This window comes from Podarcis muralis, chromosome 10 (genome assembly GCF_964188315.1).
Source record: "Podarcis muralis chromosome 10, rPodMur119.hap1.1, whole genome shotgun sequence".
In the NCBI taxonomy this organism is placed as follows: domain Eukaryota; kingdom Metazoa; phylum Chordata; class Lepidosauria; order Squamata; family Lacertidae; genus Podarcis; species Podarcis muralis.
Window position 1 is genome coordinate 1,425,729 of NC_135664.1, and position 144,179 is coordinate 1,569,907.

General features: G+C 43.7%; 1 protein-coding gene and 1 pseudogene across 1 annotated transcript; both read left to right on the plus strand.

Annotated features, from left to right (window-relative positions):
* Positions 1–18,967: 18,967 nt before the first annotated feature.
* On the plus strand, positions 18,968–114,434 carry LMNTD1 (lamin tail domain containing 1). The gene is made up of 10 exons (XM_077935590.1): positions 18,968–18,974; positions 19,144–19,271; positions 68,086–68,201; positions 72,824–73,071; positions 76,068–76,269; positions 99,475–99,661; positions 99,795–99,914; positions 103,963–104,168; positions 106,185–106,357; positions 114,151–114,434. The coding sequence occupies exons 1-10, from the start codon at positions 18,968–18,970 to the stop codon at positions 114,432–114,434; spliced, it is 1,671 nt and encodes a 556-aa protein (XP_077791716.1).
* Positions 94,911–96,021, plus strand: LOC144329073 (uncharacterized; annotated as a pseudogene).
* Positions 114,435–144,179: the final 29,745 nt, after the last annotated feature.

Below are 144,179 nucleotides of genomic sequence, written 5' to 3' on the forward strand. Positions count from 1 at the left end.
CAAATAACTAATAAGATCAAACAAATTGGCCTAAACCCTGAAAATCTTTTTATTGGAACTCTGAACAAGGCAAAAGCAATTATCACTCAGAGACTTTACGATGTCGAATTACAACAAGAAGACGCCCTACTCCCGGAGGCGTATAGATGTTTAAAAGCTTGGCCTAACTTTGCAGCTGCCCCTTACCTAACTAACATCACTAACGAAGCTTATAGATGGGCTTTCTCTAGAGCCCGTTTTGAGACAATGCCCTCAGCAGTGCTGTACGGCAAATTCACGCGGGTACCAATGCATGCGCGTCTCTGCCCCTGTATGTCTAATAAGGTAGAATCGGTCACACACATCCTTCTATTTTGCGAATTTTATAGTGAAGAACGAGTTCAACTTATCTTGCCACTTTTATCAAAATTTATACCCCTACAACACTATTTGGAATCCTCTCCCGAATTCCTACGAAAATACCTTCTGGAAGATTCCTCAAGCTCAATATCATATGAGGTGGCCAAATTTTGCACTTTAGTAATCAGGAAGCGTAAATCTCTTCTGTTGAATGGCACACTGCGAAGTTCCCTTGTGTAATCCTTTTTTCTTTCTTTCTGATGTTGTTGTTGATTTCTTTTTGTTTGATCTTGTGGTGTTTAGTGTCACTGGCTTTTGCCGCAATAAAACTTGACTTGAGAGTCCGTAAGTAATTTGCCATTCTTTAAAACATTTTACATTGTCTATGATTGGGAGGCCTTGGAACAAAAAAAAACCATCTTTGGCAGCAAATTCATCTTAACCACTGAAATCCGGCTCATTAGTGACAATTTTAAATTTGATCATATCTCCTAATCTCTCTTGATTTCGTTCCATAATTTCTCATAATTATTTTTGTATAAATTCAAGTTTTCCCCAGACAGATTCACCCCTAAGTATTTAACTTTTTTCACAAAATCTAGGCCCGTCTTTTCTTGTAATAATTTTCTTTCATCATTGTCCAGCTTTTTCTCTAATACTTTGGTTTTGCTCTTGTTTAGTCTAAATCCTGCAACCTGTCCAAACTCTTGTATCAGCTCCAGTGCTTTAACTGCACTGGAATCTGGGTCTTGTATACCTAAAGGAGCGTCTCCACCCCCATCGTTCAGCCCGGACACTGAGATCCAGCGCCTAGGGCCTTCTGGCAGTTCCCTCATTGCGAGAAGTGAGGCTACAGGGAACCAGGCAGAGGGCCTTCTCGGTAGTGGCGCCCGCCCTGTGGAACGCCCTCCCATCAGATGTCAAAGAGATAAACAATTACCTGACATTCAGAAGACATCTTAAGGCAGCCCTGTTCAGGGAAGTTTTTAATATGTAACACTTGATTGGGAGCCGCCCAGAGTGGCTGGGGAAACTCAGCCAGATGGGCGGGGTATAAATAAATAAATAAATAAATAAATAAATAAATAAATAAATATTAAATTATTATTATGATGATGATGATGATGATGATGATGATGATGTCAATACTAAATCATCCGCAAAGGCTTTTAATTTATATTGTTTGGATCCTACTGTAATACCTTTAATTTGTTCATCCTTTCTAATCATACTTAGCAAGTCCTCTAGGACTGAGATAAACAGCAGAGCGGAAAGTGGGCACCCTTGCCTGGTTCCCTTCTCTATTCTAATTTCCTCCGAAATCACATTATTTACAATAATTTTAGCTTTTTGTTCCTGATAGATCGCTTTAATACCGCTTAGAAAATCTTGACCAACCCCCATACTCTCAAAATTATATAGCATAAATCTCCAAGATACATTGTCAAAGGCCTTCTCTGCATCAATAAACATTAACATTGCTTTACAACTCTTTCTTGCTTCCAGTTTTTCCAAAATATCCACAACATTTCTAATTTTGTCTTTCATATGTCTTCCAGGCAGAAATCCTGCCTGGTCCTTGTGGATATATTTAGATAGAACCTTCTTTAGCCTGTTAGCCAATATATTTTCAAAAAAATTGTAATCCACATTGAGTAGGGAGATTGGTCTATAGTTTTTAACATTGGATCTATCTTGACCCTGTTTAGGAATCAGGGTTCCTTCCAGGTTTCAGGTGCTTTGCCCCCTTGCAAAATCGAATTGGTTACTTCTACCAGAGGTTGAATAAGCCAATATTCCAGTTTCTTATAATATTTCGCTGATAGACCATCAGGTCCTGGTGTCTTTTTTTTTTTAAAAGATATTTATTAAAGTTTTCAAAATGTTACAAAAAGGAAAAAGAAAAAGAGAAAATACAAAATAAAAACGGTTAAAAACAATTCAATCTTTCCGTATCTTATCTTTCATTTGCTTGTTCCCCAGACCTCCTCACACCTCCCTTTTTTTGTATTCCAGTTCAGTTAGTTGGTTCAGCAAATCCTTTCCCTCTTTGTTTTTATCCTAATCTTTAATCTTAATATATTATAACTTTAAATTATCACCTGTTAACAATCCATTTTTACACATTCCTTTATGACATTACTGCTAAAAACCACTTAACTTCAATCCAACATCATTCTAACATTCATTAATTTTGCAGTATTTCTGTAGATAGTCTTTAAATTTCTTCCAATCTTCTTCCACCGACTCTTCGCCCTGGTCTCGGATTCTGCCGGTCATTTCTGCCAGTTCCATATAGTCCATCACCTTCATCTGCCATTCTTCCAGGGTGGGCATCAGGTCCTGGTGTCTTGCCAAGTTGCATTGAGTTTATTGCCTGTTCAACTTCCTGTCTTGTAATTAAACCTTTTAGTAGGATCTTTTTATCATCCGGAATCTGTTGCAAACCATTAATCTTGATAAATTGCTCAATTTTTGCCAAATCCTCTTTGTCCTTTTTATACAGTTGTTTATAATATTTGAAAAAAAACATTTTCTTATGTCTGCAGGGTTCTCTACAGATTTTTCTTCTGTTACAATATTTGTGATAGCACTTTGCTTTTGTCTCTTATTTAACTGCCAGGCTAATAATTTCCCACATTTATTTGCAGATTCAAAATTTCTTTGTCTCATCCTTATCTTCCATTCTATTTCTTGGTTTACTATCTGTGAGTATTGAATCTGTAAAGCCTTAATTTCTTTTTATAACTGCAAAATTTTTGGGTTTCCTCTGAGCTTCTTCTCTTTATCTTTTAATTGGTCCATAATTTTATCTTTTTTCTATTCTGTGACTTTCTCCTAATAGAATTTTTTTGTACCAGAAACCCTCTCATTACTGCTTTGCTGGCATCCCAAATAACCCTTGTTTCCGTTCCCTGATTCATATTAAGTTCAAAATAGTCCTAGGGTTATTTGGGCTTTATTCACAATTGAAGTACTTCTCAACAAATCATCATTCATTCTCCATCTGAAGGAACCCTGTACAAACATTTTCAAGTCCATAGAAACTGCATTATGATCAGAGCATGTTTTAGGGCAAATTTCCTTTTTTATTACAGTGGTACCTCGCAAGACGAATGCCTCGCAAGACAAAAAACTTGCTAGATGAAAGGGTTTTTTGTTTTTTGAGCTGCTTCGCAAGACGATTTTCCCTATGGGCTTGCTTCGCAAGACGGAAACGTCTTGCAAGTTTGTTTCCTTTTTCTTAACACCGTTAATACAGTTGCGACTTGACTTCGAGGAGCAACTCATAGAACGCGGTGTGGTAGCCTTTTTTGAGGTTTTAAAAGCTTTTTGAGGTTTTTGAAGCTTTTCCAAAACTTTCCCGACACCGTGTTTCGCAAGACGAAAAAAATCGCAAGACGACAAAACTCGCGGAATGAATTAATTTCGTCTTGCGAGGCACCACTGTACTTTAGGAACCAAGTCTCTGGATATCCATAAGTAGTCTATTCTCGAGAATACTTGGTTTGCATCTGAGAAAAAAATCTTTTTCCATTGGATTTCTAATTCTCCATATGTCTGACAAATCAAATTTGTCTTAGATAGCCTGCCAGAGTTTGATACCTTTGATCTCTGAGTCCTATCCATCAGGGTAGATGCAGCTCCATTCAAGTCCCCCATCAATATTAATTTGTAATCCATATATTCCATAAGACTTGTTTCCAAGTTCTTAAAGAATTCCACTTTGCCATCATTAGGTGCGTAGGTTCCTAGTAGCAAATATTTTTCGCCTTGCGCTGTAATTTCAACTGCTATGTGTCTTCCTTCCTCATCTTTAAAAGCCAATTTTGGATTCCATTTTTCCTTAGTATAGAAAACCACTCCTCTTTTTTAAACTTTGTCAGAAGAAATAAATTCTTGACCCAGGCTTTTATTTATTAATATTTTTCTATGTAGTCTTGTAATGTGTGTTTCCTGTAAGCAAATCATATCCAAATTCTGTTTTTCCAAAATAGGATAATTTTTCCCCCTTTTTCGGGGTAAGTTCAAACCATTTACATTCCATGAATAAATTCTCAATGCCATAATGTCTACTTAGGGGGAAGCTGCCTCCACCCCCAGCGGCTGTGAGCTTTGTAATCCAAGTTCTACCGAGTGCTTTTGGAGAAAGCTGTCCTTCTCTTCAACAGTCTTTATCTTTTGCTTTCTTCCTTCAAATTTGAAGGATAAGCCCTCTGGAAATTCCCACCTAAAAAAGATACTCTTTTTCTTCAGAATGTCTGTCAAATCCTTGTATTTGGATCTCAAGTTCAAAAATTGGTGTGGGATCTCTTTAAAGAGCACCACCGATTTATCCTGAATTTTGAGGCCTTTTTTGTAGTGATGTCCCAAAATAACGTCCCAAAATTGTGGTGCTGTGGGTTAAACCACAGAGCCTAGGATTTGCCGATCAGAAGGTCGGCGGTTCGAATCCCCGTGATGGGGTAAGCTCTCGTTGCTCAGTCCCTGCTCCTGCCAACCTAGCAGTTCGAAAGCACGTCAAAGTGCAAGTAGATAAATAGGTACCACTCCGGCGGGAAGGTAAACGGCGTTTCCGTGCACTGCTCTGGTTCTCCAGAAGCAGCTTAGTCATGCTGGCCACATGACCCGGAAGCTGTACGCCGGCTCCCTCGGCCAATAAAGCGAGATGCGTGCCGCAACCCCAGAGTCGGTAACGACTGGACCTAATGGTCAGGGGTCCCTTTACCTTTTACCCAAAATAATGTTTCTTTGCTGCTTAATCTTAAAGACCACAATACAGTCATAAGTTATTTTAGTTTCCTTTTTAGGCCCAAATCTGTATGCTTTTTCTACCCAAGCTTCCACTTCCTCTTTTTTCAGATCCCAACATTCCACAAAAAATCCTATCAAAGATTCTCTGAGTTTTTCTTCTTCCAGAAAGGGGACCCCCCTCAATCTCAAATACGATTCTTTTCCCTTCAACTGAAGGAAGGCAATTGAGTTAGCATTTTCATACTGCAACCGTTCCAAGTCTGGCACTCTAACAGTCTCCAGCTATGCCAACCTTGTATCATGTGTGGTTACCTCATCCTTCACGTCTTTCAAGTTGGTGCTTAAAAGTTCAATCTTTTTTTTCAATTTATCTATACTTGCAGTATTACGAGTTAGACCTTCTTTAATGTCAGTTAACATTGACATCACTGACTCCTCAAATTGTTGACTTTTAGAGCCACTTCTCATTTTTTCTGAGCTCATAATAGCTTAAGAATGTCAAGGTCAGTCTTACAGTATGGCGCAGTGAAGGAGAAAAACAAGTTCTCTCCACCAATCCCACTGCGGCCGGCCCAGAAGCTGCGTCCCTAATCTTTCAAACTAGCTAGATAACAAAGACAAAAATGGCAGAGAGAAAATTGTCATAAACTCCCCTTATTCTGAGGGAAGGGGACACTTATTAGCCAGTTTAAACTGTATCCAGGCAGCATAGGAAAGTTTGTAGCCAAGTCAGTGGAAACGGAGATTGAATGTTTCCTCTTCCATTCTGACATCACAATGGAGACTAGTCTTCCCTCCCGGGTGGTCTGCTGCCGAATGGGGAGGTCTCAATCGTATCCATAAACTTCCCAAAGTTATATCCAAAGCTCAAATACCCCCTCTTCCCCTGAAGTAGGGGGTCAAAATTGCTTGCAGGGTTTTAAAAGTTTTTCGTTCCTTTAAGGCTTCGGTCTTTGCGCACCAATTTTCGCCTTCTCCAACAAAGGGGACCGACTTCCGTTTTTAAGTCTCCCTTTTCTTCCCGATCTTTTCCGAATTATTTTTGTAAGTACTTGCAGTTCCAAATTATTCAATCTTTTTTATGAAGGAATTGGCCACTCACGATCACCAGTCTCAGAGCTTCGCTGCTTTGAAGGAAGCAATTGTTTCCGCTGTGCCACGTCTCCAACCCCGCTCGCTCTCAGGGCTCTTGCGAGCTTACCGGGGAGCAGGGGAGTCGCTTCCAGTCGGGATTCAGGCCTCATCATGGGACTGAAACTGCCTTGGTCGCACTGGTTGAGGATCTCCGGCAGGCTAGGGACAAAGGTGAGAGCTGTTTCCTAGTTCTGCTGGATCTCTCAGCGGCTTTTGACACCATCAACCATTAACATCCTTCTGGACCGTCTAGAGGGACTGGGAGCTGGGGGCACTGTTATACAGTGGTTCCACTCCTTCCTCCTGGGCCGTGTCCAGAAAGTGGTGTGGGGGATGAGTTTTCAGACGCCTGGGCTCTCACTTGTGGGGTGCTTCAGGGTTCTGTCCTCTCCCCCATGCTTTTCAACATTTACATGCAGCCACTGGGAGAGATCATCAGGGGGGTTGGGCTGGGTGTTCATCAGTATGCGGATGATACCCAGCTCTACCTCTCTTTCAAATCGGAACCAGTGAAGGTGGTGATGGTCCTGTGTGAGTGTCTGGAGGCGGTTGGAGGATGGATGGCGGCTAACAGATTGAGGTTGAATCCTGACAAGACAGAAGTACTGTTTTGGGGGGACAGGAGACTGGCGGGTGTGGAGAACTCCCTGACCCTGAATGGGGTAACTGTGCCCCTGAAGGACCAGGTGCGCAGCCTGGGAGTCATTCTGGACTCACAGCTGTCCATGGAGGCACAGGTCAGTTCTGTGTCCAGGGCAGCTGTTTATCAGCTCCATCTGGTACGCAGGCTGAGACCCTCCCTGCCCGCAGACTGTCTCGCCAGAGTGGTACATGCTCTGGTTATCTCCCGCTTGGATTACTGCAGTGCGCTCTACGTGGGGCTACCTTTGAAGATGACCTGGAAACAACAACTAATCCAGAATGCAGCAGCTAGACTGGTGACTGGGAGCAGCTGCCGAGACCGTATAACACCGGTCTTGAAAGACCTACATTGGCTACCAATTCGTTTCTGAGCACAATTCAAAGTGTTGGTGCTGACCTTTAAACGGCCTCAGTCCAGTAGACCTGAAGGAGCGTCTCCACCTCCATCATTCTGCCTGGACACTAAGGTCCAGCACTGAGGGCTTTCTGGCGGTTCCCTCACTGCGAGAAGCCAAGTTACAGGGAACCAGGCAGAGGGCCTTCTCGGTAGTGGCGCCCTCCCTGTGGAATGCCCTCCCATTAGATGTCAAAGCGATAAACAACTACCTGACATTCAGAAGACATCTGAAGGCAGCCCTGTTTAGGGAAGCTTTTAATGTTTAATAGGTTATTGTATTTTAGTGTTTTGTTGGAAGCCGCCCAGAGTGGCTGGGGAAACCCAGCCAGATGGGTGGGGTATAAATAATAAATTATTACTACTACTACTACTACTACTACTACTACTACTACTACTACTATCTCCTCTGGTTGCTGCTCTTCGAGCAGCAGCTTCCTCAACTTCCAGGTCTAGCTCAAACAGTGTTTTTTGACTAACATAGGCTGCTAAAGCTGCAGTATACTGAACTTTTCAGCAACTCCTGGGATGATACTGTGCAAAGGCTTTTGGGTTTCTACACTGAAGTAAGTCATTTGAATTTCCATATTGACAAGTGGCTGTGTGCACATGAAGAAGGGAATAAATGTGTTCTATTCTTCTCAGTAATAATAGGTCATCCAAAATAAAGAAAACATTTCAGAGGGACTACCTCCAATCAAAAAGTAAAGAGCTGTTTTAATGAGTATTTTGAAAGCATTGTCAAACTCAGTGTGCCTCTGTATATTTATAAAACCAAGATAAAGGCAGACTTGGCTTGAAAGAGAAACATACATACATTGAAGCAAGAAAATCATTCTAACTGTGACACGTCCATTATTTCTTGGTCTTGCTACAGAAGCAACAAAGAAGGAGAGGTGAGGCCTAAGCAATATATTTTAAATAATGAATGGTTTTCTTTTGTTGAGATTATTTTTCTCAGGGAAGCTCTGGCTATGTCAGAATGCTAACCTTGGCCTTTAATCTCTTTATTTTTTCACTGAAGAAAAAACAAACCTTGGGGCTGTGGAGATTTCCAAGAAGCAGATTAACATTTCAAGTCAAAGTCCTTACAAAAGGGGGAAAAGGGAGAAATTGACAACTGTTTAAAAACTGGAACGCATTCGCCTGGTGTAGCTCAGCCAAAAAAAGGGGGGGGGGGAAGAGTTCCAAAGATGGAAGAGTTGATCCATGTGCATTGCATTGTTTTGGCATAGAGTCACGTTGCATACCCATGTGGACAAACACAGTGATTGTGCCAGTGGTCCATTGACAGTCCTTGCCTAGTGCACAAGCACTGGAGTCGTGACAATCCTAAAGTGGGTGAAGGACTTCATGGTCCTCTCAACCAGCCAGGCAGAGGTGTCCCTGGGGTCCCTTGTGCCCTTGGCAAGGAGCTGGCAAGGAGCCACCCCCCCCCCTCGGGGGAAAAACACTTTACCATAATAGTCACATTAGAAATTACTACATTTTACACAACCCAAGTACAGTGGTACCTCGGGTTAAGAACTTAATTCGTTCTGGAGGTCTGTTCTTAACCTGAAACTGTTCTTAACCTGAAGCACCACTTTAGCTAATGGGGCCTCCTGCTGCTGCCACCACCTGATTTCTGTTCCCATTCTGGGGCAAAATTCTTAACCCGAGGTAATATTTCTGGGTTAGCGGAGTCTGTAACCTGAAGCGTCTGTAACCTAAAGCGTCTGTAACCCGAGGTACCACTGTACTTGAAGCATCCAGAGGGAGGGCAAGGTGAGAGGAAGGACCATGGTGCAAGGACAGGAAGCTTTCCCCATGTTTGATCTTGCTGTGACAGCGGCAGAGTGTCACACACACATACAGTCCATAGTCTGATTGGTGTTTTTTGCACCCCCATCTGGGCCTTTGCCCCTGCTGGGACTAGTTTTGCCAACCCTTGGGTTCCCCCTGCAGCTGGTCAGCCATATCCATTTAAGTCAGTTAGACAGATTGGGGTTGGGACACTTGCAGCAAGCAACGTAAACAACACCCCCCCCCAGGTGGTGAAAAGATGTTCTTCACCTGTTCTATGATTCTATGAAGGGTGCAACCATAGGGACCATGGGATAGATCACATCTATTTCTCTCATGTCTTGCTTCCAGTCGTTGCAGCTGTTCCTCAACATTATTTGAAGTTTGGTACCCCTTCCAGTGCAAAGGAAACAAGTTCAAATATAACAGATATACCGTATTTTTCCATGTATAACATGCCCCCGTGTATAAGATGACCCCTATTTTGGGGGGACTCCAGATTAAGAAAACGGGGGGAGATTGCCCAGAGTTGTTTTTTTTTTTTAAATAATTTTTATTCATTGTCAATTAAAAACCTTCCAATTAATGACAAATCAATTCCAATCATACCAAATCATAATACAAACAATACAGCCAATTAAACACTCAAAATTAAAAAAAAAAAAAAATTCAGAAGGGGACTTCCCATGTTCTGGATATCGAGAGATAATGTCCTTTGTTTGTTTTCTGCTTTTCTTCCTTGTTGTTTTCCACTTTCATAGTTCCGATCTTAACCGTACTTTTCTTCTCCATCAGCCACCGGTGTATGACTCACTATCTTATTTAACAAAGTCCATATATCTGTGAACCTGCAAGAGGCAAAAAAATTATTCCATGTTGTTTTCCACTAATTGTTTTTAAGACACAGTCCTCTGGGTAGCCCCTCCTTTCACTCCACCGCTTTTTTGCTCCAAATACGCTGGGCTTTCTTCCAAAATTCCTTCAGTTGATAAAATTTATGACATAGCATTCTTTCAGATCTCTCTTAACGAGCCAATGTTTCAAATATATATCTCCAATGACAAACAATGTGGTGGGATATACTTCATAGTCAGTAATTACGTGAAGATTGTTTTCAATTCCTTTAAGATCTGTGCCAACTCTCCTGGGCCCTAGGAGACCCAGTAGCAAGAATCCAAAATTCACCGTCACTTTCTCCTTGATCCAAATATGAAAATAATCCATACAAAGGTTCACCAAATCATGAAATAGCAAATAACGAGTAGAAAAGAACGGTAGCCACTCACCTCATAAATCCAAGTGTAAAGATGAGAGCCTCTTTCAAGCCCAAACTTTAGCATCCAGTAACTGGTAAGTTTACAAGATCTTTTTATCTCCTTCCATCCAGAACAGGCCTATTTTTTAGTCCGAATTTTGATAAATCTTAAGGAACAGGGATCTCCTGGCTCACTGGAATGGCTCTCAAGAGTGCCCAATTCGTACAGTGCTCAGCACTCAGCATCCCTGCCCCCGCATTATGCAGCAAGCGGCAGATTACAGACAATCTGCGGGTGACGGCCAGTCCCCCCTACTTGGGGGGGGGGGTAAGCAGGGATAATTACCCCTTATCATCTCTGATAACCTGCATTACTGGGGTTGGATGTAATGGGAAAAACTGGAAGTCGAGATTGCCCAGAGTTGTTGAGCTCCTTTGGTGGTGGTGGTGGTGGGGGATTGCCGCAGACTCCAATCACCCGCCCAATCACTGCTGAAAATCTCCTGCTCCCGGCTGCCAACAATCACCTGTCCCTTCCCCTGCATTATCCGTGTATAAGATGACCCCCCATTTGGAAAAATATGGTACTTCCAGAGTGGAATTTCAGTATTAGAAAGATACCCTTTGTGTACAAATGCTGTACACACCAGATGTCAGGGACTGGCAGGGCTCTGACAAGTGTGTGGCGGAGGCAGGATGCCAGGGGATTGATCCAGAATAGGGGGCCAGCAATTTATGGGGTTTGGTGCCACCCACAAGGTAGGAGCAAGGGCAAGGCGAAAAGGAATGAACAGAGCTATCAGAGCACACAGGACATGATGAGGGAAGAGGCTGTTCAGGCAATGAATGGGGCAGTTGAAACCCCACCACTGTTTCAAATGTGTTATAAGCATGCAACACCAGGTGGCACTGGAGAGCAGAGAAATTTCTTTGCCATTTTCCATAACATTCCCCCCCTTTTTTGTTATAAGAATTTAATTTCTGACTTATTTATAGTGGTCCCACCCACCCCCATCTCCCCGTATGTAGATCCACCCTATGAGGCTCATTCCTGCAAGCTTACAACTATTTCATTTTGAGACTTTTCCATGTATCTGGTGCAAGTTGCTGCCTTTCACCTGAATGGGATTTAGTTTTGCTTTTCCCCTTTCAGCTTTCTAACATAAAACAAATGCTGACTACACAATTTGCAATTTCAACTTTTTCCATCATACTTGGTCATAAGCCTGTGGCAGTTGGTGGGATAGGTCTGGTTACCCGACCTCCTGTCATCATCACAGATGTGGCATGTGTGGAGGGATGAGGGGTCAGTGTGGTACAAGTGCACCAGCAGAGCCACTCCGGTGTTCCTGCTGGTGCATTTGTACCACACCATCCTCATTAACAGACACCTTGTCCCTTGCCTTCCTGATACGCAATGCCATGGCAGCAATGGGAGGCCAGGGAAGCAGCGCTGCCCCAACAGCCATTGCTGTATAGTGTATTTGTGTTTAAATGATAATAGTTATTTCTAAATTTGCATCTAGGCATGCTAATTTGTATCATATCGTGTCCCCTTTTTTGGCAATGGATAAGGGGCTACCTTATGTGGCCTGCATGTAAGGAAAAGATATACAAGACAATCATGGTGAAACTTTATTGCGTTGTCCAGGGGTGGACTTTGGTCTTTCAGTTTTTAGTGGCACTCTGTGCAAGGCCATCATTCGATGTGCCCCCCCCCTCACCAGGGCGGGGGAACCAGTCGAGCTGCCCTAAATCCACCTCTGAATTGTCTGATGTTTTCTGATTCTACACCTTCCATAATGATAAGGTCAAACTACATGTTAATCTGAAGTTGTATAAATGCATCTGTCTCTTTATATTTATTTTAAACACTGGCTTTGGAGAAGGGCCAGTCCAGATAAGACCCCCACATGAGGGAGAGGGAGTTGACTCTTTCTCCCTGCACCATTTTCCTTATTAAAATTACTCCGACCCAACCCATTCCTCCCCAAACTGCAACGGTTGTGAGGTAAGGACAAATTGGCAGTCACAGATTTGGGTTCAGGGCACTGTGTTGGGTAGTTGCATTGCCCCAGAGCATGCCAACATATTTGTGGGTGATTTAGAACAGTCCCTAAGTCCCTCTCTTCATTCATTGATGACTTCTTTACCATCTTTGTTCATTTGACATGATTCTATATATTTATTTCTGCCCATATCTATTGCTGACTCTTACATTGCTTGATCTCGTGGCCTCATTTCTGTGGTCAAAATGTATATTTCATACCTTTTTAGGTGATCCCACATCTCATGTTTTGTTTGTTATTATGTTATATATTTTTGAGTTTTTATACTGTAAACTACTCTGTGATCCTCAGCTGAAGGGAGGTATATAAATTTAATAAATAAATAAATGACTCACACAGGCTCATGCTAAATATTTGAGGTGCCAAAATACCCTTTGTTGTTTCTCATAACCCAACATAACTACCCTTTTGGAACTGCTGTTCACATCATAATATGAAAAGGCGGGGCAGGGGGGAGTAATGACTGCTTGATTTCCATGAGTTTGGAAAGTTTGCTAACAAATATAACAAAAGATTTACTTCGAAGTATAGCATCCACTGAAAAATGTCTTGCTAGAAAATTCATTCCACAATTTAATAATATATTAGAGGAAGTGCTGGGTGTAGACAATGCTCCTTAGTTTGAATTCCAAAAGAGGGATGGGGCAGTAACTCGGACACAAACCGGTGCAATTGTGCAAAAGCTTGAGTCCGTTATATAGCTTATGGAAGAGGTACCCACAAATATGTGTACAGTGGGGTGCAGCAGAACCTGCCATCTCCAATTGTGCATCAGGACACTAACTCTGCTTGCATCTACTGGGCTTTTTGGAGGATAGGTAGAAGACCATTGTGATGAATTAATGGATGGCTAAACCAGAAAGAGAATAGGTTCAAACTTGATGGGACTAGTGCAACAAAGTAAGCATGACAAAGTGTGAGAACCTTGTATGACTGCCGGTTCTACTTTTTCTTTATAAATTGGTCTAGCTTTTCTTGAATATGGGTATGCCAATAGGCATCAGCACTTCACTTTAGAGGAAATCTGTAGATCACTAGTATGGGTTGGGACTTTTCTTTTTTAAGTACTTAAGCCTGGATGAACTAGGCCAGGGGTAGGCAACCTAAGGCCCAGGGGCCGGATGTGGCCCAATCGCCTTCTCAATCCAGCCCGTGGACGGTCCGGGAATCAGCGTGTTTTTACATGAGTAGAATGTGTCCTTTTATTTAAAATGCATCTCTGGGGTATTTGTGGGGCATAGGAATTCGTTCATTTTTTATTTTATTTTTTCAAAATATAGTCTGGCCCACCACATGGTCTGAGGGACGGTGGAACGACCCACGGCTGAAAAAGGTTGCTGACCCCTGAGCTAGGCAAACCAAGATGTCCCGCCCTGCTGACTTAGAAAAACTTTTGAAAATAAGGGCTTTTCTTTAAGCAGCTCTGAAAATGAAAATGAAAGTGCTGAGTGAATGTAAATGAAGCTATTGTGTGGTTTCTAGGTAACATGGATGTTGTGTCATCTGCCAGTGTATGGTACAAGAAAACAGGCATCCTGTTTGTTTGGGTGTTCAGTGTTGTTTGTTACTATGCTGGTCTCATGGAACAAGGGAGACAAAGTAAGTATTGCAGTACCTTCTTTAACTGTGCCAGCTTTGTTAGAAAAAGCATTTCTCCAAGTAGAAACCGTTTGAACATTGGTAGCAACCTTAACTGCAGGAAATGTGATCTATCATAGAGGGTTTGTGTTGTTAAAGCTTCTGTGTTCTTGGAAACAGTAGACTTATGACTTTCTGCACCCAAGATAATTTAGGAGGTTCTGTACAGGCTTGTTGTGGGGTGGACAGGAGCAAGGTAAGAGAATACTGACAGAAGTGTTATTTCACAAATAATATGCCTTTTCTTGTTCAAGTCTATTTTCCATGTGAATTTAGTAAAAATGTAATAGATGGGTTTGCTATTCCTGCATGGTTATATATGACTGAATAGGTGAAAGCAAAGTATTAAGCGTACCAGTGTGCAGTTGCCATGTGTGCCTTTTAATGCATTTTTTTGTTCAAGAATGTTGGTAATTGTTACAGTACATGAATCTTCAGCAGAATTGATGAAGCCAAGTCTGGTGCTTAGCCTACAGGGAAGAGCTTAGTTTTCTTAGTCCCATCCTTAAGATTATTCCGTGTTTTGAATAAGGAATCTTTTAAAGAATGTTGGCAAAACTGAAGGGTATGATCTTCATTAGGATGTAGATGCCTTGCAGTGGTCAGTGTTAAATTCAAACAAATGGTATTTTCAGGGCACCTCTCAGGTGGGCGCCATTGGCATTCTAAGAGAACGAGAGAGGTGTTCATGGTGAATTCCAGCACCTCTTTTTCTAGAAAAATAGCACTGGGTATTTCCAACATTTATTTTGAATGTTTACAACATGAAAACATCTCATTTTTTTTATTCAATACATAAGATTTCTTATTTGCCTTTCATCAGAAGTTACAAGGGCAGGTTACAACAATTTAATCATGTAATATTGGTTGCCATTCCCTCAGAAAAATTGTTATCCTTGTCACCCTTTCTGTTTGTATTGCTTTCAGAGAATGAACCAGTTTGCATGCAATGACAAACCATAGTGAGGGTTTGGCTGATTTGGATATAGCAGTGAGATGGTGCCCACAGCACAAATACTCTGGTTTCATTTCCTCCTTGGAAATCAAGAGCAACAAGCCATGAAGCCTTGGCTTGTAATTATGTCTGAGCCAGGGATTACATACCTCCCAAAGTCCCATTAGACATGCATCTGGATTTGTAGTAGTGCCCTACAGGGGTGATAAACTGTGTATCTGATTGTCAATCTCTTGAAGCCATCAACCAAGTTGCTGCATTCATTTTCAGAAATTAATTTTTAAAAGAAGCAATTGTTTCTGCAGGCAGCAAGTGAATTCCATCCCACCCATATTTTACAACACCACTGCAAATTATTCCATTTAAATCCATAGTCAAGTCTGCATCATTATTCCTACATTATTGTGTGTGAGAGATATTAACCTTGTGAAAATTAAACTCCAAAAAAACTTCCCAGAATGTTTCCTTTTTACTTTAACTCAAACCGCTCTTGACAGGAATGTCTTCCTTTATCCCATTGTGACATGGATTTTTGACGCAGAAAGCCAGTCCTTGGGATCTTTCTTCTGAAGTCAGGTGTGCTTGGTCCTGATACTCATTGCTGCTTTAGTAAACCATTGTTTGGTTATGAACTTCAAGTTACCAGCCAGCAGAGCAGAGGAGAGTATGAGTCATTAAGTATATTTCTTTATTTATATGGTGCATCTTAATGGTTGCAAGAGAAATGTGATTTTCTCTAGTTAACTTATGCATGTTTATCACTCTACACTTGATGACTCATAGATATATATGGGAACAAGAAAGCTTTGCATCTGAGCTGATATGAGACCTCTATTTCTGGCATTAGATCTGTGTTGGCCTATTCATACCGACCTCACCACTTGATTCTGGATTCATGAGTTGGTGAGCCCGCCTGAATAAACAAATTCTTAAGGTCACAGTAGAAGCAACCTCCCTGCCCGCTTTCGCTTTTCTTTCTTTCTTCCTGCCTTGCTTTGTGCCTCTTTAAAATGTTTCTCACACTAGCTGGGTGTGTTGACTTTTGACTTTTGCCTGACATCTGTGAAGTGGGGAAAGGGTCTCAATGGCGGTGGGCAGCCTGTGGTTGGACTACAGTTCTCAACAACCTTTATCATTGGCTTTGTTGGCTGGCGTTGTTGGAGTCGAGCATCATCTGGAGGGCCACAAGCTCCCTATCCCTGATCTAAACCGAGAGCTGTGCATGGGGTGGTAAAGGCAAGCCCTCTGTGTGTCGCAATAAATGCTTTGAGGTTTATAAGCAGCGTTTTCCTTCTAGGAAAAAAAGGTGCTGGTACTCATCATGAAGTTGTTACAGCAAGTGCCACAGTTTTAGCCAGTGCTTTTCTTCCAGAAAAAAAGATGCCGGTACTGTGTACCCTTGAGTACCCTCAAGAAAAAGCACTGTTATAAGTATTTCTATATAAATACAGCTCACCAAATGAATCCTCTTGGATTGTATGGTTACATTCAGGATCCTACACTCTTCCCAATATCCCCAGCTAGGTGTGATCTCCCTATTACCAAGTAACCTTTTCTCCCTAGTGAGCATCATGCTATATTTTGCACTCAGGTACAAATACTGTACCTAAGTACAAAATAGATATACCACACCATAAGCACTCTGCCACTGACATTTTCACTTCAAGTGTGAAAATGTCTAAGTTTGGCACAAATATTTAGTCTACATGGACGGGTGGGTATGTAAAAATAAAAATCACTACTTAGACCTTTAACATGGTAGATAATGTTGCTTTCTCATCTTGTGCACCTACTTTTTAATGAAATAGCACTGATGTTTGCTGGAAGAATAAGTTCAGATATTTTTTGTACAGTAAAAATGTAAACCAATATTTTATGGTTTTAAAAAAATATCCACCCAGCAATAATGTGTCAGTGATGAAATATTCAACAGCATTAAATTCCTGTGCTAATTATCTTCCCACAGTTTAGGCAGGACATTTCACTATTCATTTTCTTTTACAGTTTTGTAATAAAACCTTAATTTTGCTTCACCAAGGCCTTACCTCAAAAGCTTGCTAAACAAAAGGTTGTAAACTAAGCCAAACATAACCAGTCAAGTGTCTGTAATAAAAGGCTCTATTTGGATTTATTAGGCAAACATAAGAGGAAAGCTTTTGCAGGAACAGATTTAATATATGGTGAATTTTATAATAAAACCAATATATCCAACCAGCTAGTATGTATTTCCCCCTACATTTTAGAGTTTTCTGTGAGGTTAACCCCACTCATGGATTTGTTTGCATCACATTGTTGCTTGTAAACGGCCACATTTTTAACGATGCCCTTTCTTCTATAATTTTGCACCTATAAAGATTTGACTTCTCAAATGTCAGATTTTACCTGGATCATTCCAATGTCTATGTATATTTTAGCATGTACAATCAAAGCCATCAAACCTTTTCTTCTTCTTATGAATGGACACATCTGGTGCTCTATACTGGTCTACAACTGTAATAAAGTGTTGATTGATTGACATCTGGTGCTCAGCTTTTCTAATTTGGGGGCTGGAGGAACAGGAAATGGAGTAATGCTCCCCGTATGAGCGAAGAGCAGACAACAAAGCCAAAGGTGTTGTGCCCGGTTATGTATTTGTTTCTTAAAACTGTATCTCACCCTTCCATTGAAAAACTCAGAAAGTACAGCTTTATGACTGGTAGAAACAATTTGATAATGCCCCCCAAACAAAAAGTGGTTTTGCTGTCCTGGAGCAAAGGCAGAGTTGGTGCCAATTTTGTTATTTTCACTGTGAACTTGGTCAACAACAGCTGATGATGGGAGGGGTGCATGTGCTACTGGGTTTACAAAAGTCCACTTCCATAATCCAATTGATCCAAATTTCTTTAAACTGTTGGAAGCTCACCATATTCAGCAAAAATGTCAAGATTGTAATGTAACCTTCATACTTTGAAATAATTAAACACTCATTTGAATGTCTCTGGCATAACAAGTCCCATAAAAATGGTGCTACTACAGGATCAGTCATAGCATCAACTGATTCATGTTTCCTCTCCATTGACATTATTTGTAATTTGTTGTCTTTCTCTGAAGCAGAGACCAGCAATCTCTACTTTCCACAATGAGGATGCTTCAGCTTCATGACGTTCAGCTTTTGTTCCTTACACCACTTGCCTGAAAACAAAGAGAAATTTTAGTATTAGAAATATTAGAAATCTTACATATTATAAGTATAAAATTAGTCTGTGGCCTAGTAGAGTCTCATATGATTGATTAAGGGTGTGTGTGAAGGTTTTATGGTCATATTTGCAGGGACTGGACTAGATGACCCTTGGATCCCTTCCAATTCTATGATTCTGTGATCTTGGGGGGTGGGGTCATATTGACGTATATTTTGCTCTAGGATGCTTAGTTTGGTCAGAATATACACTTCCAGAGTTAACGCTAAATACCGTATTTTTCACTCTGTATGACGCACCAGACCATAAGACACACCTAGTTTTTGGAGGAGGAAAACAAGAAAAAAAATATTCTGAATCTCAGAAGCCAGAACGAGAGGAAAATACCACTGCACAGCGAAAGCAGTGATCCCTCTTGCTGTTCTGACTTCTGGGATAGCTGCGCAGCCTGCACTCGCTCCATAAGACGCACACACATTTCCCCTTACTTTTTAGGAGGGAAAAAGTGAGTCTTATAGAGCAAAAAATACGGTACATTACTTCTGGTAAATGAGCCACCAGATCTTCTGGAGGGCCATGAAAATTTGTGTCCGGGCTTTTAGACTTGCCTACCCATGTACTGTCTGAAACCAAAGGGGCATATTAGTTGCCAGATGTAAAATTTCTTTCACCTCTCCCACCCCACTAATAACAGTATTCCAATTTTGAAGTACTTCATTCTAAACATCAAAACCCGTCTTAAAAATAATTTCTTAGTTTTTTGTTCTTTACTAATTCTGCCTCCTTAAAATTATATTGAGGGGTTCCCATCAATAATTAGGAAAAATGGCAGGTAATGGGTAACGCTTTGCTGCACAATTGGTTGAAAGAGGCTTTTGTTTTGCTGTAGCATTATACATGGTGGCTAGACATGATTTGGCAGCACACTAGAGATTATGTATAAAATAGCTAATAATGGCTTTGCATCCTCCCTTTGTTGGACTCCTTTCCTTCTCTCTTAGGAATGATTTTCCTCTTTCTCCAACAGCTCATCTCCAAAGAGCCTAACAGCAGTCGAGCCATTGAAAAGCTGCAGTCAGAGCACACAAGCAGACAACAGCACATGGAAGACCTAGAGGCAAGGCTAGAGGTCAGTATTTTTCAGTTTGCTGGTAATTGCATTCCGGAGTTACTATAAAGCAGAATTTGCAGAGGCAGATGGACATTTCCATTTAATTTCCGTATGATTTTTTTCTACGCCTAATGTTAAATTGTCTGTTTCATAAACATGGTCATGTTTGCCATTCGCAATGCTTGAAGTTAGGGTCCTTAGAGAAATTCTCTTTTTCTCTTTGTTTGTTTTTGTGGGTTTTTGTTTGGTCATTTCCGAAAGAACAATCACACTTTGAGGCTGGTACATTAGCACTGTGTGTCAAGACTAGCATATTGCAAAGAGAGAGTGTTTTGATTGAGAGGGATGAAATAAATGTATGCATCTGAATAGGTGACTTTCAAATGCTGCATGAATAGGAAACTGTTACAGGAAATCATGACAACCCATGTACAAGAGAGTTGGACAAGAAAAGCACTGCTTTTCAATCAGCCTGGCATAGTTTCATTACATACATAACTTTGATAGAACATGGTTATAGGTTGCCAAGAGCACATGGTGATTTGTGGAGGATACCTTTGTTTAGAAACTGAAATGACTTAAAAGTTAAATGTAATTAAATAGACATTTGGTCTTTGGGGGGTGGTTAAAAAACTGCTGTATATGAATCACTGTTTGTGACTGATATATATTGCAAATAAAGAAAAACACAATGTGGGAGAAGAAATCCTGCTGTCCCAAATTTAGGCTGCATAGAGTCCCTCCATCCCAGGAAGTTGACAGTGGTGTGTGAATATTCATTTATTTATACCAACCTATTACAAAAATCTCAGGGTGGCTCACAAGGTAAGAATAAAATATAAATACAGCATAACACTCACATTGTGGAGGGGAAGAGCAACATACAAACAAAAAGCTAAAACAGATTAAAAGGAAAATTAAAAAAGCTTTTTACCTGAGACTGAAATTGTACCAAAGAAGATTCCAGGTGAGCCTCAGTGCAAAGGGCGTTCCACAGCTGGAGAAGCACCACTGCAAAGGCTTCTCACCTATAAGCCACCTGCCACACAGAGCAGAGGCAGTCCTTCAAGTATCCTGCTTCCAAGATCTTAAAGGTCAAAACCAGCACCTTGAATCATGACCAGAAATGGACTGAGAGCCAGTGAAAATGGTGTGCTATGCTTGTATGTAGCACCCAGTCCCAGTTTGCAGTCTTGCATCCATATTTTAAACTAACTGAAGATTTCAGGCTATTTTCAAAGGCAGCCTCACATAGTGCATTGCAGTAGTCCAATTGGGAGAATACCAACTCATGGCTAACTGGGGCAAAACTATCCCTGTCCAGGTAAGACCATTGTTTTCATACTAGCCAAGATTGGCAAAAGGCTCTTGGGCTGCTTCAAGACATGTTTGCAATCACTCAGCATTGGTGTTCACACGCTTGAGGTGAGACAATTTTGTCTACCTGGGTTCTGTCATAACCAGCAACTTCTCCATCGATGCTGAGCTGGACAAGCACAGTGCTTTTTTCTGAGGGTACTCAAAGGTTTGTGTTGCTACTTTTCATGCATTTACATGCTGGACTTTTTTGTTCTTTGTAGTCTGTAGTTTTGATAGCTTGTGTGTTTAGTTTAAATGCTTTGCTGTATTCATTTCATCTTTGTTGTACTGGTGACTTTAAAACACTGTATGAATAAGAAAATAAAAATTTCCATTGTGCAGGCTTTTTACACACACTTAGTGTCTAAACTTATTTTTGGACTAAGCTGTCTCCTACATGAAAAGTATTATAGGAAAACAATACCTAACTATAATTTCCTCTGGAAATGTCAGTGCTGTTGGTGTTTAAGCCAAATGCCAAAAATAAAATTTCAGAGCCTGATACTGGCTAGCCTTGGCCTTGCCAGTTCCTGTGCCATCCCTGGATTAAATCAGTGCCCAGTGAAGAACAGAGTTAATACAGAAAAGAGAGGCAGACAAATAACTGACAAGAGACGATTCTGGTATATGTTAGATCAGAAGGAAGATTTTGGCTGCAATTCACAGTAAGGCAACTTACAAAACAGTCCTATTAAGTAAGTCCTACTGAGCAGTAGGAGGTATTCCCAGGTAGGTTTGTATAGGTCTGTAATCCTAATTACAATTTACTCAAATATGGTTTAGGCAACATACTGTTTTCAGGATTTCAGCTTTTATCTGCACATAAGCAGTGTTACATAGAAAAGACCAAGGAAAGGCCAGTTATGAGAGAAGTATGTTGACCTAAAAGACCCCCAATCCTGTTATGATAGAGGCCATGTTCAGATACTTACTGGGCTAGCAGAACCCTTCACATTGCGGAGGAAGAGGCCTACCTCCTCCCTTCCACCAAGCAGATCATCTCATGTGTGATACAGACACTTCCCTTAGATGCTATTGACACATTATTTCATAATTCTTCTCCCAGGCACCAGATTGGGTGCCAGTGTGAATATGCCATTGATGCAAGTCACTGACGTTTTCATGGTGAAGGGGAAAACCTTGCTTTATAATGTAACAACTTCCATTCACCCAGCGAATATCTGGACTGAGCCAAAAGTTATCTTGGCATGGTACCTCTCCATTATTTATTTGTAGCATTTCTACCTCACTTTCCTCAGCTATCCAAGGACCCAGAAGCAGCTAGCAATGATGCTTCATACAGAGATATTCACTGTACGTGAAATAATCCTAAACCCACAACATGAGTTAGTCATATGCATCAGATGAAAGGGAAGCTCGAACTTTGCCAACATTCCAGCTCATGTATTTATCTAAAAGCTTGTTGGGGTGGGGTTTGGGAAGGAAGATTTGCATTCTTTTCTGAAAATATGAAAAGGCAGACAACAGCAGTCCCCTTTCAGAGCTTGTGGACAACGAAGAATAGAGTGTTGCTTGTCTTTCTAGATATAGCTCAGCTAGATGGAATGCAAAGTGAAGTCTGGGCTGCCAGTCTTGAAGGGTGAGAAAGTTCATGATGCAACAGATGTCCCATAAAATACAGTGGCTCTATGCCACATTTATATTACTATGACACCCACATAGATTTTATACTGACGATCAGCACCTTGACTTTACCTCAGAAGGAACTGTCGGTGTTCTTGTATAATAGTGCGTTCTCTCTGACCAAATGTGGGAATGGTTGCTCACCCCCTTTCCTGGGTGGGCGATGGTTGCAGATAAATATTGTTTGGAGAAAGAGAAAAATCACAGTTCAGCTGTGGATTAATAAGTCTCAAAATAGAATTAGTCTTTTAAAATGACATATAAATGTAAAAATCAGTGCCCACAATCTACAAATGTATTTGGGATGTTTGAGGAGTGTTTGAAATCCTGTGGAAAGCTTTATAGTTGGCTGTAATGTTTCATTTATTAAATATATATCTCACCCTTCATCTGAGGATTACAGAGCAGTTTGCAGTATAAAAACACAAAAAATACATAACATAATAACAAATAGAACAAAACAATAGCACCCCTCCATCAGATGTGTGCTCACCTAAATAGGTATGGAATATACATTTTGATGACAGAAAGGAGGAATTATAGCAAAACCACAAGGTCAAGCAATGTGAATGTTTAGGATATATTAGATTTGAGTAAGGGTAATATGTGAAGTTTTTTATATGTTGAGTAACTTTAATGTCTTGTGCTATTTCATACAGTTTTGGGTGTTGTTTATTTGTGTCATTATTCTCAACATTCCATTTTGTGCTCTGTGTGTGGACAAATCTAGTCTAGTCCTTATTGGAGATGGATGGATGGACCGACGGACGGACTCAGTTCCAGTGTGGAAGTAATCCAGGCCAGATGGATGTCTTTAGCCCTGCAGTGAGCTGAATTTTGTTCTTGCTTGGTGATCACACAGCAAAAGAGAGGGCATTTCCACCCTTTAGTCTGACAACATAACAAAAGTATCTGAAACAATATGTCAGGCTTTGGGGAAACAGCTTCCTCTCTTCCTTGGCCGTGGATAAGCAGATCAAAACAAAAATAGTCGCTTACCAGTTAAAGAAATTTTTAATGTTCACAGTGAAAGAACAAAGACTCCATCTCGGAGGACACTTTCCAGTGAAAGGGAATCTGTTCATTTTCTCTCTCCCTGTTCTTCTTCTCCTAGCTGTTCCCCACTCAGTTCCGCCCAGCTGTTGTCTTCCAGACTATATCCCTCTGCAAACTACTGCTCCAAATCTATACTGCTCCACTGCTCCTGGGCAGCTTCAGGATCCTGGTCAGGAGCAGGGGGAGGGGGAGGCCCCCACCATTCCTCATCAGAGTAGCTCTCCTCAGCCTGGTCTCTGACACAATAAATGAAATATTGAAAAACACACAACTTAACTGAACTATTTCTATGTGAATCACCAGATACAAAAACCAACAGCAACACCTCCAACCAGCCACCCCCCAAAACAACACCCTCCCCCAACACACTTCTGCAGTCATGAACCAGAATACTGGCAGTTGGGAGAAAATTTTCCATCCATAGAATGGTAGTAGCTGGAAGGGGACCTCAGGGATTAGTACTAGTAATAGTATTACTACTATTTATCACCTGCAGGTCATAGGGTGGTTCACAACATAAAAATACAAAATGAAAGCACAAAATACATAATAAAGCAAAAGCAAAATCTGTGCAAAAAGACCTCTTAATGAAGGAGAGACCACTATCTGCCAAGGCAGTTGGCTCCACCCTCAAACAGCTCATGCCTTCAATAAGTTCTTCCTACTGTTTAGGAAAAGCTTTCTCCTCTCACCCTCTGGAACAGGCTTCACCAACCGGGCATCTTCTAGATGTTTTGGATTCCAACTCCCAGCAGCCCCAGCCAGCTTGGCTGTATCAGCTGATGAGAGTAGCAGTCTAAACTACACGGACAGCTTGATGTTGGCAAAGAGTGCCCTTGAACAGGGCATCCAAGACTGTGGTTCATGGACCACCATTGGTCTGTGAGTTTCATTCAGATGGTTTGCAGCATGTCAACATTAAATATTCATATTGAATTTTGCTTTTTTTATTGCTTCTTTTAGTTCTTATGTTGTATCCTCTTGGACTGCGGTTTGCATTCTATGGAATGCAAATTGTAATACAGTAAAATGCAATATAAGAAACAAGAGCAGCAATAAAAACACAATTAAAAATCATATAGCATTTAGCACAGAGCATTGCAATTGCTGCAACAGGTAAAAAAAGTCAATAGGAGGTCTGCCAAGACCTTCATAATTTTTCAAGTGGGAAAATGGTGTGTGAGCCACTGCTCTTGAGCAATGCCAGTGGTTGGGAATTGCAAGAGGGGGCAGTTCTGCTGCCTCAGGTTCTGCTTGTTGGCTTCCCATGGGCATCTAGTTGGCCACTGTGAGAACAGAGTGCTGGACTAGATGGGTCCTTGCCTGATTCTAACCATTTTGTTTATTTAGCACAGATCATATGTAGTCCATCATAAGTGTAGGGAAATAGTAAGAGAATAATTGTGGAAGCAGGGTTGCATTTATGGTGTGAGCAGGCAAAATTCATCTTTACAAAGATTATGAAATCTCAAAGCATTGTAGGGAGTTGGACTAGATGTCCCTTAGGATCCCACCCAATATATTGTTCTATGATAGAGCAGGGCTTTGACATCCAAATACAATTTACACTTTGGCTGCAGACCAGGTTCATGACTATCCACAGCAGACCTGTACATGGAATCTGTAAAACAGGAAAACCTGGATGTACAGTACAATAACTGTAACCATACCACTTTGTAAATATGCAGAGCAGCAGTTCAGTTTAGCAGCTCAGTGTCACATATAACAGAAGGAAAACAATTGGCAATCAGGCTGGGAGAGAGAAAGTTTTAAGGCAAGGTCAATTTAAAAGTATCAGCTCTTACTTTGAAAGCTTTGAAAATGGCCCAGTTTGCCTAATAAAATGCAGACCACCTTACAGTTACAGCACAGTACCTCCTGGCTGAAATTAATGGGGTAGCACAAACAGAGAATTGATATGTGAATGTCTCCTTCTGCGCTGCAGTGTTCAATTGCTTTCTCTGAGTCATTTTCACCTGTGCTGAGCTGAGCTTGTTCAAGAGTGTCCATGAACATCAGGGGGCAGAACAACCTACTTACCGTGTCTTCCATAGATAATGATCCAACCCTGGCAACAGTTTATCACACAGTTTATGCTCCCTGTTTTATGCAAACACAGATACACTGCTCCCAGGCCAGTATATTAATATGAATTGAACATGTGGACTCTCTAAGAGTTCTTGTCCATGAATTTGTTTGTTTCAAATCCCTGTTTAAAGGCATCAGAGACCATGGCCTCCACTACACCTTGGGACAGTTGCCTCCATGAGTCAAAACTTTTCTTTTAATATGTATTTTATTGGTTTTCTGCTGGAGCACCATAAATTGGTATTTTATTGGTTTTCCGCTGGAGCACCATAAAATAACTTAGAAACAAAAACAACACATGAGTGTTATTGGATTGTCAGTTTCAAAAAAAGTATCAGTAAGGTACATACATAATAGGTTCACTGATTAATTAGTCCCTTCCATAGAGATGCATGTGTTATAGGGAGCTGCAATAACTGTGCTGACTTATTGCTGTGATCACTAAACAAAGACCACATGCCTAAAAAAAAAATTCTCTCTTTTTGCCTATCCATTAATAACTCCTGCGTTGGGTCAAGCGTTCAGAAAGTGATATTTCCTGTACACGTGCATACCAGGAACTCAAAAGTCATACCCTCCAACATTTCTCCAATGAAAATAGGGGTGCCCTATTTAATAATAATAATAATAATACCCCACCATCTGACAAAAAATCTGGGTGATCTAAAATTGTGAAGGGAGTTGGAGCTAAAACCAAAGTAAATCCTTTAAAAACTTTGCTTCATTTGCCATTTTTCAGCTGAAGCCTTCAAATCGTTGTGCAATTTCATTTTGTCTTTCCTGAATCTACTGCCAACACATTTCTCTTTTTTTGCCATATTGTTTATGTTTTTCTCTTTTTCCTAAACGTAAATGCCTCCAGTCCATTAGCCATATGTCATAGCAAAGGTGATACAGGAGCTGCAGAGGTGAGAAAGATTAAAGTTCACATACACCTTGGCTGCAGGGCTGAGCTATAAATGTGATATTCCAACACTGTCATTTACTGCCTGAAAAACAGTTACCGTATTTTCCGTGTATAACACACCCCCATGTATTTGGGAGGACTCCAAATTGAGGAAATGGGGGGAGATTGTATAAGACGACCCACAATTTTGAACATAATTTTAAATTAAAAAACCTAGTCTTATACACGGAAAAGTACGGTACATGAGAGAGAATGTGTATTTATAAAATTAAAGTCAGCATCTAAATTGGCAAAACAGAAACAAAACCTATTTTGCAGGCCAGGGTTTGGGAGGAACGTGCATAAATATAATGGAATTAATTCAGAGAGGGTGTAATGCCAGGGAACATCACAGAGCCTAGCTGACACCTGCCTTTTTCTGAGTGCTTCCATATTGCATGGAATATGCATTAGAAAGCACAAAATACATAATTAGAAAGGAAGGTTCAAAGAAAAGGCTTAATTTAAACACTCACGTTTTCATCTATGCTTTTTGACTCTTGTGGCAAGTTATGTAAGAATGTTAAGGAAACTTCAGGAAAACACTGGGAAGAGAACAAAAAACTCTGGTTGCTATAGCCTGAGGGAGGAAATTGCATGGATCTGGGAGGTATATAAGGCTGTGCTGCAGAACCTCAAGGGGAGTCTTGCCATCCTACATATAACCATAAAACACTGTTGGTTGTAATGGGACCCTATGCCTGTATGAGACCCCAGTTGATAAAATGGCTTTGGAGCAGGTGGATTGTTTCAATTATGCAGTAAATGCAGGCAGGGGGAGGCACAGGTGCTCTGTAGAAGGTGGGTTTGGCCAACTTCAGCTGCAGTTAGAAATCGCTTAAGCCCAGAGCTGTGAACCTTTCCTTATTTGGCGGGAAATTCCCTTATTCCAGCTCCATTTCCCGCTGCTATCCCGGATTGTTAGATATCCTGTAGACTGTCCCCAGGACAGGTGAGGCTGCTGATCCCTTATTTTTTGAGGCTCCCAGGGACTGATCCCTTATTTTCAAATCTGAAAGTTGACAGCTATGCTTAAACCTAAATCATTTTTAATGCAGACTTTCATCAAGTTTTTCTTTTAAATCTCAATATGTAGAAGGCTTAGCATTATTCTTCTTTAGATTGGAGGCAAGTAGAAGGCTTGTTGTTTTAGAAAGAGAGAGTGTTGAAAAGGTAGGTAGGTGAAGGTAAAGGACCCCTGAACTGTTAAGTCTAGACAAACTGGGGTGCAGTGCTTGTCTTGCTTTTCAGGCTGAGGGAGCCAGCATTTGTCCACAGACAGCTTTCTGGGTCATGTGGCCAGCATGACCATGCTGCTTATGGTGCAACGGGACACCGGGACAAGTGCCAGAGCGCACGGAAGCACCGTTTACATTCCCACCACAACAGTACCTATTTATCTACTTGCACTGGTGTGCTTTTGAACTGCTAGGCTGGCAGGAGCTGGGACAAAACAATGGGAGCGCACTTTGTCGAACAGTTTTGAACTGCCAGTCTACCGATTCGCAAGCCCAAGAGGCTTGCTGGTTTAGACCACAGCACCACCCACTCTCCTATTTAAAAAGTAGTACAAGCAAACTATTGTGTACACACTTCTTTTTAGAGCTGGCACCTCAGTCTAGGTTTACTACAATTCCTCTTGTATGTAAGGGGGCACCATAGCAGCTCCAACCTCCCCCACCTTGTGTTGGGCTAGAACTGTTTTTCTTGGCATGTGGAAATACATTTCCCATGATGCCATTGCCAACCAGCTGTGAATGCTCAGAGGCCTTTAGGCTTTGCCATGCTCACGTTGGTATCACTGCCCTTGGTACTTTTCTTGATTCAGACTTCATTTGGGTGTATGAAGTAGAACTGTGATTTATTTTACAAATGAGTTGTTGACTGGAACCAGGCAGTTGCTTGCTTCTCTTTCACTCTTTCTCTAGCATTCGCTTCAGGATGCGAATGGGGCTCTGGAACGGATCCCATTCGCATCCAGAGGTACCACTGTAGCCCATTCTAAATGTAATGGGAAACCAGAGTTTCCTGTTATCTGTTTTAGCCACAGTGAGAGTAGGTTTCATATGTTTTCCCTTCCCAATTCCCCCTCTTTCACTTTGGCTTTCCTTGCCAAGCACTGTAAAGGTAAAGGGACCCCTGACCATTAGGTCCAGTCGTGACCAACTCTGGGGTTGCGGCACTCATCTCGCTTTATTGGCCCAGGGAGCCGGCATACCGGTTCCGGGTCATGTGGCCAGCATGACTAAACCGCTTCTGGCGAACCAGAGCAGCGCACGGAAACACCGTTTACTTTCCTGCCGGAGTGGTACCTATTTATCTACTTGCACTTTGACGTGCTTTCGAACTGCTAGGTTGGCAGAAGCTGGGACTGAGCAACAGGAGCTCACCCTGTCGCAGGGATTCGAACCGCCGACCTTCTGATCAGCAAGTCCTAGGCTCTGTGGTTTAACCCACAGCGCCATCTGCGTATCCACTTATCCAGCATTCTCACCCTGTCAGTAGAATCACATGACTTGACTTCAAAAGGGAGAAAATAGACATCTGATTCAACATTCATCTGTCTGGAACTGCAATAGCCTGTGTTGCAAATATTTACATTATATAACTCATTTTCTGCAGTGTGGAGATTAAGCTTGAGTTTCCACCAGATTAATTACTTCTTGTCATTGTAGGTGTGAGTCTTTCAGCAAAGGAGTTAGGGATACTTAGAATAAACTGTCCAACTACTGAGCAGAGCAAATAAAATATGCATTGAGCAAAGTAGCCCTTAGTGGCACTGGAATTACATTGCCAATAACTTCTTGTTTCAGCTTCCAAATGGTTCTCAAGGGGCAGCAACACAAATGAGGTTAACTGTTGGTCAGCAGTATATTAAACTTATACTGTGGATCATGTTCCTGGCAAACCGAATGCCCATCTTCTATTGTTGGATAGCTTTTGAATATAAATAAAAAAAGAAACCCTCTCCAAATTAATGCTCATCTGCAGTCTAGAGCAGAGTTAGTATCTATACCTAGCATCCCTGGGCCCGGTGCTCTTGTAGAGACCTCCACAGACATTTTAGACTTCCTGTTCCTCACCTCCAGCTCAGTGTTTGAGCAGCACTGGGTGACTGAATATAGCTGCCATTTTAATCTCCCATAATGCTTGTGTTATAGTGTCACTCTGGATTCTTGTAGGAAGTAAAAATGTGAAATGATCCCAGGCAGACAAGCAAGCTCCGATAAGAATTAATGAGTCTCTGGCAGTTTTATAGTACGTTTATTTGCAATTAACATCCAGAGAGCAGCTCCGAGCTTGCCGCTCTTAACTACAAGTTGGTCACTCTGAGTCTCCACCCCTTTCGCAGGATGAAGAGTACCAAAGTCCAGTCTTTCCTCTCTTGTACTTCCATTGCATTTTAACCCTTTCAGCTCTTCTGGTTCAGGGCGAAGGTGGGTGAACTCCCCCCCCCCACTCTCAAACAAAGAGCCCTCTAAACGCTGCCTCCCTCCTGGTTGAATAGCAACCCCCTCTATGCCATCTAACTCCTCCCCTCCCTCTGCCTGCGAGCTTCCCAAGTCTGCTGCTCTATCTGAGTCTGGGAACACTTGATGAAGGGAAGCCAAACTAACCCATGCCTGCTCTGTCTGTGATGGCATTCCCACGCCTCCAGAGTAAGACTCTGGCTCCCTCTGTACTGGCATTCCTTCATCTCCAGTCAGACTCTTCGCAGGCGTTCGATTCAGCCATGTCCCTGACAAAATGGCAGCCTTCAGCTACCTAACACTGGTATGGAAAAGGGCCATAGTTTAGTGGTAGACCATCTACTTTGCAGGTTCAATCTGGTCCCAGGTTCCATCCCCAGCATCTCCAGGTAGGGCTGGGAGAGATTCCTGTCTAGAATCCTGAAGAGTCAGTGCCTGTCCCAGCAGACCAGTGTTTCTCGAACTTGGGGCCCCAGCTGTTGTTGGACTACAACTTGCATCATTCCTAGCTAGCAGGGCAAGTGGTCAGGGATAATGGGAGTTGTAGTCCAACAACAGCTGGGGACAATGTTTGAGAAACACTGGTGACACTACTGAGTGAGATGGACCAGTGGTCTGACTCAGCAGGCAGTTCCTATCTTCCTGTGTTTGCCCATCACCACTGCCAGGTGAGTCCACAAAAGACCAACAACGGAGAAAGAGTCCCACAAGAGGGCACTTTGCCCAGGGCCCCCTCAAAGCTGGAGATAGCCCTGGACTCCATTACTCCATTTCTCTGTATGTGTAGACCAAGCTTAACATTATATATTCTCAGATACAGAAAAGAGTATAAAGACACACTGCGAAGACCTCAACAAAGAACTGCTGGTTACAGTACAGATTGAGCCTACTGCAGAGTGCTTTAACCCTTGACCCAGACTTCTGCATTCTCTCCAAGCTCCTTTGTCCATGGAACATTAAGAGGACATAGCAATAAGGGCGCCATGCAGATCTGAGAAATTGCCTCATAAAAGATGAGGGAGGTAATGAGAGATGAAGTTTATTGCCATTCCCATTTAGGTCATTCATTCAACTTACCCAAAGGATCAGACTGGTTACCTGAAGAACGTCCTTGACTTCTGGGAAGAGTTGCCTTCCAAACTGTTAGTTTGTGACTCAAGCACCCAGGAGACCCCATCCTTTCTGGGCCCTTTCCTGGTAGCTGCAGCCTTGAAGAAGCACCTGTCACATTAGGACAGAGAGTTTTGAATGATATGGATCTTGCTGTACTTTCTGCACTATTTCCTACAATGAACACTTATCCTTATAGGCTGCCAGTTTTCTTAAGGTGCTTTGTCCGAAAGCACCTCTGATATAACATGACAGGGCTTGTCTAGTTAGTAAGACGAGATTAAAACTGGAGAAGAAGTAAATACTGTCTATGATTAAAAAGGTGTGACCATAATGTTAAAGGTCTTGCACAGGGAAAAACTGGAGTGTAAAAAATGTTTGTGAGTAGCAGTTCTCCCTATGGGGCTATGTAACATTCGTCAGTTTCTTACAATGTGTACAGGACCAATTGTATGAAGGACCTCCATGCCAGCCCCTCATGCGTCCTGCTGGCTGCTGGCGTTAAGTGGAGATTCCTCATGCATTCTGGTTGGCTTACCTGCCAAGAGGCTTGCAAACACTGTGGCCCACTTGTGGAGCTCTTTGGTGACTTCCACGTAGGAACTGTGAGTTATGAAAGGCTACAGTGTTACAGGACAGGGGTAGAGAATGCACACCCCTAGTGTGGGTCATTATTTCAGTCAAACCAACAATTCTTGCTTTGCCATATGGGCACATGAAGGGGCTGAGCCTCACAGAGCTTTTATGTGAAATTTGCTAGAGAGAACTCTGGAGATCACTTCCTTTGTCTGCCTTGGCAGGAAGCTATACTACATACTTCCTCCATTCCTAGGCAGTCTCTCTTCATCATGTGTCAGGGACTATCTGGTTAGTATACGATTTCTGTAATGTAATTTAAAAAGGGAAGGAAATTAAACATATTTTTTAAAGTAGTCTTTTTCCTTTGCTTCAACCACCATGCCTTCCATTGCTGGGACCAGTGGCGTAGCGTGGGTTGTCAGCACCCGGGGCAAGGCAAGTAATTTGCGCCCCCTAACCTGTGGATTTGCCCTAAACCCAGATGTTGCGCCCGGTGCGGCTGGCCCCCCCTGCACCCCCCACGCTACGCCACTGGCTGGGACAATCATATTCTTGTTCCTCCAGGGCGGCTCATGTAACTGGTCTCACTTTAGCCTCCAAGCTTGGAGCTTTGGTCTTATTTTAATGGGAAGGCCACGAGGAGAGGATGTGTAAGCAAAACGTAAGTGCCAGAAGAACACAGCAGGCTGCTGAGAGGAGACATCCACAAGACATTGAAATTCTGCAGGGTGGAAGAGTAGGAATCTCTTTCAAAAGATCTCTTTTGAAAAGATCCTTGCCCCCCCAGTCCACAGAATTTCAATTCCCTGTACTCCCTGGGAAGAGAGAATAATTCTTATACCTCTGCATTGTGGATATGCCCCCTCAACAATTCTCAGGACTCTTTGGGGACTCTATGACTGTTAATGTGGTATAAAGCAATACAACATTGTATTATGGAGTGAATCACTCAAACCTGAATCCAGAGAGATGTGTGTGTTTCTGCCCACCCATCAGCTACTTTGGTTCACAGAACCAAATCGTAGATATGCAACTAACATACTCAGAGTAGAGCCATTGGAAGTGCTCACTACACTTTTGTGACTTTTCTCAAAGAATCTTGGGAATTGTACTTAGTTGAGGTGCTGAGAATGCTCTGTATCACAATTGCAGCTCTCAGGGAACGACAATTTATTGGGCCCTTTGGGGAAAAGATAATGACTAGTTAATTGTGTGAGTATTAATCTGGGAAGCACAAAGGACGGGGAGAAATGTCTGTGGATCAAACTGTGGAGCCCTGAGTGGGAAATCATATCAATGCAGAAACACAAATTTTTCCTTCTCACCGTATTTAATTAACAGTATACCATCATCACCCGGTGCTTGACAGAGAGCTCTTTAAAAGGCACTGCTTTAGTAGCACATTCACCCCTAAAAGAATTATCCTTTTCTATGTCCTTCCCCTATAAAACATCCTCATTGCTTTTGTTTTAATACTAATGTCCATCCTGAAAAAGAACGTGCAGTCCTAGCTTATACTCCCTGATGTGCATGACATCAAGCCAGAGAGAGAGACACAAAATCAGTAACAGACCTGTGGAGTTTGGGAGGTGCACATATGGTAAAATGGAGGGTCTGTTGATTTTCTGTATTATAGCTTTGTTGCCATAACTGTTGCAGCAGGAATGTAAAAACCAAAATATATTGCCAGAAAGTACACACACAGTCCTCGAACTGTGTGACTCATCACTTGCAATTGTTGCCAGCAGTGTGTCTCACAGTGCTTCTGCCTCCATGAAACAACTTTTTTTTTTACTGTTCAGTTCTCCTTCCCCTCCCCTCCCCTCCCCTCCCCTCCCTCCACCTCAGTTCCTTGCAAAATTATGTATATTAGAAAACTGGAGAGCCAAGAGCATTTTTCTCTCCTACTTCAGTATCAAAGTGCAGCTGGGCCCACTGTGACTAGAATGTTGCGCACAGCACTCCTCTCTCCAATCATCTAATCCAATGTTTCTTTTCAGATTTGCCAGGCTTTACTCACTCCACTGTGAGTAATAGTGCTTGGGTAGAAAGAGACTGGCAAATGGCAGTTTCTCTTGATGACAAAACAGCTGTGTCGCCCTTCCAAGCTTCCTTGGCCAAATACAGAGCTGTAGAACTCTGTTTCTTCTGAAAGTGGCACAATGATTTGAAAATGCTTTAGCGGTCCCAGCGCCAGAGCCTGCCACGATGGGGCTAATGCCCAGAGGAGCCTGCTGCAGCCAACACCACCTTCCCTTTTTAAAAAGCCATTTTTATGGCCCAGCACTCAAAGGGTGCAATATGGCTACAAGTGCAGCTGCCCACAATGCTTCTGGTCCCAATGTATGCTGCGTAGGGGCCAGGAAGCATTTGGGGAAACGAATATGGTGGTGGTGTCTGTAGCTGTTTCCCCTGGCACTTCTCTCCTCAGTGTTGTGCTGCCTTCCAATACTGGTCTTTGGTGCTGCTCACCGCTGCAGGACCCCATCTGTCCCCTCCACTCAAACAGTCAGGGAGGTGCTGAGGAGAACACCAGGGTGGCGCTGGGGTGGGACAGAGAGGGAAGGGAGTTCCAAAGGGTAGGTGCCACCTTCACTAAAGGCCTGGTTCCTGATAGGATGGTATCTGCAGGATGTCTTTATTATTGCAGCATGCAAGAATCAGTTGGGTGTGTAGGGAATGAGATGTTATTTTAGGTATCCTGGTTCCAAGCTGTATGGGGTATTGGTATTGTACACCAATATCAGCACCTTTAACCTACCTAACCCCGTAGCTGGCATGTGACATATGTGATCAAACTTCCTGACTTCCCTGCTCCCTTGAAAACGGGGGGGGGGGCACCAAAGTTGATCCAGGCAGCAGTGCTGGGGATGTGTTTTGAACCTACACCTGCACACAGACCCATAGATCGGGGAAATGCTATAGTAGAAGGGCTGGCCCCTCTCCTCTCCTCTTTTGCTCAGATCAGTTTTGGAACCCCCTCCACCTACTTAGCAGGGGAAAGAGTCAAGACACCTGATCACAGATCTTCCACGTCAAGTGTGGTTAAGTCCCAAACCTAAATGTTAAGCCTGATGTATAGGAATTATGTGCTTTGCTGTTGACCTGCAGCTGATCCACCCACCGCTAATCTGTTCTTCCCATATATACGTGCTGGCTGTTAACTCCCCGTTTGGCATTCCTCAAGCATTTATCAATGAGTGTTCAAAAGTCTCCTCAAGTTGGGACCCTGGCTCATTGGCAGCATTTGGCACTGAAATGAAACAGACCCAGGCTTTGAAATTAGCCTCAGGACTAAATGCAATTTCCAACTCCAAAACAGAGGGAGACAACAGGCAAGTGATACTTGGCACCAGCCAGCAGAGTGGTGCATTTCTCGCGTACCATAAGCGCCTAACTGCCTAACTTTGCTTTGCAAAGCTGAACGTTTCCAAAAGTGATCTGGAAAATGTTTAACTGCCAGAAATCTAGGGCTGCGTCAGGCAGTAGTGAATAGAGGAGGATTAGAGGGAGATTTCCAAGGCTTACTGGAACATTCTGGACAGTTTACAACTGAATCTGAATAGGGTCCTGTGCCCTGTGTGGATGTACTGAAATGTGGGGAAAGGCATGCTTGGTCTGATGTTGCTGTCTTCTCTGCACTTTCCAATATGATCTACACCCCAGGCATTCACTCGGTGGGTGTTTCTGACCCACAGAGCCAAGCACAACTCAGGAACCATGTTTTCTGGTCTGCCACCCAGTTGCTGGGCAAGTCCTCTGTGTTTGCTGTGCCAGTCAAGCAGCAAGAACAGGAAGTTTGTCACCAAGGCCCTTGTCACTGGTTGCTAAACATAGCTGGAAGGGCCAGCTCTACCATTAGGCAGACTGAGCCAGCTGCTTCAGATGGCAGGTGCTGAAGGGCATGGGACAGACAGAGCTAGGTGTGCCACACAATCTGCCTTACACTTCCTAAGCTAGCCTACTACTCTCAGTGGTGCCCCATCACCAGGGTTAAAGTAAGATCCAGGTGCAAATCTGCTTGGCTTCTGTAAGTGGAATGGGGGGGTGTCTTACCCTTTGCCCCAGGCAGCAAAATGTATTGGGCCAGGCCTAGCTGCTGGTGGGTTACAACTTGTGCAGGTCTGAACCTTATCCTGCCTCTTCCATATTTATTGTCTCTCCAAAGAGGAATATTGTGAATGCAGATTCATGAAGGATATATCTGTCGCTAGCTATTGGCCATGGTTGTTAAATGAAACCTCCAGAGAGGCAGGCAATATCTGAATTCCATCCAGAGGAAAAGGCCATCATCTCTATGCCCCAGAGTTACCTGGTTGGCTGCTGTTGGAAACCTGGGCCTGGTCCAGCAGGACAGTTCTTTTGTTCTTTTATCCAATTAACATGATCAGTGATATGGCTGTTTTATTATTATTTTTTTAAAAAAGATATTTATTAAGAATTTTAAGATTACAAAAGAGATAAAGAGAAAAAAGGGGGGAATAAAAAATAAAAACAATAGAAAGACAAACAACAGTCAAACAATACAAATCGATAAAGGTCAAAATCAAAAAACAAAAGCAAAACACATAACACATCAAAATCACAAAACAAAGATAAACCACAAAAATTTAAAAACAAATCCAATATTCCCAAATCCTTAACTGCCATAACCTTATTTCATCGACCTCCTCACACCTCCCTTTTTTGTATTCTAGTTATTATAACAGCAAATCCTTTCCATTTTTCATAATATCCTGTCATTAAATTACATTGATCTATTTTAACCTATATTACATATAAAACCCTAAAATTTAAAACTTAAGTCTTATTCATACCAATTTCTCCTAACCTTAACATATTCTTGCAAAAACTCTTTTTAACATTTCTGCTAAAGCCAAATAATTTCATTCCAACATTTTTCTAATATTCATTAATTTTCCAGAACAATCCTAGGTAAAAAAATTTTAAAAAAACTTTCTTCCAATCTTCATCCAACGTCTCTTCCTCCTGGTCCCGGGTTTAGTCAGTCCTTTCTATCCCATCCATCTAGTTCATTAACCTGGTAATCTTATGTCCGAGGCCCTTAAGTCTCTTCCATGTCCCTTCCGCAGATCTTCTTCATATTTATACCTGTACTTTGCTTTGTCTCCTACTCCTTTCACTCGTGGAAACTCCAACTTAACAATATTTTTGTCCCTTCTCGACAGATCAGCCCCTTTTCCATAGTCCACACTGAACTCCATATGATTTTTAAAGACATGTTTCAAACCCCCTCCAAAATTGAGGACCCCCACATCCCCAAACTCCTCACGGCCCATTGCCAGACTTGAAAAGTCAAAACATCCCTGCATAGGGGGGTCTATCCAGCCCCCCATCTCCAAGCCAAATATAACTCTATCTCTCCAAATCTGGCTTTTTCCAAGTTCATTTGTCAGATCCAACAACTCATGTTCCTGCTGGGCCACAGCTCCCTCCATCTTTACCACCCGAGGTCCAACAACTACCTCCTCCCTCATCTGATCTGTCAGAGCACAAGTTGGTTCCTGGGTGGGTTCTATATAGATACCCACTGCCTGTCCAGAATTTCTAATCGCAGCAGTCATCAAATCCGTCTTCTCATGTAGCTGTTCCAGTAAAGCACTTGTCAAATCCGACTTCTCATGTAACTGTTCCAGTAAAGCACTTGTCTTGCAAAAAGCATGCACCAGAGCCTCTGAGTACATTGTTATGCAAGGTCAGAAGTCTGTTCCCACGGTCTTAATCTATTTGCAGCTGCCAGGCTCCCCAGTTCAAGTTCAGTAACAGTTTCACAAGCTCCCTCTAGGGGGAAAACTTCAATTTGTATCCATCTCTTTTCTTTTCTTTTTTTTCAAAGGCAGGTCTAACAACAAAGTTTCCTTTTTCCGATATTTTGTCAATATTTGTTCCTTTAAAATGCGAAGGAGAACAATGGAATCACTATGTTTCTCTTCTTTTAACTATCTGTCAAAAACGTTTGTCTGTAGTCAATGAACTTCCCGAAAGCTTCTGTCCTGACACCCCGCTTCCAGGTTCAAGATGGTGGAAAATTACTTTTCTTTACACTCTCTTCTGCAGGTTTAAACAATCCAGAAAAAATCCCCCCTCTTCTCCTGCTTCCGAAGGGGGTTCAGTACTTTTAAATGATGAAAGTTAATCCTTTACGAACGATTTTTTAAACTCTAGTTTACCATGTCTTTGCTTTAAACTATCTACAAGAAACGGAAGGCTGACTTCCTGTTTAGACCTTCCCGCTTCAGTGCCAATTTAAAAAGAATTTCTCAGTCCGAATTCACGTTCTACTCACTTCTTGTTGTTTAAAGTCCAATTGTCCAAATTTGATCTACTCACGGGTAGTTGTTTTTGTAGCCAAATTGTCCCAGGAAAAAGGTAGCGCTCTCCGGCAACGGCTATGCGGCTTCGCTCCACGGAAGAAGCAGTTGACTCTCAGCACCGCGCCACTTGCCCCTCTTCGCTCCGGAACCCGTAATTGGGTTCCTTTACGGATTGGGGGGGCGCAAAGGGTGGATATGGCTGTTTTAATTCCTCCCATGGATTCCCCTACCCTTCCAACATTTTACATGTGAAATTAGGAACATGGCTGTGCATGAACAGGCAGAGCTAGAAGCACAGTCCAGCAGCCCAATGTTTTAGCTGCTCAGCATTGTTGAGTCCAACACACCCCTACGTGCTTCAGGCAGAAGAGAGAACTAAACGTGCAGGCAAGCAGATGGCTCCTGCTGGCAAACACACACACACACACACACACACACACACACTCCACACAAGTGAAGGACGTAATGTGCACATGCAGGTACCATATTGTATTTATGTCATTAGAGGACTCTGGTCTCATTTATAGATGAGGAACATAGAGAGCACATAGGATCAGACAGTTTATGGCAGAAAATTCTTAAGCAGAATTTGGAAGATCCATTCAGGAAAAACTTTGGTAGAGATTTTTCAAGCAGTTGCCCCACCTCCACCCCTAAAAATACTCCAAAATGAAATGAATTTTCTCGTGGAGCTTTTATACATTGTTATTGCTGCCTCATTCCCTTGCATCCCTGAAGCTGTATAAAGCACAGAGTGCATGTTTGGCAACCTCTGGTTTCTCCTGTGAAAGAGTAGCAGGGAGCAGCAGTCAGTGCAGGCACTGTAGACAGTTCTGGCCCAGATGGACGAGCAGCCGGACCCACCTGAGGCACCACTTCCTATGTGCAAAGCAAAGAGAACAGCTGCACACAGGAGCAGGCTTTGGCAGGTGTAGCTTAGGGTTGCCAAATGTCCGGAATTTCCTGGGAAATTGTCTAGGAAAATTCAAACATATGGCAGCCCATGCCAGCAGTGTCGTTTTTGCCAATTCCCTCAGAAATAGTTAAAAAACGTCCAATTTCTTTTTGATTTTGCAAAAAAAGCTCAACACAGGAAGGTCACCCTTTGTGGCATCTAGTTACCTTGTATGAAAAGTTGAACTGCCTGTGATTATCTGTACTCTTAACATGGAAAAAGCCTTATGGATTCAAGACCAGTGACATGGAAACTTCCAAAATCCGGGCTTTCGGGGGAAATTGGGGGTGCTACAGGGCGTGGTAGCCCCCCAAAATCCCTCTGGAGGGAGACCAGAGGGTCAAGATCCCAGCGGAGCCAACAGCGGATCGCCTGGCCGTCAGGTAACTCCATAAAAAGGAGCGAAGAGAACGGCGGGCAGAGAAGCAGGCACCGGGAATCCATTGTCTTCCCCCCAAAAGCGCAGCCCCAGGCTTGCAAGGCGAGTGGGTGATTCTCAATTAACAATAAATTTGAACCAATTTGGATTTATAATTGGATTTTTATAAAAAGGAAGGTTTTGGAATAAAAAGAAAGATTGAAAAACGGAGGTCAGCTTCATCTGAGATCGAACAGCAACGCACGACTGAGAGCGGAGTCGGAAATGAGAGGTTGGTGAAACAGCAAGCGGTTTGAACTTCTTCCTCTGAGAAAGTTTGTAAAAAAGTTATATACAGTGTTGCAAATAGTTGCAAAAGCGGGTAGAGGAAGCAGAAACTTGTTTATGTACGACTGTGGAGGGGTCTTCGTGTAACGATTGGTTTGACAGAAGGAAAATTTATAGAGGCTTCCCGATACTTTCGGTTTAAAAAGAACTGCGCAACAAAATAGTGCTTTTGTAACTCTATTTTACTGAAGTTTAGTGCGATCTAGCAACAGAAGGAAGAAAGTAGAAAAGAGATAAAAAGACAGATTGATGGATTGACTGGATTACATTGAGCAATGCACTTCCCTTTTGGCACCTTCTTATTTTCCTTTTGTTTAAGTCCTTCTAAGTTTAATTTCCAACTTTTTAAGGATTGCTGAGTCTGCATGAAGGTTTTTTGCTAATCCCCTCCTCTGAATGGTCTATCTGGCTACGTTGTGACAGAGCCACTTGAAATATATAGGGACTAGATGCCTATTTGGATTTGATTTAAACTGAGATTTAAACTTCTATAATTTTGGATTATTTTTAGCTCCCCCTTTGTGTTTTTAGGGGGATCCTGTTCTCATTTTTATTTTTCATTTTTTACTCTATTTTCCCCTCTTATTTTTGTCTTTATTTTTTATTATTATTTTTTGTTGTTGTTATTAGTATTCTTTTTTTCTACAAATTAAATGCATGATTTGCTAAGTGGATTTTTACAAGTATATTGGGACATTTAGGCAATTGGAAAATATTTAACATTTGGACTTAATTTCATCAACTTAATATAATTGAACCTTGGATTATTTTTTCATTCCCTTTTGCTTTTTCAAGACACGTCTGGCCATTTTCTTTTTTGGTTTCTTTCTTGTTTTTTCTTCCTTTGAGATAATACTATTGGCTAGGGAAATATATCGATTTGGATATTATCATCATTCAACCCTGGAGTCTGTGGAGCTTTAATCGTGGTTTGGACTGGATTTAGCCTAAGTGGTGGCAAGAAGAAGGAAGAAAATTCATTGGTCATCCTGCCCATCGGGTTTTGGGTCCTATAACAATTTTGGGGAAAATTAAAGGAAATTGAAGTTTGATATTTAAACATTCAATAGGATTATTCTGGAAACTTTTTGAACTATAATTGGAACATATAATTCAATTGAGATATAAAAATAATTTTTAAACATTTTGTTACTGGGCCTAAGAATATTTTGGGAAGTGTGGGAATATATTAATTTTGTTTCTCCAGAAAAAGGGTTGTGTTTACATTAATTTGATAACGACTATATATTGAGTGGGAAAGAGTTGAGATTTGGTAAAACTATGTCTCACACACAGAAGAAAGCGAGTGAAAGTGGAACTCCGGCGGACAGGAGAGGTTCTAAACAGGAAACAGACTTCAGAGGAGAAATTTTGAAAATGTTTGCCGAAATTAAAAATGATATTAAGCAGAGTGAGAAAAATTTAGAATCCAAATTAGAACAAATGGACAAAAGAATGGGCCAGATGGATAAAAAAATGGGCCAGATGGACAAAAAAATTGACGAAACAGTTAGTGAACTGAAAGGACAATTAAAGGACGTGAGTAGGAGGACTCAAACTTTGGAGGAGGGAATGAAAAGGAATAAATTGGAGATGAGGGAGGTGAAAAAAGAAGAGGAGAAAATGAGAACAGGAATGTCGGAAATTAATAAGGCACAGGAGGAGGTCTGGGACGCGATTGCCATGAATGAACTGAGACAGCGGGAAGTGAATCTGAGATTTAGGCTTGTCCCTGAGGTGCAAGGAGAGAATATTAAAGAGAAATTAATAAAGGAGATTGCACAATGGATGGAGCTGCAGACAGAGGAGGTTGCAAGGACAATACAAAATGCATTTCGAATCAAGACAAAATCAGTGAAGGCAAAGAAGTTCCCAGGAGATTGTCTGATCACATTTAAAGACAAAGAGATGAGAAACTTGATACTTCAAAAAAATAGAGAAAAGAAATTGAACATAGATGGAAATTATATAATTATTTTTAAAGATATCCCAATTAGGTTGTTAAAACGAAGAGACCCATACAAAGCAATGGTGCAAATCCTCAAGAAAAACAACATAGAATTTAGATGGGAATTTCCAGAAGGCATTTCTTTCTTCTACAAAAGCAAAAGACACAGACTTACAAGTCCGGAGGAAATAGGTAAATTTTTGAGAAAATATAAAGAGCTACGAAGTGAAGAGGACGAGACAAGAGGTGCAGAACCAGGAATGGAGGCTGCAGGAGGGGTAGACTTGAAACAGATAGAAGAAGAAGAAAGGAAAAAGTTAGAAGAAGAAGAGGAAGAAGAAGTAGACAGATTATAAAATTTGTAATAAAATTTCCAATATGGCAAAGATGGTGTTGAAATTTTGGACATGGAATATTAATGGGATTAATGATAAAAAAAACGGAATAAAATTGAACAACATTTAAAAAAGAAGAATTTGGACATTATTCGTTTGCAAGAAACTCATGTGGCAAGAAGACATAAAAAAGTTCTGATTAACAAAAGACTAGGAAATGAATTTATATCATCGGATAGGACCAAAAAGAGAGGGGTAGTATTGTATATCGGTAAAAAAATTGAAACTCAGCAAATTTTTAAGGATGAAGAAGGCAGAATTATTGCAGTCCAGATCAAATGGCAAGGAGAAAAAATAGCAATCGTCGGGATCTACGCACCTAATGGTAACAAAACAGATTTTTATAAAAGTCTAGAAGAAAAATTATTCGAATACATGGACCAGAAGATCATAATAATGGGAGACCTAAATGGAGTGGTGTCAATGGAAATGGATAGATTAAGAACAACAGGGATAAGCAAAGATGGAAAACTACCTAAAACCTTTTTTTCAATGATAAAGAACTGTAACTTGATTGATATCTGGAGACTTAGACATCCCCTGGAGAAGCAATTTACATTTTCTGAATAAATGATATTTATTCAAAGTTTCATCAATACATAAAAAATCCCCAACCCTAACCCAAAAAAGAAAAAAGAAAAAGAAAAAATACAAATCTCAGATTACAATTTTTCATTTGCTTAATTCTTGAACCTCCTCACACCTCCCTTTTTGTATTCTAGTTTAGTTCGTTATTTCAGCAAATTCTTCCCATATTCTCAATTTTAGTTTAAATAATTAATCTTTACAATCTATCTTATTTATTAATCAGCATAACCTTTCCCTCTTTTAATATAATCTGTTATTCAATTTGCCTTAATCTCTTTAACCTTATCTTATCTTAAAAGTCTTATAATTTCAAAATCACATCACATTCATACACTTCTCCTTAAAATCATTTCTACTAAAGCCAATTTAGTTCCTTTCCAGCATATTCCCTCAAATTTCAATAATATTACACTAATTCCAAAATTAACATAAGAATTTCCCTTCATATCTCTGATTTTCATCCAACGTCCCTTCTTCCTGGTTTCGGGTCATATCAGTCCTTTACATTTTACTCTGAGTCAAATCAATCCATGTCGAGAATAGATCAAGTATGGGTCTCGAACGAATTAACTCCAAGAATCACAGATATTGAAATTCAACCAAGAGTGATTTCGGATCATAGTGCAATAAAATTTGAATTAAAAGGTTATGAAGAGAAAACCTTTAGATGGAGAATTAATGACTACCTTTTAGATGATCAAAAAGTTTTGGATAGTGCACGAAGGTGTTTGATGGACTATTTTGTAAATAACTGCAATAAGGAGACAAAAATGAATATGGTATGGGATGCCAGCAAGGCCGTGATGAGAGGTTTCTTTATCCAGCAAAATGTCTTGAAAAACAAAAATAGAGAGAAAGTAAAGAAGGAAATTTTGAGACAAATAACAGAGAATGAACAAATATTGATAAAGAAACCTAATAATGAGAAGATAGAACATAAAGACTCTACAAACACAATTTGCAGTGATAATAAACAAAGAAGTAGAAGGAAATATAAAAAGGTTGAGACAGAGAAATTTCGAGTTCGCTAATAAATCAGGAAAATGGCTGGCATGGCAGATAAAGAAAAGAAAGGAACAAAACACAGTGAATAAGATCATCATGGAAGGTACCGAGATAGATAATCCGAAAGAGATTAGAAAAGGATTTCTGGACTTTTACAGACACCTATATAGAAGTAAAGGCAATAACAACATGAGAAAAATAGAAAGATTTTTAAAGGATAAAGAGGTGCAGAAGATCCCGACGGGAAAAAAAGACAATTTGAATGCCCCGATCGAAACAGAAGAAATAAAAGAGGCAATAAAAGAGATGAAAAAAGGGAAAGCTCCAGGTCCAGATGGATTTACAGCCAGTTACTATAAAGAAATGAAAGACATCCTAATCGTACCTATGAAAGAAGTCATGAATAACATTATGAGAAATAGAGAAATCCCAGAAACATGGAAAGAGGCGTTTATTACATTCATTCCAAAACAAGACTCAGAATTAACGCAAGTTAAAAATTACAGGCCTATTTCACTGTTAAACACTGAGTACAAAATTTTCACAAGTATTTTAGCAAACAGAATTTAAAAGGTTCTATGAGAAATTATACACAAGGATCAGACAGGTTTCCTTCCTGGCAGACAGATGAAAGATAATATAAGAAATATAATTAATATTTTAGAATATCTGAATGCCAGGAATGAGAAACAAGCTGTGATGATTTTTGTGGATGCTGAAAAGGCCTTTGATAATATATCATGGGATTTTATGTTAAAGAATTTAGAACATATGGAAGTGGGTAAGGAATTTTTTAATGGAATAAAAGCAATATATACAGAGCAGAAAGCAAAGTTGATAGTAAACAATATTATGACAGAAGATATAAAAATAAACAAAGGTACAAGACAGGGATGCCCGTTATCGCCACTATTATTCATCTTGGTTCTGGAAGTTTTGTTAAAGTCAATAAGGAAAAATGAATAAAAGGGGTGACTGTGGGTAAAAATGAATATAAAGTTAAAGCGTTTGCAGATGATCTGGTAATAACAGTGGAGGAACCACTTGGAAGTGTTAAAAGAATACTAGAAGAAATAGATCAATTCGGTCAAGTTGCAGGGTTTTATTAAAACAAAAAGAAGACAAAAATTATTGCGAAAAATATGAAACAAGAATCAATAGAGGTAATGCAACAACAAACTGGAATAGAGGTGGTGAACAAAGTGAGATATTTAGGAATTTGGTTAACCCCCAGAAATATAGATTTGTTTCAAAATAATTATATACCTGTGTGGAATGGTATAAAAAGGGATTTGGAGGTGTGGGGAAGGTTGAAGTTATCCTTTTGGGGGAGAATATCAACGGTAAAGATGAGCGTGCTACCAAAGATGTTATTTTTATTTCAATCACTCCCGATAATCAAGGGGACATCAATATTTAAAGAATGGCAAAAGATAATATCAAGGTATATCTGGCAGGGTAAGAAGCCAAGGATTCAGTTTAAGTTACTAACAGATGCGAAGGAAAGAGGTGGCTTCACCCTGCCAGATTTGAAACTATATTATGAAGCATCTTGCTTATGTTGGTTAAAGGAGTGGATTAAACTAGAAAATGGAGAATTGTTGGATCTGGAAGGGTTTGATAATAGATTTGGTTGGCACGCCTATATATGGTATGAAAAGAAGAAAATTCATAAAGGGTTTGAAAACCACATCTTCCGAAGGCCATTAATAAATGTATGGGACAGGTATAAAAATTTGTTGGAATTTAAACTCCCCCACTGGATTTCACCCTTAGAAGTGATGAGCGTAAAAAAGATCAATATGAGGGGGAGGTGGATAACATATGGAGAATTGACAGTTAAAGAAGGGGGGAAATGGAAAATGAAACCCTATGAAGAAGTGAAAGAATTTGTCTATGATTGGTTGCATTACTATCAGGTCTGTGAAATGTGTAAAAAAGATTGTAAAATGTATGGATATGGAGAAAAAGAATCAAAATTTCAACTAGAGATATTGAATAATGAGCACAAAAATTTGTCTAAAATGTATAAAATATTGCTGGAGTGGCATACAAAAGATGAAGAGGTTAAATCGGTAATGATACATTGGGCCAGAGATTTTGGTTATAATATACAATATGATGAATGGTCAAAATTATGGAATGAAAGACTAAAATTTACGGCATGTACTGCGTTAAAGGAAAATGTAATGAAAATGGTATATAGATGGTATATAACGCCAGTAAAACTAGCTAAAATGTATAAAACATGTAATAAGTGTTGGAAATGTAAAGAAAAAGAAGGGACATTCTATCATATGTGGTGGGAGTGTAAAAAGGTGAGAGGCTTCTGGGAAATGATATATAATGAAAAAGATGTTGAAATATACGTTTATTAAGAAACCGGAGTCCTTCTTATTGGGATTGGTAGGAAATGAGATAAGTAAGAAAGACTGTAAACTTTTTCAATACGCAGTTACAGCAGCGATAATACTTCTGGCCCAAAAATGAAAACAGGAAGAGTTACCGACGGTGGAAGAATGAAGACTGAAATTGACTGATTATGCAGAATTGGACAAACTAACAGGGAAGATTCGGTATCAACGAGACCAAAAGTTCATCGAGGACTGGGGAAGATTTACAGATTATCTGAAAGGCATATGTGATGAACAGATAACGTTTGTTGGATTTCAAGAGACTCTGTGAAAAACAGAGGAATATTGTTAAAAAGAAAATAAGAGGAGGGAAGGAGATATCTAAAGGCAATACTAAGTTAAGAAATGCGTTAATAATATTGACGCAAACGAAAGATCGGCAGAGGAGCTGAGGGAAGTCAAAAAAAGAGATGAATGTGTGATAAAATGTGAATTGATTGTATAAAAAATGGTTTTTTTTTCTTTTGTGGAAAATGAATAAAAATATTATTGAAAAATGAGGAGAGCCTATCACCGAAATTCATATTCAAAGATGACCAAGGAAGATTTGTTGCAATTGAAATTCAATCACAAGGAGAGAAATTCCTGATTGTAGGTATTTACGCACCAAATGAAGGAAAATCGGTAGTTTTTTAAGAAGCTACACGAGACTCTGATGGATTATATGGACTATAATATGATCTTGATGGGAGATATGAATGGAGTGGTGTTGTAATGGGAATTGGGGTTGCTTATGCGTAAACTCCAAACTGCTCCAAGCTGGTTGTATAGCTAAACCTTTCCCTGGTTTGACAGCCCTTACAACGCGACTGTCTCAATCACTGGCAGAATCCGTCAGTGGGCGTTTCCTAAACTTCTTCCAACATAAGAATTCCTTGACTCCAAGTCTCCTCCTAGATTCTCTGCGCGGAAGCTTTCTGCGCAGAGTGGGCGTGCCAAGCGGAGGTCCTGTGCTCTCCCCGCTGATCTCACTGGAAGAGTCTTGGAGCCTTCCCTCCGAAGTACTCTCAGCCTCCCCTTTCTTCCTGGTGTCACCTTGATTTCCTTCCCCAGCGGAAGCTCTTTCTCTCTCCTTGCTAGTTCCCTCCCCTGCATCATTGGGGCGACTTCCCTCTCCTCTAGTCTCTGATGGCAGTTCCCTGACATCCACCTCCCTCTCAGGGCCCTCCCCCTCCCCCGTCCGTTCCTGGGACGGTGAAGCGGGGAACCCCCGGAAGGAACTATCCTCTTCCTCAGATGATTCCAACACCGCTCTCCACCTGCTGCTGTCTCTTTCCACTGCCCAATCTCCCCAGTCGGATTTCTCTCCCTCGGATACCTCCTCTTCGGAGGCAGGAAATCCCACAAACTCTTCTTCATCATCCGTGTCGCCAAATTGCTCCTCCCAGAACCTCCCTAATGGTTTGGGCTTCCTTGGGAACCTGCGATGAAACTCCTCCTGCAGATACTCATCCCTGATCTCTTCTGCAGGAACCCAAGTGTTCTCCGACTCGGGCTCTCCCTCCCAAGCCACCAAATATTCCACCCGTCTCCCTCTCCACCTTGAATCGAGAATTTCAGCTGCTTGACCACTGAGTTCCCTTTCCTCCACCCGTGGATGCATGGGTGTTTCTCTTTCTTGTCCCAGAAATTCTCTCCCTTCCCGGTACGGTGAGAGTAAGGACCTGTGGAACACTGGGTGCAGTTTCATGTTGGTGGGCAATTTGAGTCTAAAGGTCACAGGATTCACCTGTTGTGTTACCTCGAAGGGTCCCAGTCGCCTTGGCCGTAATTTCTTACACCCCCCTTTGAACGGTAACCCTTGGGTTGACAACCACACCTGGTCCCCCACTCTTATAGTCTCCCCTTCTCTGTGGTGCTTGTCTGCCTGCCTCTTGTACGCTTCCTTCGCCCTCTCCAGGTTAACCTTAAGTTGTTGGTGTAAAGCCTCCATTTCTTCCACAAATTGTTCGGCCGCCGGCACACTCCACCTTCCCTCCCCCTCCCCTGGGAAGGCCCTGGGGTGACACCCGTAATTGGCCATGAACGGACTCATCCCCGTGGACACATGTTCAGCGTTATTGTATGCAAATTCAGCCAGCGCTAGTTTGTCCACCCAATCGTTCTCCCTTTCGTTGACGTAGCAGCGTAGGTACTGTTGAAGTATGCTATTAGCTCTTTCTGCTTGTCTGTTGGTCTCTGGGTGTCTGGCCATCGAGAAGCTCACCTCGACGTCCAGCAGGCTCATGAGCTTCCTCCAGAATCTGGAAGTAAATTGCCTCCCTCTGTCGGACAAAACCCTCAAGGGGGCGCCATGCAACCTGAAGACATGATCTACAAACAGCCTAGCTGTTTCCTCTGCTGTCACTGCATGCGAGCAAGCAATAAAATGGCACATTTTGGTCATCAAGTCAACTACCACCATGACTGCTGTTTTCCCCCTGGACTTGGGTAAATCGGTCATAAAATCAATGGATACCACCTCCCATGGTCTTTCTGGTGTGGGTAAGGGTTCCAGTAACCCCGCGGGTGCTGCCCTCTCCCCTTTAGCCCGCTGGCAGCGTTCGCACCCCCGTACATATTCCCGCACATCTTCCCTCACCCTTGGCCACCAGAACTGCCTGGTGACAAGCAACATGGTTTTGTGTTGACCGAAATGTCCCGCCGTGGGGTTGTCATGTAGTTGTTTGAGTATTCTTCTCCTCAAGTCCCCTTCGGGTATGTACAATGCTCCCTTATAGTACAGAGCCCCCTCCTTTACCTCAAAACCCCCCTGATTTTCTCCTGCGTCTCGGATCTCCCTGATTTTTGTTTGGGCGTACTGGTCATCCCTCGTCAACCCGGCTAGTTCTTGTCTCCCTACCAACACTCCCCCCCACACCCATCGGTCCTCGGGTATGACATGTCGTACTTCCGGCGCTCCCTCTCCTTCCAAGTACTCCGGTTTACAGGAGAGGGTGTCTGCTCTGACGTTTTCCTTCCCCGGCACGTACCTAATCTCAAAAAAGAACTTGGAAAACTCCTGCGCCCATCGCACCTGTCTTTGGTTGAGGACTCGTGCAGTCCTCCAATATTCCAGGTTCTTATGGTCCGTGCACACCTGGATCTTGTGCTGCGCACCTATTAGAAAATGTCTCCAGCGGCGAAAGGCTTCATGAATTGCAAGCAGTTCCCGATCATACACCGTCTAGTTCTGTTCTGACTTGTTCAGCTTCCTTGAAAAAAAAGCGCACGGCTTCCACTCTGACCGATTTCCCGGCTGGAGCAGTACGGCTCCCACCGCTCTGTCTGACGCGTCTGTCTCCAGCCTCATCGGCTTCTGCAGATCCACGTGTAAGAGTTGCTCTTCCGAAGTGAACACCCTCTTTAGCTTTTCAAAGGACTGCTGAGCCTCTTCCGTCCATTCAAACTTCTTGCTGCTGAGACAATCGGTTATGGGTGCCGTTAAGTGGGCAAAGTTCTTGATAAACTTCCTATAGAAGTTTCCAAACCCCAGGAACCTCTGCACATCCTTCCGGTTCTTTGGAGTCTTCCATTCTAGCACTGCCTGCACCTTGCCTGGGTCCATGGCTAAGCCTTTGTCCGACAACCTGTAACCCAGGAACTCCACCTCTCGGGCGTGGAATTGGCATTTCTCCAGTTTGACCCACAGCTGGTGCTCCTGCAGCCTTTTCAGCACTTCCCTGACGTCCTTTACATGCTGCTCTTCATTCTCCGAGTAGATTAACACGTCGTCTAAGAAAGCCACGCAATTCTTGTACAGCAGGGACCCCAGCACGTGGTGCATGAAAGCTTGAAAGCAGCTTGAGCCTGATTGTAATCCGAAGGGCATAACTAAGTACTCAAAGGCCCCCAGAGGGGTGAACATGGTGGTTTTCCATTCATCCCCCTCCCTCATCCTTATCAAATTGTACGCCCCCCGAAGGTCCAACTTGGTAAAGACCTTCCCTTTCCTTACCCTGGCCAAAATGTCGTCAATTCTGGGCATTGGGAAGGTCACTGGTTCCGACACAAGGTTCAAAGCCCTGTAATCTACGACCAATCTGGGCTCTTTAGAGTCTCTCTTGTCCACAAAGAACACTGGACTGCCCCCCACCGCCCTTGATTCTCGTATGAAACCCCTCTTCAGGTTCTTGTCAATAAACTTCCGCAACTCCTGCATCTCCCTGTCCGACATGGCGTACAGCTTACCCACTGGCAGCTGAGCCCCTGGGAGTAGGTTGATCTGACAGTCAAAGGGCCTGTGAGGGGGTAGTCTATCCGCCTCCTTCTCACTGAAGACTTCTTCCAGGTCTGCGTACTGAGATGGTACTCTCCCCTTTTCTCCTACCGCCATCCCTGCCACCCTGGCTACTGCCATCCTCGGGGTGTCCCCCCCCCCCCCCGTGGCAGTGCTCTACACAGTGAGCTGACCCAAAGGTGACTGTCCGCTGGTGCCATCCCACTACTGGATCGTGCAGTGCCAGCCAACTCATTCCCAGTATGATTGGTGGTCCTGCTAGTGTGGCTACGTGAAAGGCAATTGTCTCAGTGTGTCTGGAGACCCTCATTTTCATGGGAGGGGTCTGGTGGGTCACTCCCCCCCCCCCAGGAGTTCTCTCCCATCAATGGTCGTTACTTGCAAGGGGTGTTCTAGAGGCACCACGTGGAGCTGGTGTTCTAGTGCAAAATCCCTGCTAAAGAAGTTGCAAGAGCTGCCTGCATCCAGCAACGCCTTCACCTTAATTGGGTGTCCGTTAGGGAGTTCTAGTACCACCTCTATGGCTATGGCTGCTCGGGGAGGGTCTGGTTTGGGCACCTTTACTGGTTGCTCGCCTGGCTGCTGGGCCCGCTCTCCTGCAGCCAAGCATTGCCGTTTCCCTGCTCTTTATCTCTTTCCTCCTCACCCGCAACTGCCCCCACCATTCCTTGCCACGCCTTTTTCTGAGGGCAGACTCTGGCAAAATGTCCCGGCTGCTGGCAGAGAAAACACTTCTTAGTCATTTCCCCCTCCTTTTTGCAAACCTTGCTGGAGTTTGAAACCCCGCGCGCGTGCACTCCTCCAATCTCCATTGGTTCCGCGGGCGGCGCAAGTTGCTCCGGCACGTCCGGAATGCGGTTGTCATACCAACGCTCTGCTCTCCCTTCCCGCCTTTCTAGAGTGCGCGCCTCTTGGCGTACTCCCACAGCAAGCGCCATTTTGGTCAGCTGGTCCATCGATTCCGGATGGAGCGAGCGGGAAAGTTCATCTTTTACCCAAGGGGATAAGCCTTCCTCAAATAACATTTGCACTGGTTCAGAACCCAGTTCCCAACCAAGTTTATGGATCAGCATCGCAAATCGCGACCAGTACTCTTTCACTGATTGGTTCCCTTGTTTGCACCCCATCAGTTCTTTGCGCGTCACGCTCTGCTCCACATCACTCGAGAACATATGGTCCATGGCGCTAAAAAAAATTGTCAAATCCTTCAAGGCAGCATTCTCCGACGCCATCAAGGGTCTGATCCAATCTCTGGCACCCCCTTCCAGATGCCCTACCACAAAAGCGACCCTCCCCCCATCGTCTACAAAGTCATCATACTGCAGGTCCAGCGCATACTGCACTTCTGTCTAAAATGCATTATAATCTCTGGGATTGCCCCCAAACTTCTGCACTAGTCCCGGTACCTTCCTTGCGATGGGGGTGGGCTTCCCCTGGGCATCCTGAGTCCGCCTTTCATCCAGCCGCGCCGCTAGTAGGGCCAGTTGCTGCTCCAAATCTCTGTTTCTCTCCTCCAGAGTTGGTCCTCCTCTGGCCCCCTCTCCGGCGCCGGCTCCTCCGGTTTGACTCATGATGCTGCCCCTGCTGCTCTGCACACAAGCAACTTAGAGGACTGACGGATTGCTGTAATGGGAATTGGGGTTGCTTATGCGTAAACTCCAAACTGCTCCAAGCTGGTTGTATAGCTAAACCTTTCCCTGGTTTGATAGCCCTTACAACGTGACTGTCTCAATCACTGGCAGAATCCGTCAGTGGGCGTTTCCTAAACTTCTTCCAACATAAGAATTCCTTGACTCCAAGTCTCCTCCTAGATTCTCTGCGCAGAAGCTTTCTGCGCAGAGTGGGCGTGCCAAGCGGAGGTCCTGTGCTCTCCCCGCTGATCTCACTGGAAGAGTCTCGGAGCCTTCCCTCCGAAGTACTCTCAGCCCCCCCTTTCTTCCTGGTGTCACCTTGATTTCCTTCCCCAGCAGAAGCTCTTTCTCTCTCCTTGCTAGTTCCCTCCCCTGCATCATTGGGGCGACTTCCCTCTCCTCTAGTCTCTGATGGCAGTTCCCTGACAGGTGTCTACAAATATGGACAAGGCACAGAGACAGGTAGTCACTAAAGATGGTAGACTACCAAAAACCTTTTTTGACATGACTGAAAATATGGACTTAGTTGACATTTGGAGAATGAAGAACCCTCTGGGAAGAGAGGGAACTTTCTTCTCTGAGGCTAAAATGACATGGACAAGAATTGACCAAATCTGGGTAACCAGGGGATTGGTTCCGAAGATCAGCAAAGTGGAGATTTGCCCCAAAACTTGTTCTGACCATAATGCTGTGAAGATGGAAATGAAATTGACGCCAATTGGTTCATTTAGATGGAGGATGAACGAGACTTTGTTCAGGAACGAAGAGGTGACTAAGAAGGCCCAAAAAACTCTAAGAGATTATTTTGAGATAAATATGAACACTACAGTGGAAAAAAGAGTAATTTGGGACGCAAGCAAAGCGGTTATGAGAGGATTCCTAATACAACAGAATGTACAGTGGTGCCCCGCAAGACGAATGCCTCACAAGACGGAAAACCCGCTAGACGAAAGGGTTTTCCGTTTTTGAGTTGCTTCGCAAGACGATTTTCCCTATGGGCTTGCTTCGCAAGACTAAATGTCTTGCTAGTCTTGCGATTTCCCCCCCGCTTCCCCCCCTTTTTCTAAGCCGCTAAGCCGCTAATAGCCTTTTAATAGCTAAGCCGCTAAGCCGCTAAGCCGCTAATAGCACTAAGCCGCTAATAGGGTTGCTTCGCAAGACGAAAAAACCGCTAGACGAAGAGAATCCCGGAACGGATTCTTTTCGTCTTGCAAGGCACCACTGTAATTAAGAAGAGAATGCAGAATGAGAAAAAGGATAAAATCCTGGAGAAAATAAAGGAAGGAGAGAAGAAACTGAGAGCAAAACCAAAGTCACAGGAGATCCTGAAAGAGATAAAGTTATATCAAGTACAATATATGAAGCTGACGAATCAGGAAATAGAATGGAAGATTAAACAGATGAGGCAAAAGACATTTGAATCGGCAAACAAGTGTGGAAAATTGCTAGCCTGGCAAATGAAAAAAAGGCAAAAACTCAATACTATTACGAATTTGGAAGTGGAATGAAAGAATATACAGAACCCAGTGGAGATCAGGAAGTGTTTTCAGAGGTATTTCAAACAACTTTATACACAGGAGAAGCAGAAAGAAATGGACATTGATCGATTTTTGAAAATAAATGGACTACACAAAATCTCTCAGGAAAACAGCTAATGTTGAATTATAAAATAATGGATCATGAGGTGGAAGGGGCCATCCAGAACATGCAATTAGGTAAATCTCCAGGACCAGATGGTTTGACTTGAAGATATTACAGATCTTTGAAAGAATGGTTAATACAACCATTGAAGGAAGTCTGCAATGAAATATTGGAAGGGAGACAGGCACCAGAGTCGTGGAAGGAAGCTTACATCACACTTATACCGAAAATAGAGACTGAAAAGACACAGCTCAAGAACTACCGCCCTATATCGCTGCTTAATGTGGACTACAAAATTTTTGCAGATATTTTGGCTAAAAGATTTAAAAAGGTGTTAGCAGAAGAAATTCACAAAGACCAAGCGGGCTTTCTCCCGGGCAGACATTTGTCTGACAATACGAGGAATATAATTAATATTCTAGAAAAACTACAAGTGAATATTAATACTAAGGCAGTTTTGATATTTGTGGATGCAGAGAAAGCCTTCGACAACATTTCTTGGAGTTTTATGAAGAAGAATCTACAGGGGATGGGGGTAGGTCAAGGTTTTGAAAATGGTATAGGTGCAATTTATTCAGAACAAAAGGCAAAATTAATTGTGAACAATGTTGTGACAGAAGAGTTTAAGATTGAGAAAGGGACACAACAAGGTTGCCCAATTTCTCCATTGCTCTTTATATCGGTCCTTGAGGTTTTGTTAAATATGATTAGAAAGGACCAAGAGGTTAAAGGTATACAAGTGGGAGCTAAACAGTACAAACTGAAAGCATTTGCTGATGACTTAGTATTTACAGGAGCCAGAATCTAGTACTAAAAGGGTATTGTAACTGATTCAAGAATTAGGACAGGTAGCAGGTTTTAAGTTGAATAAGATGAAAACTAAGGTTTTAGAGAAAAATTTAACTATGAATGAGAGAGAGAAGTTTCAGGAGGAGACAGGACTAACATTGGTTAAGAAAGTGAAATATTTAGGGGTTAACTTGACTGCCAAAAATGTGAATTTATTTAAGGATAATTATGAAAAATGTTGGATTGAAGTGAAAAAGGATTTAGAAGTATAGACAAATTTGAAGTTATCATTGTTAGGCCGAATTGCTGTGATAAAAATGAATGTGTTGCCAAGGATGTTATTTTTGTTTCAAACATTGCAAACTTTGGATAAGGTGGATTGTTTCAAGAAGTGGCAGAAAGATATTTCTAGATTTGTTTGGCAGGGCAAGAAGCCTCGAATAAAATTTAAGATATTAACTGACGCCAAAGAAAGAGGTGGATTTGCCCTGCCAGACCTTAAACTTTATTATGAATCAGCTGCTTTTTGCTGGCTGAGAGAATGGCTGCTTCTTGAAAACACTGAAGTGTTGGATCTAGAAGGTTTCAATAATGCATTTGGTTGGCACGCATATCTGTGGTACAATAAGGTAAAAGCACATAAAGCGTTTAAAAATCACATTGTTAGAAAAGCATTGTTTAATGTTTGGATAAGATATAAGGATTTGTTAGGGGGGGAAACCCCAAGATGGTTGTCACCAATGGAAGCGAAGGCACAGAAAAAACTCAATATGGAGGCCAAATGGCCGAAATATTGGGAAATTCTGGAACAAGATGGAGACAGAATAAAATTGCAAAGCTTTGAAAAATTGAAAAACAAAGTGTGAGATTGGCTCCATTATTATCAAATAATGGAGGCATACAAATTGGACAAAAAAGTTGGTTTCCAGGTGGAAAAATCAAAATTGGAAACAGAATTGTTAGATCCAAAAATCAAGAACTTGTCAAGAATGTATAACTTGCTGTTGAAATGGAACACTCAGGATGAAATGGTGAAATTAGCTATGATTAAATGGGCACAAGATGTTGCACATAATATAATGATGGCTGACTGGGAACAGTTATGGACCACAGGTATGAAATTCACGGCATGTAATGCCCTAAGAGAAAATTTAATGAAAATGATTTATAGGTGGTACATGACACCAGTTTGGGACGCGGGTGGCACTGTGGGTAAAAGCCTCAGCGCCTAGGGCTTGCCGATCGAAAGGTCGGCGGTTCGAATCCCCGCGGCGGGGTGCGCTCCCGTTGTTCGGTCCCAGCGCCTGCCAACCTAGCAGTTCGAAAGCACCCCCGGGTGCAAGTAGATAAATAGGGACCGCTTACTGGCGGGAAGGTAAACAGCGTTCCGTGTGTGGCTCTGGCTCGCCAGATGCAGCTTGTCATACTGGCCACGTGACCCGGAAGTGTCTCCGGACAGCGCTGGCCCCCGGCCTCTTGAGTGAGATGGGCGCACAACCCTAGAGTCTGTCAAGACTGGCCCGTATGGGCAGGGGTACCTTTACCTTTACCTGACACCAGTTAAGCTTGAAAAAATTTACCATTTGCCCGATAATAAATGTTGGAAATGTAATGAGACTGAAGGTACATTCTTTCACCTTTGGTGGACATGCCCAAGGATTAAGACATTCTGGGAGATGATTTATAACGAAATGAAAAAGGTATTTAAATATACCTTCCTGAAGAAACCAGAGGCCTTTCTCCTGGGCATGGTCGGCCAATTGGTGCCAAAGAAGGATAGAACTTTTTTTATGTATACAACAACAGCAGCAAGAATACTCATCACGAAGCACTGGAAGACACAAGATTTACCCACCAGGGAAGAATGGCAGATGAAGTTGATGGACTATATGGAACTGGCGGAAATGACTGGCAGAATCCGAGACCAGGGAGAAGAGTCGGTGGAAGAAGACTGGGAAAAGTTTAAAGACTATTTACAGAAACATTGTAAAATTAATGAATGTTAGAAGAATGATGGAATGAAGTGATATGGCTTTAGTAGAAATGTTATAAGGAATTAAGTATAAATAGATTAATAGAGTATTATAGGAAAAATAAGGTTAGAATGTGTTAAGATAATTAGAGGATAGAAAACAGAGGAAGATGGAAAGGAATTGCTGAAACAACTAATAGAAGTGGAATACAAAAAGGGAGGTGTGAGGAGGTCGTGGAAATAAGTGAATGAAGGATAGGGTATTGAAATTGCTTGATGTGTTTTTAATTGTTTTTGTTTGGTTGTGTTAGTTTGATGTGTCGGTGTTGTGTGGTGTTTTTGTATTGTATTGTATTGTATTGTTCTTTTTTTCTTTGTAATATTATGTTTAAATTGTTGGAAAAGTAATAAATATCATTTAAAAAAGAAAAAGAAAAATGAGTATAAGTAACAGAAGCTGTAGTCCTATGCACCAGGGCTAGAAACAGCCCCCCGCCCCAAGGGCTACATTCTGTCAGGGGTGATCTGATTTCAGAAAATGATGCGCTCTTACTCCAGTGTAAGTCTTATTGAACTCGGGTGGCAACAAAGAGGACCTTCCTGTATCTAACCGACTTGTTGCTGCAAAAGAGGCTGCAGCCATGGCTTCTGCTGCCTGCTGTTTCCTTGTTTTCTCCTTCCACCCTCACCCTGTGGGCATCCAAATGAGCATCTGCAGCCACATCTCCTGTGTGTTTGGGTCTCCTGAACTGAGGGCTACCTCAGGGCCAAACTCTTTCTGAGTTTGGAAGAGAGCCCGTGCTTCCTCCAACTCTGTGGAAGCTTTGAAAAACTGGAACTGTTCCAAATCAACAGGAAGTAATTCTGTCCATCCAGTAGTTTTATCAAGCATCTCTTGGCATCTGCTTGGAAGTCCTCAGGTGTCTTATCTTGTCATTTGCCTTCTGGACTGCAAAAGCATTGGGCAGTATCAGAGATTCAAGGAGACATCGTTTCTGTTCCATCCTGTTTTTCATTGCATGAAGCACTGTTTGTTTTCCACTGCAGTTCATCTTCCACACAAAAACTACGGTATTTGTCTTGCTGTCCACTGTGGTGAAATTACATTATTCAAGTAATGATGAAGAAAAGGGGTGTGTGTTAAAAATGTTTTTTTAATTGGGGGGTGAGGAATCCATCCTTCCACCTGAGGTTGTCTTTTTCAAAAAGCAAAGCCAAGCCAAACTTTTCTTCTTTTTGCAAGCTGCTAGGAACTGGCAAATTGGCCAGCTGGGGAATAGACTTCCTTGGGAGGCTGTGGCCTCTCTTTCAGTGAAGGTTCTTAGGCATTTGCCAGGGATGCTTGAGTGGAGATTCCTGCCTTGCATCACGCCATTGATACATAGGATTGGTTTGTAATTCTCTTTTTTAAAGAATTCTAGACTTAGCTGTGAGCAATAACACTTCTTTTGGTTTATGTATACATGTTTTATATATAATTGCACTTTAATTGCACCTGAAGTTACCAAAAGCTTCCACTCTTGTGTAGCTACCTGCAGACACATCCTGGGGTTTGTAACTATAGTGAGTATTGTGTGTGTAATTTATGTAAGTTAATTATTGTCAACGTAGTTGTAGTTAATGTAGCAATTGGCTGCAAGGCTCTATGTAAATCAGGTTTGCAGCTTGCATTTTGCTATGGAATCATCAGCATAAGCTGATGACTATAGCAGCAAATTATTTACTGGGAGAATACAACCCATATTATATTTGTTGTTGTTGTTTAGTCGTTTAGTCGTGTCCGCCTCTTCGTGACCCCCTGGACCAGAGCACGCCAGGCACTTCTGTCTTCCACCGCCTCCCGCAGTTTGGTCAGGCTCATGTTTGTAGCTTCGAGAACACTATCCAACCATCTCATCCTCTGTCGTCCCCTTCTCCTTGTGCCCTCCATCTTTCCCAACATCAGGGTCTTTCCCAGGGAGTCTTCTCTTCTCATGAGGTGGCCAAAGCATTGGAGCCTCAACTTCACGATCTGTCCTTCCAGTGAGCACTCAGGTCTGATTTCCTTAAGAATGGATGCGTTTGATCTTCTTGCAGTCCATGGGACTCTCAAGAGTCTCCTCCAGCACCATAATTCAAAAGCATCAATTCTTCGGCGATCAGCCTTCTTTATGGTCCATATTATATACATATGTATATACATATTATATACATAGACCAAATTTTTGCCTTTAAAAAAAAAAGGTTTTCTAAGTGAACTGGGGAAACTGTTCTTCCTCAGGTTTTGATGACATTTCTTGGTGCGTACATGTGCATTTGTGCACATCTCACGTCCGTTTCAAGACTAGAGTTCTGTGTCTGCAAAATACAGAAGTGTCTGGAGTTATTTTGTTTCTCCTGCAGGGTCACTTGAACCTAGCAAACTTAATCTCTGTCTCAAGTACAGCAAACCTCATTTGGCTCCCAGCCTTTGAGCTGGTTGAGTTTTATAGCCTTTGCTGGCCAACTGCCAGGCACTCCCTAAGTCTAGGTTCTTGGCTCAGCCAGCAGTAATTAGCCACTTCATTGCAACCAATTTTCTCTCCAGTTCAGCAGCCATCTCCCATTTCTGATCTTGGAGCCCCTGCCTTTTATTGCCTGCCTCCTGCTTCTGCTCTTCAATGCTAGCAGCAAGGGGATAAACTAATTATACAGAGTAATGAATGGGTGTGTGAATCCTTTTAGCCTCAGGGAACAGTACACACCAGACAGACTTCAGGTATTTTGGCACCTAGAACGGATCTTAGGAATTGTTGAATCAGTTCAAGTGAATATGCAGTTATAATTTTCCAAGAAGGCAATGGTAAAACTCAGGGGTGCCCACTTGAATAAAAATTGGGAGGGGCCCAAATGATCCCACCTCACATAATCGATCACATGACATGACATGGCGCGCATGCACACACACACACATTTGAATGGCATTGCTTTATCAACTTAGGGGGGCAGCCCCCTCAAATATTTTATTGGGGAGGTGAAGTCCCCCTCGACCCCTAGGAGTTGGCTCCTATAGTAAACCTCCTGTGTGGTTCTGCAGAGCTCAATGTATTTACACATTGCATGCTGCTAAAATCAGATTGTTTGGAGTAAAATAAGACCAAATTGTAGATCATATTTGATAATATTTATGCAAACATATTTTCTTATATCTTTGTACCTGTACCTGTACCCTATCTAGACAGGGGTATCCTAACTTCTGTCGTCTATGCTCTGGTGATCTCTAGGTTTGATTGAATTACTGCAACGTGTTATACATAGGGCTGCCTTGGAAGATGGTTCGAAAACTCCAGCTGGTACAGAATCTGGCAGCCAGGTAGCTCACTGGGACAGGGTGGCTTGAGCATATTACACCAATCCTGGTCCGACTGCACTGGTTGCCAAATAATTTCCAGGGCCAATTCAAAGTGTTGGTTTTGACCTTTAAAGCCTTAAATGGCTCAGGACTGCCTTTTCTCATATGAACCTGCCCAGACTCTGCAATCCTCTGAGTCCCTTCTTCATGTTCTTCCTCAATGGCAACATGAGAACAGGGCCTTTTCTACAGTGGCTCCCCATTTGTGGAACATTCACCCCAGGGAGGCTCATCTGGCATGTTTGTGTGTGTGTGTGTGTGTGTGTGTGTGTGTGTGGAAAGTGTGTGGATCTAGTAAATCTTTCAGAGGATCCAGAAAGTTTTGTGGCCTTATTAGCAGGGTGTTGCTAAAATGCTGAGCTAACTAAAACTTCTGGTGAGGGACAAGCACATTTGTCATAGTTCAATGACCAACTTACCCTGATGCTTTTGTAGGACAGGGTGTGCTACTAAGACCTAACATTGGTTCAGCTTAGTATGTGTGTGGCTTAAAGGGGCTGAAAGAGCAGAAGAGAAGGAGTATTGTAATTACTTTCATTTGGGAAGTGAACTAATCTATTTTCAGCTGCTGAATGAATGAAAACTTTAAACTGCTAACTGAATGCTACAGTTGATTAAGTTTACATTCATTTATCTTCATCTGTCACTTATTTTCCATTGAAGTAATGTGACTGGATCTTTTCCTCTCTTGGAGAAGAAAAATGACAATTCCAGTAGAACAGTTGGTGTTTTCCAAAACATGTGACTGATTTACAAAACATCTTTGGACCATGGCATCCAGGAATTCTCATTTCTATATTGTTATGAGTTTTTGAGGTGCAAGACACCCTGTATTCCTGCGTCCACCCTATATTTCCTGGGTCCTAACATATGGCACCCCTAAGCTAAGTGAGGTGCTGGGCTTTGAGGAGGGGGTGTGGGGCTCTGGCAGGGTCCTTGAGCCCTTCTGCCTTCTTCCCAAAGCTGGGAAAGTGCTATCTGGACTTTGGGAAGGAGGCAGCAGGGGCATGGGGGCGCCACAGAGAGCTGCCCACGGAGTCCGCTTGGCGGATGTAAGCCCCATGCTGTCCTTTCAGGTAGTGCAGGGCCCCGAGCCACCGTGTCTCTCCCAGAAGAGATGCGTGGCTCAGGCGCACTGCAGGCCAGGCCCCGTGGTAAGTGCCACCCCCTGCGGTGTGCCATTTTTTCACCCCCTCAGGGATGACGCCCGGGGGGGACTGCACCTCTCGCACCCCCCTTCCTAGGCCCTGGGAGGTGGGAGGACTCTAGGAACCTGCCAGAGCCTTCACATCTCCTCTCCAAAGCTCAGTGCTTCACTTACCTGGTTTCGGGAAGGCAGCGTGAGGGTTGCGGTTGAGTGTCAGATGTTGGCAAGGGCTGCCAAAAAGACCTCAAGGGCCACATGCGGCCCTTGGGATGCACGTTGGGCCGCCCTGCTTTAGATCACCCTTAGCTGGCATGGGGTAAGAAAGGTATTGCCCTTGTCAGGGACCTTCCATTCAGTAAACATCTCATTCAGGACCCAGCCATTCCTAAAGCTTCCCACTGGTGATTAAGCCAGCAATTCCATAACAAAAAGAAGGTATCAACAGACCTTGGCAGCTGACTTTACCAACTTTAAGCAGACTTGCTGGTTCCATTAACCCCCTTCCATACAAACATGTAACATGCAGACACTCTTGTTGACTGTACAGTGAAGGGGGAAACTTAGGCTTGCTTCTTATATAATGAAAGAAATGGCCTTTAAAGTGTTCCAGTTTTCCAGATAACTTCTAGGTCTCAGGAATATTGTAGGATGAATCTTTTTCTTTCATCCACAAATTGTAAATCCCTCCTGCTATGTATGCAGATATTCGTCAAGGGCTATTTGGTCTGTTGTTATGAACCCATACAAATCTAGAAATGATTGTAATGCTTTGGAGTGGAAGAGAAGAGGGGAACAAGATAATTTATGTCTGCTCCCAATAAGACACCTCTAAATACACAAGCTCATCTTACTGGGAAAGAAGAAGAAGAAGAAGAAGAAGAAGAAGAAGAAGAAGAAGAAGAAGAAGAAGAAGAAGAATCAACATTAAAAGTATGTGGAAACATCCTTTTGGAGATTGTGAAACAGAAAGAGAAGCCTTCAGGCATATTTATGTACTCAGTTCATGAAATGAATGATGAGGCAGAATAAGAACATCTGTGTGTTATAAAGAGCTGTGTCTGCCTTAAATTATTGGCTGTGTACATTTATGGATCATCTGTGTGGCATTTATTCCCACTTCTATAGTAAACTCTCCTCTAGATCATTTTGCCAGTGCAGGATTTTTAAAAAACTAAATTCATGTGTAGGTTTAGTATTTACATATAAAATAGAACTGAGATGAATCTCATATCCAGAAATCCTCTTTTTACACTTCTGAGTTCCTTTGCTAAAATGCAGTTCTTAGAAAAAATAAGACACAGCTGGCCTTAGCACTGGTTGCAAGTTGGCATGATTTATTAATTTATGTGAATGTCTATCCCATGTCTAAGGCTTATCATAGGCTACAACAGTCATATAGAAAATGAAGCATGAAAAAAACTCTTTAAAAAACCACTCAATATAAGCCAGTTCTCAGACTTCCACCATCCTCATGTGTCTCATTAATGTTGCTAAATGAGATTAAAGTAGATCTAGATAGATGGGGGAGCATGGTTGGAAAGAATGTACACTATCAAAATAAAAGTGGTTTTAAGAAGTAATTTGAAAATGTTCCAAATACAAAGCTTTCCAAATGTTTTGTAATTGTCAGTGCTTCCAGAAAGGCCAGATGAAAAACATCAGGATGGAAAACATTGGTTAGAGTGGCTTTAGCTGCCTTACAAAAAACAAAAGTAAAATAGGGCTTTTTATATTCCGAAATAGCCAGTGGCCACCATCCAGCTAAAAATGAATGACTTCTAGTGCTAAGTCACAAAGAAATAACACATTTGTTGTGACTAATACAAGGAGTCTCCAGGATATCTGCCCTGGGCGTAGATGCGCACAATGTATTGCGAGTACCTATATGTAAAAGAGCAGAAACATACCCTCAAGAATAGTGCTGTAACCCTCCTGAAAACATATAACTGCATTTAATCGTGTTGTTATTAATAAATAAAATAATAAAAAATGGTCATGGCTAACTCGTTCTGTTGGTTTCAATGGGACTTAACTTTCAGATGTTGTTGGGCTCTGATTTCCATCAAGGAGGGCCACAGGTTTATCCTCCCCGATCTAGTAGCACAACAGAACTATCTTATTTGGGTTGGCTTCTTAACTGGTGTGGGGGACATTACCTGAGAAATAGGTTTTGTTAGGATTTGGTGGAAATTTTACACTTTGTTGTTGTTGTTTAGTCGTTTAGTCGTGTCCGACTCTTCGTGACCCCATGGACCAGAGCACGCCAGGCACTTCTGTCTTCCACTGCCTCCCGCAGTTTGGTCAAACTCATGCTGGTAACCTCGAAAACACTATCCAACCATCTTGTCCTATGCAATATTTTTCTTTACAGCATTGGACTTTCCTTTCACTTCCAGGCATATCCACAACTGAGCGTCCTTTTGGCTTTGGCCCAGCCGCTTCATCAGCTCTGGATCTACTTGTACTTGCCCTCCGCTCTTCCCCAGTAGCATGTTGGACGCCTTCCGACCTGAGGGGCTCATCTTCCAGCGTCATAACTTTTATATGCCTGTTGTCTTTGTCCATGGAGTTTTCTTGGCAGGGATACTGGAGTGGCTTGCCAGTTCCTCCTCCGGGTGGATCACGTTTGGTCAAAACTCTCCACTATGACCTGTTCATCTTCGGTGCCCTGCTCGGCATAGTTCATAGCTTCTCTGAGTTCTTCAAGCCCCTTCGCCACGGCAAGGCAGTACTAGTGTTATGCAAATCATTTCTTCCACCAAGCATCAAGAGCTGTTGCAGTACAATAGAGCAATAAGCATTTTAGCTGAAAAGTCCTCAATTTAAGCCTCTTCTCAACCACACACAAATTAGGTGACCTCAAGCAAGCTACTCATTGTTCACTGCATGTGTGCACACATGTACCCCTTGAAGCAAAGAGATAAACTTTTACCGTTAATTTTAATCATGTTTAAAATGTTTTAAAGTACTTGTTTTCAATTGTTTTTATTGATCATTTTAATATTTTATTACAATAAACTGGTATAGAAATTTTGTTAAATAAAAACAAATGTCAGTAATACAAATCTCTGCTTCCATGTTTCTTCTATACCAGTTAAAGATGTATGAAATCTTCTCTATTATTTACATGTTTGTTTTTCACTGAATTGCTGTTTCTTATGTTACTTCAGATCCTTCCATCATTACACAGTATTCTTATTTAAAGTCATAGAGACCTCATTTAATTGTTCACTTTCCCACTTTGGCCATAGCCTTGTACAGCCTATTTTCTTTCAGCAAAGTTGTATATGTACACATCTTTCCTGTTGTAATTAAAAACAAACAAACAAAGACTGTTCAGTGGACTGGCTTAATTATGTCACATCTTAAAAGTTATTGCTTTCTTCTTCTCTTTATCTTCCTCCCCCTCCCACTCTGATCTGTAATGATGGTTCCATGAATCTGGTTATTTGGAACAATGCAGTTTTCATCTTGGGGAAGATAATGGATCTTTGTAGCATCCGTAGTATAAAGTGAAATAACTGTCCTTGAAGAAGTGGTGCTACTTATATTCTTAGTACTGTAGTAAGAATCTTATCCTGATCTTTGTGTTAAAATACAGGGTCGATGGCAGCCAAGGGTTCTGTAAGAGGTGGGGGTGGAAGAGTGCAGCTAGCATGTCTGGAAAACATCCGCATACGTAATTACGTCAGGCACTGTTTAGCTGAGCTGAGCAAAGGCAGATGATGATATGTTCCAATAACAGTGGTCTCATTTCAAACAGCTGGTTCAGTGAGACACTATAAAAAGAGAAAAGTGAAAAAACACATTGGAAAGAGTTTGGAAAATGCTACACTGAAAGAGGCCTCAGCCCCTTGTGCTTGCTGTTCCAGTGGTTTTCTCTCTCATCCAAGATGCAGTTTTCACGCCACCAGCACAAACACTGACAGGAGATGCGCAAGGTGTCCTCACTAAGGAGCAATCACATCTTTTAGAGATGCGGAAAAATGGAAATTCTGTTTTGGGACAGATAAGTGCAATACACTCTTCATTGCCATGTCTGAAACCACTCAGGAGTTGCAGCTGTTCTGAAACATGACAGTATTTCCTGCACTCTAAAGAATCATTATGTCATGGTGATTGGCATTCTTATGTTTTTTATGCAGCATCAACTCTTTTTTCTGCAGCTGAGAATAGAAGAACAACAAAAGGAAGCTGCCCAGAATGGCTGGGGGAACCAAGCCAGATGGGTGGGGTTTGAATAATTTATTATTCTTATTCTTATTCTTATTCTTATTCTTATTATTCTTATTATTAACTTCCCAAAGCCCAGCATCTAGCTTACTCAGCTATGGGAAGGCAGAGCAAGGGCCCTCAAATGTTGCCCAATGCCTCAAAAAAAGGCCTTGAGGGCCACATGCGGTCCTTGGGCCACACCTTGGGCTACCCTGCCTTCGACAGTACTTCTACCTGTGGGCTTATGTTTCCCAACCCATCCACCTTCTCTCTGTAGGATGTTGCTACTGTAAGCACACTTACAGTAAACAGTGGTTTTTTAAAAAAAATCTTTTATTTTCTATTTTTCGATTTGAAAATATTCACTAGTAATTATAAATCGCACACATATCCAGTGATGTTTTCTGCGACTTCCCTCCCTCTTCTTCTGCAGTTTCTTATTTTTTCTATCAAAGTCTTACTGCACATCTTAATTAAAACAGTGATTGTTGGGTGGAAACTGTGGTCTCCTGAATCTCCCCTTCATACACACACATGCAGACACTCCACATTAATATGGGTTATCATAGCATAGGATTATCTCCATTATCAAATTCTGTTGAAAGTATTTTGAAGACCCTGCAATTTAATGACAAATGTGGAGAAGAAAATGGCTACGATGAGCCATTATTTTTTATCTTATCTGAAATGAAGTTACCTTGACGGTAGCCTTTTACCTGGTAGATAACAACTGGTTATTTAAATGGGAAAACGGTTAATACGGATGTGGGAAACCTCCCTCAATGTCACCTCACTCTGCCTGTAACCTGAGCCAAACTGTGTCTCAAGTGAATGTCTGCTAATAGGAAAAGGGTTGCCCTGGCAAAAGCAGACACAGCTGGACTTTTTGTCAACATTCTGTCATCCCATTGAAGGGGAACTGGCAGGCAAAACCTTTAGGGAAAGGTAAAAAGGAAGACTTCCCAGCTTGGGCTCTTCCTGAAGCTCTCCAAGTTGGCTTTCTTTTGTTTATCTAAATGACTCAGAGATGTACACTCCAAAAAATATTTACAGTGAAATTGCAAATGTCTCCTTCCTATAGAAGTCCCGCCTCTGTTGCAAAAGGATTTGGAATGGAACAGGGCAATAAATGAAACTCTGGTTGCTACCATCTTTAATCTTTTTTCCTTACTACCCCTTTGTTTTTCACTTGACACTTTCCAAGTATTCTTCCACCTGGAACTTGGTGATGCGTAGAATGTGGTGCTGCCACCACCAATAGCAGCTGTGCCATATCTCTTCATGCCACCCTCTCCCCTGGGAATGTTTAATGAAGCAAAGCATGTGATATGATGTTAACCCACTGAGAGTTTTCCTAACCCTGCAAATGGCAGCCAGTGAAGAGGAGCAGGGAATGGGAAAGGCAGTGATGTCATGTCACATGGTTTGTTTTACTAGGACTATGTAGAAATTGGTGCCTTGAAATGCAGTGAGGTTGCTACCCTGCCCCACTTCAAGTCACATTCTTAAGTTGCAGGCCAGAATGGCTGTGGGGATGCCTTCAGCTGATGCCAATCATCTTATCTGTTACCTGTCACTGAACTTCAATTCACTGAAGCTGTCACCTGTGCATGCACAATGACTGTCTGAAACTGTGGTGTCTAGTGGAGGCTGGTTTGAGGGAAAGTACATCAGATAGGACTATTTCTCCAGCTACAGGATTCAGGTGGATTGTGGCTGATGCCATGTCTATCCATCTTCAAACATCAGCAAAGGGAGAACGTTGGAGCGACGTAAACAGTAACATGAACACAGCCTGAACGACACGGGGTTGGGGGGAGACTCCTGAGTTTTTAAACAAGATTTTATTGTGTTTTCCCCAAATAATTATTACAGATAAAGCGAAGAAAATGAAAGCAGAATGCTGGGTATCAGTATTTTTCAGTGTGTGGGGGGGGAGCTATTATGTACTGAAGTTCTCACCCTGGGCCAGCAGGGAGATACTGTAGATAGTTCAGGTCCACATATGCAAATAAGGAATTGAAAGTGACATTCAGTGATTAGATAGTTACAGAAAATGGTTACTGTTGCGTTCTAGTGGAGCTCTATATAAGCAGGCTGGCTGAACCCTTCAGTTCAGTTCTGTTCTGGCCTGTGAATAAACAAGAGCTGTTTGAAGAATCGCTGTGTCGTCTGATATGTTCACCCATAACTTAACACTGGCGACGAGGATGGGATGGATGGACAACAGAGCATAGCCAGATGCGGCCACCCTCTGAGCGGAGCTGAATCACTGAGCCAACGCCTTCATTTTGACGATTCCCGAGTGGCCAACGTGGATCTTCCGGCAGCACCTGTATCGGCTGCCACTGTGGCCTGCGCATCTGCCCAGGATCGCACCATCAGCTGTGTGCCCAACTGGGTGTGGAGGGGGTGGCCACAAGGACCTTTTGCATTGGAGATCCAGCCATTTGCAACCAGACAACACGAACTCTCGGCTCATCACGGCTGTCTGCTGTGGGGAGACAGCGTCGTGATTCCCCAAAGACTCTGTCAACGCGTTCTTGATGCTCTGCACGTTGGCCACCCGGGAATCATCAAAATGAAGGTGTTGGCTCGGTGTTACATCTGGTGGCCTAACATGGACGATGCCATCACTGCCTGGGTTTCTGCCTGTCAAGCGTGCCAAGAATCGAGGCCTGCGCCACCGGCAGCTCAGGGACACACCTGGGAGACGCCCAAGACACCCTGGTCAAGGGTGCACATCAATCTGGCTGGCCCCTTTCACGGCCGGACCTTTATGGTAGTGGTGGACGCCTATTCCAAATGGCTGGAGGTGGCCCTGATGCCCTCCACCACTACCGAGGCCGTCATCTGGGTGCTGCGAGGCCTCTTTGCGACTCATGGGTGTCCTGATGTCCTCGTCTCCGACAACGGACTGCAGTTCACCTCAGGCACTTTTGAGCGATACCTTTTGGGACTGGGCATCCGCCATGCCCTAACAGCAACCTTATTTTTCTCCCTTTAGATTTTACTGCTGTTTTAACTGTATTTTAATATGTTTCATTTGTATTATTGTTGCTGCCCTGATTACCATTTGGTACAACAGCAAGATAGTAAGAAAATTAATAAGGTGCCTTTAGAAAGGGCAGGGTCTATCTCCATCAGTCCAAAACAATTGCATTAACCTAACATGTATGAAACTTAACTTGCCGCAGATGCTTAATTCCACAGTCTCCTCCTTTTTTGCCCCTCCCCTTCTTTTTTTAAGCAAATACAAGGTCAACTTCAAACCAAGTTAAAAGCTCTAGATGCTATTCAGGACAAAAATGCTTCTCTGCTAGAAGAAATCTCTACACTGAGAAACAGCTTTGGATATTTTAATGGGTAAGTGCATTCAGAGGCACTGTAAACAGCACAGCATCCTCCTTTCTTCAAATAAATGTCTTTATTTTAGTTTTTATCACAGCATTAAATGACAGCACAAAATACAACAATGCAATACGGAGCATGGGCTCAGAGTGGACGCGAGTCATGTTCTCTCTAGAGTAGATCAATCTACTTTTTTTACAAGTTGAAAAAAGAGAAAGAATCCTCAGCCACCTTGAACATCTCAGCTAATTGGCAGCCCCTGTCCCTCTTCCCTGAAGAGCCAAGCCCTTCTGTCCACTGAGGGGGCACTCGGGGTCAAGCAGGTCCCCCCGGGTTGCACAGGGCCACACACCTGCGCCCACTAACCTGGCCCTAAGGCACCAGGGAGTGCACCATCTATAGGCTGTGTCTGTATCTGCTACTTCTCATGCCATATTTCTGTGCCTTCTCTGTTGTTGTTCTGCCAATGTCGTTGGTGCTTGAAACAACAAGCATAAACAAGGCTGAAATGCCTGATTCTACTTCCTTTTTTAAAAAAGAAATACAGAGAAAGCTTTAGTTGTCACAAATTATTGTGTTAGCCTAAGGTGGGCCTGTGCAACTTGTAACCCAGAGGCTTCACTTTGTTTGCAGTTCTAATCAGACAATAAAAGCAGAATGTTTATCTGAATCCAAATGTGCTTCCCTTGCATGGTTCCTGGCTTCATTCTACCCCTGACCTCAGTTAAAGCCACTACATTTGGGTATGGCACTGAGTGTAGTTCTGCCAAGAGAGTATACCCTAGAATGCTCCCCCAGAATCAATGAAATGAATCCTTGAGACTAGGGAGCTTGAAAACCCTTGTCCTATAGAATATGAAAAATCTGACATCCATATTCTTAGCACAAGTGCTGGTTCTGACCTCAAGAGCCTTCAATGGCTCACACCTGCAATACTGCAAGGACCGCCTCTCCCCATATGAATGGACCTGAACCCTGCAATGGTCATCAGAGACCTTTCTTCAACGGGCCTCCTCCAAGGGAGGTCCAGAGGACGGCAGCATGAAAATAGACCTTTTGTGTGGTGGCTCCCCATTTGTGGAATGTTCTCCCCAAAGAGGCTCCCCTGGTTCCATCATTATATAACTTTAGGCACCAGGCAAAAACATTCCACTATAACCAGGCCTTTGGCCTTTTAGAAGTGGGCTGGATGTTTTTAATGTATTTCTTTTTCCTCTTGGTTTTAATGTTTCTGTGTAGGGCTTTTTGTCTGCCTGTTTGTTTGTAAGATGCTTTGGGTTGCTCTGGGCAAGTTAAAGCAACTACCAACTTCAATAAATAATAGTAGTAATAATAATAAAGCAGCCTTCCACAATTATTCACAAAATCAAAGCTCTATTTAGAATGACCATATTCTTTGTTTAAAAAGCCCAAAGTACCAGGCACCTCTAGTCCAGCTTTCTGACCTTCAGACAATTTCTGTGTTTTTGGCTTGTTCCTTTGTAACCATATATATACTAGCAACTGGCAGCTTGCACCACTGAATTTGTCTTCTCTTTTGAGCTCTTCAGTTTCCCTGTCATAAATAGCTTCAGACATGTGTCTGTATACTCAGCTCAGACAGTAGAGCATGGGACTCAGTCTCAGGGTCTGGGTTCGAGTCCCATATTGGGCAAAAGATTCCTGCATTGTAGGGGGTTGGACTAGATGACCCACATGGTCCCTTCCAAATCTACGATTCTGTGCCAATTGTATCCATTTGTAAATGAGGGGACAGAGAGAAGGTGCTGAATCTGACTATGGTCTACCCCAATAGTGTTGGCAGCAAACAGAAATGTTGAGAAGGTTTGGCTGTGCTCTGGGTGGCCCTTCAACAGCCCAAAAATGTGGGGTGGGAGTGGCTGCATCTGCCAATATGGCCTTGTCTCTGAAAGACAGATTTGTCCAAATTCCACATGTGATCACATGCCAAGGCAGCTCAAAAGAGTCCAGGCTTAGATAATAAAATTTAGTCATCTGACGGTTCTGGTAGATAATTTAACTTTGCAAAGTCTTCTTCTAGACACCTTACTTGTTCTGTTCTGTATTGTTTTGTTTTTTAAAGAAAACTGGCCTTTGTAGGTAGGGTTCACTTTCACTAAAACAAAATCCAGATGCTTGGGGGGGGGGGGGTAGAATGAAAAAAAACACCTTCAAAAGCTGGCCTGAAATGAGTGTTAATACAATGCAGGAGTGCTAGCGTGGCCCCACGGTTGTGGGTGCCATGCAGCATGCATGGCCCTGACCCTGAAATTTGTGGGTGCCCAGCCCCTTCATGGGGAATTTTGTGGGCTCCAGGGAGTTGGCACCTGTGTCTTGGCTGTGTTATTACAAGTAAAAACAGGTCATGCATGATCACATACAGTATGCAAACAGTGCTGCCACCCCTGACCTGTGTAATTTTCAGCATCTCTTTGTTCCTCTCCCTTCAATTAGTGTTTCCACAGACTTTTTAAAAAAAGAACCCAATGCATTTTTCACAGAAACTGTGTGTTGATATGCTAATGTACAGAGCATTGGCATACCTTGGTATGCAGAGGTGACTAAGGGCTCACACACACACCCCTTGCGTTTGTCCTGCTAAGACTCACAATCTAGTGCTGAGTTACAGATAGGTAGCCGTGTTGGTCTGCCATAGTCAAAAAAATTCCTTCCAGTAGCACCTTAAAGACCAACTAAGTTAGTTCTTGGTATGAGCTTTCGTGTGCATGCACACTTCTTCAGATACACACTTCTTCAGATGTGTATCTGAAGAAGTGTGCATGCACACGAAAGCTCATACCAAGAACTAATTTAGTTGGTCTTTAAGGTGCTACTGGAAGGAATTTTTTTTGTTTTAATCTAGTGCTGAATCAGACCAAATGGCAGTCAGGTTTTCAGCAGACGGCTGTTTGTTCTGATTCAGTGGAACAAATTATCAGATGATGATATTATCCTAAGTCACATACCAACTAAATGTGGTTTGACAGCAGCTCAATGTAAATGGACTCTTTGTGCTCTTCTGCTAAAAGGCTGATATTGATTGATTGGAAAGATAAAACATAGCCCCCCTTGAACAATGGATAGAAGATATGACTACTCTTGCCACATATGAATAGATCGCTTTTAGACATAGATTGTGTATGGACCAATATCTGGAATATATTTATATAAAGCACAATGACTTGTTAATAATTTTATACTTGTTAGAATAATCACAGTGCTTATATACTCATATATCATATTGTACCACAGTTTCTTGTTTGTGTTTTGTTTTGCTTTGATTTTTCTCCGCCTTTTTCACTTTATTTCTCTACTGAAAATTTTCAATAATTTTTTTATTTTTAAAAATGCGTTTTCAAGGGGAAAGCTGCTTCAAATGCAAAACCGCTCAGCCCTGTGCCAAGAAAACCCAGGACAAGCAGAAAATCACTCAGACCTGCCCTTTCTAGAGGAAGGGTGGATGAGCCCAAAGTTAATGCTTCCCTGTTGAATGGCATAAACTTTTGTGGACTAGAAGGCCACCTCCTCAGATGCATGAAGATCCTAAATTGGCCTGCAATTACCGTAGTTTCGGGGGATGACACAAACATCCTAGCATTGGTCAGTAGTGGGGTAAAAACATGTGATTTCTATTCAAGCCACAGGTGAAAGGGTACAAGTTGGTGAATGATCCCCTGGGATCAGACCCTGCAACAAAGTCCACCTGCAAATTCTGTCTCCATACCTACCCGGACAATGCTATGGCAAGACCTAATAATATCACCCAGAATATCAGCGGGTCATTCACTGCTTCCCTCTTCCAAGGTGACAGCAATGCCCTTCCGCATTCTACATAGAACAAGTAGGCCAGTCTCAATATTAAATAAATAAAAGGACACAAATCAGACATCAAAAAGGGCAACATTCAGAAACCGGTGGGATAACATTTAACACTGACAGGACACTGTGCTGCTGACCTTAAAGTACAGTAGTCATGTTCAAGCAAAGAATTTCAAGAGGAAACTCAAGCATGAAACTGCTGAATTTCAATTTATCAGAAGATTCCGTTCTAGTGCCTCTGCCACCCACTTCACCTCTGATGGCGGGTGGACACCCAGTGATTATCTCAGCACACAGTTAGGGTGTGGAGGCTTAGGACCTATGCTGTAAAAGGATAAGCATCCCCACCTTGGATTTGGTTAGTGCCGAATGCTAGCAATTACCAAATTTGGACAGGCACTGCATCCCACATAAAGTAAAGTAAAGGTACCCCTGCCCGTACGGGCCAGTCTTGCCAGACTCTGGGGTTGTGCGCCCATCTCATATTTACCATATCCCACATATTTACCATAAATGATGGTAGCTGTATCATTTTGTACACAACCTTCTGAAAAAAATCTAATCTGCCTCCAGCCATGCAGCATATATTTACAGCTCAATCTTTTTCACATTTGCTCATTTCCTTTCCATACTATTGCAATGTGCCATGCTATAAGTCCTAGAACCCCTCATAATAGTTTGTTGGCTAAATGGTATTATCTGACTGTAGAAATGAATGGAAAAGTATAGCATATGCATTGCTGTCCCTTAGCAGGAAAGGGCTTGACTAACTGTAAATAAATGCAATTTCACCAGCTTGGTTTTTAATGTCCATACAGAATTGAGGCTGCACGCTGTCAGTTGCCCTCTGCTCCACCCCAGTTCCATCATACCTCAGAGAACAAAGCCAACGTCTCAGCCAAGCCTTCAGAGAAAGTCCTGTACTCACGCTTTATGCCGTCAACTTCAACAGTTAGCCTGTTACCAGGAAAATCATCATCAAGAATGGTCCGGTTCCCTATATCCTCCTCACTTCTGACACTAGATAAAAAAATTGGTAAGCTCACAGATTGCACCAGAGGACTTTGAAAAATGACTACACACTCCTCTCCCAGGCTAGTGGGAGCCCATGGGCAAGACTGCCCTTAATGGAAGAGTCTTCACTAAATCATGAGGAACAAAACCTTTTTTTAAAAAAAATGTCCCCACAGAATTGAGGCAGCACATCATGGAGTTCTGAGTTCTATGATACATCAGGGGTGGGGAACCTTTGGCCTTCCCAATGTTGCTGAATTACAACACCCATCAGCCCCAGGAAGCACGGCTGATGGCCAGGAAAGATGGGAGTTGTAGCTCAGCACTATCTGGAGGGCCAAAAGTCCCCACCCCCGGTGGTATACATGAAAAACTGCGCTGTGCTACCACCAGACATGGGGAAGAACATAGCAGACGAAGGGTGCCATGGGCAGCATTCAACCTAAGTTTTACTCAGAGTAGAGCCACTGAAATTAATAGACCTAACTTAGGCACAGTCAGTAATTTCACTGGGTCTACTCTGAATAATGCTTAGCTGAATAGCACCCTATGAATCTTTGCTCTACATGTCAGCACAAGTACAAAGATAGATAGTTAGTATTTCTGGTGCATGTGTATGCCTGTTACCTGAATTTGGTTGTATCCACCTTTGCCAGCCTGGTGCCCTCTGGATGGTTTGGCTGAGGTTCATGAGATTACAGTCCAAAACATCTGGAGGGCACCAGGTTGGCAAAGTCTGGGTTATAGACATTTGTGTGTCCTGTTTTAAATGTGCTGATTTTCTTGAATAAGGTGCACGACCCTTTATTTTGGTGGCATTGTGTAAAGCTTGTCTTCTGTCACTAGGCAGCTGTTTGTTTCAGCATTAAGCTACACCATGGGTAGGCAAACTAAAGCCCAGGGACCGGATCTGGCCCAGTCGCCTTCTCAATCCAGCCAGTGGTCCAGGAATCAGCATGTTTTTACATGAGAAGAATGAGTCATTTTATTCAAAATGCATCTCTGGGTTATTTGTGGGGCCTGCCTGGTGTTTTTACATGAGTAGAATGTGTGCTTTTATTTAAAATGCATCTTTGAGTTATTTGTGGGGTATAGGAATTCATTCTTTTTTTTTTCTTTTCAAACTATGGTCCAGCCCCCCACAAGGTCTGAGTGACAGTGGACCAGCCCCCTGCTGAAAAAGTTTGCTGACCCCTGAGCTACACACACAAAGATGCAGCAAACCACAGCAGAGGGAGCAGAGCATTGCCTTGTGGCAGGACTGGCATATACTAGTGATGATGAGTAGAATTTCTGTTGGGAAGAAATTCAGCAGAAAAGTGGCAAACTGAAATTAAGATTAGAAAAATGAGAAACTGAAAGAAACTGAAATTGCAGATTTGCTCATCTCTATGATGACATACTCTCCAAGTCTGATCTATAATTAATTTTCACTAATAGACTGCAGATAATTTATTTGAATTAATTACTTAAACATCTACCAGGTGTCTAACCCAACTCACCATGATTAATTACAGACTCATCCCTGCCCACCCAAATGACGCCGAATGCCACAATTTCCTCTTCTTTGAACATTCTCAATTCAGAAACCCCATGAAGCTCCCATTGGATGCATTTCCAGACTGGCAAGACAAAATTAGCCTAGGAGTTTTGGTTCAGGCTGCTCATTCTACTGCCAGTCCCATCTCTGCACAGGAAAAACAGCAGCAACACAGAACCCAACTTGCCTAGTTTCTTCAATATGGAGATTAGTGGTTATTAAGCTGCATTTTGGCCACCATATCCCCTCTTGGGTAATGCTCATCATGTACAAAATCAACACCCTGCTAATGCACACACATCTGTTTTGGCTTCCGCTGTGTGCCTCAGTACTCTCTCTCTCTCTCTCTCTCTCTCTCTCTCTCACACACACACACACACACACACACACACACACACACACTCTATTGGATTATACCGACTTTTCATTTGCTACTAAGAAGACTTGTACATTACCTAAAATTGGAAGCTTATGCTCTATCTGAACAGTGCCGAATAAATATTGCCTTTTCCTGTATAACACCTTTTATTATGGAAATATGGAAGCAAAGATCCTTGCATATGCAATAAAAAAAGCTGTTGGAAAAGTTCTGTCTGAGGACTGTAACTAGAAACCAGACTAGTTTTGAGGCTACAAAAATTAAAAGCAAAATATTCCTTCCTTCAGACATATAACTGCACGATGGTTGGTTTTGGATTTTTGAAGCTTTTTCCTAGGATAGCACAGCTTCTTAGAAAATAATTCCCATGATCCACACTTCCAAGATTCCAACTACCAACACACAATATTTGACAGTGTCAACATAATCCATGTTGCACTAACATAAGCACTTCCCTCTCTCTACTGCTCTTAAACTTTCTTACAGCATACTCCCTAAACATCTTCAGATTATTCTCACCCCACCCCCGCAAAAAACCCCACAGTTGGCCAGTCCTGGCTTGAGCTGCCTCCAAATTGGCTGCCATGGGGATATCCTTGAGGTGGCTCCAGAATGTTGCCTCCTGTGAAGATAACCTTTTGTCTGGTGCCAAGGGGAAGTTTCCCAACTGTCCAACAGAGAACTGTAAAAGGAGTAGGAGAAAAACACAACAATAGTAGTCCTATTAGGAGATATTAGCACCATCATTACGTAGGTGGAAGAAGGCTCAATAGATTCATTACTGGCTTCCGGCTGAAGCTATACCTTCTACCCACCAAGCAATTTTATGGAAACAGCTATTCCACTGATGGCCCCATTTATTATGTTTTAGCTACTGAAGGTAATTCCAGCAAGGTAATAAATCTGCATGTCACTAGCAAAAATTCACTTTACCAGCTGTGTCTCATTTTATAGCCATAGGTTTGCGAGAGGCTCAAGGAGCACCGTTTCACATTAACGGTGGAACTAACAAAAAGTAAATTAGATTATGCAAATTCATTTCCATAAACTGTTCTGAATGTTAGTCTCTCCCTCCCCCTTTTTAAAAATTACATTTTATATTTCTCGCTGTTACTCTTTTGCTTACCAGCCCCCAGCAGCAGCAGCTTTTTGCTACAAAAACAATTCCCTCCTTGCTCCAGCATTTCGAGCTTTGGGAGTGAAGCACTTGGACAAGGTCAGGACTACATCAAATCTTTATTTGCTGATTCCAAGAAGACTACCCTGGAACCAAGGGACAAAGCAAGGAAGATGCACGTTCCACCGGAATACTACAACTCTTCAGCATCCAGGTACTCTTATGAGGTGGTGGTGGAATTGCCTCATTGGAGGCTGAAATTATTCCATTTCCTTCAGCTACAAGACTCTGGGCACAAGTCAAAGGGAGAAACTGTGGATACCTGATGGTAGGAACAAACTGCAGGGGCTGATGGCCATGTTCAAAATGGAGTGTTGGAGTAGATGGATCCTTGATCTGATCTAGCAAGCAAGTCTTTCTCTTCTCGAGATATTGCAACTCTTTGACAATGGCTGGGATCCAAAGAACAACACAACTATCTCATAGTGGCTGAGAGAACTTTTGACTTCTGATTCTCAAACAGCAGGCTCAAGTGCTAGAAACAGCTTGCTGGGTGAGGCAGAGTCACTATGCTAGCTTCCCAGCTTGTAGGTTGCTGTTGTTTACCAAGAGGGCTGTGTGAGGTGGCAGGAAGTCAGTGTGGTGCAAACACACTGGCAGAGCCATTTGGGCCACAGTGCCCACCTCCCCATCCTGAGAAGCAACAGCCTAACTTGGTTGTCCCCATCCAGGTACTCGATTTAGCAGCAGGCCAGACTAGAAGGTTGGCGGGGTTGTCATTGTCCATCTCTTTTGCCAGAAAACCTCTTGATCTTGGGATGGACTAAGAGGGCTTGTTTCTGATGTTGGGTCAGAGAGAAGATTGGGGATGCTGCTGGTGTTCAGCCCCCCTGCTACTCAGTGGTCTCCCAGACCAATCAGGCCAAGGTGGTCTCTAAAGTGGTGGTTGGGGGCCATGCAGAGACTGCTCTTGGGCTGGTTCAGGACTTCATGTCCCCCATGACATGGCTGTCACAAGTGGGCATTGCTCCAATACACCATGGACTGCACACCCAAATGTAGTTTTTTACCTGGGATGGACAAAAGGTGGTGGAGGTCATGCCAAACACTCTCTTGTCATGGTCAGACTAGAGATGTAAAAATTCTGGAAATTTTGAAGCCATGAGGAAAAAACGTGGAAATTTTGGAAAAATTGAAAAAAAGTTCAGTGTGGAGTAGTTTTACAAATTGCGTGAAACACAGTGTAGATAAAAGTATTATGCTTGCAATAAAACAGGTAACCACCCCCAACAAAAGCAACAAAAAAGGCAAAAAACCATCAACATAGTCTGGGAGGCTAAGAGTGCCTTTGTCATCTTTGGGTGGTATGACAGCTGTGGCTTTTTCTGGACTGGGATAGCTTGACCATAGTAGTCCAGGCACTGAGGACTTCAAGACTGAATAACCCCAATGCACTCTATGTGGGGCTTCCTTTGCACTGCTCCAAAACTGCAGCTGGTACAGAATGCTGCAGCATGATTGCTGTAACATCTTGTCACAGGTGCACCAGTTGCAGGGGCCAAGGCACTTTTGGCCCCATCAAATGTTAAGGAGGGGGCTAGGCCCCCTCAATATTAAGCAGTAACATCACATACACCGCGTCAGCGTGTCACGTGACGTCAGCCCCCTCAATAATGGGGGCAAGCCAACGCCTCTGCCCTGTCAGCATACCACATCTCTGCTCAGAGATCGGCTCTGGCTGCCGCTTCATTATATATATATATATATATATATATATATATATATATATATACTGGAGGTGGGGCTTTAAAAAAGAAAATAAAAGAAAAGATGGGGGGCAATCACTGCCAGTCCTCTGACCATATTGTAGCTTTCTCTGATAACAGGACGAGCACAGCAAATTTTTACTAAAAAATATAGTTACATATCTATTTCTGAAAAGTGAACTTCCTGGTGGCTTATCTGCAGGCTAGAAGAAGTTGCCACCTACTTTGAGCACTGCTGTGCATTTTGTAGATTTCATTTCTGTTTTACGTGGAAGAATTTACTTATGTCTTGTCTCAAAGGGACATGAACCATCCTTAGTTCTGTTAACCATAAAAGGCAAGATTGTAATACAGCTGTTGGTTTCCTTTACATGGCAGTTTTATTCTTGCTCGTTGTTGCAGGCTGTGCAACAAAGAGCTATGCCTAGAATGTTGGCCTTCAAAGTAAGGTTTACATTATTAGGTTCAAATCCCCACTCAGCTATGTCTTGGGACCTGGACCAAGTCTCTGCCTAACCCCATTTCTGTAATGTGCAAAAGCAAAATGAGCACTTCTGCCCTGAGCCTACAGCCCTGGCAGGAATGGAGAAACAAACCCACGGCTTCCAGGTGCTGCTGGAATTCAACTCCTATTGGCCCTCGCCTGCATGGTAAACAGTGAAGGGGGGTAGGAGTTGGAATCCCAACACATGCATACCCTCCAACATTTCTCAGCTGAAAATAGGGACATCCTATTTTATTTTATCATACTCATCATCATGAAAATAGGAACATCCTAAGGAAAAGTGGGGCATTCCGGGATCAAATCAGAAACTTGGACAGCTTCTGTAAATCCAGTGAGCCTTGCTTACCTCTCAGGACTATAGTAAATTGCAGCTGGTGTTCTCAGCATATTTTGGAAGAAGGAGGTGACACAAATACAACGAATACATACCTGTTCAAACATTAGGGAAATATTTTCAGGAAATAGGGTTGCAAGTTTGCAACCAGGAGAACTGCATTGCCACTTTAATTTTTCCACTGAATAAAAAGATGTGGCAGCAGTGCCTCACCATTCATTTTGTCCTAATCATTTTGTCCTCTTCATGCTCCGACTTGCTAGAGCAAAGACTCCAAATTTGCCATAGATCAGTCAGAGATGGCAGGGAGAATACAAATGGCCTGCGAAACTGAGCAGGGAAAGCAGGCTGCAAAAGCTAGAGGTGCTTCATATTTCATATTTAGTGATGAATTTAAAGTTCATATTTGTCGTCTTTGTCCAGTCCCACACTGAGAGCTGTACACACATCTACAGCTTTCTCTGTCCTCCTGAACATGAAATGCTCTCTCACTTTCCTCAGATATTTATTTAGCAATTTTTATAACTGCCTTGCCGTGGTGAAGGGGCTTGAATAACTCAGAGAAGCTATGAACTATGCCGAGCAGGGCACCCAAGATGAACAGGTAATAGTGGAGAGTTCTGACCAAATGTGATCCACCTGGAGGAGGAACTGGCAAGCCACTCCAGTATCCTTGCCAAGAAAACTCCATGGACAAAGACAACAGGCATATAAAAGTTATGACGCTGGAAGATGAGCCCCTCAGGTCGGAAGGCGTCCAACATGCTACTGGGGAAGAGCGGAGGGCAAGTACAAGTAGATCCAGAGCTGATGAAGCGGCTGGGCCAAAGCCAAAAGGACACTCAGTTGCGGATATTCAGTTGCGGATATGCCTGGAAGCGAAAGGAAAGTCCAATGCTGTAAAGAAAAATATTGCATAGGAACCTTGAATGTAAGAACCATGAACCTGGGTAAGTTGGATGTGGTCAAAAATGAGATGGCAAGAATAAATATTGACATCCTGGGCATCAGTGAACTAAAATGGACAGGAATGGGCGAATTCAGTTCGGATGACTATCATATCTACTACTGTGGGCAAGAAACCCATAAAAGAAATGGAGTGGCCCTCATAGTCAACAAAAGAGTTGCAAAAGCTGTACTGGGATGCAATCTCAAAAATGATAGAATGATCTCAATACGAATCCAAGGCAGACCTTTTAACATAACAGTAATCCAAGTTTATGCACCAACCACTGGTGCTGAAGAAACTGAAATTGACCAGTTCTATGAAGACTTACAACACCTTATAGAAACGACACCAAAGAAGGATGCTCTTCTCATTATAGGGGATTGGAATGCTAAACTAGGGAGTCAAGAGGTAAAAGGAAGAACTGGCAAGTTTGGCCTTGGAGTTCAAAACGAAGCAGGGCAAAGGCTAATAGAGTTCTGCCAAGAAAACAAGCTGGTCATCACAAACACTCTTTTCCAACAACACAAGAGACGACTCTACACATGGACATCACCAGATGGGCAGCATCGAAATCAGATTGATTATATTCTCTGCAGCCAAAGATGGAGAAGCTCTATACAGGAAGCAAAAACAAGACCTGGAGCTGACTGTGGCTCAGATCATCAGCTTCTTATAGCAAAATTCAAGCTTAAACTGAAGAAAGTAGGAAAAACTACCTTTTATATATTTGAACATGGCTATCATATCACCCCTTAACCTCCTCTTCTCCAGGCTAAACATGCCCAGCTCCCTTAGCCGTTCCTCATAAGGCATCGTTTCCAGGCCTTTGACCATTTTGGTTGCCCTCCTCTGGACACGTTCCAGTTTGTCAGTGTCCTTCTTGAACTGTGGTGCCCAGAACTGGACACAGTACTCCAGGTGAGGTCTGACGAGAGACAAGAAGGCCTTCTTAAACGAGCAATGCAAACAAATAGAGGAAAACAACAGAATGGGAAGAACCAGAGATCTGTTCAAGAAAATTGGAGATATGAAAGGAACATTTCGTACAAAGATTACCATAATAAAGGACAGAAGTGGTAAGGATCTAACAGAAGCAGAAGACATCAAGAAGAGGTGGCAAGAATACACAGAGAATTATACCAGAAAGATATGGATGGCTCATACACCCCAGGTAGTGTGGTTACTGACCTTGAGCCAGACATCCTGGAGAGTGAAGTCAAACGGGCCTTAGAAAGCACTGCAAATAACAAGGCCAGTGGAAGTGATGATATTCCAGCTGAACTATTTAAAATTTTAAAAGATGATGCTGTTAAGGTGCTACACTCAATATGCCAGCAAATTTGGAAAACTCAGCAGTGGCCAGAGGATTGGAGAAGATCAGTCTACATCCCAATCCCAAAGAAGGGCAGTGCCAAAGAATGCTCCAACTACCGCACAACTGCACTCATTTCACACGCTAGCAAGGTTATGCTTAAAATTCTACAAGGAAGGCTCAAGCAGTATGTGGACCGAGAACTCCCAGAAGTGCAAGCTGGATTTCGAAGGGGCAGAGGAACCAGAGACCAAATTGCAAACATGCGCTGGATTATGGAGAAAGCTAGAGAGTTCCAGCAAGACATCTACTTCTGCTTCATTGACTATCCAAAAGCCTTTGACTGTGTCGACCACAGCAAATTATGGCAAGTTCTTAAAGAAATGGGAGTGCCTGATCACCTCATCTGTCTCCTGAGAAATCTCTATGTGGGACAAGAAGCTACAGTTAGAACTGGATATGGAACAACTGATTGGTTCAACATTGGGAAAAGAGTACGACAAGGCTGCATATTGTCTCCCTGCTTATTTAACTTATATGCAGAATTCATCATGCGAAAGGCTGGGCTGGATGAATCCCTAGCCGGAATTAAGATTGCCGGAAGAAATATCAACAACCTCAGATATGCAGATGACACAACCTTGATGGCAGAAAGTGAGGAGGAATTAAAGAACCTTTTAATGAGGGTGAAAGAGGAGAGCGCAAAATATGGTCTGAAGCTCAACATCAAAAAAACGAAGATTATGGCCACTGGTCCCATCACCTCCTGGCCAATAGAAGGGGAAGAAATGGAGGCAGTGAGAGATTTTACTTTCTTGGGCTCCATGATCACTGCAGATGGTGACAGCAGTCACGAAATTAAAAGACGCCTGCTCCTTGGGAGGAAGGCGATGGCAAACCTAGACAGCGTCTTAAAAAGCAGAGACATCACCTTGCCAACAAAGGTCTGTATAGTAAAAGCTATGGTTTTCCCAGTAGTGATGTATGGAAGTGAAAGCTGGACCATAAAGGAGGCTGATCGCCGAAGAATTGATGCTTTTGATTTATGGTGCTGGCGGAGACTCTTGAGAGTCCCATGGACTGCAAGAAGATCCAACCTCTCCATTCTGAAGGAAATCAGCCCTGAGTGCTCACTGGAAGGACAGATCCTGAAGCTGAGACTCCAAGACTTTGGCCACTTCATGAGAAGAGAAGACTCCCTGGAAAAGACCCCGATGTTGGGAAAGATGGAGGGCACTAGGAGAAGGGGACGACAGAGGACAAGATGGTTGGATGGTGTTCTTGAAGCTACCAGCATGAGTTTGACCAAACTGCAGGAGGTAGTGGAGGACAGAGGTGCCTGGCGTGCTCTGGTCCATGGGGTCACGAAGAGTCGGACACGACTAAATGACTAAACAACAACAACAACCTCACCAAATAAGTTTTCAGGGCAGCTTATAAAGTCCAAAAATACAACAAAAACAATTAAGAACAATCATACAAAAATGGCAGCAGTAGAATGTAAACATGTCATTAAAAATGTTGAGATTAAAAGGCTTGGGGAAATGAAACCGCCAAAATGACAACAAAGTAGGCCCCAGATGAGCCTCCATGGGGGGAAGAGAGGATTCTGTGACTGGGGCACCACCCCACAAAAGGCCTCTTTCCCCATTTTCTGCCACAGCTCAGATCATGGGCAGCCAGAGAAGGGTGATTATCTTAGGGTACAAGCAGGCATGTGTGGGGATAACTGTTTTTGCCCATGCCTATTGAAGGACAGCTGTTCCGCTTAAAGCACCTAAGTTGTGAACTAGAGTTCCAACTCTTGTTGACAGCCTCACTTCTGTGAAAGTGAATATTTATTTATTTATTTTTAAGGCATTTATATACCGCTGAATTGTTAGCATTTCTAAGCAATCTGTGAAACCTTAATGTGTGAGACCCAGCAGCAGGCAGGGATGGGGTGCAACAGAACTGGGGGGTTAACAAAGTAGGCAGGCTGCACCTCCATCTTATTTTGCAGCTATGGGGGTATTAAGGAGAAAAGCACAAGCTCCAGGCTGTTCCTGGCAATTCTAATTACATCATGCTCTGGGGATCACGAGTGATCTCTGATGCATCTCCCAGGTGGTACCCAAGCATACTGAAAATAGGGGAGAAATACTGATGAGCTAGATGTTTCTTTGAAGTATCCATCTTATACAGTAGTACCTTGGTTCTCAAACACCTTCTGACTTGAACATTTGGCTCCCAAACACCGCAAACCCGGAAATGAGTGTTCTGGTTTGCAAACTTTTTTGGGAACCCGAATGTCTGAGGTGGCTTAACCCATGCTCTACTGTATGCGCATAACTTAGCTGGATTGTGTCCACAGAGGACAAAGGTTGTAGTTGAATATTGTAGTTGAATTGTTTTTCACAATTTAATTCCACATTAACATCAATAAAAAAGAACATTTTTACCCCCCAGTCCCCAAAACCTTTTCTTCAAGATTCCATGAATCTGTGGACTTCCCTCCATCCCACCTTTGGTTCTTTATGTAAACAAAATAAAATAATAATAATAATAATAATAATAATAATAATAATAATAATAATTATTATTATTATTATTATTATTATTATTATTATTATTATTATTATTTGTACCCCGCCCATCAGGCTGGGTTTCCCCAGCCACTCTGGGCGGCTTCCACAGAGACCAAAAATACACTAAAATGTCACACATTAAAACCTTTCCTGAACAGGGCTGTTTTCTGAATGTCAGGTAGTTGTTTATCACTTTGACATCTGATGGGAGGGCATTCCACAGGGCGGGCGCCACTACTGAGAAGGCCCTCTGCCTGGTTCCCTGTAGCTTTGCTTCTCACAATGAGGGAACTGCCAGAAGGCCCTCGGCGCTGGACCTCAGCGTCCGGGCAGAACGATGGGGGTGGAGACGCTCCTTCAGGTATACAGGACCAAGGCCGTTTAGGGCTTTAAAGGTCAACACTTGCACTTTGAATTGTGCTCAGAAACGTACTGGGAGCCAATGTAGGTCTTTCAAGACCGGTGTTATGTGGTCTTGGTGGTCACTCCCAGTCACCAGTCTAGCTGCCGCATTCTGGATTAGTGGTAGTTTCCAGGTCACCTTCAAAGGTAGCCCCACGTAGAGCGCATTGCAGTAGTCCAAGCGGGAGATAACTAGAGCATGCACCACTCTGGTGAGACAGTCCGCGGGCAGGTAGGGTCTCAGCCTGCGTACCAGATGGAGCTGGTAGACAGCTGTCCTGGATACAGAATTGACCTACGCCTCCATGGACAGCTGTGAGTCCAAAATGACTCCCAGGCTGAGCACCTGGTCCTTCAGTGGCACAGTTACCCCATTCAGGATCAGGGAGTCCTCCACACCAGTCCGCCCCCTGTCCCCCCAAAACAGTACTTCTGTCTTGTCAGGATTCAACCTCAATCCATTAGCCGCCATCCATCTTCCAACTGCCTCCAGGCACTCACACAGGACCTTCACCGCCTTCACTGGTTCTGATTTGAAAGAGAGGTAGAGCTGGGTATCATCTGCATATTGCTGAACACCCAGCCCAAACCCCTGATGATCTCTCCCAGCAGCTTCATATAGATATTAAAAAGCATGGGGGAGAGGATGGAACCCTGAGGCACCCCACAAGTGAGGGCCCAGGGGTCTGGACACTCATCCCCCACACCACTTTCTGAACACGGCCCAGGAGAAAGGAGCGAAACCACTGTATAACAGTGCCCCCAGCTCCCAGCCCCTCTAGACAGTCCAGAAGGATGTTATGGTTGATTGTATCAAAGGCCGCTGAGAGATCCAGCAGAACTAGGAAACAGCTCTCACCTTTGTCCCTAACCCACCAGAGATCATCGACCAGCGCGACCAAGGCAGTTTCAGTCCCATGATGAGGCCTGAATCCCGATTGGAAGGGATCCAAATGGTCCGCATCCTCCAGGCGTGCCTGGAGTTGTTCAGCAACCACGCGCTCAATCACCTTGCCCAAGATCGGAAGATTTGAGACTGGGTGATAGTTGGCCATACTGGCCGGGTCTAAAGATGTTTTTTTTAAGAAGCGGTTTAATGACCGCCTCTTTCAGCGGGTCTGGGAAGCCTCCCTCACAGAGGGAAGCATTCACCACCCCGCAGAGCCCATCGCCCAGCCCTTCCCGGCTCGCTTTTATCAGCCAGGATGGGCAAGGATTAAGGAGACAGGTGGTCGGTTTCACTCGTCCAAGCAGCCTGTCCATATCCTCGGAGGTAACAGATTGAAATTGTAAAATTCACTTACAATTCCATATCCATTTACCCAATTTTCTAATAATTACACATAGTTAATCAAAACTTACTAACATCTGTGGTTAACTATTATTTTTTCTTCTAATTTTATCCCCATCCCTACTAATTGCAAGCATTTAATCAAAGCCTGCTAATGTACCAATATCTACAATATTTTGCACATAAACAATAACCATTTCCAAGACTATTTCCCATTCTTTTTCCTAACTTTGGCATACTTTAATTTCATCAGCAGACATCTGTCAGTTGGGGCAAGTTCCAAATCCAGCTTGTCTTCCCTCCAAACTTCTCTCAGTCTCAAAGGTTGTACTTTCTGCCTCATTTTCTCCACCATGACCGCCCCAAGTGTTTTCTGCCTAAACCACAAAAATTCCAAATCTACCCTTTTGTAGTTTTTTCATATCAATAATTTTTCCCAGTTTTCAGGCTTCCTCTCCAACTTTTGCCTAGGAACATCCCCTTCCTCAGTTCTCCCTGTCCAAGACTCCATTAGTTCAATTGATTCTGTTACCCTTTTAATGCTTTGATCCATTCAGGTTGTAAACTCATCTGTTATTTTAGCCATAATTTCCTTCATCTCTCTCATGAATTCTTTTTTCAATTCAGAAAAAAGATTCACCTATTCAAATTGAAATTTATCCCCCGGGTCCTGTACCTGAGCCCTTCTGTCCAAACTCAACTCTGACTGTTTAATCATTGTCATATTTTCGTCTTTCCGTTGTTCTCAAAACAGCCAGTTTTCACCACCACCTTATCAGTTTCAAGACCATTCCATGTAAGTTCTCAGTAAACAGTCACAGTTTCTGTGCTTTCCCACTACACCCTCTTCTTTTGACCTGCTTACTTTATACACATATGCAGTTTAACATAAAACCCAAATTTTATGTTGATATTCATATATAACAAATATCTACCTTAAGAAAGAGTCAGAAACAATATATCCATAAGAATTACCACTTAATTGTCCAGGAAAGAGAGTACTAAATTCAGTATCCAATTTTCAAAAATGTCTCAGGGTAGAATGAAGAGTTGCAGCACTTGAAGATCCTTATAAATAGATATATCAACTGTTATGTACTGAAGTTCTCACCCTGGGCCAGCAGGGGGATATTGTAGATAGTTATGCAAATGAAGGATCGAAAGTGACGTTCAGTGATTGGATAGTTTTAGAAAGTTGCTACAGTTACGTTATTCTGGAGCTCTATATAAGCAGGCTGACTGAGCTCTTCAGTTCAGTTCTGTTCTGGCCTCTGAATAAATAAGAGCTGTTTGAAGAATCGCTGTGTCGTCTGATATGTTCGCCCACAACTTAACACTGGCGACGAGGATGGGATCGATGGACATCAGAGCACAGCCAGATGCAGCCACCCTCTGAGCTGAGCTGAATCACTGAGCGAAATCACTGAACAGAACCAATTCAGAGCTGACTGTTCTGGCTAGAGCATGGTGTTCCATCCATTGCCCTCCACTCCACGCCGGCATCGGAATCATGCCTTCACTTGTGCCTCTACTGCCGTTTGCGCCAGCCTCTGAATCATGAGACTCTTACCTCGCTCGGTTCGACTGCTACCTCCAAGCCAACGAGCTGACAGAAGTATCAAAGGAGCGGAAGCGGGGCCTATTCCTCAGCCTCTGTAGGCCTGAGGTGTTTGAGACGGCCTGAGCATTGGTTGTGCCTGAAGCAGTCCAGGCAACACCATGGGACACGATTCAAGAGAAGCTCCGCAACCACTATGCGCCAAAGCCGTCCAAGATTGCTGCCCGCCATGCATTCTACCACCGGAACCAGGCAGAGGGGGGAGTCAATCAACAACTACACCACCGCCCTCCGACAGGCTGCAATGCACTGCGAGTTCCGAGACTTAGACGATGCCCTGATGGATCAAATCGTCTGCGGGGTCCGGGACATCCATCTGCAACGGCGTCTCCTCGCCAAGCCAGACCTCACGCTACAGAAAGCCATTGAGGAGGCTGTGGCCTCAGAAGCCCAGGAGATCCGCAAGTCCAGCAGCCCGCATCTTGCTAGGAAGCCAGTTCCAGTGCATCATGAAGAGGCCAGCAGTGATGAGGCATCCTCCAGTGAAGACGATGACGTGCACCAGACAAAGCGGGAATGCAGGAAGTTCCAACAGAAGTCCAAGGACCAATCAGAATGGCTGCAGAGGCAACCATTCCCGTGCCAAGTGTCGATTCAGAGATACCATCTGTCGGAAGTGTTCCAGAAGGGGCCACATCGCTAAGGTCTGCCGATCGGCTCCGTCTGACACCCACCCCCTTCACCAACTCGCAAGTCCAAGTCTTCACTCCAGTCTGCCAAGGAAAGCTGTTTTGCTCTCACCAACTGCCGCTGCCTCTCTGGAACCATGATTGGCCAAACCGACTCACCTACGCGACACAAGCTGAACATCACGGTGCTCATTGAAGGAGCTCCATGTGACATGGAGATCGACACCGGGTCTGCCCTGTCCATCGTGTCTTGGAGCACCATCAAAAGACTGGTACCCAGAGTGTCCAAAAGGCAACTCGACTCTCACAGCATACACCTGAGACACTACCAGGGAAAGGACATTCCCATGGTAGGCGTTGGCCGGTTCCGGATCGCCTTCAAGGATTTTTCGGGCCTACTCCAACTGGTGGTGGTCGAAGGTCAGCGGCCAAGCCTCCTAGGGCTAGACTGGTTTGATGCCCTCGGCCTGGAAGTCACCGGCATCAACTGCATCTCTAACGCAGAGACTGAGGGTCTGGTCAAAGACTTTGCCGAGGTTTTTGACGGCACTTTGGAGCAATATACAGGTACGCCCATCTCCTTTAGCCTTGATCCACAAGTCACCCCCATCAAGCTAAAGCCACGCCGGGTTCCCTTTGCTCTCAAGGCTAAGGTGGACGAACAACTGGACAAGCTGATCGCCCAAGGAGTTTTGGAGCCGGTTGACCACGCCAAGTGGGAAACCCCCATCGTCACGCCTGTCAAGCCAGACGGGTCGGTGAGAATCTGCGCCGACTACAAGTTCACGATCAACAAGGCACTTCAGCAGCACGCTTACCCGGTTCCTGTTGACCAACACCTGCTGCATTCCTTGGGTGAGGGTAAGGTCTTTGCTAAGCTGGACCTTGCCCAAGCCTATCAACAACTGCCCATCAATGATGCCACTGCTGAAGCCCAGATGATCGTCACCCACCGAGGGGCATTCCGTTGCTGCCGTTTGCAGTTCGGGGTGAGTGTGGCTCCTGGCATCTTCCAAAGCCTTATGGAGCATCTCTTGCAAGGGCTTCCGGGCGTGGTACCATATTTTGATGACGTCTTGGTGTCCGCAGACTCACACCAGCAGCTTTTGAGCGCCTCCGTGCCGTGCTGACCAGGTTCCAGGAGGCCGGGCTCAAGGTAAAGAGGGAGAAGTGCCAGATCGCTGTTCCACAGGTGGAGTTCCTGGGCTATCTTATTGATGCCTCTGGCCTTCACCCGACCACATCCAGCAGGCCCCCATCCCAAAGAACAAGACAGAGTTGCAGGCATTCCTGGGACTGCTGAACTTTTATAACATGTTCCTGCCCCACAAAGCCATGGTGGCTGATGGACTGCGATGGACTGTTTTCCTGGCTGCCTACCACTACCGGCTCGTCCATCACCCCGGGAAATCAATGGGCCATGCCGACGCCCTCAGCCGTTGCCCTCTTCCAGCGTTTGTGGAAGACCCAGCTCCTGCTTCATCGCTCCTCCTGATTGAGGATCTACCGGCAGCGCCTGTATCGGCTGCCACTGTGGCCTCCGCATCTGCCCAGGATCGCACCATCAGCCGTGTGCTCAACTGGGTGTGGAGGGGGTGGCCACAAGGGCCTTTTGCATCGGAGTTCCAGCCGTTCGCAACCAGACAACATGAACTCTCGGCTCATCGCGGCTGTCCACTGTGGGGAGACCGCGTCATGATTCCCCAAAGACTCCGTCAACGTGTCCTGGAGGCTCCGCACATTGGCCACCCAGGAATCGTCAAAATGAAGGCGTTGGCTCGGTGTTACATCTGGTGCCCTAACATGGATGATGCCATCACTGCCTGGGTTTCTGCCTGTCAAGAATCAAGGCCTGCGCCACCGGCAGCTAAGGGACACACCTGGGAGACACCCAAGACACCCTGGTCAAGTCATCAATCTGGCTGGCCCCTTTCACGGCTGGACCTTTATGGTAGTGGTGGACGCCTATTCCAAATGGCTGGAGGTGGCCCTGATGCCCTCCACCACTACCGACGCCGTCATCTGGGTGCTGCGGGGCCTCTTTGCGATGCATGGGTGTCCGGGTGTCCTTGTCTCCCACAATGGACCACAGTTCACATCAGGCACTTTTGAGCGGTATCTTTTGGGACTGGGCATCCACCATGCCCTAACAGCACCATTTAATCCATCCAGCAACAGGCAAGCAGAGAGAATGGTGCGCTCAGCAAAAGAGGCACTGGCGCGCCTGGACTGGGGAGACTGGCACGAGCGGGTCGCCGAATACTTGTTCGTACAACACATCACCCCTCATGCGGCCACAGGGCGGAGTCCAGCCGAACTGCTTATGGGCCGCCGCCTCAGGTCCCCGCTCAACCGGCTGCACCCAGACTTTGCTGTGGCCGAAACCCCAGGCTGTGCCAACGCGCCACGGTCATTTGTTCCAGGAAACCAGGTCTTTGCCTGGAACTTTGTGGGGGACATTGCTTGGGTGCCAGCCACAGTAGTGGGAGTCACTGGACCTCACTCGTACCAGGTGGCACTCGAAGACGGACGCTTGTGGCGCCAGCACATAGACCAGCTTAGGCGCAGGGTTGGGGACTTGGACACTACCGTGGTGCTCCCAACTGCACTCATGGCTCCAGAACAGACACTTACAGATGGTGAGGCTCCACCTACACCTCTCTCGCAAACTGCCGGCGTGGAGCCGAACCAAGCCACTTCAGAGGGTCTGCCAGACTTCCCACAGACTCAGACCACTGCCGTGCCTGACATTCCGCCAACTCCACTTGCGGAGGTTCCACCCACAGCAGCGGATCCAGGGGACTTGGTTTCAATGCCACCTAGGGTCGCACCACAGCTTCAGCAAGAATTGGGTGGCCCCCCGGAATTGGCTACCAGTCCCCGGCGGTATGGCAGAGTATCCAAGCGCCCAACTTATTTAAAGGACTATGTTGTTGGACATGTATCACTCTTGGTCTAAGTATGTGAAATGTAACCGATATGCTTTTGTGCCTAATTGAACCATTACATGTAGTGCTGTATATAAGGAAACCATTACGATTGTAACTAACACCTTATATTGGTGGGGAGGGGTGTTATGTACTGAAGTTCTCACCCTGGGCCAGCAGGGGGATACTGTAGATAGTTATGCAAATGAAGGATCGAAAGTGACGTTCAGTGATTGGATAGTTTTAGAACTATCTTGCTAAATTTTTTTCCTCCTTAAAATTCCAATTTGTATACAGTAAACCAAGTTCAGTGCTCTGTAGTTCCCTCCAGCCGAGATAAAGTTTTCTTATATTCCCCCAACAGAGTACTTTAATTGTCTTAATCCAAATCTCATCTGCTGAGTTCAGTTTTAACGGCGGCTGCAGTTCAAAATTCAGTTTCCACTTTTATACTCCAGTATCGGTAACAAGCCAACCGGGGAAAAGCTTTGGAAGGGCTCTCAGATGTTGTCAGAGTCCTGGCACTGCCTTCCCTTTTCCATACACAAATACTGTTGTGGCCAGCTTTAAAACCCTGTAGCAATGTCAAACAATAAAGAATGGGTTTCAATTGCTTTCAATTCTCCCATCAGCAGGCCCACACAGTAAATATCAAATAAGATCATAGTTTTCCTCTTGCAATTTTTTTCTATGTATGGTTAATTACCCAGAAGACAAAGAACGGACTTCCTTTTTAATCCTTTGTCTGGCGCCGAATTAAGCTTACTGTATATATTTGAGTATAAGCCGACCCAAATATAAGCCGAGGCACCTAATTTTAGGACAAAAAAACTAGGAAAACTTATTGACTCAAGTATAAACTGATTCACCACATCACAAACCTGGTGGTGGCAGCAGCAGTGGAGAAGGATGAACAAGCAGCCCAAAAGGGCTGCTTTCAGGCTGTTTGTTCCTCCTCCGCCTCTGCCGCTCGCAAGAGCAGGCGTAGGAGCCTGGTTGGGAGAGGCACAGCACAGCGCAGCGCCTCTCCCAACCACACCTCCTGTGCCTGCCCCTGAGAGAGGCGGGTGGCAGCGGCGGGACCAGCGGTGAGAAAGGGCTCCTTTTGGGCCGCTCATCCCTCCACTGCTGCCGCCCGCCTTACTCGAGTATAAGCCAAGGAGGACTTTTACAGCATAAAAAATGTGCTGAAAAAGTCGGCTTATCTTCGAGTATATACGGTAATTAATTTCAATAGTAAATATTCTTACATTCCTGTCAGCTTGAATATTGGCTACGGAAAATCTCTGCTGGTGGCCGGAGTGCTAAGGCTTCGCTCCCGTGGAGGCATGTTGTTGCCAAGACTGCACTCAAACCCCCTTCTTTCCCCCACTCTCCTGAGCCTTTCAGCACAGGGGTCTGGGAATTGTGGGAGAGCTCTTTGCAATCTGCTGGACCTCTCAACATCCTGAAAACCCTCTCAAGGGGGGGGGGGGTATGTCTCGCCTTGGCATTTCCCCCTGACTCATGACGGGGCTCAGATCTGTCAGAGTGATCAGATCTGTGCTCCGTTTGCCATCTTGCAGAGATCAGAAGTCTGTAGTTGAGTATTTCAAACCTTCCCATCTGGTGGCCATAAGCAAGGAAACAAATTAAGATGATCCATCAATGAAATGCAACAGTGGCTCTCAAACCGCAACATTTAAGAGCCACTTATTCAGTCTGCTTTTACACTTTTCTACCAACCTTACTATATGCTTGTGAAACGTGGACCACTTATAAACACGATCTCCAACTCCTTGAAAGATTCCATCAACGGTGTCTCCGAAAAATTGTACACATCACTTGGGAAGACAGGTGAACTAATATCAATGTACTGGAAGAAGCAAAGATCACCAGTGTTAAAGCAATAATTCTTCAATATCAACTTCGTTGGACTGGTCATGTTGTGCAGATGCCTGATGATTGTCTTCCAAAGCAACTACTCTATTCCGAACTTAAAAATGGAAAGCGTAATGCTGGTGGTCAACAAGAGAGGTTTAAATACTCTCTAAAGGCAAATCTTTAAAAATGTAGTATAAACACTGACAACTGGGAAACACTGGCCTGCGAGCGCTCCAGTTGGAGAACAGCCTTGACCAAAGGTATCATGGGCTTTGAAGATACTCGAATTCAGGACGAAAGGAAGAAACATGCTAAGAGGAAGGCAAGCTTGGCAAATCCACACAGTGATCAACTCCCGCCAGGAAACCAATGTCCCCACTGTGGAAGGACGTGTGGATCCAGAATTGGCCTCCACAGTCACTTACAGACTCATTTTTAAAATTGTGTTTATGGAAGACAATCTTACTCGGCTACGAAGGATCGCCAGAGAGGAAGAAGAAGACACTTTTCATAGAATTGTGGGTCATGCTGACCAATACTATAATCAACTGAGTTACATGTTGAAAAGAAACACACATAAACTGTTAATCTGGCATGAGTATCTGAGGCTGCAAAAATATGTCAGTTTGACCTGAGTTGCTGTAAATGTGCTTTTGGGAAATTAATAATTGTCGGATTAAACACCCACAAACCAGAGCTACCAGCAAAAGAGAACAAGGCTTGAACATACCACAGTATGTATAAAACAAACAATTCTTACACCGCATCAGATATATGGAGTTGCTGCATTTTTTTGGCTTTCTGTGGTTCTCTAACACGTCCTGAAATAATTATTAACACCCAGTGGGGGCTGGGGGTGGACAGCTATGTCAATGGAGTTGCCTTAACTAAGTAAAAGTCCAGAGATAAACCTGTTTCTTTCCAGTACCTACAGGTGATTGTGTCTGTTCTGTCCAGTAGTCCCTCGACTCCCTAAAAAACATTGTTGTTTTTTAAACCCAGAACCTTTGTCTCATTTTTGCTCTGTCATTTCTGGGGGGAAGTACCATTTCTGGAAAAAGCAGAGTACATTAAATCTTAATCATTTCAACACATTGCCTCTTGGTGGGTTGTTTTTGGTTTTTTAAGTAAGGAAACTACCAAAGCAGGGAAAGGGAGAGGATACTTCAAGATCTCACAGGCTCAGGCTTGGGCTTGGGCTGGTTCTGCTTATTTTCACAAGAAGCAGAACCAGCAGAGCTTTTCCTGGTCTTTGCCACTTCAGGCTGAATGTAACACCCTGTAATATTTCTCTGATGAAAATAGGGACGTGCAGGGTCAGCTCCAGATTGGGGTAAAGAGAAACAGATGGGGGAAATAGAGAGAGGGAGAAGCGGGGGGGAGAAATAAGATTTGTGCCACATGGGATGGAATAGGACCGAATATGTGACCTGAGAAATCAGCCCCAGTGATATACTCTTAGTTGGCAAGTTTCCAGACCAGAAACTACTTCTTGCTACCTACAACCTGTATCCAGACCCTGTGTCCCTATTTTACAGGGAAGTCCCTGGTTTAGAGAAGCTGTCCCGGTTTCTGATTTGATCCCAGAATGTCCCACTTTTCCTTAGGATGTCCCTATTTTCATTGGAGAAATGTTGGGGGGTATGGAGTTATCCCTTGCAACAAAGGTCCGTATAGTTAAAGCCATGGTTTTCCCAGTAGTGATGTATGGAAGTGAGAGCTGGACCATCAAGAAGGCTGATCGCCGAAGAATTGATGCTTTTGAATTATGGTGCTGGAGAAGACTCTTGAGAGTCCCCTGGACTGCAAGAAGATCAAACGCATCCATTCTTAAGGAAATCAGCCCTGAGTGCTCACTGGAAGGACAGATTGTGAAGCTGAGGCTCCAGTACTTTGGCCACCTCATGAGAAGAGAAGACTCCCTGGAGAAGACACTGATGCTGGGAAAGATGGAGGGCACAAGGAGAAGGGGGCGACAGAGGACGAGATGGTTGGATAGTGTTTTCGAGGTTACCAGCATGAGTCTGACCAAACTGCGGGAAGTAGTGGAGGACAGAGGTGCCTGGCGTGCTCTGGTCCATGGGGTCACGAAGAGTCGGACACGACTAAACGACTAAACAACAACAACAACAACATGGAGTTATCCAATCCCCAAGCCATTTGAAGGCAATCCTATATAGAGAATTTTTTTTATGTTTTATTGTGTTTTTTATATATGTTGGAAGCTGCACAGAGTGTCGGGGGCAACCCAGTAAGATGTGTGAGGTATAAATAGTAAAATTATCATTATATAATGGGACACCCATATTTTCATCGAAGAAATGTTGGAGGCTATGGCTGTCTCCAACCACTTGCAGGTCCAGGCCGTGCAATCCCCAGTTCCTCCGCTTAGATGACCTCCCATCAAGGAGACCACACAGTTGAATGGAATCATATCAGGCCACAACTTTATTGACTACAGCTGGTGTGGCAAAGGCATTGGGTAAGCATTTATTTCCAAGCTGCCTATCGGAAAGAACATCATGGTCAACCTGGCAGTGGGGATTCCTGCCACTTACATCAACTGGGGGATCCCCGCAGGGATCCCCGTCTCTAGGAGCGCTGAGGCCCAAAGTGCCCATCTGGGCGAATGGACAGAAGCAACTCCATCATAGATCCCTTTAACGGGATACCCTATTTCTGGATTTGTTATGTACTGAGTTGAATAGGATCCAAACTGCAGCAGTCTGATTGGTCCTAGAACAATGCAGCAGTATGATTGGTCGGCAGGAGCCACCCAATCCAGCTCCAGATAGAAGTGAATCCACAACCTGATTGGCCTACAGGAGAATTCCGGAATTAGCCAATCACGTGCAGCCCATTGTGTAAATAATGTATATAAAGCAGATACTTTGAGGGGACTTCCATTCCCTCCTCGCCACTATGAGCTGAATATAGAGCATGAAATCACTTTGCGACTCTGAGTATATTTCACTGGTGACGAGGATGGGATCCCGCTGAGCTGACTGCCACACACAGCACCGCAGCACCGCCACCTGCCGCACCGCTGCCTCGCACCGTGTATCCAGGCTTCAGTTTCGGGACCCAAGGAACTCAGAATGGAAACTGACAGCAGCTTCTCGCCGTTCAACCCAGCATCCGGAGACTGGGAAGCGTACGCCTCCCGTTTCACCTTCCTCCTAGAAGCCAAAGGGGTCACCGATGAAGAAGATGCCAAGAAGAGGGCAATATTCTTCAGCGTCTGCAGAGAGGAGACGTTTGAAATCGCCCGGACTCTCCTTGCGCCTGAAGACGTCGCTACTGTTCCGTACAAAACAATAATGGAACGGCTGAAGGGGCACTTTTCGCTGCAGCCCTCAGTGGTGGCTCGTCGAAATGCCTTCTACACAAAGCGGCAAGCCCCTGGGGAAACCATAACTGGGTTTGTGACCTCTCTCCGCCAAGCCACCCGGTTCTGCAACTTCTCAGAATTGGAGAACATGTTTCGCGACTGCCTCATCGGTGGCCTAAAGGATGAGAAGCTGCAATGACGCCTCTACGCTAAGAAGGAGCTAACGTTCCAGGTCGCCCTGGAGGAGGCACTGGCAACAGAAGCTGCCGAGAGGTCAACGCAAGAGGCACGGCTGAGCCTTTCACCCCAACCAAGGGTCCACCACGAAGACCTCACCAACGACTCAGGATCTGACAGGGAGGAGGTACACCGAGTACAGCAGCTCACTCAAGCAGCCCACATACCACAGCTGCCTTGACGAGAAGGAGGGAACTGCGCAAGCTGCGGGGAGAATCACGAGAGGAGGACCTGCCTCTGTGCTGGAGCCGGTGCCTAATGCCCCCTGGGAAACCCCAATCGTCACACCCGTCAAGCCTAATGGTTCGGTCCGCATCTGCGCTGACTACAAATGTACCATAAACAAGGCCCTCACGGCCCATGCATACCCAGTGCCAGTGGTCAGCCATGTCCTTGCCACCCTGGCTTTGTCGAAAATTTTTGGCAAGCTGGACTTGGCCCAAGCATATCAACAGCTGCCAGTGGATGAGGCCACAGCAGAGGCACAGATGATTGTGACGCACAGAGGAACGTTCAGGGTAAAGCGGCTGCAATTCGGTGTCGGTGTGGCACCAGGCATATTCCAGAATCTAATGGACTCTCTCCTTAAAGGGATTCCTGGCGTCACCCCCTTCTTCGATGATGTGTTGATTGCCAGGCCCACACCAGAGGAGTTTGAGGACTGCCTCCACACCGTTCTGCACCGTTTCCAGACGGCGAGTCTCAAGGTGAAGCGGGGAAAATGTCTACTAGGAGTGCCTCAGGTGGATTTTCTGGGATTTATGGTGGACGCAGAAGGGGTCCACCCGACTGGGGACAAGGTACGGGCCATTTGTGATGCCCCAGCACCCAAGAGCAAGACTGAACTTCAGGCCTTCTTGGGACTATTGAACTTTTACCATTCCTTCCTTCCCCACAAGGCGGCGGTAGCGGAGCCCCTACACAGACTTCTGGACAAGCGGGCCCCTTGGGTGTGGGGCCAGCGCCAGGAGGCCGCATTCCAGGCAGTCAAGGACTTGCTTGTCTCAAACTCAGTCTTGGCACACTTCGACGAGAGGCTGCCGGTGGTGCTAGTATGCGACGCCTCGCCCTATGGCATCGGCGCTGTCCTGGGACACCTACTCCCGGATGGAAGAGAGGTACCGGTGGCATATTTTTCCCAGACACTCAACGCAACCGAGCGGAACTACTCGCAAATCGACAAGGAGGGTCTGGCAATCGTGAAGGGAGTAAAAAAATTCCATGATTTCTTGTACGGGCGGCCCTTTACCGTAGTGACTGACCACAAGCCATTGCTTGGCTTGTTTGCCCCCGAAAAGCAGACCCCCCAGGTACTGTCTCCTCGCGTCCTCAGGTGGTCAGTTTTCCTTGCCAGCTACCAGTATGCACTGATTCACTGCCCTGGGAAGGCGATGGGCCATGCGGACGCCCTCAGCAGGCTACCACTACCGGAAACAGGCCCCGACCCAGCACCTGCACAAGAGGTTATGAGCCTGGAGCTGCTTCCCGACCGCCCCATTCAGGCACAAGAAGTTGCACACCATGCCAAGAAAGATAGGGTCATCTCCCGGGTCCTGGACTGGGTGTGGAGGGGATGGCCCAGCAGCAGCCCCGGGCCAGAATTCGCCGGCTACACAACCCACAAACATGAACTGTCGGCCCACATGGGGTGCCTGTTATGGGGAAGCAGGGTCGTTGTTCCCCAGCCCCTCCGCAAAAGGGTCCTCACAGCCCTACACGAGACACACCCAGGGGTAGTGAGAATAAAGGCCCTTGCCAGGAGTTATGTGTGGTGGCCAGGGATCGACAAAGAGATAGAGGCCTGGGTCAAACACTACCAGGCCTGCCAAGAATCCCGCCCAGATCCCCCAAGGGCCCCAGTCCAGTCCTGGGAGTCCGCCCGAGCACCATGGTCACACCTGCATGTGGACTTCGCTGGCCCCTTTCAGGGGAAAACATTCTTCATAGTGGTGGACTCCTACACCAAATGGCTGGAAGTCGCACTGGTACCGTCCACTTCCACGTCCGCAGTCATCCGGGTACTACGCAGGCTGTTTGCAACCCACGGGCTCCCTGATACTCTCGTCTCAGACAATGGAACCGCATTTACATCAGGAGAATTCCAAACCTTCACAGCGCAGAACGCCATCCGCCACATCCGTTCGGCGCCATTCCACCCTGCCACCAATGGCCAAGCAGAACGCATGGTGCGGACCACCAAGGACACCCTCCGCCGCATGACGCAAGGGGATTGGGAGTACCGCCTTGCCACATTCCTTCTAGCACAGCACAGCACCCCCAGCTCAACAACTGGCCGGAGCCCCGCTGAACTACTAATGGGTCGGCACCTTGCAATCAGATTGGACCGCCTTCACCCCAATAGAGCTCAGGATGAGGTAGTGGTGGGGGGAGGCAGGAACCCTCGGACCTTCGAGGCCCAGGACCCAGTGTACACAAAGAACTTTGGGGCAGGCCCAGCATGGGTACCCGCCACAGTCACCAGGGTCACTGGCCCCGTGTCGTACGAGGTGCTAATGGATGGGGGGCAATGCTGGCTCCGCCACTGCGACCAGATACGGCGACAATTCCCGGGAGAAAACCAGGAGGAGGACAGGTCAGAGGAGTCCCAAGGGAACAGAGGGGCAGTGATGCCCATAGAGCACGAGGGGCCAGCAGGAGAGGCAGAATCAGTAAATACAGAGAGGACCCGCGAGGCCGAAAGGACACCGGAACCAGAACCACGACTGAGCGAGCTGGTTGCACCAGACCAAACGGCCCCATCACAGCCAGCATCCTTGGAACACGAGCCAGAACCTGAACCCCGGACCAGGGAATACCCCAGGCCACAACGCACACATAGGCCGCCGGTGTACCTTGAGGACTATGAATGCGACCTCCCGGGCAGGACTGGAACTTAGAGGGGAAGGGTGTTATGTACTGAGTTGAATAGGATCCAAACTGCAGCAGTCTGATTGGTCCTAGAACAATAGGATCCAAAATGCAGCAGTCTGATTGATCCTAGAACAATAGGATTCAGAATGCAGCAGTATGATTGGTCGGCAGGAGCCACCCAATCCAGCTCCAGATAGAAGTGAATCCGCAACCTGATTGGCCTACAGGAGAATTCCGGAATTAGCCAATCACGTGCAGCCCATTGTGTAAATAATGTATATAAAGCAGATACTTTGAGGGGACTTCCATTCCCTCCTCACCACTATGAGCTGAATAAAGAGCATGAAATCACTTTGCGGCTCTGAGTATATTTCAGGATTGGAAGGTGAGGGTACAACCCCTCCCTCCAACCAAGGCTAAGGTTACCAAATGCCTAAACCGCCAAAGTTGTGATGATTGCTACAGGTAGGCAAAACATCCAGGTCATAGCCCCCCAATGCCCAGCCCTTCTTGGGGTAAGCGGACTTCTGGGGGGGGGGTATACAGTGACTGTGCACTACACTTGGCTGGGTAGGAAGAGTGACTCTAAATGAGGCAGCAATGCCAGCTCCCGGTGGACCCCTACTCAATCTGAGCCCCATCAAGTGCCTTATTCTGCTGTCTGATGGTGCTAGCCATTGGGGGAGATTCCATGGGGAGGGACTAGGCATATATGGTAATCCCACCTTTTCTGTACTAGTAACCCCAGTATAAGTATAGAGACAGTTGTTCCCAGGAGCCTGAAAAACACTGAACTCAGTTATCTTCTTATTTTTAGTGCGGTTGGGAACCTTAAAATTGTTGACGTTCATTCACATGGCTATTATGTGAAGATACTGAACAGTTCTCCTGATAAAGAAGAGGGCATTGGAGATTATACACTCCAGCAGAACTTTGGCGGCCATCCAATAGCGATCTTCAAATTCCCCCCAAAGATCAGAATGAAGGCTAATTCTTCAGTAATGGTGAGCAAAATAAGAAGGTGCATTGCAGGAGAGGTTTAGTAATCAGAGGGCTGCATTTGCTGTTATGTTGTGGAAAAATTCAAGGCAAAATTATGCAGCGTCTGACTGCTTGCTTCCTGTTTCATTGTTGCAGGTCTGGGCTGCAGATTCTAAAAGACCTTCAAAACCTCCAACAGATTATCTCTGGAAGGACCTGGACAAGTTTAAACCAGGCCCAGAATGCACCACTATCCTTTGCAATCCTTCTGGGCAGGTACTTCTGATCATAGGAGCTAACGCCTATATTTGAGGAAATCACCCCCCCCCCCAAAAAAAAGTTGTCTTGTGATCAGTTATATGGGGCAGGGCTTACCTAGGCCCCCAAATATTTTATTCAAGTTGGCACCCCTGCTTCTGATAGCTACCTTCCGATTCTTTTATAGTAAACTGGGATTTCCTTGGGTTTGGCTTTCTTAAAACTTGACCACCATATTATTCCAGATCTTAATTAGAAATAAGGCTTATTGGTCAAAGGCCTTGACAAAGGCCAATTTTGCATTGTACCTTTAAGCACACTGTAGCCCCCAGACAGAATAACCTAGCTGTCACTTTTTAATTCCGATCAGTATATTAGAAGAAAGGGGAGGAACAGAGAAAGTGGCTATGTGGCACTTCTGAGAGAAAGGTGATAAGAAGGAATGCAGGACAGGGCTTTTGAAGGGACCTTAATAGCTATGTTGAAGAGAAAATGTCAGCAGGTATCACTTTTCCTAACCCTGCACAAGAAGCATCAGGCCAGCCACATGGAGAATGTCAAATGATTTTGCCACATCAGAGCTATTTCCCTAGAAAATAGAGGTGCCAGAACTCACCATGAACAAGGCCTTCCCTGTTTTCTTAGAATGGCAATGGCCTGATTCTAAGGTGCTGGAACTGAACTCCAGTGAGTTCCAGTTTGTTTGGTTTTTTTAAAAGCCCAGTGCCACTATACTTACTCCTATTATTATATTCTATATTAAGACTAGACAGATCTTCACACACAGCTACTGCTCCCAAGCAGTGGCGGTGCCAAAATTTGGCACCCCCCTCCTCTCGCCTTTCGTTCAAAGTCATTGTTGCGACGCCCCTTGCTCTGGCACCCTCTGAGCTCCGTACCTCTGCAGCTGAAGCACGCTGCCCTCAATCCACCTCTGTCCCAAGGATACATCTCATATGGGGGCATTTCTCATTTCACCTGGAAGAATGAGTACCAGATCTTTAGTTTCAAATCGCTGGTAAAGAAGGAAAGAATGCTGGGTGGGAGAAGAGGAGAAGAGAGAAATTTGGTTTGTTTCCCAAAAACTATACATTCACTGAAATGGAGTTATCCTTCAAAATGTGCACTTCTTCTATTTTGCGATGTAGGTTTTTTTTATTTTTAAAAAATGTACAAAAATGCATTTATTAATGGAAGTAACATACAAAAATACATTATTTTAGAGAAACCACTTGCCAAAATGTGTATATTAGGTATAATGGCATATAGAAATGTGTGTATTAGGAGAACCATGTGCTAAAATACTTATGAATTTTCATTGCAAAAACCATTGTTTTTGCAATGAAAACCCGTAAGTATTTTAGAGGAATGTAGAGAACTGAATTATTATTTTTTAAAATATTAGCAATTTCAACATAGCAAATTATCAAACCATATAATTGCATACATTATTCCCCCTTTTTCCCCACCCTTCCTTCCATCCCTCCCCCCCACCAGAGACTTCCCTCAGCTCCTCTCTCTGATTTCTCAGCACATATTATTCTCTGCATGTTATAAAATTGTACATATCCTTACATTATCTAGCTAACATGGTATCTCTTTTTTTGTTAGAGCATTTATTAATTTTCCAATAAGAACATCCAATTAACATATCAAATCAAATCCAATAAAAATAAAAAACTAAAATTAAAAAGTCCAATTGTCTTCCAAATTATAGTCTTAATTTTTTGTTGACTTCCCACAATCTGAATTCCGAAGCATTTTCCAAATCATAGTCCTGCCTCTCATCATCAGTGTTTTCATAATTCAATATCCTGATTTTATCCTCCACGTTTGTCTCTGGCTCTGTGATCCTCAATCATGTCAGAAGACAAATGATACTTTTTTTCATAGAGTGCAGATTTGCCCATGTATTTCAACTATTTTTGTTTTTCAATTGTGCCGCTTCATCTAATTGTATCCATTCCAGGCTTCTGACCAACTGTTTAAGGATTGTTATTTTGGCAGCTCCCAAATCGTTAATCTTTCCCGTCCAGCTGTTATTGAAGAAACAGAGAGAAACCTCCTTCAAAGACTCCTTGTTGATTTATTCTTAAGCTGCCTGTTTGCTGTGTAGTCATATATCAGTCAGTTGACGATTGATCAGCCTTTGGAATCCACCCAGTCCCCCCTCCGGGCCCTAGAGGGGGGCTGCCAGACATCCATTTAGCCTTTTCTCTCTCACACAGTGAAAAAAATCTTTTTGCAAACAGTTGCATATATAATATTGTCTCCAGTCTTTGTGGCTGGCCATCAATTAGCTCCTGTTTCTCTTAATCAGGGAGATATTTCAAATATTCCGTAACTGCTTAGTGGGTGAGCACCATTTTACTCTTTGTTTTCGTCTTTAACAGGTATTTCGAATCTTAAAAGAAAAGGCGGCTGCGGATAAGTTCCAATTATATATAGAAGTCCATCTGTATTCACCTTTTTAAAAGCAATTTAAGTTCTTAATGAGACTTGGCATGAAAAACCAATTGTTAATGTTAGAAGAAAGAAAGAACATACCAAGCCCCTCCGGAGTCCACACATCATGATGAGGATTTCTTTGAAGTTCGATCTTTTACACCAGAGACTGTACATACTGCAGTCCCCCCCCCCTACCCTGGGGAGGCTGCCAAGGCTAATTACCCCCATATGAGCCCTGAATTATCAGAACGGCAGGGGTCCAGTCGTGTGGGAGTCCGCCATTTCCCACCGTCAGAAACAGGAAGTCTATCCAACATGTTATCAACCAATAAATTTGTGTATGTCCAAGGAGTCCAGTTCATCTCATTGTCTTTTTAGATAATTTGTAAAAAGCTCCCATTCTTCCTTAAAGTCACAGTTGTCCTTGTCCTGCAGTTTATATGTCAATTTAGCCAACTCTGCGTAGCTCATCAATTTCTCTTGCCACTGTTCCTTTGTTGGGGTTTCCTCATTCTTCCATCCTTGTGCTATCAAGACTCTTGCTGCTGTTGTAGCATACATAAATAAGTTCTTTGTTTTTCTTGGCAGGTCTTGTCCTACAATCCCTAACAAAAATGCTTCTGGGGTTTTTTTTTACAAATGCCATTTTAAACATGTTTTTAATTCATTATATATCATTTCCCAATTTTTTTAAACTTCTCTACATTCCCACCACATATGATAAAAAGTCCCTTCTTTTTCTCTGCATTTCCAACATGTATTTGACCCGGTTGTAGAGAACTGAATTTAAGGCTGGAAAAATGAGAAACCGAAGTTGTCAGTTCTATTCCTCCCTAGGTTCAGGGGTTAGTGATCAGCTGGTGTGCAGACACAAGCTGGTCAGAAGCCTGGCTCAGGGGCAGAATATGTCTTTTGCACTCAGATGGAGCCAGGGTCATCCTCTGGCATCTCCATTTTAAAGGATCAGGTAACATATGTTGGGGAGAAACTTTGCTGGAGATTCTGGAGAGCTGCTGGGCACTCAGGACAATTAGCTTGACCTGGAATAGTAATTATTACTACTTATTAAATTTCTATTCATCTGAAGATCACAGGGCAGTTCACAACCTAAAAATACAAAACGAGAACACAAAATACATAATAAAAACAGAAAAAACCAATAACCACAAACACATTTAAAAGAGGATAGAATATTAATCAGCCAAAGGCCTGGTTAAAGAGAAACGTTTCATCTGGTGTCTAATATGTTTATATAGTATGCTTCCTCCACCTCTGACACTCCATTTTGCATAGAAACCCTTAAGAATTAAACATTGTTCCAATCCTTTTACTAAGCACATAAAATAAATAATTAGGATTAACAGCTTGCAGCTTGGGGGGGGGGAGCAAAAACATACACCTTTAACTCATCTGATGTTGCCCATCCCATCTTCAGTGATTGCTGGGCAGCACTGATTCCTGCTTGCCACCAATAACCAAGACCAGCCTTGGATAGGAATGGGAAGGACTGCCTTTGGGGGATTTCAAGGTATGTGACATTGGGCAGCCTGATAGTCCTAGAAACAGTTTGCCTGAACATGCAGCGCAGTAATTTAAGCTTTTACTCTTCTCCTTCTAGGCTGTCGCCTGGTTTACACCCATCAATTGGAACCAAAAGCAAACAAAGGAAGGAGAAGAGGGTGGAAGAATCTGTAGAAATTTAATACAGCCTATTATTGGCATGCGCCGGCAAAAAGACCGATGGCAACCCAGGATGTTTGACGTTTGGCAGGGAAATGTTGGTCAAAATCTTACAGGGACAAATGAACCAGAATTTATTCTACGGTATTGCACCTGAATCAATTTGCATTATTTATGTAATGGTTCATATTATATCATACTATCCAACTTTTTCTTACCTGCTAGTTTTTGGGTACAACAAAGATCACAGCCTCAAAAAGAGTGGTGCAAAAGCAGGACTGTAGCTGGGGGGGGGGGGTGAGGTGGGCAATGGGGGGGGCACAAAAATTGGCTTTAAAATATGTCCATAAATATAAATATTGATTATTGCCTCATAAGAAATGGTTTTAAATAGAGGGTGAATTGAATGGGTGGGGGAGAGGCAGAAAGAAGAGCCATGGCTGGGGGCGCAATCTGGATAGTTCTGCCAGGGGCGCAAGATCACCCAGCTATGGCTCTGTGCAAGAGTGTGACACTAGCACTCTGGGTTTGTCAGAGGCTCACGCCAGAGTGGTGGACCTTCGGCACTCTAGCGCAGCCCTGCTCACAAGACATGACCCGCCACAGCCACGATCAGGTCCAGCAGGGCCTGCCACAGCCAGCCACTCAAGATGAGGGGGGGCTCAGCCCCATCCCAATATATGGGGGGTGGGGGGCTTGGGTGTCCTCAGTCCCATAGTTGGCACTTATGCTAATAATTAAAATGGCTTGTTTATTATAAGGATTCCTCACTGTTCTTTGGGAAGCTCAGAGTGGCTTCTGTGAGGCTTCCAGTGGCCGTCCCTCATGGCACTCGTGCATAGTCTTGTTCCAGCAGAAGGTGCTTCTGGGCTCCTCACTGGAGCAGATTATATCACACCCTTCCTCCTTCACAAGCCCAGGGCAACAGCAATTCCAAGTACCTTTCTTTTTCCCTTCTGGAGGCTTCAGATTTTAAAAGGCCTCACATAAACTTTTGCAAGTTTTTCATTGAAAGTGTGTAGAGGTTACTCAGCACAGACAAATCAATATGGAAGGAGTCCATGGAGACTGGGGAGGGGGTGGAAAGCCTACCAGCTAACACATCTTTTTGGTTTTTGCACTGTAGTACTGTAGACTGGAATGCAAAAGCCTGCAATTTCAATACAAGTCTAATGAGCAAAGTCTTTGGAATTCTGCTGGCAGGGTAGAATGATAGTCTTTTAATTTAAAGCAGTTTAGCTGGATAAAGCTTTCTGCATGTAAATTCTTAGCTGTCTGTTCACTAAAACATCATCTTCCAAAGTTGTATTTTGGAGGACACTGAATGCTCAACACATGAAATTGTAGGAGCCTTGAAAGCTTGTATGCCATGGTCCAGATCTCCCTGAGGTGAGCCAGAGAAGCTATAGAAGGGTCAGACTCTGGTGAAATAAATGCCAGCTGACAACAAAAGAAGCAAACATAGCAAAGAACATGAGGCCCAGAGGAATGCATGAAGAGAGCCAAGGCCAACATTTATTATGTTAATGTTATTTAAAATATTAAAATAGATCAGAATATTTATATTTAGGATCGTACTTTAAGGGGCAGGGAAGTAATAGCACCTGTGAGCAATCCAGATTGGATCTGGATCACATCAGTGAGGGAGGAGTGATTTATTCCCTCCTCAATGTTTTCCAAGTTAAAACTGCTCCTGTGAAGCTGCTCTGGGACCTGCAGGAGAAAACATGCAAGCCATCGTATGGTTACCTGTGAGTTTTCCTCTATGGCAAAATAGTTAAAGGGGGAGAAATTGTAATTAGGTAAATAGCATTGGGGGTGGGGCTCACATAGGATCACATCAATAATTTTTTTCAGCAGTGTTTTATCAATGCACCTGTGTGCACTGAAAACATAGAAGAGGGAAAAGATGCAGGGGAAAGTCAAGCTATGGGGAACTGCACATTCTGCAGCTCCAAAATTTATTTTGGAAATTCTCTTAGTTAAACTGGAATTCTGAGGGAGATACTAAACCAAATAAATGATAATGGGAATGTACAGAGAGAACCCTGTCATTTGTAGTGGGCACTGCAGTGTACAACACCCCCCCCCCCCCGCCGCCGCCATGCGTCAGTACATATAAAAGACTCTGTATGAAACCTCTTGCTTCTATTTCTACAGGGAAGAAAAGATCCCACCCATCCTGTACCCTGTGCAAAGCTCTTGGTGCCAAAACCCAAGCTCTCCCACACATCCCCATTACACTGTGGGAAGATACATCCTGGCGGGCACTGAGGGGAGCCACGTGGGCAGGCAAATGAGAACTCAGCTGGTAAAGCAGAATCCAGATACCGGTGAGTTAAAGGACATTTAGAGAATGAAGGGTGGTGTTTGTTTGTTTTTAAATACTGACAGAAGGAATTTAGAGAAAGTGACAAGAGCAAAAGATTTCTCGTAGGATCTTCTTTTGCATCAGCCTTGCCAATACTTATTGCTAACACATCCGTTGTGTTGGTGCAAGATGTTTGTTGTTAGGGGTGTCTCTTTTTGGAAGCTGAAATGACACACTGAGCCACCACTGGGAGAGACCTGCTATGTTGCCTGTGCCTTGTTAATGAAGCAAGTGCGAAGAAGCTGCTCAAATACTGTGAACACCAGACAAAGCGGTGACACACACACACACACACACACACACAGAAGGAAAAGGTTTCAATGTCTCCAGGGACACATGTCAGAAGGAGTGGTTAAAATTAAGAAAAAGCATGTTGCATAGCTATTTTAGATTTAGTTAGATGTCTGTGCCAGAAATGAGGGAGGGTTAGTTTTGGTACAAATAAGTACAATAGCACCAGGTAAAAAATACATAATCTACATAGACATAATATAAAATAGAGAAAATCAGAGAAAATTACAATGGAATATAGTATAAAATTCAAACAGCATGACACCCATACAATCATTCATCCAGCCTCAGTCAACAGCCATTCCACTCCACCCCACAGCCATTCAACTGCAGAGCTCTCATTGCCAAAATCAGATACTTTTCACTTAAGTTTCACTGATTTCAAGGGGAGAATTAAACACATTTGGTATAGAGAACCCATATTGTAAATGCTCAAAACACACACTATTCTAATAGTGCACACCGTACTCATTAATTATACAAACTCTGTAATACAAAATATCCATTTATTAGGTGTGCTGCAGCAACATTTACATGACTGCTGTTCTGTTTCTTTACTTAGTTATCTGACCTCTAACCAGGTGCTATATATCTCCTGTCTTGCTGCTTGAGATATTAGTGTGATAAACTCTTTGCTGCAGCTCTCCCTGTTGAATGAGAGACTCTCTTATGATAGCCACAACATGTTAATCCATGCTTCATTTCTAAGATGTGGCAAAGGCTGTGCCATGTTTCTAGAAAAAGAGGCACCAGAACTCACCACAAATGCCTCCCTTGTTCTCTTACAATGGCAATGGAGCCCACCTGAGATGTGCCGGAACTGAGGTCCAGCAAGTTCCAGTTGGAAAAAAGACCTGGGTAAAGGTGTGGTATCCAGATATCTAGGAGAATTCACAAGATGCTTTTCCATTCCAGAATTCTCCCATAAGAAGACTTCCCTGGGCAGAAAACAATAGGAGTGTAGATTGCCACTTCAACTCTTGTTTTCTCCAATACAGCTCAAGCAGATTTAAAGGAGCAGTCCAACATTTACATACAATGGTCTCTTGGTCTGGAACCTTGGCCTAGTTGTTAATTAAGCTGCAGTTCAGACCAGGGTCTGCTGTGCATGTGGGAAAGTGGTGAGGGCCTAGCCCATGGGTAGGCAAACTAAGGCCCGGGGGCCGGATTTGGCCCAATCACCTTCTAAATCCAGCCCGTGGACGGTCCAGGAATCAGCGTGTTTTTACATGAGTAGAATGTGCCCTTTTATTTAAAATGCATCTCTGGGTTATTTGTGGGGCATAGGAATTCGTTCTCCCCCCCCCCAAAAAAAATATAGTCCGGTAGTCTGGCCCCCCACAAGGTCTGAGGGACAGTGGACCGGCCCCCTGCTGAAAAGGTCTGCTGACCCCTGGCCTAGGCCTATTGCATCTCTTGCCTTATTTCAGGGTGGAACTACAGGTGTCAGCAGCAGATCTGGACTACTTTCAAATGCTTCCAGTGGGATTTTGGGTAGAAAGGCTGTGGGTGCAGAGGTTTTAATCTCTTCCTTTGCTCTCCCCCCCAACCCCCTAACCTCTGACCCAGACATTTTCCTCAACTAGTCCTGAGGACAGAATCGAACTCAGCTGAGGAGGAATCACCTGGGATGACAAGTTGTGGCAGAAAGCATCAGGGGGAGAGAGAGTTCAGCACTCCCTACCTGTTATAGTGAGAACTGGAAGAAACTACTTAAAATCTTGCCTCAGCTATTATGACCTCACAAGATAGCCTTAGGCAAACTACACTCTCTCAGCATAATTGCACAATAATGCTGACCCATCCAGTGGTGGACCTACATTTTGGGGGCTCTGAAGCTTGAACAGTCATGGGGGGCCCTTCGCAACCAGCAACAAAGTCTGGTTAACCACTGATATCTTCTTCAATGGGGCTGTTCCATGGTAGATCACCACACCTTTCTGTGCTACTTACTCTCAAACGCTGGGATTGTTAAAAAACATGCAACAAAAAAATAATAAAATTGAGTCACGCGACTCAAATTGGGTCTACTAGACCTAGAACCTTTAAGCAATTTGGACTAAAGTCTCCTCAGGGCCCCCTCTGGGATTAGGGACCCTGACACTTGATCCATTTCAGAGTAGATCGCCCCTGGACCCACTGTACAAATCTATTGAAATGTTTACTGTGATAATGTAGGTGCTGTAAAATGCTTTGAGTACTTAAATTTGCTGTTTTGTATTTAACATTGCACCCCATTCTTTCCTACCGAGAGCTAATGTTGCCTAAAAGTGCTTAGCTTAGTTTTGTTTTTAATCCACATTATGAGCTAATAACAAGGATGTTACAAAATTGTTTCACTGTGTATTGGAAGCTGTAGTGATTCTTTTTTCTGGCAAGTCTTCATAGAAACCCATAACAAAATGTATTTTTCCTTCTGTGGAGAACAAATAGACAAATACAATCATTATTATTCTTTTATTTCAGTGCAAATAATTCACTATTGTTTGAAATGCATTGTGGCTATTAATGATCATTTGGCAGATCGGTGATTTTGAAATATGTGGCTATTAAGATACTGCATTTTCTCTGCATACCTACTATATTTACCAGCAGTTTTATAGCCACATTGTGTAACTTGGAGTCCAAGAAAACAATGATTAATGGCTTTATTTAAGAGAATTTGTCTGTTTAGTTTGTACTGAAGCCTATGGACACCACAAAGCAGGTGCTAAGACTATATGTACAGATCATAGCTATTCAGAACTACGGAGACGGCAATCCATGGCACATTCACTTTTAAGCGCTAATTAAATTATTGCCAGTTGCATTTTTTTATCTCATTGATATTGAACTCCCCCAGTTCTTCTCCCAGCATAGGTTATCTACCAAGGCAGTTTCTACACCAAAATGTTTAAACCCAGGGCTGAATTGAGATAAGCAGCCTCTTCCAAGAGCACCTGGAATTCAATGGCAATCACTTGCTCAAGCCCTCTGTTTCAGAAATAGGGATGAGGGAGAAATTTGATTCTCTTCTTATTTAAAACCAGATTTATCAAATTTGCAGTTTCCAAAACAAAATAAGAACTGAAACACAGCCATCTTTCAAAATTCTCACTTATCCAAATTATGCGATGCAGTTCTCCAGCCAACCAGTGTTTACAAAAATACATATATTAGGGGGAAATGTGCATGAAATGAATATATTTGTGAAAATAATGTAAAGAAATGCATTACATTAGGGTAAATTGCTTGCAAACCTGTCTATTTTTAAAAAAATAATATTTATTACTTTTACAACAATTCAAACACTTACAAAAAAACAAAGAAAAAACAGCACACTACAATACAAAAACACCACATAAAAATTAACAAAACAAAACAAAAACAATTCAAAAACACATCAAAAGAAAGAAAAAAAGAAAAAACTTCCAATATCTTATCTTTCTTTCACATATTTCCACGGCCTCCTCACACCTCCCTTTTTGCATTCCACTTCTATTAATTATTTCAGCAATTCCTTTCCATCTTCCCCTGTTTTCTATCCTATAATTATCTTAACACATTTTAACCTTATTTTCCTTTAATACTCTATTAATCTATTTATACTTAATTCCTTATAACATTTCTACTGAAGCCATATAACTTCATTCCAACATTCTTCTAACATTCATTAATTTTACAATATTTCTATAAATAGTCTTTAAACTTTTCCCAGTCTTCTTCCACCGACTCTTCTCCCTGGTCTCGGATCTTGCCAGTCTTTTCCGCCAATTCCATCTAGTCCATCAACTTCATCTGCCATTATCCAACACTTCAGTGCTTTCAAAAGACAGCCATTCTCTCAGCCAGCAAAAAGCAGATGGTTCACAACAAAGTTTAGGGGTCTGGCACGGCAGGTCCACCTCCTTCTTTAGCATCCGTCAATATCTTAAATTTTACTCGAGGCTTCCTGGCCTGCCAAACAAATCCAGAAACATCCCTCTGCCACCTCCTGAAACAATCCATCCCATCCAAAACTTGCACTGTTTGAAACAAAAGCAACATCCCCGGCAACACAGCAACCCTCATCCCCACCACAACAGCTTGGCCCAACAATAACAACTTCAGATTTGTCCATATTTCCCAATCCCCCTTCTCTTCCATCCAACTTCCTTCACAGTTACCCTTAAATAAATTCACATTTTTGGCGGTCATTGTTGTTGTTGTTTAGTCGTTTAGTCGTGTCCGACTCTTCGTGACCCCATGGACCAGAGCACGCCAGGCACCCCTGTCTTCCACTGCCTCCCGCAGTTTGGTCAGACTCATGTTTGTAGCTTCGAGGACACTGTCCAACCATCTCGTCCTCTGTCGCCCCCTTCTCCTTGTGCCCTCCATCTTTCCCAACATCAGTGTCTTCTCCAGGGAGTCTTCTCTTCTCATGAGGTGGCCAAAGTACTGGAGCCTCAGCTTCACGATCTGTCCTTCCAATGAGCACTCAGGGCTGATTTCCTTAAGAATGGATGCGTTTGATCTTCTTGCAGTCCATGGGACTCTCAAGAGTCTTCTCCAGCACCATAATTCAAAAGCATCAATTCTTCGGCGATCAGCTTTCTTTATGGTCCAGCTCTCACTTCCATACATCACTACTGGGAAAACCATGGCTTTTACTATACGGACCTTTGTTGGCAAGGTGACGTCTCTACTTCTCAAGATGCTGTCTAGGCCTGTTATTGCCCTTCTCCCAAGAAGCAGGCGTCTTTTAATTTCGTGGCTGCTGTCACCATCTGCAGTGATCATGGAGCCCAAGAAAGTAAAATCTCTCACTGCCTCCATTTCTTCCCCTTCTATTTGCCAGGAGGTGATGGGACCAGTGGCCATGATCTTCGTTTTTTTGATGTTGAGCTTCAGACCATATTTTGCGCTCTCCTCTTTCACCCTCATTAAAAGGTTCTTTAAATCCTCCTCACTTTCTGCCATCAAGGTTGTGTCATCTGCATATCTGAGGTTGTTGATATTTCTTCCGGCAATCTTAATTCTGGCTTGGGATTCATCCAGCCCAGCCTTTCGCATGATGTATTCTGCATATAAATTAAATAAGCAGGGAGACAAAATACAGCCTTGTCGTACTCCTTTCCCAATTTTGAACCAATCAGTTGTTCCATATCCAGTTCTAACTGTAGCTTCTTGTCCCACATAGAGATTTCTCAGGAGACAGATGAGGTGATCAGGCACTCCCATTTCTTTAAGAACTTGCCATAGTTTGCTGTGGTCGACACAGTCAAAGGCTTTTGCATAGTCAATGAAGCAGAAGTAGATGTCTTTCTGGAACTCTCTAGCTTTCTCCATAATCCAGCGCATGTTTGCAATTTGGTCTCTGGTTCCTCTGCCTCTTCTAAATCCAGCTTGCACTTCTGGGAGTTCTCGATCCACATACTGCTTGAGCCTTCCTTGTAGAATTTTAAGCATAACCTTGCTAGCGTGTGAAATGAGTGCAATTGTGCGGTAGTTGGAGCATTCTTTGGCACTGCCCTTCTTTGGCACTGGGATGTAGACTGATCTTCTCCAATCTTCTGGCCACTGCTGGGTTTTCCAAATTTGCTGGCAGTCATACTGACCCCCAAAAGCCTCTCTTTCTCAACCGATGTTAGTCCTGTCTCCTCCTGAAGCTCTGTCAAGCTTTCCTTTCCCAGTTCAGGTAGGGCTCTGGTCCTCAAATTCATCTGTTTTTCTTTAAGTTCCATCATAACAGATGTCAACATATGTTCATCGAGTTGCCTTTGAATGGATGGGGGGCTCTCACACTCCAGTTGTCTTGTTTTACATTCAGCAGCAAGGGTTTTCTCCCTGACTTCATCCGCAGTTTGCCGTATCAAGGTAGATTCCTGTATCAATTTCTGGATGGTTTCTGTGTTGGTGTTCACCTTTTGTCCCAGATTATTTAAGCTTTCTACCATTAAGTCTATTTTAATAATTGCAGCGTCCACTTTCACATACATCACGTCTGTTTTCCTGTGAAGCTGTTCCAGTGAATCGTTTATTTTCACTAATGTGACCACTAAGGCCTCTTCTGTCGACATTTTGTCTGTTTTTTCCTTTCCATTTGCCATAACATTTAAGAGATTCAAGGTCAATCCCAGAGTCTCACAATTTTTTTATCTTGCAGCTGGAAATCCCCCTAGCCCAGCTCTTATAAAGTAACCAATTTCAGAGACTTCCACTAGGGGGAAACAGTTTCTATTTATAATAGTCAACAATGTCCCCTTTAAACGCAACTCATACAATCCAAAGTTAGTTTCAATTTTCAGTTACTTTTTACTCCTTTTTAGAAGCAGCCGGAGACAGTAGAAACAATGTATTTCTCTTACTTTGCTAGCTGTCAAGGAACGTTCTAAGTGCTGTCAATGAACATTCCAAAACGTCAGTCCTACTAGCAGCCCGTTTCGAGGGTCAGAGCGGCGGTACTTTAACTCCCTTCACTCTCTCCTGCAGGCATACTCAGTCCGCAACTTCCCCCCCTCTTCTCCTGCCTCCAAGGGGGGGTTTTATGCTCTTTACCGATGGAAATTTAGTCTTTTACAAAAGGCTTTCCAAGACTTCAGCTTGCAGCTTCATTGCTTTAATTTATTTACAAAAGGGGGAGGCGGACTTCCTGTATTGAACCTCCCCGTTTCGATGCCAAATTAAACATTTAAAATCCGATTCTCCCGTTTCAGCTCTACTCACGGGTAATAACTTTGGAGTCAAATTGTCCACAGGAAAAAGTCAATGTTCTCCGGCAAGAGCTATGTGGCTTCGCTCCGTGGAAGAAGCAGACGATTCAAAGCACCGCGCCGCTCACCCCACGTCGCTCCGGATCCTCGAAACCGGGTTTCCCCGCGAGTAGGGGAGGCGCGAAAGGTGCCCGCCGAATCCCACGTTCACAGACTTCTACCGCCTGTGATTTTTACGGGTCTCCGCCTTCGCCATGGCGGCCAGACCCAAATTTCCACGGAGCAGATTCCTCCCGATCAGAGGAAATCCGCCATTGCCGGAGGCACCAACCCGGAAGTCCTGTCTACATTACTCAAAATTCATTCATCTAACAAAACAGGATTAGAAGGTACTCGTCCATAGACCCAACTGTCACAACAGTGAGAGGCAGGTGGAAATGAAAATGAAAATGGTTATCTTCAGCCTATTGGGAAATAAATGTGCTTAAATATAATTTCTGTTGCAGACTTGTTTGCTAAACGTTAAAAGATTTATAACAGTCTTTAAAGGAACCAGAATAAAATTTTATTCTGTTTTAAAGATAAGAAATATACTTTTGAGGCATTAGGACCTTTGAATAGATGTACACATTAGTAACAATTTTTAAATCTTAAGGAGTTGGAATTTTATTTAAAATATATATATTTAAAGATCTGCTATAATGTTAGTGAAAAGGCAGTATCTCCCTCCCTCCCCATTTCTTTTTCTTTTAAAAGTAGTGCACATAAGTTTGCTTTTGTTTTCTCTCCACAGGCCTTCTCTGCCCAGGAAGTGGTCATAGCATAAAGCCAGCAGAAGACAGTAACAGGAAAAACAGAATAAGACCAACTCGTTCAGCAGGAGTAAGTAACCATGACATGTTTGATTGCTATTACAGATTTAGAGTGCATGGCAACAAAAAAAGACAAAATCAGTTCACTGCCTCAAGGAGCTCACACAATATAAAAAGAGGGTGTGTAGATGAGGGAGGGAAGTGGAAAACAAGTAGCAAATCAGCAGAGAGGAGGAATGGGAAAGACAAAGGTAACAAGAGGTGAACAAATGCTTTTTCACTTACATACTTTGGATTGATTTCATTTGTCACGTGGAAGACTAAAAGTCATGAGCCTAAGGCTTTTTTATTGATAAAAATTAGTTTTTATTTGAGTTTGAAGAAAGAGAAATGCGGCAGCACGCAGGTGTTTTAGGAGTGAGTTCTGAGCATCAGAGAATGAATGGATGGAGCTGTTCAAGGGAGCAAGACATCTTTGGGGAGAGGAGGGCTGTGGAGCTAAAGGAGAAGATTTGAGACGTATAAGGCTATGGAGACAGAAAAAATGGCATCTGCCACGGAGAGCTTTAAAGCTAAGGACAAGTATGTGTTGGATGCAAAGGGAGCTGGGAAGCCAGTGAAGGGCAGCATGCCAAGAAAGGACAGGGTCTGAATGAGAAGAGAAGTGAGCAAGTTTTGAGTGAAGGCAAAATGGTGCAGCAAGTCTCTGATTCAAGATACCTGTGTGTGGAGAAACATCATCTCACTTTTTAATCATCAAGCAGATCTTTTCCTGCAACATAAACTCAAACACAGCATCTCTCAACCGGGGGCCAAATTACCCCTTGGGGGCCCCCAGGATATTCCAAGGGGGCCGCAGGTGATAATCGTGTAAATGGGGGGGGGGGAGAGCGCATAGCATGAGACATGGGGCCACAGAGGGAAGTGAGAAGTGAAGGAAACAGAAGTGGCTGAGAAAATAAAACAGAAAAGAAATGAAGAAAATAAAAAACAGAGAAGCAGAGTGAACAGAGAAGTGACTGTGCTTCCCAGTGGATGGAGCACCACGCACACTCTGTGTCAGCATCGCTTCCGCTTCCTTCTCCCTCCCACTTCCGCACTCCTCCGCTGCGTGCATCAAGCATCTCGTTTGTCACGGGCAAGTCCATGGGTGCAGTTATCCCTCACAGCAAGGTGCATGATGTGGTTATCTCTCACAGCAATAGAACTAGATATTAAAAAGCTTGTTTCTGGTCATCAAGCACAAGGGTCACATTGATCGAGAAGTACTTAAAGTATAATTTTTTATGTACCGTATTTTTCGCTCTATAACACGCACCTGACCATAACACGCACATCGTTTTTAGAGGAGGAAAACAAGGGAAAAAACATTCTGAATGAAACAGTGGATGTATCATTTTTGTGCTTCATGCTGTGGCCACAGACATGTGATCTGATGGTGAATTTGGGGTGACCCAATGCAAAAATCCTGAGAATCCCTGTGGAGCCATGCTTTGTAACCACGTTTTTGCAGCATTGCAGCCCCAGGCAACAGTGGGTGCGTGATTTTTGGGGGGCAGGCTGTAGCCATGGACATGCTATGTGATCTGATGGTGAATTTGGGGTGACCCAATGCAAAGATCCTGAGGATCCATGTGGATCCATGCTTTGTAACCACGTTTTTGCACCATTGCAGCCCCAGGCAACAGTGGGTATGTGATTTTTGGGGGGCAGGCTGTAGCCATGGACATGCTATGTGATCTGATGGTGAATTTGGGGTGACCCAATGCAAAGATCCTGAGGATCCATGTGGATCCATGCTTTGTAACCACATTTTAAGTGGGGAGGGAAGGAAAAACACAGAAGGGACAAGGAGCACGAGAGGGGTGTGCAGAGAAGCAGCTGGCTAAGAATGCAGGAGAGGGGTATAACAGAAGGCAAAAGTTTCCCCCCACTCACCCACCCACCCACCCACCCACCCAAGCCAGCCAGCTCTCTCTCTCTCTCTCTCTCTCTCTCTCTCTCTCTCTCTCTCTCCCACCTGCATGTTTTCAGCAGCACCGGAGCACAGAGAGGAAGGAACGACACTCTGCTTTCCCCTCTGCTTGCCTGGAGGGGAGGGGCTTTCCCTGCTCTTTGTTCCGTTTGAGCAAACACAGCAAGGAAACTGAGGAGGGTGGGCAGTAAGACCCTGAGGCAGAATGCAGGAAAGCAGCCGCTTCCTCTTTTCAGCTTTCCCTTCTCCGAGACGCGCAATTTGTTTTTTGCCTGACTTTTTTTGCCTCCACTCGCGCCAGTCAGCTCCAGGGACCACACATTCGCTCAATAACACGCACAGACATTTCCCCTTCCTTTTTAGGAGAAAAAATCTGTGTGTTATAGAGGGGAAAATACGGTAACTGTCTTTTGTATAAATTATAAAAATTACCGGTATGAATTAAATTGTTCTATTTACAAAAAAAACCCCACATTTAAATAGCTACCCTTCTACCAGTAGGACAGGGGGTGACAGGAAGAAAACATGTTTGGAAGGGGAAAGTCAGAAATAGGTTGAGAAACACTGCTCTAAAGAAACTCTGAATTTATAGCCAACCCCAGTTGCATAGTCTCTGTGCAATTCCACAAAGTGGAAAGGCATGCCTGTGTACCAGACCATCTGATGCATCTAACAAAGTGAGCCTATTCCTACAAAAGCTTATCCCACAAAAGCTGTGTTAGTCTTTAAGGAGCTAACATAATAATAATGGATTACAAACCAATGGGATTCCTTAGAAATATTTGGCAATGGGCACATTCACACATCTAGCATTTCAGGGTTCAGTTGCCCTGTTCAGCACTATGGACCCCATAGTCCAGACGTGTTCCTGTGCTGGTACCCTCTGCTTTCCATGCCTGATAGCGAGTGGCTGGCAGCAGCTGTGCAGTCTACATCTCTGGTTTCCTGTGGGTATTTGGTTGGGGCACATGGTGCTTAGAGCAGTAAGGGTGGGGTTATCTAATCTTCACAACAGCCTTACCTGAGGGATCATGGCTGGTCTAAGGATGCTGTGTCCAGAAAACACACTACATCACACTGGCTTTTCATAGTACAGTCCTCATTTTTTAGTTTTGTGTTGAACTTGGAGTGCAATTATTCTTAGTGTTTAAGGTAGGCATTAAATCTTAACAAATATTAGCTTAGATGCATGAAATATATTGTATAATTGATCTATATGTATGTATATTACATAAAATGTTTTTGGAAGATGTCCTTCCCACCTTCTTTCTTGACACACCACAATAAGCCAGAAAGTCTCCAATTAGCCATTGTTTCCTGTTTTACATGAACTGGGAAACTATAGATGCCAGGTTCCAAACAGGCTGGTAACTTAAATCAGTTTTAAAATATGGTTTAAGATCCTGGCTTGTTCTGAACCTGGTAACAATAGTTTCCCAGTTATTTTTTTTTTTTTATAATAATATTTTATTAGAGTTTTCCAGAAAGTTAACATCAACAAAAATCAACAAAAATCACAAAAAACAAACAACAAACATCGAAAATCCAAACAGAAAAACAGAAAAAAGAAAAATACAAAGGAAAAAATTTAGCATAAAAAAAGAACACTCTTTCATATTATAACTTTCAAAACCTTATTCTCTTTGCTTCCACCCGCCTTCCCTTCTCGTATTCTACTTTAAAAATTAATTCAGCAAGATCGTTCATTATTCATTTTAAACCTTTATCCCTCCCTTTATAATCTTATAATCTTATCTTAATCGCTAGAACCCCTTCATTTCATTTTCAGAGCCTTCAGCATTCATAAATTTTACAGTATTTTTGTAGATAGACTTTAAACTTCTTCCAGTCCTCTTCCACCTGCTCCTCTCCTTGATCTCGGATTCTGCCGGTCATTTCTGCCAGTTCCATATAGTCTATTACTTGCATCTGCCATTCTTCCAAGGTGGGTAGATCTTGCGTCTTCCAATGCTTTGCAATAAGTATTCTTGCTGCTGCTGTAGCATACATGAAAAAAGTTCTATCCTTCTTTGGCACCAATTGGCCGACTATGCCCAGGAGGAAGGCCTCTGGTTTCTTCAGAAAAGTATACTTAAATACCCTTTTCAGTTCATTATAGATCATTTCCCAGAACGCCTTAATCCTTGGGCACGTCCACCCAAAGGTGAAAGAATATTCCTTCAGTTTCTTTACATTTCCAACACTTGTTATCAGGCAAATGATAAATCTTTGCAAGCTTGACTGGTGTCATGTACCACCTATAAATCATTTTCATAATATTTTCTCTTAAGGCATTACATGCCGTGAATTTCATACCGGTGGTCCACAACCATTCCCAGTCAGCAAACATAATATTATGACCAATGTCTTGTGCCCATTTTATCATAGCCGATTTAACCGTTTCATCCTCAGTATTCCATTTCAACAGCAAATCATACATTCTCGACAGTATCTTAGCATTGGGTTCTAACAATTCTGTTTCCAACTTTGATTTTTCCACCTGGAAACCATTTTTCCTGTCCAAATTGTAGGCCTCTCTTACCTGAAAGTAATGTAACCAATCCTGCACCTTATTCTTAAGTTTCTCATAACTCTGCAATTTCAACCTGTCCCCTTCTTGTTCCAAAATTTCCGATTGTGGATCGAGGGCCCGACCCCCGCTATGTGAAATAAATACACAAGGACACGTGATATAAGGTTAATGGGCAAGGAAAGGCCACAACTTTATTGATTATAGCAGTGAAAAGGTATTGGCTTAGGCATTGGATGACTATAGGAGGTGGGTTTATTCAACAGTAGGTGGAGCCTGTTGATGCCAATCCAACTATAGGCTCTCCCCTGATGTCACCGAGGGTCGTGCCATGGCCTCCCGCCAAGCAGGCATCGGACGGAATACACGACCGCCAGATTCCTTTAACGGAATAACCCACGGTAGATAGCATAGGCGATGGCCACACCTAGCCCTTGACACAGCACAACACATGAATCCAATGCCTAACCGCCACCCGAGCCACAAAGAGGCTCGCCGCCAATACCCTCACAGCTGCAACCAATCCCTAATGCTACTAATGACGCTGTCCAACCAGATGTCATTCCCAATGTCTGTTAGATGAACTCCGTCATTCCGGTACAAGGCTTGGTCGCCAATCCGGATACGGTCATGAGAGATGACTCGGCCATACCAAAAGTGCACCCAACGGGCTATTGCACGATTCAAGAGTTTCCTGGATTTTTCAATGGCCATACAGTTCTGCACACCGTGCCACACAACTCCTTCAGGAAGGAGGACCAGAACACCGTTGTTCCGGGACACAAGGCAGCAATCTCATCCAAATCTCTTTCTATGTGCCACGACAAGTCCACACTTCTTCTGCTAACAAGGTCATTTTCCCCTAATTGAAGGATAAGGATGTCAGGAGGGCCAAACGCGGCAACTCTCCCTCTCAGCAATGGCATAAGCAATGCCTCGTCTCAAAAACCAGGAAACTCGCACTCAGCAATGGCATAAGCAATGCCTCGTCTCGAAAACCAGGAAACTTGCACTCCAGGTGGCAATCCAAGGTTAGGGGTGAGGCCACAGCTAACTGACCGTACGTGGGCCGAATGGACTATACCATGGCCACAAATCCAGACACTTCTGAGAACGGCTGAGAATAAAGGAAAGTAAAAAAAAAAAATTACGGATAAGTAGAGGTAAAGGAGCAGAGCGCATTCTAACGAGTGTAACCTTTACAAGCGTCGGATTTCTACCGGCCCATTTACTTAATCTTATCCACTGGCAGGCCCAAGCGTGCAGCTGTTGTGGCGGCGCCAATCCTGAATGAGTGTGCCACATAATCCTGGGAAGATAAACCACAGGCATCAATAGCTTTGCGGAGTACCCTTGTGAATTGGTGTCTCAACAAAGGTGGCCCATCCTCGTGAACCAGGAGCGGGCCAGAACCGGGCGGTCTGAGGTAAAGGTACCATCTAGTGTCCTTTACCGGGCATGGGCCCTGCTGCGCCAACGCTGTAAGCTTAACTAGAACACCCATACCGGCCTGATCAGTTTTGGACTGACGTATCCGCACCGTCAAGCTAGATTCGGACCACTGCACGTCCTCCCTAAGGAGGGCGCGCGTTGAACCTTCTGCGCTGACTTCAACCACAGCTTCACTAACTCCCAGAGCGCCAAAAAGGCGATAGCGTACGCCGCGGAAAAGAGGCGGGCTTCAAACCTGGTCCAGCAAATTGACCTGAGCTTTATGCGTATCTGAGATAGCAACCCATAAGAAATTGGCTTACGGCCCTCGGCCCTGGGGGGTTGTTGCCTGCCCCAACCTTCAATAGCTCTGCGGATCAGGAAGTCACTACACGGATCGGAGGAAAATGTGGCTTTAGCAAAGAAGCTGATGGCGGCTACGTGTATCTTTAAGGTTTTGGGAGCACGTCCCAAATCGTCAAGATGGGAAAGGTACTGCAGAACATCATCAGTGGTGGGTGGCACGTTATGTGAAAGCCCAGATATCCCAGACCTGAAACCCAGGAAATCGCACCAGGCCTTCTTGTAAGACCTGAGAGTGGAGGGTGCGACAGACGCTAATACTCCCTGTATCACTTTGCGTCTCCAACGTTCCACAGGTGCTCCGGAAAGGGTTCGGGCAACAGTTGTGCTCCAGGTGCTAGCGACCGGAAGTGAGATATCTGAAAGCGAGACAAGGCATCGGCTATATCATTATTGGTCCCTGGTATGAATTTGGCTGAAAAATTATGTTGTACTCAAGGCACCGGAGAACGAACGCCTGCAGAAGGGAGGAGACCCTCGCAGACCGAGATGACTGCCTGGCCAGTATGTTCACCACTGCCAGGTTGTCGGTCCTGAAGCACACACGGCGATTTCGAAACTCCTCCGTCCAGATGTGAACGGCTACTACTATTGGAAAAAACTCGAGAAAGGTGAGATCCCACGTGATGGCCTGGCCCTGCCATCCTGTTGGCCATCGTTGCGCGCACCATCGTCCCCTGAAGTACAAGCCAAAGCCCAGGGACCCTGCCGCATCTGATTGGACCTGGAAATCTGAGGACAACTTTAGAACATCTGTCATAGGGATACCCCATTGTAATGTTCCAAAAATGTCATCCACACCTTCAGGTCTGCCCTAACCGACTTGGAAAGTCGGACCCCGTGGTGTGGGTGTCTGAGACCAACTGACAGCCTGCCCGATCGAAGAATTCGATCGAAGAATGCGGAGAGGAGGGAGCTGGATCCGGGAAAATGCTAGACCCGGAGGGTCCCTATCGTCTGTACCCTGCTGCGGGGGCTTCTCTGGAACTGGAACCCCGCCTCCCCGAAAAGGCTGCTTCCCTTTGTAACACGCTACGGATGGGAATACCCCTGCACACCTCTCGCACTCGTGCAGATACTTACAAGACTGCCTTTGGCATGACCCCTTATTGAATTCCCAACATACCTTGCGCTTTGGCTCCCTTCTCAGGTCCGGCTTACCCATGCAATAAGAATCTAATGGCTTCTTCTCACATACGGGACGACCACCACAGACCAGGTGCCATTTTCAATTTGATCCCAGCCTGCTAGAGGGATCCTGGAAGCCTTCCTTTGGACTTTTATCATGGCTAATGGTGGCGGCCACCCCAGAAAGCGCACAGGCTGTTCTGACTCTTCATCATGTCGCCCGTTTTCGACTTGCTCTTCTTACAAACGTGCTTCTTCTTGGTGCGTCTTTTGCCTGATGGTTTGTCCCCCCTCAACTGTCTGACGCTCCCCCTCCAGCTGCTGGGCTGCTTATTCTGCAAAGAAGCAGAAGAACTGGACGCAACAGGGTTATTGACACGGGCTGGCAGGCTCCGCACAGGCGACCCAATGCAGTTCTGAGGGCCAGAGGCCTAGTTTGCACTGCCGCAGTTACTGCCCGAGAGCTTGGGCCTGCGCCTGAGAACTGAAATTCGTTGAAGAGGGCGACAGAGGTGCCTGGGAGGTCATCAACCTGGGTGAGAGGTGGGCTTTCCGGAACCACCTGGCAATCTAGTATCATATCAGGGGTAGCAGCTGAGGGCATGGGGCTAGGGATTGCTCGAAAAATGCTGCTCATAATCATCAATGAACGATCTAAAGGCACTAGGTAGTGTGAAATAGGTTTGGGGTTATTATCCCGTCCATGTGGCGCCCATGCAGCCTGAGGTGTGAGCTGATTCCGCCGCAGAGCACTTCCTCTTAGGTGCCATGGATAACGCGCTAAAGCTACTGCCACAAACACGTGCTACTGTTTACAAGCGGTTGTACAGGCACATGTTATAGATTCTGAAACGAATGTACTAATTAACAATTGATTTACTTATAATAAATAACGATTTTTCCAAGTATTTGGTTAAATGTTCAATTGTTTATCCAATTAGTATGTGCGTGCGTGTGTTATTTATTACTCTCTCTCTCTCTCTCTCTCTATATATATATATATGATGCCTCCTACTTCATATTATAATATCTCATTCAATATGCAGGGGTCCCATACAGGGATCAAACCAGCACCCTTGGCATTATCAGCACTATGCTCTAACCAGTTGAGCTATCCAGGCTCTCTAGAATTGTTTGGGACCCTGAGGGTCATTCAGTCCAACCCCTTGCAATGCAGGAATATGCAGTTGTTCCATACAGGGATCAAACCTGCAACCTTGGCATTATCAGCCCCATGCTCTAACCAGTTGAGCATTATCAGCCCCATGCTCTAACTAGTTGAGCTATCCAGGCTCTCTAGAATTGTGTGGGACCCCATGGGTCATTTAGTCCAACCCCTTGCAATGCAGGTATATGCAATTGTTCCATACAGGGATCGAACCTGCAACCTTGGCATTCTTGTCACCACGATCTAAGCAACTGAGGGTTCCGAAATATATGTAAATTATTTATTATTAATTTTATTTTTTTTATTATTAATTTTATTTGTCTATTTATATATTTATCTTTATATTTAATTAATTAATTAATCAATTTAATCTTGGTATGTGATGCCATTCCACTTATTCTCTTTATTTTTTATTATATTTTATTATTAATAATATTCTTTATTTTATTTTTTATTTATCCATTTATATTTATATTATTATTATTATTATTATTGTTGTTGTTGTTATATTATTATTATTTATCTATTATTTATTTATTGTTATTATTATTTTTTATTATTGTTGTTGTTGTTATTATTATTATTTATTATTAATGTTATTATTAAAATCTAAACCAGTATTATTTGTTCACTCAATTACCACTGTAAGTAGAATTAATTGCTGATACTATCTATTGTCTACTGTTACTGACGATGATATGAAATAATTATTCCTCACTTGACTGTTCCGTTTGTATATGTCTATAAATTTATTTATTTGCCACCAAACTAATGGGTCAGGTGGATAGACACAGCTAAATATTTAAACCTGCCTCCTGAGGAGCAACTCACAAGCATGTAGTGATGAAACAATAGGAACAGCAGAGCAACGCAGCCCCCCCCCCCCCACTGCAATCAAATGGAAACAAAGAAAATCGCTCTCAGGGAAATGTCCTTTACTAACACTTTGCAAAACAAAAGGTAATGCTGGAGGTCCAGCAGAAGGAAAATGCTGCCAAAGACAATGTTTCCTTGAGCTGATTATTAACGCTTTGGCTATATAAATTCTTAACTTCAGCTGAATTAACTACACTGTGCAAATTCCATGCAATAGTATGCTCAGAACGTATTTCCTTATTAATTTATGTATCTGTTAGTCAATATACAATTCAGGCAGATGCACACAATCCATTATATAGAGCTGCTTCCTGAGGTAAAATTCCTAGTGATTTAGAGGGATGGTACAATAGAACAATCAGAGAACAACAGACACAGGAACTGCTATCAAATGAAAATGTAGGAAAATACACTTAAGGAAATGGTCCTTCTACCAGCATTTCAGCAGAACAGTGAGCCTTTTAAATAAATAAATAAATAAATTCTCATTCAATCCTCTGCAAAGCAGGAATATGCACGGGGTCCCATACAGAATAAACTATACATCACTTAAATGCACCACTTGTATTTATTTATATTTATTAAATCACAACCCAGCAAGAGTTCAAGCAGCAGCGCTCAGCTAGTTGTTAGCACCTGGTTCCAAGGAACAGACCCATACACAAAGAAACCCCAACTACAGTCAGACAGAATTGGAAGATAATTGCCTACAATAAATGTTGCCCCTTTTAAATGATAGGCAAATCTAGGTGCAAAGCAACACCAAGTAATCAAACAGAATTGGAAATAACTGCTTACTAGGAAATGCCCAGACGCGGGTGGCGCTGTGGGTAAAAGCCTCAGCGCCTAGGGCTTGCCGATCAAAAGGTCGGCGGTTCAAATCCCCGTGGCGGGGTGCGCTCCCGTTGTTCGGTCCCAGCGCCTGCCAACCTAGCAGTTCGAAAGCACGTCAAAGTGCAAGTAGATAAATAGGGACCGCTTACTGGCGGGAAGGTAAACGGCGTTTCCATGTGCTGCGCTGGCTCGCCAGATGCAGCTTGTCACGCTGGCCACGTGACCCGGAAGTGTCTCCAGACAGCGCTGGCCCCCGGCCTCTAGAGTGAGATGGGCGCACAACCCCAGAGTCTGTCAAGACTGGCCCGTACGGGCAGGGGTACCTTTACTTTACCTTAGGAAATGCCCAGAAGCTGCAGCCAAAGTAAGAGAAAAGGAAATCAACAAGATTCCAGGCCCACACCAGTGGCCCTCTGAAAAGGAGGGGTGGGGTTGCTCTTAAGGGAATATCACACTACTGGGAAAACTTCTACCAACAAAGGAAACTTTGCCAAACAAAGAAAAGTAAATCTTTGCCCACAAGGTCAGCTCCATAAGGGTGCTTAAACAGACAAAAGACTGCAAATGGTCAAACTGCTGGTTAGTTAAAATGACAATGCAACTAGAGCTGCTGAACTGCCAGGTGCTTAAAGACAATGCCTAACAAACTGCCAGTCACTCAGAGAGCAATCAATTCAGTTGAAAAACCTGTCTGGTAACTGAGATGACTCAGGCAAGAAGCAAAGGGAACTCTGCAAAGGTGGGGGGTGCTGGGAGGGAGGAGGGGTGGAGGGAGGAGAAGGAAAGCCTGGGGGGAGTTGGGGGGGGGAGGAGGGGGTAAAATGAACACTCAGGGCAAGGAAAAGTTTAGAAGAAAAGGAAAATAGCTGTCCTTTACAGTGAGCCAAAATGAAGTGGAAATACAAACCGTGGGTTGGCCTGGACTTTTCAGTAAGGGTCTATCAGGCACAACCGTTTGTTTGTTTGTTTGTTTGTTTGTTTGTTTGTTTGTTTGTTTGTTTGTTAAAAGCAGTTTTCTTTAGGGACCCTGTACTGGCAAGTGAAGCCAATGACAAGAACCAGGCAGAGGTACACCTTCAAAGGTTCTAAACGTATAAATGTACAATGCTGAGGAATGGTTCCCTGATCAGAAACCCTGAATTGTCCGCCCCACGCACTGCCTTATTTCTTCCCCCAAATGCCAAGCGAAGAGGGGTGTGTGGCTTAGATAAGGTAAGAGGGGTGAGGTTTATGTGGTACCAATGGAAGGGATGGCAGGGTAAATCAAACCCACACTAAAAGAGTAATAAATCAACAAACAGCAGGCACAAACACACGCTGCCAGCACACACACACACACACACGACTTAAAATTAGAGAGGAACAGGCAAGGGCCAGGGAGGGGGATTAATAATAACATTGCAGAGTGGGAAGGGGACATGAGGATCATCTAGTCCAACCCCCTGCAATACAGGAATCTTTTGCCAAACATGGGGCTTGAACCCACAGCCCTGAGATTAAGAGGCTCAAACTCTACCAACTAGGCTATCCCAGCACTACAAGGGAGATAGAAAGACGGCACTCACACTCAGACCTCGCTGGTGGTAGAGAGACCATGTGCTGGGCAAAGGAAAAAGCTGCAGCTTAAGAAAGGTAATTCACACTTAAACCGCCCAAACAAATCCAGCACCAGGAGTGGGGGAAAATAAAATGTAGGTTTTTACACAGAAAAGAGGACACAGCAAGCCAGCAAGGCAAACTTGGGTGCCTAGGTTTTTTGGTTGTTTTTTTTTAAAGCAGTAAAGCAATGAGCACACGCAAGCCTCCTAAATTTAAAAAGGCAAGCCAGGAACCAGACAGCCTCCACACACACAAACACCCCCTGACTCCAAACCTCATGGCTGAGCTCTTGACTCGCTGAGGGACGACGACGAATGAGGAGGAGGCGGAGCTGGCGCCACAGCATTAAGCTGCTACACACGCCCCCCGGAGGCACCTGGTTGGCTGCCTCCGGTGGGCGTGGGCGCCAGCCAGGTAAGGAGGGGAGGGGGCTAAGGCCCCCTACCAGGGGCGGAGCTCGGTCTCCCGCCCACAACCACTCCCCTCTCTTCCAGGGAGGAGAGTCTATATCTCGGCCATTTAGATTCCATATTAAGCTTTTTCACAGCTTTAGCCTCCATTGGCGACAACCACCTAGGAGTCTTACTTTCCAACAAATCTTTGTACCTCGTCCAGACATTAAATAGTGCTTTCCTGACAATATGATTTTTAAAACCTTTGTGAGCTTTAACCTTATCATACCACAGATATGCATGCCACCCAAAAGCATTATTAAAACCCTCTAAATCCAAAATGTCGGTGTTCTCAAGAAGTAGCCATTCCTTCAGCCAGCAAAAAGCTGCTGCTTCATAATATAACTTAAAGTCCGGCAGGGCAACCCCCCCCCCTCTATTCTTAGTATCAGTAAGGATTTTGTATTTTATTCTGGGCTTTTTGCCCTGCCAGACAAATCTAGAAATTTCTTTTTGCCACTTCTTGAAACAGTCCATCTTGTCAATGATTTGTAACGTCTGAAACAAAAATAACATTCTTGGCAATACATTTATTTTGATAACCGCAATTCTACCCAATAAGGAAAGCTTCAAATTTGTCCAAATTTCAAGATCTTTTTTCACTTCTGACCAACACTTCTCATAGTTATCTTTAAATAAATTAGCATTTTTTGAAGTCATATTCACCCCTAGGTATTTCACTTTTTTCACCAATGATAAACCTGTTTCTCCCTGAAACCTTTCCTTCTCAATCGATGTCAAGTTCTTCTCCAAGACCATTGTTTTCGATTTATTCAATTTAAAACCTGCCACCTGACCAAATTCTTGTATTATTTCCAAAGCTCTGTTAGTACTGGGAATTGGCTCCTGTAATGTCAATACTAGGTCATCTGCATATGCTTTAAGTTTATATTGTTTAACTCCGACCTGTATACCCTGAATCTGTTGGTCCCTTCTAATCATGTTCAGCAAAACCTCCAGGACTGAAATAAAAAGCAGAGGGGAAATTGGGCAGCCTTGTCGTGTCCCTTTCTCTATCTTAACTTCTTCTGTAACTGCATTATTCACTATTAATTTTGCCTTTTGTTCTGAATAAATCGCACCTATACCGTTTCCAAACCTTTCTCCCACCCCCATCCCTTGCAGGTTTTTCCTCATAAAACTCCAAGAAATATTATCAAAGGCTTTCTCAGCATCAATAAATATCAAAACAGCTTTTGTGTTTATATTAACTTGCAATTTTTCCAAAATGTCAATCAAATTCCTTGTATTATTTGACATATATCTGCCTGGAAGAAAGCCAGCTTGGTCTTCATGTATCATTCCAACTAAAACCTTTTTCAGTCTTTTAGCCAAAATATCAGCAAAAATTTTGTAATCCACATTAAGTAGGGATATGGGGCGGTAGTTCTTAAGTTGTGTCTTTTCAGACTCATTTTTCGGTATTAGTGTGATATAGGCCTCTTTCCACGATTCCGGCGCTCTTTTCCCCTCCATAATTTCATTACAAACCTCCATTAACGGTTGAATTAAAAAGTCTTTCAAAACTTTGTAATATTTGGAGGATAGTCCATCCGGGCCTGGAGACTTGCCTAGTTGCAAATTCTTTATGGCACCTTCAACCTCCTGTTCAGAAATTTTTTCATTCAAAATTAGTTTGTTCTCTTGAGATATTTTTTGTAATCCATTTGTTTCTAAAAATTTCTCAATCTTGATCTCATTCTGTGGCCCTTGTGCGTACAGTTGTTTGAAGTATCTCTGGAAACAATCTTTAATTTCCTTTGGGTTTTGTATGTTCCTTCCATTTACTTCAAGATTAGTCACAGTATTTAATTTTTGTCTTTTCTTCAGCTGCCAAGCTAGCAGCTTTCCATACTTATTAGCCGATTCAAAGGTTTTTTGTCTCATCTGTTTGATCTTCCATTCTATGTCCTGGTTAACCATTTTCAAATATTGTGCTTGATATGATTTAATTTCTCGCAGAACCTCCTGTGACTTAGGTTTAGACCTTAATCTCTTCTCTCCTTTAATTTTCTCTAGAATCTTTCCTTTTCTGTCCTCTTGAAGTCTTCTCTTTATAGCATTTTGCTGAATCAAAAAACCTCTCATTGCAGCTTTACTTGCGTCCCAGATTCCTCTCTTTTCCACCGTAGTCTTCAAATTTATTTCAAAATAATCTTTTATAGTTTTTTGGGCCAGTTCTTTTATAGTTTTTTCCCAGTTCAAACCAAATGGGAAACTATGGCCATTTGGGGACTTCCTGACTTACTATAGTCTAGGGATCCTGCAGGATGCAGGATATCAGCCTATTAAGCTGACATAATTGTCCAAACTGGGCCATAGTGTAAGTGTGTGTGTGCTTCAGAGTTTTAATGTGTGAGGCATTTAATGTGTTTGAGGTATGGCCCTCAGCAACTGGCAGGCCAACTATGGCCTAGTAAGGCTGGCCCTGTAGACCAAAGAAAAGTCCACTCAGCCTAACATGCTGCAACAGATTCATAACACTCAAGCTACACTAGATGATGAATTTATTTATATGCCGCCCATCTGACTGGGTGGCTTCTAACAAATTAAAACACAGTAAGACATCAAACATTTAAACCTTCCCTATACAGGGCTGCCTTCAGATGTCTTCTAAAGGTTGCATAGTTACTTACCTCCTTGACATCTGATGGGAGGATGTTCCACAGGGAGGGCACGACTACTGAGAAGGCCCTCTGCCTGGTTCACTGTAGCTTCACTTCTCTCAGTGAGAGAACCAGCAGAAGGCCCTCGGAGGTGGACCTCAGTGTCCAGGAATGGAAATGCTCCTTCAGGTATACAGGGCCGAGGCTGTTTAGGGCTTTAAGGGTCAGCACCAGTACTTTGAATTGTGCTTGGAAACGTACTGGGAGCCAGTAAAGATCCTTTAGCACCAGTGTTATATGGTCCAACAGCTGCTCCCAGTCACCAGTCTAGCTGCTGCATTCTGGATTGGTTGTAGTTTCTGAGTCACCTTCAAAGGTAGCCCCACATAGAGTACGTTGCAGTAGTCCAAGCGGAAGATAACCAGAGCATGTACCACTCTGACAAGGCAGTGCGCAGGCAGGTAGAGTCTCAATTGGTGTACCATATGGAGCTGGTAGACAGCTGCCCTAGACACAGGATTAACCTGTTGTTCCATGGACAGCTGTGAGTCCAAAATGACTCCCAGGCTGTGCATGCACCTGGTCATTCAGGAGCATAGCTGCCCCATTCAAGACCAGGGAGTCCCCCACAACTGCCTACCCAATCCCTCAGAAACATGAAGTCCTGAACGGCCAATTGTAGGGGTGTGTCAGCATGGATGTTAAAATCCCCTAGGACCACCCGACTAAGTGTCTCCAGGAGACCATCCTTCACAACCTGAAGCAGCTCAGGCAGGAAGCAGAGATGCCGGTACACCAATAGGAATCCTGTACTGCCCTTATTGTCCAACTTCCAGAACATGCACTCAGAAAACTGGGTCTCCCCAGTAGGTTGCCTGGTGCAAACTAATGACTTCCTAAAAATCACTGCATCCCCTTCCCCACATGACCTGGGTTGCTGTGTGTAAGAGAAACCTGGCGGACAAGCAATGGCAAGAACATGTCATGTCCAACCAGGTCTCTGTTACACATGCCAGGTCAAGTCCTCCATCCATGATCAAGTCATGGATGGCAGTGGTCTTATGAATAATTGTCCTGGCATTGCACAGCAGCACCTTAAGGTCATGTGGGACACCCTTGTTGATACCTGTATCCTTCTGGTCAGGGCAGACCCAGGGGCAGGGATAGTTTTCAGACAGTGACTAAACTTGCCTCCTCAGTAATGACGTGGTCTACTCTAGTCCTAGCATAACTCCTCCTCCTGTCTGTGATCACTGGGATCACGTGCTTGAAATCTAGCTATAGAAGCATAGGATTTGAGGGCAGCAAGAAAAGAATCAGCAATACATATGCAATTCCCAGAGGTTGGATGGAGGGAGACTATTAATTGGGGAAAGGCCCCATTGCAATAGTCAGCTATAGATTGCCACACCATCTGCTATATTGGTTGGCAATGGTGTATAACCTTAGTATGCTGAGATGTTAGAGAGTACTTCTGGGGCCATAAATCTGATTAAGATTCTGTCAGTGATGGGATTATCTGGAGGGTACTTATCATTTTACTTAAGCCAAACAGCTTAATTTTTGCATAGATTTTCCTCTTGGAGGACTTAATGAGACTTGTGTAGACAGTGGCATGTATTTCAGAATTGAAATAGAGGAGTCGCCTGAAGTATTAGATGCACCTTTCTTCTTAGCTGAATTTTTCTCTTCCTCAGTCCCGTATTTTTATTTATAGACATATGAATTCCTTGTATGTTATCTTTGCTGCTACTGATGACATTCTTGGCATTGTAGTGCAGTTAGTATGATGGTGCTTGCATATTTTAAAAAAATTCCATGCTGCTTAGTGGTATGTTTAGTGTGTGTGGCACCTTAATGCTTTTGGACAGAAATACCTTCAGGTGGTAAATATGTTCATATATTTACATACTGAGGCCTATTTATAATGTGTGCATTTGCCTTTACATCACAGTAGTGAATCTGGGGCATCATTTTACTTCTTGAGTATCACATCTTTGGTGTTATAAATATTAACTTGCTGGTCCACATGATGACAGAAGAAAAGTTCAGAATGTAACAGTTAGAGGGTTGCCATATTTTAAAAAATGAAAATCCAGACACAAAAGTTTTTTCTTTCAGTTTTGCCCAAATTTGTTGAACTTTTTCGGCAAAATCACAAAAAAAATACGTTTTTGAGCTTTTTAAAAAATTACACCCACCAAAAACAGCACTGCCAACACGGGTTGCTATTCAACTGGATTTTCCCGGACATTTTGGCCGCTTTCCTCCTGGACACTGCTTCCTGCAGCAGTATTCTGTGTATGTCTGGATGTATAGCAACCCTAAACAGATAGGAAATTCAGGCAGATGTTTGGGTGGGGTGGCAGAGAATAATACTTTACACCACAGCCAAGCTGTTCAGTCCCAACCTATACTGAGGTTTGGTTCGGTAGTCAGTCTGATTGTTGATCACTGATAGAACGACAGATTGTACATAATAAGTTGGGAGAGCAGCTGTGGGTATCAAGCATAGAGAGATGGTGTACTGTGAACTATAACGTATGCCTCAAATAAGGAGAGAATGAGATTAGATTAGACCAGAGAAGTTCTGGCCCATTTCTGCAGTCAGCTCTGGCATAGTGCATGGGCTGTGAGCTGCGAGCGCTTCAAGCGGTGCTGGCCATGTGATAACTGCTGGTACATGCAGAATTCAGCACACATTGAGTTTTCGTATGGGCCTGTAAACTGCTGAAGTCCAGCTGGCAGTGCATTTCAAAAATCCAATGGATGCATTTTTTTCTGTGTTCTAAAGACCACCACACAACTGCTTTTTCTTATGGCATTAGCCCATTTAGTTCAAGCTAATGGTGGCTGTACCGACCTCCCCGCTGCACCAAGGATTCCCTGCCCGAGCTGCTTCAGGTCGTGGCGGATGTTCTCCTGGAGACACCTAGTTTGGTTGTCCTAGGGGATTTTAATATCCATGCCGACACAACCTTACAAGGGGCCGCTCGGGACTTCGTGGAAAGCATGGCCTCCATGGGGCTGTCCCTGAATAACTTTGGCCCAACCCATAGCCGCGGACATGCCTTGGACCTGGTGTTTACCTCCATGGATGTTGGTGTTCTGACACTAAATAAAAGCGAAACAAAAGAAGTGCCATGGTCAGACCACTTCCTGGTGCAACTTGACTTCTCCGCGACCCTTCCCCTCTGCAGGGAGGTGGGACCGATTCGGATGGTCCGCCCCCGCCACTTAATGGATCCAAATGGCTTCCAGAGAGTGGTAGGGGATGCTTTATCCCATGTTGATGGCCTTTCAGCTGATTCCCTGGTGGCCCGCTGGAATGTGGAGTTAACCAGGGCTATTGACTGTTTGGCTCCGAAGCGCCCTCTCCGATTGCATGGAGCCCGGACAGCCCCGTGGTTTTCCACGGATCTGAGGGCAATGAAACAATCGTTGAGACGGCTAGAGCGCCGGTGGCGGATGACCCATTCTGAAGCTGACCGGACACAGGTTAGAGCTCAGTGTCGAGCCTACCAAGTGGCGGTAGCGACGGCGAAGAAGGCCTTCTTCGCCGCCTCTATTGCATCTGCAGAAAACAGCAGCAGGAGACTTTTTCAGGTGGTCCGCAATTTAGCGGAACCACCTGCTACATCGGGGCCCAGTACGGGCCACATGATCTCCTGCAATGATTTTGCAAAGTTTTTTGCAGATAAAGTCGCTCAGATTCGGGAAGAGGTAGACGCCACCGTGGGAGCAGGGCCAGGGCGGGAGAGTGCTAGAGTCCTGTCTAGTCAAATTGCGTGGGATCAATTCCAATCTGTTACCTCCGAGGATGTGGACAGGCTGCTTGGACGAGTGAAACCAACCACCTGTCTCCTGGATCCTTGCCCATCCTGGCTTATAAAAGCTAGCCGGGAAGGGCTGGGCGATGGGCTTCGTGGGGTGGTGAATGCTTCCCTCCGTGAGGGAACCTTCCCAGACCCGTTGAAAGAGGCGGTTATTAAACCGCTTCTTAAAAAACCATCTTTAGATGCGGCCACGATGGCCAACTATCGCCCAGTCTCAAATCTTCCATTCTTGGGCAAGGTGATTGAGCGAGTGGTTGCTGAACAACTCCAGGCACGCCTGGAAGAAGCGGACCATTTGGATCCCTTCCAATCGGGATTCAGGCCTCATCACGGGACTGAAACTGCCTTGGTCGCACTGGTTGATGATCTCCGGCGGGCTAGGGACAAAGGTGAGAGCTGTTTCCTAGTTCTGCTGGATCTCTCAGCGGCATTTGATACCTTCGACCATAACATCCTTCTGGACCGTCTTGAGGGGCTGGGAGCTGGGGCCACTGTCATACAGTGGTTCCGCTCCTTCCTCCTGGGCCGTGTTCAGAAAGTGGTGGTGGGGGATGAGTGTTCAGACCCCTGGGCTCTCACTTGTGGGGTGCCTCAGGGTTCTGTCCTCTCCCCTATGCTTTTCAACATCTACATGCAGCCGCTGGGAGAGATCATCAGGGGGTTTGGGCTGGGTGTTCATCAGTATGCAGATGATACCCAGCTCTACCTTTCTTTCAAATCAGAACCAGTGAAGGCGGTGACGGTCCTGTGTGAGTGTCTGGAGGCGGTTGGAGGATGGATGGCGGCAAACAGATTGAGATTGAATCCTGACAAGACAGAAGTACTGTTTCTGGGGGACAGGAGGCGGGCAGGTGTGGAGGATTCCCTGGTCCTGAATGGGGTAACCGTGCCCCTGAAGGACCAGGTGCGCAGCCTGGGAGTCATTTTGGACTCACAGCTGTCCATGGAGGCACAGGTTAAATCCGTGTCCAGGGCAGCTGTGTACCAGCTCCATCTGGTACGTAGGCTGAGACCCTATCTGCCCGCGGACTGCCTCGCCAGAGTGGTGCATGCTCTGGTTATCTCCCGCTTGGACTACTGCAATGCACTCTACGTGGGGCTACCTTTGAAGGTGACCCGGAAACTACAACTAATCCAGAATGCAGCAGCCAGACTGGTGACTGGGAACGGCCGCCGAGAAAGACCTACATTGGCTCCCAGTACGTTTCCGAGCACAATTCAAAGTGTTGGTGCTGACCTTTAAAGCCCTAAACGGCCTCGGTCCAGTATACCTGAAGGAGCGTCTCCACCTCCATCGTTCTACCCGGACACTGAGGTCCAGCACCGAGGGCCTTCTGGCGGTTCCCTCACTGCGAGAGGCCAAGTTACAGGGAACCAGGCAGAGGGCCTTCTCGGTAGTGGCGCCCTCCCTGTGGAACGCCCTCCCACCAGATGTCAAAGAGAACAACAACTACCAGACTTTTAGAAGACATCTGAAGGCAGCCCTGTTTAGGGAAGCTTTTAATGTTTGATGTATCACAGTATTTTAATATTCTTTTGGAAGCCGCCCAGAGTGGCTGGGGAAACCCAGCCAGATGGGCGGGGTATAAATAATAAATTATTATTATTATTATTATTATTATTATTATTATTATTATTATCATTATTATTATTATCCCAATAGAACAGGCCAAGCAAATGGGCTCAACATTTTTATGGTCTGCTTAAATATAGTATTTGCCATCTTCTTCAGTGTAAAAACGGACACCATCTGCTCTGATCTCTCCTCTTCCTTTTCTTTGCCTAGTTTTCCCTGCTTCTTCCGCCTCAACCCTTTCTTCTTCCTCTGCTGTCTCATTTGATGGGTTGACAACCCTGCTGCTCTCACCCAGAGCCCTCTCCATGGAGTGGTCTCACTAGAGAGACTTGCCTGGAACCTGCTTTAATGTCTTTCTAGTACCAGGGAAATTCCTTCCCCCCCCCTCCTCCTCCCAGGCCTTTTAATACAATTTTAAAAATTTAATGTATTTATTTCCTAAGCTGTATGTATCACTTGATTGTAGAAAACCTCGAAGTGGTTTACAAACAGAATAAAACAGTAAGATTATTAATAAAAAAATTCAAAAAAATGTAAACCAGTGTTATAAGAATTCTAAGGTCTTAAATATAAATAAAATATTCATAAATGTACAAGGCAAACATATAAGTATATAAACCATGTGTCTGAAATAGTATAGGAGAGCTATCCTGAAGCTATTTTGACTCTCCCAAATTGACCTCAAATATTTCTCTGCAAGGAGAAATGAAATGGGAAAGTCTCCCCATTGTCTTTTGCTTAAATATTCTGTCTTAAGGGCGTATTTGTGTATGAATAGGGTGAGCCTGTGACCTGGATTCGGGAACTAAACTATTAACCATCACAAACCTACCTGACCATTATCAGGTATCCTGGCAAACAGGATTTCCGCTGTAGACCTCCTTCTTCTGTGATGTATATATGATGTTTTGGGGGGTGGTCTTGGGCTACAGGGTGGGCAACTTCAAAAGTCTATATAAGGGCTTGCGCACCATTGTTCTGGGTTCTCTCCTCCCTCCTGCATGTGGTGAGTGAGGACCCTGTTTAATAAACAGTTTAATAAAGATCAGACTTAGTAGCCACTTTGCTTCTCAATATACTCTGGTTGGCCTCCGTTATTTTCTCATAACAATAGGGGACCCACTTAAGGACTCTATATGGGCTCTTGAATACCCCATAAGGGAAAGGGGGCAGGTTTTTTTTCTTATAACAGTTTGGTGAGCCAGCCAGGAATTTCGGTTGACTGGATTCTGGGGGCGAGGAAGGACTGGTGATCCAGTGCACACCAGGCGAATTGCCAGGAGGAATCACCAGTCCTCCAGCGATCCCCAGGGTCTGGAAATAACTGGAGTTCCAGTGGGGCTAACAAAAAGAAGCAATGCTCAATCAGGCCAGCCATAAACAACTACTTGTAAGATCCCAGGATCATCCGAAAACCAGTGCATGCAGAAGCGATTATGGAGATTGTCCGGGGGGGGGGGGGAGTAGGCGGGACTCTCTCTCTTTTCTGTTTTGAATGCTACTAAATAGAGAGTTTTAGATTAGAAGCCTGGTGTCGAGCTGAGTTATTCAAGACACCACGTTGACACAGACAAACCATTTTATGCTGCGTGTGAACTCTGCTATTATCTGGCCACTGAGGAGAGTGGCAGCGCGCAGAGTGGAAATGTGTGGGCGCCATTGAAGTTTGTCGGAGTGGCAATAAATCAAATTTATTGCCGGGCCTTTGCAGCAGACTCAGTGGGTCAAAATTATACGACCCAACAAACTTTAACACTTTGTGCGGCTGACAGCTCAGTAGCAAGGAAAGCGAACGACTGGTCATGAGGGATTGTTAGGTCCAGAGGTTATTTTTTAGTATAAGGGTAACACCCACCTGTAGTCTAAGTCTAATACCAGGCACCTTAAAGAATCCTAGCATGGGCTCAAATTGTGAAAAGGGTTGGCCAGTCAGGCTCGTGCCGAGAAGAAGGCCTGGGCAGCACTTTCTTCTCGACAGGACTCTGAAATAGCTTTCTGAAATAGCCCTCCTGTTAGAGATCTTTGTTTTCTCTAGAAGTGGATAAGTTTTGTACTTAAGGTTTAAAAATGTTAAGAAACGGTTTTCCTGTGCTTAAATTGGCCTTAAAGGTAACATTCAGCAGCTGCTTATCTTAAATGTGCAGTTTTAAAATTCAAGCTTGCTTCAAATTTTTGTGTGACAGAGCCATGTTTTGGGTTGATCAGATATTGAAGAAAGGGGAAGAGGTGAGATGTTTGTCTGAGTTCTAAAGTGTAGATGCCACCACATTGAAAGAATAATTTCTTTCACATGTGTAATGGCTATTATGTGGCACCTGTAACTGGCCACAATTCTGTGCTCATATGATTTTCTTCCTTCCTATCTTCCAGTGTTTCAATTACAGAAAGCTCTGTGTTCTCGTATTTCATTCTCCGTGTTGGGGTCCTGTGTCTCTCTGTTAGCAGCTTTCTGCTATTTTCCTCACGATATTCCTTGGTAACCTCATAAAATCCCATGACTTTCAGGTACCTGTGTCTACAGAGATGACCCCCAGCTCAGCCCCTTGACCCCTAAACTGCCCTCCTTCCCCTCCCATTCTACATATCCAACTTGCAGGCTAGTAAGTCTCACTGGATGCTTTGTCATTGTTTCAAACTCAGTATGCCTGAGACCAAACTTTTTAACTCCAAAGTTCTCCTCTCCTTATACATATTGGTTTCTCTGTCCTCTGTCTCCATATTCAGTCATTTTGCTTCTCCCTATACAGCATTGCACCCCCTACAAATAAACCTCTTCCTACCTGTACCTTCAGCAAAAACCTGTGTCCCTGTCCTGTCTTAATGACTGGAATCCTATCCATTCTGGGTCTTCCATAGACTCACCTTGGTCCCCTCATTTCTGTTCTGGACTCTGCTGCCAAAACCTTCACCTCTCATTGCTCTGATAAACTGACACCCATCTTAAATTCCTACACTGTATTCCTTTCTGCTCCCAGATCCAGCACATAGTATTTGTTATTTCCCTGCCACACCACAAGTATCTCACTACTTTTATCCAAGCACATCCTTGCCTGTGATCATCACTTTCTCAGACCCCCTACCCTCAGCCATCCAAAGATCGTCTGCTCCCTCAATAGGCTCTGCCTCACAGAGTTGTCACCTCCCTTGTTTCCTTCACACCCCTCCTCAAGACCCACCTTTTCTATGAAGCTTTTAACTCGTGTATTTTTCACTAGTTTTCATGCTTGATTGTAACTCAGCCTAAGTATGTGTAATGGAAACCATCATGTGTTCTGTTCCGTTTACCCCTGCCTTTGCTTCCCTCCCATTCCTTTGTGCCAAATATTAGATTGTAAGCTCCTCGGGGCAGGAACTTGTCCTCTTGTACACTGTAAAGGGCCATTCCTACTGATACGTGTGTGTGTGTGTGTGTGTGTGTGTGTGTGTGTGTGAGTGTGTGTGTGAGAGAGAGGGGGGGAGAGGGGGGGAGGGGGAGGGGGAGGGAGAAGCTGCTTCTGCTATTGTTCACATGGTTTAAAATGATGTGTGGAAGATACTGGTTCAAATCTTGGTGAAAAACCAATAAATCATGTGAATCAAATGGCTTCCATTTACCAGACAGTAGCCTCTCAACCAAATTTCCAGCAGACTGTGACTTATTGCAAGTTTGGAGCCCCTAGTATCCAAGAGTGGCTGGGGAAACCCAGTCAGATAGGCAGGGTATTATTATTATTATTATTATTATTATTATTATTATTATTATTATTATTATTATTATTATTTATTACTACCTGAAGAGCAATCAATAGGAGAGTCCATGAACAGTCAGATTCCTTGAGAATAACTTAAGGGTTAAGGGTTAAGGCCCCATTTGGCGTCAAGGATACTTGTGCATCTTCCAAGTGGCCACACCTCAGTAGATGACCCACTGGCAAGTGTCTACAAACCTGCTGGTGAGGAGGGAGCCACACTGTGTGAGGAGGGAGGGCCGTGGAGGTTTCTTGCCTAAGTGCCCTCCCAAGCCCGGAGTTGACACTGGTCGTGATTTTTACAACAGCTTGGTTACTGACAAGCATAGGTGCTCCTAGACTACCACCAGAAACATCTACAAAATTTTCTAATGTGGCTAAGTAGATTGGCACCCCCTGTTAAGAAGCAGAATTACTAGTTTACTTTGTAACCATGAAATAAACATCAATTACACGAACAGAATTTGCAGATAATACCTAGAACAGTTGAAAGCAACTATGGGATGGCAACGCTCATACCACTCTAGATAGGACATAAACAGGTCCTGATACATGTAACTAAAGTGTCATGCTCTGCCATTGCTTTTCAGTAGCAATGGGTTCATTTCTCCAGTTCAAAGAGCAGCAACAAAATCCAGAATCCTTAGCCCAGTCTGCCTCTCTCCTTCAGCCACTTCCCAATGAGCTACTCACAATTGTATTGCAATTTTATGTTTCTTTAGGCGGAGAAAAGAGTACTTTAATCTTATGAACAATGGGAGGCCCCAGGTTGAGACATCCAGTCATCTATTGTTAGAACATGCAAAGAAAGAGAGCCAACTTTGTAAGGCAACTTGGTGATGTAAAAACATTTTTAAAGGAGAATTGTGATCATTAATCTCCAAAGTCAGCAAAAAAGGTACCATTCAGTACTGGTTCAGATGTTAGTAGTTTAAAAAGTAGGGTCAGTAATCCACACAAAACCAAAATGTGTGTTACTTCTTTAGTTGAAGTGAAAAACCAAAAATATAGTTTTGGCTTTTTAACCCTGCTTGAAAATGGTATTTCATCTACTTAGCTGTTCATAGGACTACCATACTTAGCTGTTCTTATGCTACCATAAGAAATTCAAGATACCTTTTCCTGTTAGAGAAAAAAATATTCTTCAGAATAGGTTTAGTTACCTACAAACAATGCCAACTAAAATATGGGATAGTGCTACTTTTTCATCATGCAAAAAATCCTGTTGCCTTCATTACAAATAATGGATTGGGATCTGTGTTAGCCAATATGCCATCTGTCATTCTGATTGATGTACTTTATGCAACTTATTGACAAACCCAAAAGAGAAAGAGAACTTTTCTTTATGTAAAGAAGTCTAAGGTTGTATAATACCATGGGTGGAAATACATTTCAATCTTGTACTCAGAAATAAATTCCATTATTTTCAGAGGGGCTTATTCTCAAGACCAGGCTTCCTCAAACTCGGCCCTCCAGATGTTTTTTGGCCTACAACTCCCATGATCCCTAGCTAGCAGGACCACTGGTCAGGGATGATGGGAATTGCAGTCTCAAAACATCTGGAGGGTTGAGGTTGAGGAAGCCTGCTCAAGACATTGAAGTCTTAAGTGGACACTAAGCTATCTAAATAATGAGAGACTTCAAAAACGTTTTTTTTTTAAAAATCATTTGCTGTTTACTATACATTGATGATTTGCAATGAATTGTAATATATTTACATTAAATTCTAATATTGATGATTTGATAACTGAATTATCCAGCTAGGTCCCTCAAGATCAGATCAAGAAAATAAAGATCAATATCAATTTGTCCTGTTCCAGTGAATGTATTAAAAAAAACAAAAAACGGTCAGGATCAAATTAAACAAAACAGTAATTTATTAAATACAGGCATCCCCCCATTTATGTACATTCAATTCACACATGACTGAGCATATAGGGCTCCAGGAAGGTCTCCTCACGAGCCAGAGGCACAGTGGGGGTGCTCTCCATTTACATAAAAGGTAAAGGGACCCCTGACCATTACGTCCCTCCCCATTTACATACATTTCCCTAAATGTGCAGGAGGCTAGAAGGTAATCCCTGCATAAATAGGGAGTTGCCTGTATAGACACACGTTGGTTACCATTTGGGCCATTTTGCACACCCAAGCGCATCACTAGATTTGCTTCATTAAGTCACTAGGTGAATAGGTCCTGTTTACACTAAATGAAAAAGGGGTGGGCATATTGGGGTAGGCTGTTATATTTCCAGTTCATGGCTTTTCTTAAGTATTATATTTATCATGTGTGAGTCCAAAACTGGCTGAAGCCTGGAACACTATTGGAGAGAGCAAGAACTGGCCCCAGCTCCTGAGAGACAGTTTAGCCACACTTTAAAAGGTGCCCTGGAAATGTATACTTCTTTATTTTCTCATGGGTGGTGAATGGCTGCACATACTTGTAACAAGCTGCCTGGAAGGGATGCTGCAGGGAAGAACTGTGTAACTTCCAAGGAGATTCTGTAATGTATGGACACACCCTCAACTCGCTGCCCCATTCCAAGTCGGGCCATGTTGGTAGAGTTCAATATTATTTAGGAAGAGAGGCCTGACAAAGTGGTTAGGACATTTGGCTACATTCATGAAAGACAGCAGCAAATTCCACTGTCGAACAGCTCTTACTGTCAGGAAGTTCTTCCTAATGTTTAGGTGGAATCTTCTTTCTTGTAGTTTGGATCCATTGCTCCGTGTCCGCTTCTCTGGAGCAGCAGAAAACAACCTTTCTCCCTCCTCTATGTGACATCCTTTTATATATTTGAACATGGCTATCATATCACCCCTTAACCTCCTCTTCTCCAGGCTAAACATGCCCAGCTCCCTTAGCCGTTCCTCATAAGGCATCGTTTCCAGGCCTTTGACCATTTTGGTTGCCCTCCTCTGGACACGTTCCAGTTTGTCAGTGTCCTTCTTGAACTGTGGTGCCCAGAACTGGACACAGTACTCCAGGTGAGGTCTGACGAGAGCAGAATACAGTGGCACTATTACTTCCCTTGATCTAGATGCTATACTCCTATTGATGCAGTCCAGAATTGCATTGGCTTTTTTAGCTGCCGCGTCACACTGTTGGCTCATGTCAAGTTTGTGGTCAACCAAGACTCCTAGATCCTTTTCACATGTAGTGCTCTCAAGCCAGGTGTCACCCATCTTGTATTTGTGCCTCTCATTTTTTTTGCCCAAGTGCAATACTTTACATTTCTCCCTGTTAAAGTTCATCTTGTTTGTTTTGGCCCAGTTCTCTAATCTGTCAAGGTCGTTTTGAAGTGTGATCCTGTCCTCTGGGGTGTTAGCCACCCCTCCCAGTTGGGTGTCATCTGCAAATTTGATCAGGATGCCCTTGAGTCCATCATCCAAGTCGTTGATAAAGATGTTGAATAAGACCGGGCCCAAGACAGAACCCTGTGGCACCCCACTAGTCACTCTTCTCCAGGATGAAGAGGAACCATTGATGAGCACCCTTTGGGTTCGGTCAGTCAGCCAGTTACAAATCCACTGAGTGGTAGCATAGTCAAGACCGCATTTTACCAGCTTCTTTACAAGAATATCATGGGGCACCTTGTCGAATGCCTTGCTGAAATCAAGGTAGGCTACATCCACTGCGTTCCCTTCATCTACCAGGCTTGTAATTCTGTCAAAAAACGAGATCAGGTTAGTCTGACATGACTTATTTTTCAGAAATCCATGCTGACTATTGGTGATCACAGCATTCCTTTCTAGGTGCTCACAAACTGTTTGCTTAATGATCTGCTCCAGAATCTTCCCTGGTATTGATGTCAGACTGACTGGGCGGTAATTATTTGGGTCCTCTCTTTTCCCCTTTTTGAAAATAGGGACAACATTTGCCCTCCTCCAGTCTGCCGGGACTTCGCCTGTTCTCCAGGAATTCTCAAAGATGACTGCCAGTGGTTCTGAAATCACATCTGCCAGTTCTTTTAATACTCTTGGATGCAGTTCATCTGGCCCTGGAGACTTGAATACATCTAGACTAGCCAAGTATTCTTGTACTATCTCCTTAGTTATTCTGGGCTGTGTTTCCTCTGCTGAATCATTTGCTCCAAATTCTTCAGATCGGACATTGTTTTCTTTATCAGAGAAGACCGAGGCAAAGAAGGCATTGAGGAGTTCAGCCCTTTCTGTGTCCCCTGTTTGCATTTCACCATCTTCTCCTCTGAGTGACCCCACTGTTTCTTTGTTCTTCCTTTTGATACGGACATACCCATAAAAGCCTTTTTTGTTGCTTTTAACCTCTCTAGCAAGCCTGAGTTCATTCTGTGCTTTAGCTTTTCTGACTTTGTGTCTACACGTGCTGGCTATTTGTTTGAATTCCTCTTTGGTGGTTTCCCCCCTTTTCCATTTTTGTACACATCCTTTTTTAATCTTAACTCAGTTAAAAGTTCTTTAGATAGCCACCCTGGCTTCTTTAGGCACCTTCCATGTTTCCGTCTCATTGGTATTGCCTGAAGTTGTGCTTTTACTATCTCCCTCTTAACAAACTCCCAGCCATCATGAACTCCCTTTCCTTTTAGTATTACTGTCCATGGGATCTCACCCAGCACTTCCCTAAGTTTTATGAAGTCAGCTTTCTTAAAGTCAAGAAATTGAGTCCTAGTATGCTTGGCTGCTCCTTTCCACTGTATAGTAAACTTCAGAAGAGCATGATCACTCGCGCCTAATGATCCTTCCACTTCTACCCCACTAACCAGGTCATCAACATTGGTTAGGACCAGATCTAAAATGGCTGTTCCTCTTGTTGCTTCTCCCACTTTCTGGACAATGAAGTTGTCTGCAAGGCCAGTGAGGAATCTGTTTGACCTTATGCTCTTGGCTGAGTTTGACATCCAACAAATATCCGGGTAATTGAAGTCCCCCATTACTACTATCTCCCTTCCTTTGCATGCTTGGCCATCTGTTCCAGGAAGGCATCATCTATGTCCTCCGTTTGGCTTGGGGATCTATAGTAAACTCCCACAATGAGGTCACTGTTATTCTTCTCTCCCTTAATTTTGACCTAACTTCTCTCCCTTAATTTTGAACTAATGTAATTAACATTGTTAAGTGACTTCCCTGTATCCGCCTGGTTGAATTTCAGTGCATTTCATTTTAACGGTTTTCCAAATCAGTATTCCTATAAAATTAACTTAATCACTTAACATCTTTCTTTCTTTCCAATTTTGCATTAAACATATTAGAATCATAGAATCATAGAATCATAGAGTTGGAATAGACCACAAGGGCCATCGAGTCCAACCCCCTGCCAAGCAGGAAACACCATCAGAGCACTCCTGACATATGGTTGTCAAGCCTCTGCTTAAAGATTAATATTAGTTCATCACATTACATATTTAAATCCTAAGCCTATCTGGTATTTGCAAGCTTTTTCCAATTAATTTAACTTAACATATTTAATTAAATAGTCATTAAATTTCATCCATTCTTCCTGGTACTCCTCCTCCTTCTGGTCACGGACTCTTCCAGTCAGGTCGGCTAGCTCCAAAAAATCCATTCCACTGTTGGTACTTCTTGTGTTTTCCAGTTCTTAGCTAATAAGATTCGAGCAGCAGTTGCAGCATACAAAAATATTTTAACATCTTTCTTGGGCAATTCCAAACCGGTTATTCCAAGAAGAAAAGCTTCTGGTTTCTTTATAAATGTATATTTCAACATTTTTTTAATTCATTATAAATCTTTTCCCAGAAGTCTTTCATCTTGGGGCAGTCCACCACATATGATAGAAAGTACCTTTTTTTCTTTACATTTCCAACATAGATTATCACAATTGTGTTAAATCTTTGCTAATTTAACAGGAGTCAAATATTATCTATACAACATTTTCATTATGTTTTCAGTATGTACCTTTAACACCGTACATGCA

What these genes read in the sequence shown, in the direction of transcription:
- LMNTD1 (XM_077935590.1), top strand. An exon ending in AGATTGCACCAGAGGACTTT is followed by an intron (nt 73,072 to 76,067) that starts GAAAAATGACTA and finishes TTTGCTTACCAG; the next exon opens with CCCCCAGCAGCAGCAGCTTT. An exon ending in AAAGCAGAATCCAGATACCG is followed by an intron (nt 106,358 to 114,150) that starts GTGAGTTAAAGG and finishes TTCTCTCCACAG; the next exon opens with GCCTTCTCTGCCCAGGAAGT.